We start from the raw sequence: 144,179 nt of genomic DNA on the forward strand, positions 1-144,179 counted from the left end.
TGAACATATGCGTGCAGTACATAAATTAAACACAAGAAATCAAGAATTGGTCATTCATTGGTGGCTCAAGCGAGGCCTGGGACTCTGTTGAAATCAAAGTGTGGTCTGCTGTGAGATATCCACAGCAAGAGCTTTTCTTGAGTATTTGCATCCTGTGGGGCATTACACTGCCCTGCATAAGGCTAGTAAATGTGAACACCACTCAGTCAACGAGCATGAACAATCTGGTCATTAAACCTATAAGAACATCATATTTCCTTTGCACTAAAACTACAGCAACACTGTTTATCATGTATCAGTGTTTAAAGTGTAACAACATTACATAAAGGGCGCGCAGGTGTTATAACAATAAATGTGCATCTATTTCTCGTCGGTACGAGATGTCTGATTAACTTCTACAGATCTGCAATTGCCATTTAAGGCTTAGGGCCTGATTATGAGATTAGTGGTATAGGAGCAGAGCACCGCCCTGATCCCACACCACCAAACTCCACCGTCCAACTGATTACAAGTTGTATTCCGGGCAGCAGTCCTGCGAGAGCTGGCCCATGGTGCTACCTTTCAAAGGCTCACAGGAGAGCCCATAGAAAGCCAGTGCAGTGGGACCACCACAGCGTGTTCCAGCATGGCATGAACTGTAAAGTTCATGCCATACATGAATTGGGGCTGCAGAAAGACAGGAGGTCACACCATGTGCACTCAGAATGCACCCCATGCACCAAGGCACCAGGGTGTCCTGAAGGTGCCCCTTAGTTTCCTCACCACCACCCTTTTCATGGTGGGCTCACTGCCATGAAAAGGAGGGCAGTGAGGAAACTTATAATATTATTGGTAGTGCAGCAGCTGCACCACCAGCATAATGTGGCATCAGACCGCTGCAAGACTGCCAGGGATCGATGATGGTGGCAGCAGGGGTCCTATGGCGGTCCGACTGCCAAAGTCATAATACGGCGGTCGGAACGATGGTGCGGCATTTGCTGCAACGCTACTGTGGGTTTGGTGTTTTAATCGGACTGCCAAACTCAGAATCAGCCCCTATGTCTATGGGCTATAACATAGCACCTTCACTGCCTAGAATTGCTGCTTGGTTAACTGTTTGTGATGTTTTCGACTCCTCCTCTATTAATTTTCTGACTGGTGCCTTCAAACTTCTGTCCTGATGGTGATGTCACCAATTTCTACCTAAGGGTTCGAATTGCCATTGATAACTCTTAAGCTATTAATTATTTGTGTGTATGCAGAAGCCACATCCTTGACACACCTGTAACTGTTTCTCCTTTTTCTGTAATTGTACACAAATGTATTCTTTATACTAGTGAACATTTGATAATTGCTTCATCAGCACTACAATTTGGCGCTTTTATACACCAGTTTTCTCAAAGTAATATTACTTAGTATGACAACTCAATCCATAGGGAACATTGTTTCTTAGTTTAAGCTTTACTTAATCATTCTCACCCTTCTTTAGGTCTCTTTCATTTGGGATGAGTATTTTGTAGTGTTATATAGTTATATTAGGAAAAACATGTGTGCACTAGGATTACATTGATGTCCACAGTGCCGGACTGGGAACAGCAACCAGACATGGCAGGTGGCTGCTCAACTGGCCCTGGAAGCAGGGAGGGGGGGCGATATTGTAGCACTGCTGCAAAACCAGCCCCCAGTGACAAAACCGCCCCCCACAGCCAGAAAACTGGCCCCTATCCCTCCGGCCTACGGTCCAATGCCTGCTATGTCCAGTCCGGCCCTGCATGTCCATCTGTAGACTGAATGAATGCACACGAGTAAGCTTACCATCCGCATAATGCTTGCTTTTGTATACCAAAGATGAATAGGTGTTTTGCAGGAAGGCGATATTAGCCATTCTCTCCCATCTTCATTTCATACATTCGTACTGCTTGTTTGCTGCACACTCCTATGCTGTACGTGTCTTTGAATGGACCCCCATTATGTCCAACCCCTTGCTTTGCCTTTTCAGGGGTCAGAATCGTCCCAGTGCATTCTAACCATGTTCTAAAAAATGTCTAAATATTTATTGTCTCGCTACCCAAATTCATATTTTAACAGAGATTGCAGAGGCAGGGAACTGCAGTAATGTAAGTGCTTCTCTTATGATTTAAATGTATGCTAATAATAACCTAGAGAGGTGTACTTAAGCTAATTAAGAAGTCTTCACTTGCATGACTGTAAGAACCACTCAACATTACTTTACAGCTTTCACACAAAATAAGCATTTAAATCAACTCTCTAAATGGCATGTGCACTGGGTAATAAGCTTACCGTCTGTTTACTCTGCACAGTTCTGGTAATAAACTGTAATATACTTGAACATTCTGCCCTTAGCTGCTAAAATGTCTCTTAGAAGTGTGAGATATAAACACAGTTGCCTTAATATTCCTAGGGTTTAAAATTCTCTGCAGATGAAATTATAGCTCAAACTGATAAAAGGTTTGTGCTACTACACACGGTGAAGGTTAGGCGCATAGGCCCTCACCCTGTGGCATGAGGAATCCCATTGTGGTATTTTCGCACCAGGAATTACTGATACAACATTGATCGGTAATTCTAGGATGCAAAATTTCCAGGCCCTTTCAAGTTCTCCCGATAGGAATGGGGAATTACTGGGGAAATCAATGTTACGTCATTGATTTTCACCAGAAATCTGCCAATCCCAGTTATTTTCCGGGGACAACATCTGCAAGGTTTGACACATGATCAAATTCCTAGTTTTGCCACAATTCTTATTACTGGCGAATCCGGAATTCCCACACTAAAAGTGAAGGCTTTATTAATGATGATAGGTGTGTATCACACAGCTGGTGAGAATATTTTTAGTGCTATGCTTGGTCTCTGATAAATATATTTTGATAATCATATTTTTATTATGGATTCTGACTGAACTACTTTGAATTAGTCACACAGTACTGTACTCATCAGTGGCGGCTCCTCCGCAATGGCGGTGGAGCATCGCCCCACTACATGGCTCAGAGCCAGCAGACATAAAAATAATTTTTGTATTGCTGGCTCTTAGTCAGTGGTGTTGGGCGGGGCAGGGCCAAGACATGGGAAGGAAGAGGAGGAGTGCTCTGTAGTGTGGGGATTGGACAGGGAATCTGTCCCAGGGGCTATTGGGACCAGGCAGGAAGAGGAGGTGGTGCAACGAGAGGCGAAGCTGGAGGCAGGCAGCGCTAAAAAGGTACGTTTAAAAAAATATATATTGTATTTCCCCCACGTAACGCCTCCCGCACGACCCCACCCACCCCATCACCCTTTGTTTATGGTGGCCGCCACTAGTGCCAAGCTGTTTTTGAAACTATGCTTTGCTCCAAGGCTGAAACCTGAAACTACCTCCTGGTTCAGATTTCTCTCTCATTCCGAATGATGGTTTTAAATGTAATCGCTCTTGGATTTATCCTCCTACTTGACCAGAAGTGAGTGCTTAAGAAAGCTGACCTCACAATGTGCTGAATGTCTACTGGTCTCCAATCTTAGTGATTTTGTCTTTCATTAAAGCCAGCAATCTCTGGCACGACTGCTTTTAAATATATGGGGGCCTTATTTACAAGAAAGTGCCACAGCACCGCATGCACTTTAGCTGTGCTACACTGCAGCACTTTCAATGCACAGAGATGCATCATATTTACAACAATATGATGCATCCCTGTGCATTCCCGTGCGTTGGCGTACAATCGGCTGCCATGCACCACGCAGGCACCCTTGCGCCATGGTGCAAGGGTGCCTGCATTGCAGGTAGATTGCTTTTGTGCAGGAAGGAATACCTTCCTGCACATAAACAATCTGAAATGTTTTTCAGCTTCGACTTGTGTTGCTTCATGCAGTACACTTAGTGTTGTATTTCGCAATCATTAAAGGTCGCATGCGCGTTGGTGAATTCAGGCCAATGGTCACAAAAACACAATCTCTAGGAGATTGTACAGCTCAGCGAGGTGAACTATAAGCATTCAAATTGGCACTTGTAAATACAGATCGCGAATTCCCCACACTTATAGTGTGCGATTCTTTTTACTGTGTTCAATCATATAATTAATATTTACAGAATTGGCTTCAAAATGGTTTCAAAGATGCAAAAGGCACAATCAAGTAAAAAACGCTTTGGGAAGTAGTTCAGTTGTGAGACGGACTACAAAACACTCATGTGATACACACGCTGAGTCATCAACGTGATGACGTTCACGTTGCAGGGAATTCATTGGCTGATGAAGCCGCAAAGGGAGCTGTGCAAACGGCTTCCGTAGCTGCGATCCCTCGTTCAAAAATGAGAATAGACAGTGAGATATTGTTGTCTGTCAATGCTTCAAGCAAGGGGAGTGGTGCAGCGTTACCTAAAAAAGTTCCACACAAATACTCGTATATAATTGATGCGAACAACGTTACGTTTGCTCGAATCCCTGGAGTGGGGGATAGGGTAATTACAAACATGGAACGTAGAGCAGCTTTGATTTATGAGGCAGATCTGGGAGAGGGTCTGTCACATCAGGGGATCTCTAAAACCATACTAACACTAAAAAAGAGATGTACTGGTGGCCTGGAATAAATACACTGATTCACATCTTCCTCAATAACTGCATAGACTGCAATAGAGATCGCAGTGCAGAACGCCACCAGACACCAGGCTGCGAAGCAGCCTGCCCAGTACAGACACCATTGTTAGACAGCATTAGACTATCCACGTGCAGGCATCCTCTTGGACAAATGCAATCCCACAAACATTAAGTCAAGGTTCCTATGGATGTGGCCTCAGCGCTTGGCTGACGCTCAAACTGTTATAAATGATTTGCGAGTCTTTATCAGCACATACGCAATAGGCACACTACATTCTGATGTGGGCCCTGCGTTTAGTTCTCGGGCTTACAAAGAAGCCATGGCCAGTTTGGGCGTTGCATTGCGTTACTCCTCTCCATTCCATCCTGAGGGAAATTCAGTTGTGGAAAGGAAAAACCGGGACATAAAGCGGTCTATAACAGCTTGGGTATTAGGTTCGGGTGATGAGTGGGTCAAACATCTTTATGGGGTCCAACGCTCATTAAACAATTTGCCAAGAAGTTCTCTGGGGGGTCACTCCATATGAGGTCCTATTTGGGACAAGAATGTGGGTTCCTGATCTCGAATGTAAAGGCACAGTGGTGCAAAATAAACCATTTGATATCAAAGATCGTTTGGCTGCTTTACAGGACTTAAATTAAATGGGATCGAAACAAAGCAACGTCTTCCTGAAGCCAACCAACACTGGGGAAAATCCAACCGTCCCAGCAAGGCCTGTCTGGATCCCAAAGCTTGGGGATCTAGTCAGAGAGAAGATCGCTGACAAGAAGGAATTTGGACCTTTTCACAGACAACCAGTACCTGTCCTAGCCATTCACAGAACAAGAACAGTACTTCTGCCACCCTTTGCTGGTAAAAAGGAGAAAAGATTTGTGTCCATCGACCTCATCAAACCACACAATGTGGCCAATTCTAAGCAGTAGGCCATGTGGACTCCGACCAAGTAGCAGACACACTCCTCTACCTACTATCCAAGAGGCTCAGACTGAAAGACTCATCACCATCGAGAATTCAGCAGTAAGAGATGAAGGACTAAGCAACAATGCTATGGAACTCATTCCTCTTGAAACCCAAATAACAGTTCATCCTGATACACCTGTCTACACCAACGTAGCAAGTGATCAACTGGTTCCAGCAATTTCAACAAATCCTGATGCAATTTCATCTATTGACAGAACTGCCTCTGGCTATTTCATTAACTTTGATACGTTTTCTGAGGATCCAAGTGAACTAGAAACAACGCCAGCCAAAAGAACTTTCAAAGAGCAAGCACAAGACTTCTTTTGTCACGTGAAAAAGACTTATCTGTCTTCACCATGGATTGAACTATGAATTATTTCTGAAATATTTTTCTTTCTGCTTTGGCTAGCTTTAGTGATGACTCTGAGCATGCTGATAAATGGAAGATATATTCATTTGGACGCAGAAAGTAAAATTGTGAACTTACTTTTGAAACCACACAAATCATCCCATCATGAAGCAAGAGACTTGTCAGCAGTGAACATCGCAGCTGTTCCTATACAAGATGGTATAGTTTGGGACAAAACGGATTATGATATATTCGGTCCGTCTGAACTTTTGAAGATTCCACACTTATTTAAGATTCATCAAGTGATTTTATTACCTCCAGTACCTATTCTGATGATTGGGACTTTGAGACTGTTAATAACATGATGTCTGATCTAGAGAGGTCTGCTGCATTCTTTTACCATGAATACTTAGAGGGTTCAACAGACTATGAACAGCTTTTTTGTTACAACCACTCTGGTCAACATTTCGTACATAAATCTGCAACAACTAGAAATGTATTTATGTATAACCAATGAGAACATTGTCCTACACCACCAAGGGGTTGCTCAAAAACATTTGCAATCAAGTTTCCATATTTTTCAGGGTACAATACATCCAATCCAGAAATGTTCTACTTAAAAAATGTGAAGAAAACAGGAACGAAAAATATGTTGACCAATACAAAACAGATTTATTCTGCTGCCTTTATTGCCCAACTGTTTAGACAGGGTTTTGACTTTTGGAAAGACACAATTGACAGAAAATCTGTCTGAGGTACAAAAGGTTGGCAAGTGCAGGGGATAGAAGCTTTGTTTAGAGCCTGCATCATCCCACAGCAGATAATGTTTTTGAATGACACTGTCCAACAAATGTCTTGCCTTGGGTTAGCCAAGATCAAAGAAATGAACACACCGTCCATACCTACACCTGCAAGTAATAGCACTACACAGGGGGAGGTCGACGTACATACTATTTTACAAAACAACAGATCAGATCCTGAATGAGAAAAATGGTTGCTCTGGCCCACAGACACAAACATCTGTCAAGAAAGATTCCTGAAAAAAATACAGGGTTCTACAGTCAATTGGTCAGACCCACGTTTTGTTCAAAGACAGCATCCAGGGGTAGTAACAACCAACAGTGTAGGAAAATTATGCCTTGATTGGCTATAGAAATCTACAGTAGAGGATGTGAAACAACACTTATCTTTACTTAAGGAAGACGCAAACCTTAGGGGTTTCTTGCTAGGTCCATCTATGCTGTTTATAAGGAAATATGGAAGGTTACCCATGCAGACGCCGCAGAAAGAATACGAGAAATTGATCGTATTAATTTAGAGAAATCTCTCACTGTGGTAGACAATGGGTTAACGACTCCGTCATCCAGGATATATTCATTGGGCAACATTGTATCCTCTACTATAGACATTGTGGAACAAGATTTGGTCCTGCTGCGACAAGGCCAGTCTCAATTACGTTCTATTCTGTTATTAGGCTGGACGCTACAAAACTTGCGTGCAGGCTCTATGCCTTAGCGTTTTATTAACACGTTGTCTCTGTTTTCAGAATTCAATCTCATTGATTAACAGATCAAACTGGCACAAAGGGGAGCAAAGTATACAGTGCTGAGTATTGAAAAACTGGAAAAATTGCCATTTACGGTAGCAGAAAAACCGGCTACAGAATGGATCATTCATGGCAAAATAACTATGCCTGTTACAACTTTCCATTTTCAGTATTGCCTCAAACACATGCCAGCAGGCAAATATGAAAGGTTGGGTAAAGAATACATCAGGACATCCTGGGATTTATCTTACACACACAGATGTTGGAGTGGGGGCGTGAAGTGTTTCTTAGCGGTACACACTGTGAAAATGCACTGAGCGGTTCACTCATATGTCGGGATATTAATTTAAGCGGGGCCTGTAGTGCTTCTACTGCAAATTTATCCTGCCACCTGCAAGGTTCACTGGCCATTGTGATTAATCCAACGTTTGGACATCTTTCAAATGGGAGTTACCTCATGTTGAATGATCAGAGCTGTTGTGGCATGTTGTCAGGTATCCCATATCTAGTAACGGTTAGTTCCAGGGTCACTTGCTGTATGCAAGACTTGTTCCCCCAAATAGACACGGTCAGGGAGTAGCCTTTATGGCCTTCACTGAACATCTCTTCTATACGAATTGATACTTTAAGCAGAATAAAAGCCATTCTTTTACAACAAACTGTGCCTTTGACCTCGGCCAAGAAACCTATGATCTACAAATTGCAAGAACTTCGGCTGAGATACAAGCTCTGTTACGTACAAACTGCCCTACACATTTCACAGAAATGTTGGGACGAATCTTAAACATGTCTGACACGAGCGGTATTGTGCATGTATTTAAGACCGTATGTTCAGGGCTGTTAACACCTCTTCAAGCAGTCCTTGGAATCATTCCAAACTTCATGCACTCTGTGTTTGGTAGTCTGCCTCTAATTCTAGCACTCGTTGCAGGAATCCTGTTTTTATTCCTCCTGCTATGCTATGGCAAGCCTATCCACCAGCGTCACTCCCTGCGACTGGGAGAAAGCTCTCCTGGAGAGGAAGTGTTGTGAGCGCATAGTACAGCTATTGGGTTTACCTTGTCCACGAGAACTAAATACCACATGGTTTCTGTCGTTCAGACCAATCTGGCAAGATTGCATCTTACCTGTTCTACGCTGCCTGCTTTGCAGTGAAGAATGCGTGCTAGACATCTGTCTGACACTCCCATCAGTCACGCCAACGGATATCAATCAATCAATCAATCAGAACATTTGTAAAGCGCACTACTTACCTGTGAGGGTCTCAAGGTGCTGGGGGGGATGCTGCTGCTGCTTGAATAGCCAGGTCTTGAGGAGTTTTCTGAAGGTAAGCAGGTCCTGGGTCTGCCGTAGGAGGATGGGGAGGGTGTTCCAGGTCTTGGAGGGGAGGTGGGAGAACCATCTGTCGCCAGAGGTCGGTCTTCGGATGCTGGACCCGATAACGGCCCATGCTCTGTGTTGTCCCCAGAGGCTACCAATCCTGATGACGGCATTCATTGAGATCTCACAGACGCAACATGCTACTGCTGAGGTACGAGATGGATCAACAGGCACACAGGTAACATTGGTAACAAACACTCCTACTGACGATGCATCACATCTATGTGCAGTTAGTCTTCTAAACGAGGTAATCAACCTATCACCGACTTTGGTAGACGATTTTTTGCCTACAGGAATAGAAGATTTCATGTTTTCACCAGCATCTTACACTGACTTTTGATTTGGCTCACAGTGTACCGGATAATCTATGAATTTGGTCTTAATTTTTCAAAAAACAAAAGACAAAAATTGGAACTTTTTCAGATAATTTACTTTTTTTCTTTTATGGCTCAACAAACTCTGCTTACAGTAGACCTATTGATCGAGAACAGACTTCTTTGAACACTTCCCGGGACACTGTGTCACCTTTTCTTCGCATTTATGTAATCATGACATGATATGGCTCTGAACTATTTTTTTTCCTTTCTGTAAAACTGGACCATTTCATTACATATGTGTATATATTTCTGTTCATTCACTTAGCATTCACTGTAAATATATGCTTAGAATGAAACATTGCTTTAATATGTACAGCACCTTTGCATTTCATGTCTAGCAAAGTTTTTTAACAACGACTTCTTTTAGTATGCTTTTACAAATGTTTTAGTGAACATGTGATACTCAATTTTATGTGTTTAGCATGTTTAGCATTTAGTAATATCGATCATTCGTCAACGGAGTGGGTGTTGTGTTTCGATTTAAATGACCGTACATAGGTTTCCCTGAATCATGTCCTTATATAGGCACAATTCGCAATGCCCTTATTTAGGCATAGAATCCCAGTCCTTATTTAGGCTTTAGCCATGCTATCCAAATACAGGCATGGTCACCTACATCCGTCCATCCCAACGTCACAACGAGTTCTTAGAAACCAGACCCTTAAGCCATCGGGACTTTCCCTAGCGAGGATTATTGATTTTTCCAAGAACTCATCTATTATGCATGAACTACTATTCTTTAGGGGTTCATTCATGACGTCTTCCTCTGCCCGACTTTACGTCAATGCTAGCATTCCTAAGCACCTTCCAGATGTAAATATACCTTCCCTTACCATGGCAAGTATGGCTCGGCACAGCTCAGCTCGATACGGCTCGCCATGGCAAGTTCAGAGGAATTCGAGTTCCCGCCTGACGCACTGACCAGACGCTGTCATCTCTGCTCACAGAGAATCCAGCTTCCAGTGTTCTGACTCCCTTTGCGGGGTGTTGGAGTTTGAGATTCAGAAAGAGATTCCCACCTCTCTCATTCTAAGGTATGCAGCTGACTAGAACCTAGAAGGACTCTTGGCATATACACTTAGTTTATACCATACTATAGAAAACAACACCTACTTCTTACCTTGTCCTACACTTAGGTTAGGTACACTGGGGTAGAAGTATTTAGAAGCATCAGACGAGTATTCACTTTTTAGCCTGTGTTATTTATGTATGTATATATGAATATATGTCATAGCTAAAAGACAATGCTTTTGCAGTATTGTTTCTTCTTACTGCTTACGCTGTGCGTATTATATCTTGCTTACTGTCTAATGATTGTAACAGCTCATATCTCTTACATGAGAAACAAGACTTTTCAATAAATCCTTTTAATTGAAACACCGTCTATCTATTTCTGTGTAACTCTGGAGAAACTGAGCATGCACGAATGACTGAGTGAAACTGTTATCTATTGTTTCCACGATTCTGAGACACGCTCCGATTTTAAGGGAAACAAAGTTGTCATGTTTAAGCAGTTGTCAGAAACTACTCCCTTCCTGTTTATTCAAGAAGTTTCTAGTGACCTCTGAGTTAGCTGGCACACACAAAGTAATTAAGTTTAATGTACTCGATAGAGGCATACTGACCTTAGTCCTATGCAAAAGCTATAGTGTATATTATTCCAATGCGCAGAGCCTATAAGAGAAATAGGAACTACACTACAATAGAAGTTGAAAAACATCATTTTTTAAAATTATTGTTTAAGTGCAGGAAGGGACACCTTCCTGCACATAAACAATCACAAGAGGTGTTTCCTCATCGTATGTGTGCTGCAGGATGCAGCACGAATCGAAAGAGGAAAAAATGAGGAGAAATGTAAACATTTCTGCTCGTTGCACCTCGCTATGCCTCCCCTGGGGTGGTGTTCCATTCTGACGCATTTCTAGGTTTACGAATTCTCATGAATTTAGAAATGCAGCAGAATATATGGGTGCATTCTGCACCCACAGCAACAACCATATCACACCCCTTTCACGCAAAGTGTTGCGTGAGAAGGGGCCATATTTACAAGGACACAAACAGCCACGTAGGGTGGCTTTACTTGTCCTTGTTAATATGGGGCAGCAGGTTGCGGCGCTGTTGCATCACAAAAAGTGATGCACCAGTGGTGCAAGGGGCTTGTAAATAAGCTCCATGGTTCACACTGATCATGGAAAGTGGGAAATCCCTTTTTCCTAGAGACCTGCTAATCGTTTAACCTTCTTCAATGTATATCTTTTATTGTGTAACTTTCTGCTGTTGGCGAGCAACAAATAAGATATGCAAAATTGTTCTTGGATGGTTTTCACAGATTCTGCTTCAATTTTTTCTATCTCCACCCTAAGTTATTTCATATGTAAGGGGAGCACCCTATATACTGTAAAAACATCTCATCTCATCTTCAAAGAAGCTTAATTCTTCATACCACCTAGTCCATGCACTACATGCGTGTCACTGCTCTAAATCTAGTAAGGCACAAAAATGCTGTCCTGCTCTTGGAACCTATTGCAATGTTCTTGGTGCTCGCTCTTAGAGATGCATACTTAGGGGCCAATTCCGATGTGGTTAGGAAGGCCTCTATAAGGGTTCCAAAACGTGTAAATCCGATTCGCAGCCTATGTTTCCGATCGAATCATCCCCCGTTTCGTACGAGCAAGAACAATGCGAAGATCTCGTCCGGGTCAGCCGAATCATTTCCGAACCCGATCCTGTCCGTCCAACTCGTTCGCAGCCGAATCGTGCCACGCAATGGAGCCAGATTCCGAATGAGCGAGTACGATGCACAATTCGGACATATCGACTTGGTCTCAACTAGATGAAACGGTTGTGGGAATCAGACTTAGGGGGGGCCGTACCAGGCCCCCTTCATGGCTATAGGTCCCCCCGATACAAGCATGCACAGTGTGGCGGTCAACATGGAATGCCCGCCACAAGGTGTACGTTTTTCCCCACCCACCCCTTTTTGCTATGGGAGCCTGAGTACGCAGTCAGTATACAGGTTCCCATAGAGTTCAGTGGGAGCCCGACAGTTCGGTCTGACTCTCACAGCGTGATTCACTAGGAAAGCCCTACAGATCTGAATCATATGGAGGACTTTCCTAGCGAGATCGGAATCAGCCCCTTAGCATCAATCCTGACAATATTATCACTATTTACCAAGAAGGCAGCTAAGATATTGTTTGTGTGATGTCTTGCACTGAGCGGAAACAGACTGTTCAGGGGGTCATTTGGGCCCAGGCAGGTGGGTGGCCTGCCAGTTTGCTGAATCAGCGATGGCTTCCAGATCTAGTTAGACCTTAGCATCATTCCACTACAAAGGATCAACTGCCTTATTTCGAGATCCCTGACTGGCTAGCAAGATATATTTCTTCTAGGAGCAGTTGCATGTCTTGCCTGGCCTACTGGTACTTTTCTTGGTAGAAGATGTGCAACGTATTTGTTTCTTATGCTTGAATGATCCTTTCAACAGTGCAGGATAGTAGTATACAATTCTGACACTCACAACAGCTGAATGTTAAGTGTGGTGCACTTCTATCTAATAAATTTAATTTAAAACACCTCATACCCAAGAGAGGTGATGCAACATGGCTGGAATGTATAGTAAGACCCAAGAGAGATGATGCAACATGGCTGGACTGTATAGTAAGACATGGTTCATCCATGGACATGGCTATAAGATTATGTGTAGTGGTAATTATGCATCACAGTCCTAGTTGACTAGCAACGGAGGGCTGAACATAGAGGGTGAGCGCCACCACTCAGACTCATCCTGATAGACTGTCTCTTGACCACAAAATTCCCATAGCATAAATGTTTTCTACTTGAGCTAGAGGGCTCGTAAATGATGAAGCTAGAAAATTAGAGTGTGTTGATTACAATGGCTTGTCTTTTCAGTGATGCTCCTATGCTTTCTTCTGTAACCAGAGAGTACTGAAATTAAAAGTTTCTGATATTATTTCTATAATACTTATTTATCAACTTCAAAGGAAAAATACCTTTGACCTTCAAGTGCACCAAGATCACTGGAGGCAGAACATAGGTTCCAAGCTCTATCCCAAAATTGCATGCTGAATACACCCTATCACAGACGAAAGATTTCTATAGGTGACCTAAATGCATGTTGTCGTGTCAAACGTTAGGTGACAGAATTCCTTTCAAATGCAACCCATTTACAGAATATAGGGCCACATGTATCATTATCAGCCCTGGGCGTAGTGGGCGTAGTGAGGCTACGTGAAGCATTACGGAGTGGGGGCAAATCTACGCCCACCCGCACACTTCGCGTAGCCCCACTACACGCCACCCGCCTCCCTCCCGCCCTCATTTTACAATTACTTTTTAACAATACATAAAGAAAATTACTTACCTGAGCTGCCGCGTCCCAGGGCTCCATCTTGCTGCTTCCTGGATAGCTTCTTCCTCACGAATGCGCATGCGCGGGTGCCCGCGCATGCGCATTTCTCAGGAGAAAGGGAGAGTGAGGGCCCCGTGGCAGTCAGAGCGGCCCCGTCTAGCAGCGGGCAGCTCCAACGTGGAGTATAATTGTTTTAGAGCATACGTGGCTACAACGATGGCCTGATGGTTCTTAGAGCCTAGGTGGCTCCAACGGTTGCCATGATTTATCTACAGAGCCCCGTGTGGCTCCCACGTGGGGCATAGTTTGCTGTAAGGGCCATTGAGGGCCCATGCCTCATGTTTACATTTCCAGCGACCCAGCAAGTAGTGGGCATCTGCACCGTTTAGGTCTTTCTTTTAGGGGACATACTTGAATTCAGAGTGAGATGCACGCCTTCACCCTCTGACCTTCACAGCTGCGCAGCACTTAGTGCCAGCTACAACGTTTAGGTCTGCGCAAAAGTGCGCACCCTTGACTTTCGCTGCATAGGCAGCGCGCTCTGACTTTTGGGACACAGGGCATTTGAGCCCCTCTTTGGGATGGCCAGTTGGCCAGGGGGATCGTTAGGTTTATAGGGCACCAGGCCCTACTGTGATTTTGGGTGCTAGGAAATGTGATTCTTGTAGAATGATTTACGCACCTGTGTTGATACCTCTAAATGTGTTTTATGATTATGAGGATGGTTCGCATATTATGGTTTATGCTAGTGAGATTTATTTCCTAATGTAGTTATACTTAGGAGGTCAGGGTCTAATGCGTTTAGACTTGTGAGATGATGGCCTCATGTGTTTATGATGGTGAGGTTGGCGCAGAATGTAATTTGCGCCTGATATGATGCTGTGCATAATGTAGTTTATGTTACAGGCCGATGCTAAGTACAGTGATTACCAGTAGTTACTGGTTGTGTTCTTTGTTTATGATAAGTTCTACATTTACTAAATTCACTTTGTGATGGTACTGACAGTGGTCCAGTTGGCCCTGTCAGGTGTAAATAATCCCTTGTAAATATAATCTAGTGCCAGGTGGGACCGTGTACAATATGTGTTTACTATTCTAATGTGTTATGATAATACAAAGGCTATTTTTATATATAACCTTGTGTGGAGTTCCTTTTGTAGTGTGCCTGGGATGTTGTTGTTATGTGCGTGCGCAAATGCTTTACACATTGCCTCCGGGATAAGCCTGGCTGCTTGTGCCAAGCTACCAAGGGGGTGAGCAGGGGTTATCTTTGGCGTGTAACTTTCTTGCCCTGACTAGAGTGGTGGTTTCTGCCTGGCTTTTGCGCGAGCCTTAGCCACCAGAAATCCCATTTCTAACACTGGGACTCCCACGAGCAGTGGTTCTGCTCAAACAGCAACAACCCCTGGTGCCAGCCAGGAACCACGAATCCAGCACACTCTGCACCCGCCGAGCCCGGCCTGAGTGAACAAAGACCACGAGGACGACCCCCCGGCGACTGTGACCAAGAATCCAGCAACCAAGGACCCTCCCCGATGCTCCCAACGATGCCTGCAGCCTCAACTCCAGAGACCGCCCCCCAACTGCTACCAGCAGAGGGTAAGCTTTCCCGACACTAAAAGACACCCCTGCACCCGGCGCCCTGAGGCCCCCTGTGCCCAGCTACTGGGTGCCTACCTAACCTACAGCTTCCCAACTTACCTCTCGAAGTGGTGGTCGCACCTGAAGAATCTCCGTCCCCGAGCTTGCAGCCTTTGTTCCTCTTGCAGCTTCTCCATTGAAATACATTGAGCGCCAGACGGCTCAAAAGCACCCTGCACCCAGCCGCCCGAGTGCCCCTGGAAGTGCAGCATCTGTCTTATCCTACTTCCCCATTTGCCCTGTGTAAGTGACCAAGAGCTCAGCTCCCACAGCCGCGTGGCCTGCCTGCTAGCAGCCACCAACCAAAGGCCCCCTTTCCGCCATAGGCTAACATTGGGCCTACTCTCTCTGCACCCGGCTGGATCTGTGCCGCTGAGGGTGTAACAACTGTACCTACCTGACCCTGGGAGACCCCTGAGTCTCTGCCCAGAACCTTAACTCTGCTAGTTGAGTACTTACCTGAAAGCCGATAACCTACATTTTCTCCATAGGGTAACATTGACTGGTTTCACTTGGAAATTCTTTTAAGTGTTGAGTTTTGAAACTTTAAAATATTCACTAAAAATCGCCTGATCAACGAAAACGAAATTACTCACCTGTTATCAGGAGAGATCCCAGTACTGGATCTTTGTGCCCAGCACTGACCCTACAAAGCAATTACAACTGTGATTTTCCGATAACCAAACTTTCCTCCATAGGAATACCATTGCCTGGTTTTTGCCAGAAATTCTTGTGTCGATCTTTGAAACATACAAATATTCCTTAAAAATCGCCTGTGTAACAAAAACGATTTCTTTCAACTGTTTACAGGAGCTGCACCAGGGCTGAATCCAGGATCCAGCCCTGAGTAAGAAAAACCTATGCAAAGTAATTGATATTGTGTTTACTTAAAATTTCCCATTGAGCTCAATGTTATAATTGTGTTTAACTTGTGTTGCCTATTGCAACAACTGTAACTATTGCATTTAAAATGCTATTGCTATATGAAAGTATTTAACTAAAGCATCTCATTCTGAGAAAGTATTTTGATACCTACTTGTGGTTCTAAAATAAAACAACTATATATTTTTATATACAAAACAATTGGCCTAGAGTTCAGTTCTTGAGTGTGCGAGACCAATTGCTGACTGGGTGTGTACAGCAAATGCTTTACACTGTCCTCTGATACTGCCTTACTGCTCGACCAAGCTACCACTTTACAGAGTAAGGTTATATCTAACTTTAGCCTCTGCCAAACCTCTGGGGACTGTGGACTCTGTGCACACTGAACCTTACTTTGGTGCAGTATATACAGAGCCACTTTCTTACATTCGGTAATCGCAAATTAGGGTTTGCTGCATCTAAAAAGCATTGTTTGTGTTTGCAAACGGGCCGATTCTGAGAATCAGCCCATTTGTTAAGGCAATAATGCTTGATGCATGTGCTCCATAGTCCTTATCATGGAAACAAATGTATAAAGTGTGCGTATTGCAGAAGATGTTTTTGCATCCTTCCACATCATGGAAAGTTGTGTTTGGTTCCATGTGGTTTTCAATGTGCACCCACCATTTAGATTGTGTAGGTGCAAAAAATATATTGCTGCTAGAGCAATTGTGGAACTGTTCTAATATATACCACTCCATGACGTCTGCTCTTTGTCAACAATAGTGTCTATGTAATTGTGAAATAATTAACCTGCTTTGGTAAAATCTTTCCATGTTCTGACATATACTAATTCAAAATTAAAAAATAATTTTAGGCACATTCAAAGTGTATTTCATGCCAATGGAAGGGAGCATTCTTTGACTTACTTTTGTCACAGGCATGAAAAACAAAGTGCTTTATTCTACCAAAGAGTGGCCAGCAGTAAATATAAATATATATATATTCACTGAAAAAACCATAGGTTTCACACATGTTATAGTTAGCTGGACATTTCACTTGTAAAAACCAATGAAATTCCCCCGTTATAGTTAGTGCAGGCAACTATAACTCACGCGACCGCAATCCTCTGCTGATGATGTCAAATATTACATCACTGATGACATATGTGTCTTTATGAAAAATAAATATTTGTAATATATGTATAGCTAAAGATACAGTATTAGCATCAACAGAGGATTGCGGTCGCGTGAGTTATAGTTGCCAGCACTAACTATAACGGGGGAATTTCATTGGTTTTTTACAAGTGAAATGTCCAGCTAACTATAACATGTGTGAAACCTATGGTTTTTTCAGTGAATTTGCAAGGTTTTTTAAATGCTAATTCCTAACTATAACATGTGTGAAACCTATGGTTTTTTCAGTGAATTTGTACGGTTTTTTAAATGCAAATTTGTTTTTGAGATTTTTGGTAAATCTATGTATAAAATAATATATGTACTATATCCTGCATTATGGAATGGTTTATTTTTTTTTTTTGCATTTTTTTCCGTGCGCGTACGGTAAGCTGACGCTACGCGCTCCGTACATCATAAGTACGGTGCGCTTACGTGATACGTGACGTACGCGTACACGCATTCGCGTTGCGCGGAAGCAACGTCGCGGTTACGCAGGGGCGTGTAATGCGCATGCGCGAGTGCGTCTTACGTACGCGCTCCGTAAGCGCTCCGTAAGCGTCACCTTTGCGCATGCGTACTTGTTTACGAGCGCGTACCGTAAGCTTACGGAGCGCGCACGGTAGGTCATGTGATCCACAAAGAACACTTTTCATTGGTTGAAACTACTTTCAGTTCCAGAAACTTCCCACACCACACCCATTCCCCTCATTACTGCTTGAGATCCCCTAGGAGAAGGAGCTGAATTGACATTGAGATACAATGGCAGAGCAGCAGACCTCTTCTGAGAGTGAGCCTAGCAGCACCATCATCAGACAGAGAAGGAGGAAACAAAAGGATTCTTTTGTGTGGGAGTATTTTACTTTTCCAGAGGGGAAGAAAAAGGTCAATGCTCCATTGGTCACTTGTACACTTTGTGACCGTGTTTTATCTAGAGGAGATCCAAGGAAGAAGTATTCCTTTGGAAATCACTCTATGATGAGACACCTTAGGGATAAACATCCCAGGACCTTTGCTCGACATACTGGAGAAAACTCTTCAGTAAGTCACCGGAGCCCAACCTCAGAAGCTCAGCCGAGTACATCATCGGCAGCTCAGCTGAGCCCTTCCTCTGAGGTGGGAGCATCACCTTCTTCTGCTCCTCTGGACATTAACCCTTGATTTCGGAGGGTTTCAATGAGGTGTACAACGTGTTGTGGTCTTATTGTTTTTGGGGAGACCAGTGTTTCCCTTATTAACAATAAGATAGACCAGCACGTTTGTAGACGCTCATAATATTCCCATTCTTTCTTTCCTCCATCCCTGTATTAACCCAACGGCTCTTTTAAGAGCCAACCTTACCTCACAATTTTTTTTATTTTTTTTTAAGCTTTCCTTTTTGAAAAAATTTTTTTGCCGTGCGCGTACGGTACGCGTAACAGTTACGCGAAGTTCGCGGAATTTTCCCTCGCGGAATTTCTCCGTTTACGCCGTGCGCGTACGCTACGCGCATTCGGCGATTTTTCGAAAAAAAATTAAAATTAATTTTTGCCCTTGGGGGTCCTTCTGGGACCCCCTGACCAAGGCTAGGGGGTCAGGAACTGTCCACCCTGCCCCCTTTTCACGTTCTCCACATTTGTTTTTCACCCCCTCAGACTGCGAGAGACAAAATGGCGGCTGACACTTCCTGGTTTCGACCGATTCGAATGTTTACTGAGATCTAACAACCAATCAGAATCGCGCTCGTTCACGACGGCGTGCGCGTACGGTAAGCTTACGGTACGCGCTCCGAGCGCGCCCATAGATATATATATTGATTCAAATGCTATTTTCTCAGGAAATACTGAACAGATTTACACGAGACTTTCAAAAGGCACATCCCTGACCTGAGGGCTACCTCTCTGCCAAATTTCAAGTAATTCTGTTCAGCCGTTCGGGCTGTAGCTCGGACTAAAGGACATATGGAAAAATGCATGGGGAAAACGTGTTTTGGGACCCCCCCTTTTTCTCAGCCCCCGCTTGACGAATCCCCCCGAGACTTTCAGGGTAGGAGCGGAGCGGAGCGCCCCACCTATTTTGAGAATTTCGCGAGGATTCGTCAATCGGCGCCAAAGTTATTCCAAATATAATGTTGCGGATTTCCTATGGAAACACGGTCCTAACTATAACTATCTACTGGCGATCGCCAGTAGATAATATATATATATATATATATATATATATACATATATATATATATATATATATATATATATGCACAGCGAAAGACACGGCACGACAGCAAAGGTATTGTTTTAAAATGTGATTTATTTCCACACCATTGTGCAAAACGAGCAATTTGTAAAGTGCTTAGTGCTTAACCCCTTGTTTGTGTTTACTATTTTTGAGCATGGATCAATTTATCCTCCATTTTGACACCATTTGTAAAGTTCATTTTGGTTCCAAAACGAAAGTGCAGGTGCAGGATAAACAAATATCTTTCAAATTATACATTTAAAACACAGAGCTAACATTTCATATGATTTTAAGAAAGGCCCTTTGGTGGCTGGGTAATTCTTATTCCATCATTCTTAAGTCTATGTCCCCATATACATTCAATGCATTTCGGATATCATGATTAAATGTAAATACATGGCCTACATAGGAGGTCCACTATAAATCATATCTCCTCAATTCATATAATGATTAAAAGGTCCACCAATTTGGGATCTATAAAATGTAAAGTACAAGTTAAGATCCACATTCTTTTTAAACTTCATTAATGTTTTCTTCTATTTATAATTAATCAGTGTAATCTATATATATATATACACACACACAAACACACACACACTCACACACATACACAAATGGATCCAGATAGTTTTTATTGCAAATGTGTCAACATTCATAGGGAGCATGGCCAACTTCAAACATGGGGGGCATATGTACAAGCCCCTATTGCCACCCCAACGTCACTTTTACAGATGTTGTGGTGGCGCTAGGGGCTGCGCCTTATGTACAAGGCAGCGTTAAGCCACTTAACGTGGCTTAACGCTGCCTTGTACATAAGGCACCCTTTCACGCTATGGTTAGCGTGAAAGGGGCATGCAGTGGGTGTTGTGGCATGCGTTCCACTATAACACCCATTGTATTTGACGCTGCCCCTTATGTACAAGAGTGGCATACATTGGAGGCAGCGTCAAAATTAAGACCAGGAAAACCCTGGTCTCATGCTGGCGAAACAAGGAGAAATGTATTATTTCTCCTCGTTTTTGCTTTTTCCATGTGTGCTGGCTTGTGCAGCACACATGGAAAAAGCCAAATGCCATGGTTTGTTTATGTACAGGAAGGTGTCCCTTCCTGTACATAAACAAACCATTAAAACAAATGCCATTTTGTCAGTTTCATGTGTGCTGCCTGAAGCAGCACACATGAAAGTGACAGAATTGCATTTTAGGATTGTTTATGTGCAGGAAGAGACACCTTCTTACACATAAACAATCCTTCCCTGCACACAGGCACCCTTGCACTATGGTGCAAGGGTGCCTGCGTTGGCGCTAAGTTGCTAAACTTAGCACCATCGCAGAGGGAAACGCAAGGCGGCACCACATTCTTGTAAATATGGTGCAGCCTTGCGTTTCAGAAGTGGCGGAGAAAGGCGTTAAGCCAAGGAGGCTAACGACATGCTCTGCCTCTTTCTTGTACATATCCCCCATGGTTTCCTAAAAGCTGGAATCCTGATCATAGTTTAGGATGTAGCAATTAAAGGATCTTTTTGATCTTCTAACTTAAATGAGTACTTCTAACATTTAAAACTAAATTCTCTTTTATAAATCCAGATTTAAATGTGTGCCTATTTTACCCATGCAAGGCACGTTTACATGAAACACGGAGGTGCTAAACCAAGGGTGTCTAATGCCTTTCATTGGCACCAAGTGTAGTAGACACAAGTAATTTATCGACGACTTAGAAAATAAAATTAAAATGAACGAAAAGACTCCTAGGGACCCCTTTGGAAGCAAAACTCAATTTGCAAAGACATGTTGGCAGTTTTGGCTTTTCAACAAAGCTCTCAGTCCATTGTTGGCAGTCTGTGCCACGGGTCTCTGTGACGAGGCATTGGAAAGGAGCTTGCAGCCGCCTTGCCCGCGTGCACCGGGCATTGTGACTCCAGGGAGACTGATGATTCTCTGCAATGATGGATTAGGGAATCTGTCACAGTGCGAAAGCAGGCTTCTCACGCACCACAATGCAAGCGCGCTCTGTCACGGCATTGTGTTGGTGGATTGATCCATCCATCCATCCATTCCATCGCTTTCCTGCTTGTGTGCTGTATTCTCTCCACTCATGGAATATTTGGACACTTCCAAAGCACTTCTCTGCCTCTCCCTCAACAACTGATCCCCTGGCCTTCTGCCAACATTTTATAATGCCTTTGTCCCCAGCTTTGTTCGGTAGCTGAGATTCAACTATTAAACCATTAACTCAGACTGAGTGAATCGTGTTCACATTATTCCCTGCTACAGAAGCCTCCATGAACTCGTGTTTGCTGATTCATTGCAGCCTTTCCACACAGACATTCCATCTTGGTCGCATATTTTGCATCTATTGGTGGTCAGTCAGCATTCACTCTCTCAGAGTCCATGCCCAGAAGGCTACCACTGACTTTTATATGTGATGAGTCACATGTAGAAGAACTTTAGCCTTTACTCAAGACAAAGGTGTCCTATCATACAATGGTAAGACAGTCCCTAGGCATGGGCGAAGCATCCAACTGAAACACTGGAGGAGTCGTAAAGAGTGAATTACACCCCATCCACCCACATCTGCTACATTCTCACTGGTAAATTCTCCTGCAGCCAAGGAAGGTTGGCAGCTACGGTGGCTCATTTAGCCAAATCAAACACCAGCACGCCGTGCCGGCTGAAATACTAGAAAGCCAGAAATAGGGCGTTTTGGAGGTTAGATTTGACAGCTCTGTCAAGAGGACTTACCAATATGCAGTTCTGGGAATGTGCACAGCAGGGCAGATTCAACTTCTCTACTAATTTGCTGACCTCTTGAAATTGCCTGTGCCCTTTACTGCACATCTAACTACTTTTCATCATTCCAATTAAGAATGATGGTCCATTTTCAGTTAAGTATCATACTTAGTGTATACATTTGCTTCCAATAGCAACATTCATGCCAAAGACGTGAGAACAAATGTGGCCCCGTAACTCGTTATTTAGAGAAATTGTTCTACTAAACAAACATTCACACATTTCTTACTACAGCGCAAAGACCAAATTCCAGTTTACTACCACAGTAGGATGAAGTTCACAGAAAATCATTGTTTAGTGTTTCGCAAATTGCTTTGAATTACTTTGCCAATAGAAACAGCCCTCCTCACAGTCACAATGCCTCCTCAGTGTGCTATTACTATGTAGCACAAGTCCCTTGCACGTGAAAGAAAGGGCATGGACTAAACCATATATACTATGTCCAGAGTATAATAGGCTATTTATTACCAATATTGAGGAAGGTAGAGGTGTCATGAAGCATTTGAGGCACTGCCTAGTGTAAGGGCAATCTGAGCTCCCTCCCGCCTCACAGCCACAGTTCAAATCCCCAGGCGCAAGGACTTAGTTAAATTCGCCAATGCAAATTAGAAATCCAGTTGGATTGTGACACATACACAACCCACTGGGAAGTACTCAGCAGAAAGTGTTCTCTGGTCATGTTCAGTCCTACTAGCTGAGTTCAGGGACACAGTGGAACTCCAAACCCTCTATTGTACACGAATAACACACTCAAAATGGCGCTAAGAAATAGGCGATGTACTTTAAACTGTTTATTTCTAAAACCCAAGTCTAGTGAGTAAAATATGAATGGTAACCACACAGAATGAGAAAATAAATGTAGTAATGCATGACATGGCCAGCAAAAACAATACGAACATTCCCAACTAGGCTAGCAAGTCCTAGCATCCTACTTCCAAGTGCTTTGCTACATATTAGCACAAGCTTATATAACGAGCTTATAAATCAAGTTTCTCAAGATGGGTCACACAGCATTCTTTCTCTCTGTAAAAATAGCTTCTTAACAATTCTCGCTCACAGATCTTGACCAGGAACGATGAGCAGTGTAAGGCTGAAGGACACTTCTCTGCACCACTCACGGCGCAGCCCCCGACTAGGGATGCAAAGTGGCATGACTTCTACGTGATAATTCTAGCGTAAAGGCCTTCCAAATTCTGGTCAGATACCTAAGTTTTTATAGTATCTGATCGCCATTTTTATCTCATATTTATAGAAATAAACAGCACTGGGAGACACTAAGGGGCATATTTGCAAGGCGGCGATAGAAAATAATCGCCGCTTTTGCGGCCGTTTTCGGCCGAAAAGCGGCGAAAATTGTATCGCCTAATTAGCAAGGTCACGCTAACGCGTGAAACCTTGCATTAGCGCACGTATTCTTAACGCCCAGCTTTGCATCTCTAATGAGATGCAAAGTGGGCGTTCCTGACCTGACATGACAGGAGAAATGCCGCTAGGCGACATTTCTCCTATCATCAAGCCCCACGCTATGAAGCATAGCGGCAGGAAAAGTAGCGATAACCCCTGTTATTGCTTCTTTCCTTACGCCTGCTTCAGTACTGACTTAGCCATGATATCCTATGGAAGGTGGATATCATGGCTAAGGTTATGAGTCCCTAGCAACAAGCTAACGCCAAATTTCGTGAGATTATCGCTGGGTTTCCAGTGATAATCTCACGTTAGGCAGTTAGCGCTAGGATTTTTATCGCTTTTGAGATAAGCGTTGCTAATAGCACGCTATCTCAGCGATAAAAATCCACTCTAGCCGGCGATAATTATCCTAGCGCTAAGTGCGCTTAGCGGTAATTATCGCTCGTTGTGGCTGATATGCCCCGAAAGTCTTAAACAAGATAAAAAAATATAGTTATAAATGTTTCATCTTCATTAATAATAAATTGCTCCATAACTAAACAACAGAAATGTATAATCTTTAACTGTAAGTACTCATAATGCTATGGCCATTATAAAAACAAAAAAAAATATGTCAACTTAGATAGCAGGGAGACATGATACTAACTATTCTGCATGTGCCTCAAACTTCACACTTTCGGCTAAAAGAGATAAAATAATCTGCAAGCAGCATTACGATAAAAATTGAAAAGGACTCAATGGGACTTTTTCCTCCGCAAACATCATAATACACTCTGAAATTCTGCATATATATTATATCTCAATATACGTGTTTTTATATTGCACTGTTTTAACATGCAGAGAATTCCATTTAGGTACTAGTTATTATGTTGATTGAACAGTTTTAGGGTCGGACAGGCTGTAGCGAGCATCGGGTATTTCCCCGGTAGGCTGTAAGGGTGGGGGCCGGTTTTGTTTATGGGGGCTGGTTTTGCATCAGTGATGCAATATCAGCCCCCAGTAACAAAACCAGCAGTGCTGGGGGTCGGTTTAGTTAAGCCGCAGTGCTTCACAACTGCACCCTCGCCTACCCCCTGCCCCCACTGCCCCTCCTGCCCCTGCGCTGGGCCGATAAAATTGCCAGGGCTGATTTGCGTTCTCAATCTAGCCCTGAACAGTTTGTATCTATTTTTATAGCACCAACATGCTGCCTACCGGATACCAAAAGCTTAGACAGTTCCTGTTGATGAGAAATAGTGAGTTCGTAAAATGACAATCACAGCAAGGAGAGTGAGCCCTTTGATAGTTTTATGTTTTGATTTTTGTTTTTATTTCTTCTCACATCCTTTGCCCATGAGCACCTTGGTGGAGGCCCCTTGAGATGCAGAGGATATTACTAAGCTGAGGTTCATGCTCTATCATTTTGGAACACTTCATACAGTTTTAATGTCCAGCCACACAAACTCTAAGAAGTTTCTGTCCAGTGATCCAGACTGACGGATGCACTGTATGTGCTTGCATTTCTCCCATCTCAATCCCTCCACCTCCATTCCACTCTTTATCCCATGCAACTTCCTTTTCAGGTTTCACCAGGACATTATGTTAAAGGGTAATCAAACAATAAACTGATTATCAGAGAGCAAGGTGAGATGTGAGACAGTAACCAGCGAAGGTACCGCCTGGACCTGGCAATGGCTGGAAGAACCAATTGCGTGTGTTTCCTAATACCTGGGGTCCTGTAGATCCAGGATGAGGGTATTTCCACTATAAGTGTCATTTGGATGTATTAAAACCTTTTGAACCTGGCTAAACATGAACATAGAGGTGCCGATTACGATCCGGTAAAAACCGGGTATGAACCATCGGTCGGAGCGTTTTCTCCGTCCGACTTGTACCCGGTTGTAAAACTTTACAAACATGGAATTACGATTCGCACGGAAACACCATTTCCGTACGAATCGTAAAAGAACACCGACCGACGAAAATATACATACAAATGTGATCCGGGAATGCTGCAACGTGACGTCGGGACGCTTTCAGGCAGCGTTTCACGACCCAGGAAATACGATTCGAACCGACAGCAGTCCGGACGGCAATATTTTCACGGCACCCAAAAAGTGCCGGAAAAGCGAAGTACGGCGCGAAACGACCAGAGTAGGTGGCCCGGTACGTGCCGTATCCCCCACCCCAGCCCCCGTATGTACGCGCCGACCCCCCCCAGCCCCCGTATGTATGCGCCGACCCCCCCCAGCCCCTGTACGTTCGAGTCGTACCCCCCGTGTATGTACACCCGTGTACGTTCAAGTCGTACCCCGACCCGTGTATGTACACCCGTGTACGTGTCGAACCCCCCGTGTATGTACACTCGTGTACGTGTCATACCACCCCGTGTATGTACACCCGTGTACGTGTCGAACCCCCCCGTGTATGTACACCCGTGTACGTGTCGAACCCCCGTGTATGTACACCCGTGTACGTTCGAGTCGTACCCCCACCCGTGTATGTATGGTGCGTACCCCCAGCGCTACGCACCGTACATACACGGGTGGGGGTACGACTCGAACGTACATGGGTGTACATACACAGGGGGGTTCGACACGTACACGGGTGTACATACACGGGGGGGTACGACACGTACACGGGTGTACATACACGGGGGGTTCGACACATACACGGGTGTACATACACGGGGGGGTTCGACACGTACACGGGTGTACATACACGGGGGGTACGACTCGAACGTACACGGGTGTACATACACGGGGGGGGTTCGACACATACACGGGTGTACATACACGGGGGGTACGACTCGAATGTACGGGTCCTGGGGGGTCAGCGCGTACATACGGGGGCTGGGGGGGTTGGCGCGTACATAGGAGGGCTGGGGGGAGTGTTGGGCGCGTATGCGGGCACATGTCTCCATGGTTGCTATGGGAGTTCGGTGCGGACGGTGTTTTTTCCATACGGTTGTAACATCGGACACACAGGATGGATCGTAATTCCGCGGTCGGACTTCACTTTTCACATTTGTACGGTAAATCGTCCGTGGACGAGTCAGACACATTTTCCGACCCGAGGACATGTGGGGAATAATTCCCAATGCGATTCGTATGGACTTTTTCCCATGCGAATCGTAATTGGCAGTTTGTACGGCACTTGTACGATTCGTACGGTAAAAAGACCGGATACGAGTCGTACGGGGAATTTTTTTACCGGATCGTAATCGGCACCAGAGTGTTGAGAGGGATAGCGATAGAGAGTATACCTCAGAACCCTCTAGGGATGTAGGTGGAATCCAGGAGAAAATAGCTTTAGTTCACCCTTTATGACTGACCAGTAAAAGAAACCAGCACCATTCCATTGCTATTCTAAGGCCTGGTGGATTTTCCGAGCAGCGTCCAAGATTGGGAAAACTGAACCATTTGATGTGCAGATTGCCTGTGCTCCTGATTTACCCAAGCCCATAGATAGATCTTACTCACTGATGTTTCCTGTATGAGATATCATATTTTGAAGAATAAATTGAAACATTGCCCTATATTTAATGAATAATGATAATAACCTTTTAAATAGCACTTACTGTTATACATCTGCAACTTTATAATGGTCAAATACCAGGTTTCACAAAGATTCAAGTCCAACCCATTCGTACTGAATTCACAACCCTTGGAAAGACAAAGACATGATTTGTATCTGCCAGTAGTCATACCTGTGAAGATAAAGTTTAAAAAATCACCTCACAGTGGCAAGCAAATAAACAAGCAGGCCCCTGAGATGTTTCACTGAGTACAGGTGATAATTATTAAAAAAGATTAAAAGGACAGCAACATCCCAAAAAGCAGCATCACAAAGTCACAATTTGATTACTGCAACAAACTGAAACATCCTTATTGTGCTGATTGTATATTATTATGTTGATAGTGGAATTTCCCCAAATTGTCTAGTGCACTCTGGAGAACAATGCCGAATTAGGTTTGTGGGCCTACTAATGTTCAGCCCTGAGATGCACACAAAACATCTATATAGCATGGTGTCCCGGACTCTTCTTTAGACTCCCTTCTTTAGCCTGAACATTTATATTACTAGTCCCATTTCAGTGGGAAATCTGTAAGCCAAAATGTAATCTTCCTTCATTAAATCTTCCTCCACTTCAATGCAAGTTATTTTTGAAAATTAAATGCAATTCTTTCAAAATTGTGCTCTTCTGTTCTCACATGATGGCAGAAATGCATGAATGTGCTCTAAGCACTTAAGCTATAAAGTAAATAGGAATATAGATAGTGACATGAGTCCTGTATTCCTAGGTAACTGAGTAGTCTCGATTCTGAATGAAGCCCTTGGGCAATGAAGAGTGGGGCATGTGAACATCCCTTTCTATAGCCCTTGGCTGCAGCCCACCTCGACTTCAAAGCAGTACTTCTTCTACTTCTTTTTACTTTGCCTATGTATATTGGAAACTTGGTGATTAAAAATAATTGATGCAGCTCCTTTCAACAAATGTGTGACAACACTCAAGGCTCACAGGGTCATATGTATGAAACTTCCATTTTGCATTTCCTAAATAGCGAATCCTAAGAAATGGCTTTTTAGGAAATGCAAAATGGAATGTACTAAAATAGCGATTTCCTAATAGCTATTCCTACAGAGTTGCAATCGTTATTTGGATATCGCTACTTAGCAAATGCAAATCTGTCCCTTCCTATGGGCCTAAGGGCAATAGGTATAATTCATCATTTATCTTTATTTCGGTCACTCGGACCATAAAAGAGTTAAAAAAATACAATAAAATCGTAACAGTATAAAATAGCGTCAATTGCAGTTTCGAATTTAAACACAACACAGTTGAACTAAATGCAAAACCATTCGTACCTATGGTCCTTAGCCCCCCTTAAATACAACTAAAAAGTAAGTGGTGCTAATGTAAAGTGCTCCAATGCCCTTGGACATGTGCACGCTACAAGGCACTGTAAAAAATGCATTTGTGGGGCATTTTTTGCACCTGGTTACCATCGGATTGAATCCACTGGTAATAGCATTTCCTTAATGCCCATTTCACATTTTGGAAACACTTTGGACATCTGCTTAGAAAATCACAAATAGGAAATCCCTATTTGTGATTTCCTATTTTGGGAACCACAAAATATAATTTCTAGTTGGTAGACATCGCATTTTGTGCCTGCATTTCATATTCTGTACATATTAAAAGCCTATTTAGCATTTCTAAACGGCCCAAAATGTGATTCGGTCCATAAAGAAATGCTAAACGGCTTTGTACATATGTGCCTACGTAGAGTGAAGCAAAACACTGATCTGATGGAGACCCATAATGTTAACTTGACCACCTCCCTGTAGTAAGAGATTTAGGATCTTCCACTAGTCTCATTGATTGATTGAGGACTTCTCTGTGAATTTGAGACTGTGACTTTTAATAATATTTTCTGAGTCTTTAGCAGTAAGGGTAGACCCCCAATGATAGTGAATTAAGTGGATGGGTTACTTGATCACAAATGTTGCAGATGCTCCGCCCCCCTTGTTGCAAGTTCTTTACATCCTATGACACTTTTAATAAGGCAGACTGGATATCTGTCACATGTCTGATGGGATAATCCAGAAGTCAAACTCTGTATGTTCCCATTAAGTGTGATGTAACCCTAGTATATCACACCTCAACTACTTCTCAGCAGTCAGTTACTCTTCAAAATGTGATTTCAGGGGTAGGATAACTAGGGCCAGATGTATCAACATTATATTTTGCGAGTCTATAATAGCGAATTTTACCAATTAGCTATTATAGACTCGCACAATTCAATATATATAGGAATCTGCTAATATTTTGCGAATCCTACGCATTCCTTACTTGCGACTCGCAAATTTTCCAAGGGTTCCAAAAGGTTGCAAAAAAGTGCATTTTTCTAGGAAATCGCAAATTACCACCAACTTGAAGTTGGTGGTAATTTGCGATTTCTTAAAGTAATATCGCAATTTGCGATGGCTACTAGAATAGCATTTAGGGAATCTCAAATTGCAATCCTCTAAATGCGTGCACAAAATAAGGAATCGAAAATTTTGCGATTCCTTATTTTGCAAGTGGGTTTTTTCATCCCTACATTACACACTACGATTTTGCGATCGCAAACCAGTGAAATTCTGCAAATTTCACCGTTTGCGATCACAATTGTGCTTGATACATCTGGCCCCTAGTATAGTAATTTTCAGAAGCTGAAAATGTGATAATTCTGGTGTGTTGCCACAGTATGGGGGATCAGCAAGATATCATAGGTTCTTAAATGTACATGAAAATAAGCAGGCAACTACTGATAATTTAGAGGGTGGGAAAATACTACATTGGAACAAAGTGATACATGTGATCTTTTCTGAGATACAATAGGCTATCTTCTTCAGGTGGGATAGTATCTAACCAAAACGTTTGGAACTCAAACAATGAGTGCTAGGATGCTTGTGAAGGAAAATAACAGACATAGTTCATGGCCTTTGGGAAGTCTTGGCATAGAAAAACTTTCTCTGTCTAAGCTTACTTTGTGGGCGAATTCGCTTTAACAATTTGTAAAGAAGACTATTCATTCTTAGAAATAACCAACATTCTTTCATAATATTTCCTTCTCTTCAAAGGTTTTTGCTATTTCTCTGGACACGTCTATTTCCTAATTTATGCACTACTTTCATGAATCACTCCCTTCTGTATTGTATCATACTTGGAATTCTTTTTTTACATTTTGGTGTGCTATCAACGGCTAGAAGCAGCCCACAAAATATAAGGAATGCATGTTGTATTCATGAGCCTTGGCTTGATAGTTACTGTGCATATTTGTAGCACATGTGTTCCGTCAATGCTTAATTTGTTGTGCCAGTGCCCAAAGCTTTGCTCAGAAGCCCACGGCTGGCACTGGTGCACAGAATACCAAGGCTGGATAGTCTAGAATGAACCTCATGCCTCTTTAACCGATTTTCCAGCCACTGCCTGCCTCTTTATGTCTCTCTTGCAGGTTTCTGCTTTATTTCGTCTTTCATTCTTTCGCCGTTGTCTTTTTTTCCTCTCTTGCTCTAGGGAAATGTTGGATGAAGAAAAATAAGTGCCACGAAAATGTCGGTGGCCCCCACTGGCAACCAAAGGCTGAAATTATGGCCTGGGTTCCACTCATTTAGCTCCCCGGGATTTTTTAACATTCGACTACCTAGTTTTTGAACTTTTACTATGAGTAAGGGTGGGCAGAGTGCCTCTGTGCAGAGTTCCAAGGCATTAAAAAAAAAAACTCAGAGGAACTCTGCTCCGATCTGCCCTAATTAAAAAAATGGGAACCTCACACATCTTTCATAAAGCGACATTACCTTTACATGCTAAAGAGCATATAGCCACCTCACTAAAGTGAGCTTGGAAATATATCAAGCAGTGAGAGAGGTCATGATTTTGAGGTCCTCCTTAACCTAGGGGGAAGACCAGGTAGATGCCTTGAACACAAAGAGCACATCATGCTGAACGATTCAGTGGTGGTCCCATCTTCCTAGGACCACCCAAGCAGAAGAGAGCCTTAGGAGCAACAGCAGATGACAGGTCTGGTGCAGGGAGCCAAAAAATCAAGCTCCCTCGAAAAAGCATACTTTAGTTCCTGGAAAGCCTACGTAAAACACTCCTGATGATCAGGGACCCCAAAGTCAGTCAGATAGGCCCTACAGGGTTGAAGTTACAAGCATTTAAGGCTCGCTCCCTGATGGTATCGGAGGGAGAACAAAGGATGTTGCACTCCACCAGCCTTTTAGAACGGTCGGACAGGGCCTGGGAAACTGCGCAATGACATTGATTTCTGATTAAAGGTATGGGTGTGCATGGGGATTTCTCCCCGAGCAGAGTATTTGCCCCCAGGCATTCCCCATCTTTCCAGAGGAAGATACATTATAAGAGGTTACAGTGGACCACATTTCCCAGAGCCAAGGCACAGCCCAATTCTGGTCACACTTCCCACCCTCTGCCAGTGTCTACCATAATGGGCATTTTTCTCATGAACAAATGAAAGTACACATGTCCTACCAACAAGCGGGATCAGAAGATTAACTTGCCCTTGTTGTGGCGGGAACAGAAAGAAAGATGTCAACTCCCTTTCATTCTAGAAGCCGGATGGGGCAGCTTTCGAGTGGGGGCCCATGCCACACCCATTCCTGAGTAGCACCCTGGGTGCTTGCTTGGCACAAGCACCTGGAATTCAAAAAGGAGCTGCAGTGCAAGGCCACTGTTAAAAGAAATAGCACGGAAATAGTTGCTCAGTCAATATTCATACTGACCATTCACGGAGGCACCATAAGCCCAGAGGAGCCAGTTTGCATCTGTGTTTCCCCAAAAAGGGTAGGGGCATCACTAACATTTGTTAAATGTGTGGTGGGGGGTTGCAGGAGGTGCAACTCCCAAAAAAACTAGGGGTGGGCGGAATTTGCAAATTATCGCGAAAATGTTAAAAATCTACGCAAACACGCGGAAATATCGCGAAGATGCGGAAGTTTTTTTCCCGCCCGTTCGCGGAATTTTCTGCGTGGTCGCGGCTCGCCAACTTACCCATGTGGTTGCTCGCGGGCGCGGCCATCTTGTTTTCACTTGTCTCGCGGTGCATGATCGCGAGAAGAAAGACGTGATCGCGCGACGCATGACGTTACTGCGGGCGTGAACTGTCGCGAGACAGCGCAAATGGCTACCAACAATCCAACATCTCGTGGAGAACTCGACCGGATCGGGAAAACTTGTCGGCGAACGTGGGGATTCAGGTAAGGCGATCGCGCGCACGCGAGAATGTATTATTTTACAGCGCAAGCAAGAAACAAATTATCGCTAAGCTGCGGAATGCGGAAGTTTTGACATGTTCGCGCTTTCCGCGGAACGCGAAAATGCCAAATTATCGCAATTTCCGCGAACGGAACGGAATTTTGGCCCAGGCCTAAAAAAAACTAGCCTTCCAGGGGAATGGATAGATGATCTTGGAAGAGTATCGTTTGGACTTTTAAAACACTTCTTGAGATTGTATTTTTGTCCCTACGCTTGGAAGTGGAGGGATTCTTTTTGGCTGTTTATGTGACTGCTGTACTAATTTAATGAAAGTAAAAAAAATAAAAAAATAGCTTGGTGCACATGGCTTTAGTTATAATGCTTTACTAAAAACGTTGATATTGACAATGCAATGTTTTCTCTTTTAATAAATACTTCTGACTATTGGTACTCCCCCCATTGATGTCAATGGAAGATGTTGATGTGAAATGCATTTTTAGACGGTCCCAATTGATTTCAGTGGTGTTATAATGTTGATTCATAACATGTGGCTGTTTTTCAATATTGGGTTGGAAGCGTGCTTGTGTTTGTTAGCTGTTAGTAGAGTCAGTGGGTTTTTGTGGTCTATGATGGCTCGCTCGATTGTTAGCCATACCGGTGTGTACCCCTTGGAGGGCGTCATCCAGTATGCTCCCTGTTTGGCTAGGAAGGCGGTTTGGTAGGTTCTGTAGTCAGCTAAGTTTCATCCTCCCATGTGTTTGTCTAGCCTTAGTTTTTTAATACTTATACGCGCTTTTTTCCCTCGCCATAGGAATTTCTTGATCTAGTTATCTATTTTATGGTGGAAATCATCAGTAAGGAGCAGTGGTAACATGCTAAGCAAGTAGTTGATCATTGGGGTGATCATTATCTTGATCGTTTCTCTTCTGCCCCACCAGGTTATGAACTTTGGGGACCAGGACTCCAGAAGAGTCTTTGTTTTCTCTAGCAGTAGTTTCTCATTTTGATCTAGTGTGGATCTAAGGTCGTTTCCGAATTGGACCCCCAGGTATTTCATGAACCCTGTATGCCATGCCAGGTCCGAGTTCCCTAGGGTGTCTCTGGTGGTGTGGATGTTGAGGGGTTTACATTCTGATTTGTCCCTATTGAGTTTGTATCCTGAGTGAGTTGCGTATGTGTCTATATTGTCTATGAGGCCCTCTATGGAGGTCCCAGGCTGTTCCGTCACAATGAGGATATCATCCGCATAGGCCGCTACCTTGATTTCCACGTCAGTAATTCTGATCCCCTTCACTCCTTCGTTAGCCTTGATATCTCTGATAAGGGTCTCCTAGGCCAGGAGGAATAGAGAGGGGGATAAGGAGCAGTCCTGTCTAGTTCCGCGTTGTAGTGTGAAGGGTTTGGAAAGTGACCTATTAACAACAATGCGTTCTCTGGGGTCTTCGTACAGAGCCAGTACCATCCTTATGTATGACTCTCCAAGGTTGAATGAGTGCATGCATTGTTCCAGGAAGGCCCATGAGACTCTGTTGAATGCCTTCTCGACATCTAGGGTGATAGCCACCGCCGGTTCTGTTAGTTTGTTGGAATGCTCCAGTATGTGGCATAGGAGTCTAGTGTTATCGATTGACATGCGGGTCTTTATGAAGCCTACCTGCGAGTTACTTAGTAGATTTGGGAAAATGGGTTTTAGCCTTGCTGCCAGAATTTTAGCGTATATTTTACAGTCCACATTAATTAAAGATATGGGTCTGTAGTTTTTGGGCAATAGTGCTTCTTTACCCTCTTTTGGAATTACTATTATATTGGCTTCCAACATGGTTTTTGATACTATTCTATTCTCTGCACGATGGTTGAATACCTTTTTCATGGTGGGTTCTAGGTGAGGGAGAAGGGCTTTATAAAAGGTGGCTGTGTATCCATCAGGGCCTGGTGCTTTGTTGTCCTTCAATGATTTGACTGCCATCTCAATTTCGGCCGTGATGATCTCTTGGCCCAGTTTTCGTGCTTCCTCACTTGTTAGTTTTGGTAGGTCAAGTCTGTTAAGGTATTTTGTGCATCCCCCCAGGTTTAAGGTCTGATCATTAGTATAGAGTTCTTGGTAGAACTCTTTGTATGTGCGTAGGATATCTTGATGTCTTGTGTGTGTTTTGTTGTGTGAGTCTGTGACTGATGCTATGTTGAATTGCCTCTGTTTGCGCTTTAGAAATGAGGCTAGGAGCTTGCCTGCTCTGTTAGCCTCGCAAAGATTGATGGCCTTGTATTTGTTGACCCACAATCCGGCTCTCTCCCTCAGTATTTTATTATACTCGTACTTGCTGGTGATGTCTGTTAGGAAGCTGGAGTTCTGTTTGCACTATCGTGTGCTGATTCTAGTCTTTTGCTGTCCCTTTCAAGTTGGTTCAGTCACTGGTTTGCGCTTTTGTTAATTTTGGCATTGATGTCGATTATTGTGCCCCTGACTGTCGCCTTGAGTGCATCCCATAATGTAGCGGGGTCTGTGTCTTGTGTGTCGTTGAATGTGAGGTATTCCTTAATGGCTTCCTCTATCTTTGTTTTGTTTACTGGGTCAGTCAAGATGTCACTGTTAAAGTGCCATCTTTTGGGGATGTCTTCATTGTGGATCCCGCTCAGCTTGAGGCTTATGCACGAGTGATCTGAGAGTAGCCTCGGGGCTATGTCTGTGTGTTCGATTAAATGTGTGTGTGGTCCCGTAATTAGTATGTAGTCTACCCTGCTGTATGAGTTGTGCAGGTTGGTTTAGAAGGTGTAATCTCTAGTGTCCGGGTGTTGGAGTCGCCATGGTCTTAAATCTGGCACATATGTTCTTTAATGTGGCGTGTGAGCTTGAGGGTTGGGAGTGGCAGTGTGATTGTCTGTCGAGTATATGGTCAAGAGCTATGCTGAAGTCTCCCGCCACCACGGTGAGGTCGTTCTGCGGTATATTATCTAGCGAGTGTGATACCCCCTCCAAAAACCTCCCAAAACCTGGTGTCGTCTGTGTTTGGTCTGTAGATGTTTACAGCGTGTATGAGCTCCTCCCCCCTTCTCAAGTGTGTTATTAGTAATCTGCCTGTCTCGTCATGTTGTTGTGCTTCTATAGATAGATTGGAGCTCTTGTTTATCAGTGTGATTACCCCTCGCTTTTTCCCTTCTGCTGGAGAGCACGCCACCTGTGAAATCCAGTTGGCTTTCACTAGTTTAATATCCTCTAGGAATGGTTTGGTTTCTTGTAGCATTACCACATCTCCTTTACTTTTCGCCAGGTAGTCAAGTATCTTTTTCCTCTTTACTGGATGGTTGAGGCCCTTGACATTCAGGGAGACTATCTTTAGTTCAGATGATAGGTTAAAGTTGTTGGTGGCAGTCATTGATTGTGGTGGGTGAGCACTGTTATGCATATTCTATGTATCCCTCTCTTGTGCGCTGTGTATCCTCCCCTACCGCTGTTTGTCAGTGCATGACCTTTTCCTGCCCCTGACTCAGGACTACCGTTTTCCATTCCTGTTTTGGTCATAGTGTAGTTTCTTGTTTAGAGATATGAATGTAAGAAGGAGAAAACAGACTGTAAACTAAAGGAAAGATAAAAGAAAGCAAGACAAGGCAGCTGAAACCCCCCCTCACCGCCCTCCCTCCCGACCCCTCTACGCAAAAACATCGTATAGTGAACGTGCGACGACAGGATCGCCATTCCGTCTCCCCCGGGAGTTTGCTATTACTGTTCTTTTGATTTGTCATTCCCTTGAGTACACTTTTACAGTCCTTATGATTATATATATATATATATATATATATATATATATATATATATATATATATATATATATATATATATATATATATATATATATACCCACTTTAGAAACTCTTTATGTACAGTATTAAGCGACTGTGTATGTCACCTCCCCACCCCTGCCCCCCCATGCATTTCCAGCAGGGTAAACTAATAGGATATGTAGCTCTTCACCCTCATGTTGAAGGCTAAGTGGGGTGGGGCTGTCCAGTAGGGCTATGTCCAAGCACATCTATTTCTAGTTCCTGAGGTAGTTATGAAGTAGTTGTGAGGTCAATATAGTTATGAGGTCGATCCGGTTGTATTATAGTACGTTACCCACATCGGTCTGCGAGGGTCTGGTGTTCCGCTCATTCCACTCTCAGTTCCGGTGATGCCCTTCTCTTGCTGGTGCCTGACTGGGAGGTCTCAATTCCTTCTTGTGTTGAGCCTTCCAGGTATCTGTTTAGTTCTCTTGTGTCTTCGAAGACTTGTGTCCGTCCGTTGTCATTTATTCCGAATCTTGTTGGGCCGGTGAAAGAGAATAGGATGTTTTTCTTCCTCAACTTGTCACGTTGGGCCAGGAAGCTCTTTCTTACGTCCACTATTGGCTTTGAGTAGTCTTGCGTTTATTATTATCTTTTGTCCATTCCACGCGATGTGCTGGTTTTTCCACGTGTAGGCAAAGATGGCATCTGTGTGTTGTGATCTTAATGGTTTGCATATTATTGGGCGTGCCACTGGTTTTGCAGCTGACCTGAATGTGGGGACTCTATAGGCTCTGTCTAGCTCGAAGGGTTGGTCAAATTTGAGGTTTGTGACTTTGAGTAACATGTCCTCTATGAAGGCCAGGCAGGATCCTGCCTTGTCTTCCGCTCCCTCCGGCACGCCTAGGATTCTTATGTTTCCCCTTCTGTTCTGGTCTTCCAGCTCCGCCGTTTGTCTTTGGAGTGCTGCCATAGCTTTGGTTAGAGCCTTTAGGTCTTTGTTGACCTGCTGGTCCGCATCTTCAATGGCACTTATTCTCTGCTCCGTGGATGTGAGTCTGTTGTTTGTGGCGTGCATATCAGCCCTTACTGCCGCTAGTTCTAGTTGGATAGGGTCGGTAGACTGCTTGGTGGATTTGGTCTGGTTGGTATGGTTGGTGTGGTTGGCATTGTTGCTGCGTATCTGTCCGCCTTGGTAGTAGCTTGGTAATAGCTGGTTGTATATTTTGTCTTCTCTTGTTCGCCTCTCAACCTCTCAGCTCTCTTCTCATCCTTCTTCCTGTCCCTTCTGGTTACTGGTATACTACTATTCCTCGATGTACGCAAGTGCACTTGCTCTAGGTTGCTCTAGTAACGTCTGCTCCATTCTTTGTTGCAAGAGTGCTTGAGCGCTGTGTTGTGCGCGGTTGTTTGAGCAGTTAGATCGGTTCCTTGTGACCCCCTTTTCTCCTGCCCTTCCCCTCGGTGCACATTTCACTCTCCACTCTTAGTTAGGTTGCGCTCCCACTTTGCTGCGTGACTTTGGTTACATTCTGTGGGTAAGTGGAGGTTTTGAGGGGAGGGGGTCCGTTTTTGTGGTGGATCTCCTTTTCTTGTCTACTCACAGCTCGGTCTGTGTGCCCTCTGCACCGATCCTCTCATCTTGTCGAGGGTCTTTTGTTTCTCTGTGCTCCCTCATTTCTGCCCTCGGTCCCACTTGCGTTTCTGTGGTTGGGCGGCCGCTGTAGTTTGAGGTGAGCTCCTGCGGCCTGTGGTGAGCCCGTGTTAAGATTTTATGGGCGGGTTTGCTGCTTTTGCTCTTTATTTTCCCCAGATCTTGCCCTGCTTCTTTCGTGTGTTAAAGCTTAGTGTTCCGCTGCCCTTTGTTCTCTCGCTGCCTTACTGCTTCCATGATTCCGGTTGCGGTACGCTAGACCGTCACTTACTCTCTCCTAACCTCACCTAAGATGATGGCGACTGATCAATGCGCCCCTCCCGGTTGCGGGGCTGGGTCTGTCATGGATTTTCAGTGCTGTGCCGACTCCCTTTGTCACGCTGTTAGGAGTTTTGGTTTCGATCTTGTGGTGCCATTTTCTCTCCTCCGCACCGCCTCCGGCTCCCAGACTCAGATGGCCCGTTCCTTCCTTTCTCCGCCACAGTTGCACACAAGATTGTTACCCTCTTCTAGGGCTGGTGTTCCGACATCCGTGGCTGTTCTTTTATTTTCCGCTCGTCCGGTGAAAACTCATGGGATCAGTGTTTTTTCCTCCCAGTCTGACGAAGCGGCCCTGTGGGACAACAGCAAGATTAAATACAAGGGGAAGTGACTGTCCATGGTCGCATGGGAAAGGGAAGGCATCTCCTACCCAGCTGATCTGGAGGAGAAAGGCAACCCTGTTACTTTCGCAACGCTAAAAGACAGACATGGGCTACCAGACATAGAATTCTACAACTTTTTGAAAACAAGAACAGCAATCACAAAAGCCAAACTGGCGCAGCATACGCCATCAATGATCCAATATATGGCGAAACTCAACAGATTAGGACACCAGGTGTCACATCTATATAAGCTTCTACGCCCGAGCACCACAAAAATTAACCATAAGTCATCCAACTACTGGGCAAACCAACTCAACACCCCACTAAGCGAACAGGACCTGGCCCAACTCTTGGCCTCCCCCTCACGCAACAGTGCTATCCCAGACAAAATGTTGCTTCTTCACAAGATTTACTGGATACCGGTATGGCTAGCCGCATTAGGCCTTAGGGAAAACGACACATGCTGGAACTGCAATAGGGAAAAAGGCGATCTAGCCCACCTCATCTTCTACTGCCCCAAAATTAAAATCTTCTGGGAAAAAATCTTCGTCTTCATAAAAAAAGCGATGGGGTGCACACTGAAGCCAGAGTTCTCTACCCTTTCCAACGCATTCATTACCGCGACACTCGACTCACAACACAACAGGGACCTGCTGGACCAACTACTGACCGCAATAGTATAGTATGCGTTGTAAAGGTAGTATGCGTTGTAATGGAATGCGTTGTAAAGGTAGTTTTTAAAAATGCGTTGTAGTGTCCTGCGTTGTAATGGAATGAGTTGTAGTGGATGTTGCGTTGTAAAAAATGCGTTGTAAGTGTAGTGCGTTGTAAAAGTTGCGTTGTAAAGGTTGTTCCCCCCTAAAAAGTGAGCCCTCCTGTGAAACAGGGACTTGAAGTACCTGTGTTACGCCCGTCAGAAGGCAACCAGTTAGATGTGACAATGTGGTGATGTTAATGGGATACTCTGATTTTATGAAGTTGTTCTTCGCCTTTTTGGGTCTCATTACAAGAAGTGATGCATTGCTGCATCAGCGATGTTTCAAAATGCCTTATGAATTGCTATATAATTTCTAAACACCTTGGATGCGCCATATTTATGGTATGGGGCTCCATGGCCCATTGATCAAGACAGGCATTTTCTGCATATACGCGCGCTGAAAGCTGCTAGATTCACCCATGCTGCTCTGAAATAGTTTTTATACTGTCACCTGATGTCCTTGAATCACTGCTAGCGCACTCTGCACTTTTATTGAATAAGGCCCATTTTTTAATCGTTTTAAATGTTGCACCTAATCTTGTTTTTTTTAAAAGGATTTTAAATAAATACCTCCATACTCGCTTGCACCTGACACTCCCCGGTCCACCGCAGCTCCGGTAGCTGATTGCGTGGAGGGAGAAGTATATGCCGGAAATACTCACTTCTGGGAGGCCAATAGACGGATGCCATTTTTAGAGTTGGCGGTCTAGTTTTCGCGCAAAGGCACTTTCCGGGGCTCGATTTAAGATGGGGATGGTGCCGACACGCAATTGATCAAGACAGGCATTTTCTGCATATACGCGTGCTGAAAGTTGCTAGATTCACCCACGCTGCTCTGAAATTGTTTTTATACTGTCACCTGATGTCCTTGCATCACTGCCAGTGCACTCTGCACTTTTATTGAATAAGGTACGTTTTTAAATCATTTTAAATGTTGCACAAAAACTCTTTTTTCAAAAAGGTTCGAAATATATACCTCCATACTCGCTTGCACCTGTGTCTCCCCGGTCCACCGCAGCTCCGGTAGCTGATTGCGTGGAGGGAGAAGTATACGCCGGAAATACTCACTTCCGGAGGCCAATAGACGAACGCCATTTTTAGAGTTGGCGGTCTAGTTTTCGCGCAAAGTGACTTCCTGAGTCTGGATTTAAGACCGGGATGGTGCCAACGTGCAATTGATCAAGACAGGCATTTTCTGCACATACGCATGCTGAACGCTGCTAGATTCACCCACGCTTCTCTGAAATTGTTTTTATACTGTCACCTGATGTCCTTGCATTATTGATAGCGCACTCTGCAGTTTTATTGAATAAGGCACGTATTTTGAATCGTTTTAAATGTTGCACATAAACTCATTTTTTTAAAAAGGATTTGAAATAAATACCTCCATAGTCCCTTGCACTTGACTCTCCCCGGTCCACGCAGCTCTGGTAGCTGATTGCGTGGAGGGAGAAGTATACGCCGGGTCTGGATTTAAGACCAGGATTGCGCTGAAGCGCAGCGGGCACGCGCTGCTGGCGCACCGCAGGCGCCCCAAAGGTGTGCCTAAGGCAAGCCCGTCTGCGCCCGTCCGAACCTGTCCGGGACCAGGGGCCAGGAACCCTGCCCAAACCACCTGGGTTCCTCCAAAACATCTAACATACACAAATATAGAGATCCGGGCATTGAATACCGGAGCTCATCCCACCTGCCAGCACTCTATGGTCGCCAACGAGCCCCTGACCAGCCCTGTCTGTGGATTTACAGCCAAGACTGAGTTGCAGCAGAGAAAGGGTGCAGGGGAAAAGACAGACTACATCAATTATTGTAAGATGGGACTAATCAACTGCAGATCCCTCCCAAAACATGCAATCGAGATTAGGCTCCTAATAGAGGAGGAAGAGCTGGAGGCTCTATTTCTGATGGAAACCTGGCTCCGAGAAAGCTCTATCGCAGACATTGTAAATGCCCTTCCCCAGGACTTTGAAATCTATCACTTTGATAGAGCGGGTACAATGGGAGGGGGCACTGCTATCATTTGCAGATCACATCTAGCCTGTTACATGACCCCCTCAATATAGCCAAGTGTGAGGCCTTTGCTTTCAGTCTGTCTCCTACCTTTGCTTGCTCCTTTTCAGACTGCCTTATCTACAGGCCACCAGGGACCTCTACACCGTTCTTAGAAGCCGCCCCAGACATTTTGACTTGCTTGATATTAGGGAAAAGCGCCTTTACTGTTCTAGGTGACTTTAACATCCCCTTGGACAACCACACTAATGCTTTGACAATGAGATGTCTAGCCGACTTGGATGCCCTACAGCTTACACAACTGGTACACCTGCCCACTCACGAAAAGGGCAACTTTCTGGACCCCATTTTTTCAAACAACCCTAGACTGGAATCAGTGGCCCCCATACGTGTGCCATGGACAGACCACTTCTTCATTCCAATCCGGTTTCTAGAGCCCAAAAATGTAAGCTCTGTACTGGGACATAAATGGCCAAGGCAGGCCCCAGAAGCCTGGATTACAGACCTTGACTCATCCACCCCGCAAGACTCAAAAGATTTAGAAGAAGCCCCAAAAAATTGGTTATCCTGGATAAACAGATCCATAGACCGGAACTTCAGGAAGCCAGATGCAATAAAGCCAAAAAACACCAACAGATCATCCTGGTACAGCCCTGAGCTGGTCCCTCAAAAGAAAAGCTGTAATAAGCTAGAGTGAAGCTGGAGAAAAATGTAGGACCCTGAGCTCAAAATAGCCTACAAATTGGCTATCCAGCAATATCATAAGAATATAAGGAGAGCGCAAGCTGCCTTTTTCGAAGAGAAAATTGAGAAGTCCTACAACTCTTCATAGGAGCTGTATAAAATTGTAAAGTCCCTCTCTACAATCGACTCAGGTGCAAACGTCTCCCAATGCTCAAAAGAGAGATGCAGTGAGTTAGTCTCGTTTTTCAAGAGCAAGGTGGAACATATCCATGACTCACTCCACTCTAACATAAGCCTGACATCAACAGCCACCGAAGCCCCCAACACCTCCCCTGAACCTCCCAAGAATGCAGAACTGTCAGTACCCTCCCCCCCTGTTCTACTCACTTTCCCCAAACTGAGTGAGGAACAGGTTGGGTCCCTGCTACAGAAAATGAAATCAGGGTCCCCTCTAGACCCAGCGCCACCTCATATTCTTGTCCAAGGGGGGCAAGGTGTCCTAACTGAACTCTTCCACCTCATCTCCCTATCCCTCGAAAGTGGCACAGTGCCCAAAGAGTGGAAGCATGCCGTTGTAAAACCCCTACTGAAAAAAACCCAACTCGACCCCGCCTCTCTGGCGAACTACCGTCCGATCTCACTGTTACCCATCTTGGGCAAGATTGCGGAGAAACACGTAAATAGCACTATCTCACAATTTCTAGAAGACAACGGTGTCATTTCGACCAAAACACAGCACTGAGTCAGCCTTACTTGTTGTCACGGAAAAACTAAAAAGCATCTTATATCAGGGAAGAGCTGCAGTGATCGTGCTACTGGATCTAAGCGAGGCCTTCAATACGGTAGACCACGTTATATTGGTCAATAGGCTCAAGGTTATTGGAATCAGAGGTACAGCCAATAAATGGTTGGCCTCTTTCCTGAACGGTAGATCTTTCCACTGCATGGAGGCTGGAATCTTTTCAGACTCGTTTTCAGCCCCATGGGTAGTTCCTCAGAAATCTTACCTGAGCCGACCCTCTTTAATATTTACCTGAGCCCACTAGCTGACATAGTACAGGAGTTCGGTCTCTCCATTGTGTCATATGCCGATGACACACAACTAGTCGTCTCAATCTTTGACTCCATCAACTCAGACCATAGGCAACTAGCCCCCTGCCTGGAAAAGATTGGTTCATGGATGGCCGTCTGCAGCCTTAAGCTTATAAGCCTGGGCAGCAACTTCAGCCCACGCTCGGAGATCCCCTGGCCAGCAAAATGGGGTGCCCCCCCAAAACCTCCATTAAAAATCTTGGAATGTGGCTGGACCAGAACCTAACGATGGAGATCCAAACCAAAAAACTGGCGAGCACCTGTTTTAGGATGCTCCGAATGATGAGGAAAATATTGAGCCTGATCCCAGAAAACTGAAGGAAGACAGTGGTTCAAGCCTTGGTGGTGTCAAGGCTTGACTACGGCAACTCCTTATACCTGGGCTCCCCCAACTATGTTACATACAGACTACAGGTAGTACAGAATGCAGCAGCCCGACTGCTTCTGAAGATACCCAAGCATCAGTCAGTAAGAGCTTCCCTTAGGGAGCTACACTGGCTTCCGGTCCAGGACAGGATCAAATTCAAGTCCCTCTGTTTGGTCCACAGAGCTATGCACAGGAAAGTCCTCGCATTGGTACTGATCTCCCAGTACTCACCCCGTTGCCATCTCAGATCAGGATCACATTTTCTGATGAACACCACCAGAATCAAGAGATCTAGATGGGGTGGAAGGTTGTTTAAATACTTGGTTCCCAAGCTGTGGAACAGTATGGATCCAGAGCTGAGAATGATCAAGAACGAAATGACCTTTAAAAAGAGACTAAAAACATGGCTGTTCCCCTAAGCCAATGTGCTGGATTTCTCTCTGTCTTGTTTCATACTAGCGCTGGGATGCCTAAGGGTAGCCATGCGCTCTATAAATCCCTAAACCTAAACCTAAACCATGGTCTAAGTTTCAGGCTATGTGAAAGAAAATTAATCTGGCGTTATGACACAGCGAAAACTGATGTATCACCCGGAAAAGTGTTGTAAGGCAGATTTGCATCACGTGATGTGATCCAAACTACCTTAGCGTCACTTTTCAGTGCATGTAACATGAAAAAAAGTATTTAAAAATTACGCAAAAGTTTAAAAAAATGATTGCACGCTTCACAGAATGCAGCCATGGAACGGGGAGAAGAGAGAAGCATCTAGTGCAAAAACCCCAACAACCTCAGCACCAGCCAGGATGTCCAGACAGACTGCCAGGGGAAGAGGAAGTGCAACTTCAGTGAGGAGAAGATCCTGATCACTAAGGTCACTCACCACCATCATCAGCTAATTGTCATCTCAAAATTGCCATTAGGCAAAAAAGAGGTCATTTGGTAGTCAATAGTAGACAAGATCAACAGTGTTGGACATGCAAAGAGGACAATCACCGACCTGAAAAATTCTGGCACGACATAAAGAGCAGAAAGAAGGCAAAACAGGCCAACAACCTGAAGGCAGAAATGCAGATCGGAGGAGAAAGTCTGAGGCAACAGGAGGAGCTGGATGCCTTCGAGAAGCTGGTGGCAGCTCTCATTCCAAAAGAGTTGGTGGCAGGAATTCCAGGATAAGACATTGCAGCCCATGAGTAACAACAAGACCTACAGGGTAAGTCGTAACAAGGGAAAATGTTGGCAAAAAGGTCATGTTGTGCAGTGCATCTAGGTAAGTACCAGTGCTCCACTGCACTTTGTCCAGGGCAAAGGGGAGGTATGTGGACTATGTACCAGTAAGCATCACATACATGTGCACAGCTCACTCCAGCTCTGTTATGCTTCTCCCTTCCATGTGTGAAGTGCAGCATCAGTCCACTGTCACCTCTGTAAAGTGGCACCTGTTCTCAACATGAGTCACCAGATCTACAAGTCCCACAATACCAAGCAAAAAACACGGGCCTCAGTTACAAGAGGCCTGTGCTGCCAGACCCTCACTTTTAATGACACTCCAGTGCCACAGGCATCTCTATCATATCCGTGAGGTGACGCAAAGCCACACTGCATGGCTTTGAATGGCCTCATAGTTATGGATTAAAACACAGTAGTACAAAGCGCTGCCTTGCCTTACTCTACGTCCATATGGCTTTGCATGGCCTCCCAGAGATGGGTTTGCCCTGTAAGCCTCCGTAATGTCAAAAAAAGTGACGTTCTAGGGCACACTGGGCTTGTAAATAAGCACCTGGGCGTGGGGGTGAATACAAGTGATGCACACCAGAGGACCATGTGTGTTGAAAGAAACTAAAGATGGTGTGTGACTCTAGTGGGCCTCTGGTAGTGCAGTGCATTGTAGGTGCTGGCTGAGCACTTACAACTGCCAGTGTGTGAGAATGGGGATACATTGCATTGGAAGGAGTTGAGAAGGCATATGTGTACAGCAAAGTAGCCTTAAACATACACACGCACTGCTGTGTCTGACAGTATCACACTTGTGTCGTAGCTGGGAAGGAATGACAGAGGAGCCTATTGGGGCACTACATTCTACATGTGATGTGGCCCTGGGTGAAGATATAGGACATGGCAAGAGGGAGTCTGGAGGAAAATGTGTCTCACCATGCCACATATATCCAAATCGGAGGATGTGAAACAGGGATCAGTCAAGGTATAGGAATAATTAGTTTCCCACCACAAAGCCCTTGAGTCAGGGATGGTAGGAGGCTGAAGTTGATGGGCCCAGGTGTGTGGCAAATCTGGGCCACCACTTCCAGCACTACCAAAATGTGGGTTTTACTTGACCAAGAGCCCTAAAAAACAGGCTGGCATGTCAGTCTATTGGATATTGTCATGCATATTGTTGGTGTTGTAGGCACATGAGAGTCAATGTAGGATCTGGGTTCCATCAGTGTGGGTAAGTAAGTTGTGTCCATGGTCCACAATAAGAATTGCCAGAGGAGACATGTACACATACAAGTGAGGGGGCCAGAGTCAAATAATGTGCAATAAACTACTCTTGCAATGATTAAATGGGGTGAGCATCAGTGCTAGCAATCTACATAGTTTGACTGGGCCTATCTCCTCACAGTTGATATATTGTTGCCAATGTCTACTAATATGTAGTCAACTCTGTGTGTAATGAACTCACATGAGTATACCACACTCAGAAAAACATAATAAGAGCAGGCACTCAGACATTCCAGCAGTGTATCAAGGTTGGAAGCTGTGCAGTGGTGCGCAGCATATGTTTGAAATACAGACTCCCTGGCCACATTAATGCACAATATGCATGCAAGACAGCACAACAAGGCAGAGTGCTGTGCTGTTCTGTGTGAAAGGCAGACTTCAGGTTCTTAACTAATAAATGCCCCAAGCCTCATCGCTCTCATAGGAGCAAAGGGCTGTGTACTAGTCACACGGAATGCAGACTCCCAGGTGATTAAGTTCAATGTGCATAGTAGTGTTGTCAATAACTCCAAATACATAGGGGCATATTTACAAGCCCAGTGTGTCACCTGGAAAGTAACTTTTATTGATGTTGCGGCTGCACACTGAACTTACTCATATTTACAAGGCCACTTAATGCTACCCAACGTAACTTTTTATGACCTTGTAGATATAGAGTGAGGCTATGCAGTGCAAGCTGCTTTGTTGCCTCACACTATGATGGGGAGCCATGACATGGGCATTACAGTGGGTGTTTCCACATAACACTCATGGCATTTGACAGATTCCCAGATTTACAACTAGCTGGAAACCTGGGAATGTGTCAATATCTGAGGTCATCCCAGAGGAGGTTTAAGGGAGGCATTACGAGGAGAACTAACATTAGTTCTCCCACCTATTTCCTCTTCATATATGTGCTGTATTCCGCAGGACACACAGAAATTGGAAATCACCACAATTTATTTTTTTTGCACAGGAAGGTGCCCCTCTCTGCAGAAAAACATTCACCCCTACAACACAGACACCCTTGCACCATGGTGCAAGGGTGCCTGCATTGGTGCGTGGCAGACATTTATGCCCCAGCGCTATGGAAGAGGACAGGAATTGGCTGTATCTTATAGATATGGTGCATTCCTGCCCTTTTCTTTTGACTTCGAGTCGTGCAAGAGGAAGCATAGCATGAACACACTGCAGCTTGCCCGCTGATTTGCGCATTTTACTGCACAACTTAATTTTTTCAATAATTGCTATGGCTGTTTTCACATGAGAACTCATTGCTGAGTTCACACTCTGCAGGTTCCTGGGATTTTGACTGAACATTGTGAGCAACGTCGAAAAACAATGACTCTTGTTATTTTGTTCTGGCCAGGCCTTCGGCCTTAGACAAGACATACTGATGCAGCTGTTGTTTGGGACAACATACTTTGGTGTTATTGGAATAAATGAATAGGTGGCACACACTTGGAGCGGGACTTTTCCAGGGAGAAGAGTGAGACAGCACTGATGATGTAGATCTACCATCTATAGGCTAAAGTATGGGGTCCGCTGACAAAGCCTAAAGATCTTCTAATATATAATAATACTGCTTCCTATCAAGGGGAGGAAGGTTAGGCTCTATTGTCTTTTCATAATGACATCTCCCTTCATGATTTATGGATTAGTTATTATGCTGACTGTATTTGTACTATGCATTTTCCTGCTTGTTGTGGCATGTCTACTGCATGTTAGGGCACATTAGTTGAAATAAATATTTTAAACTGTTTTGTGTATCTGTCAGATCTTATTGTGGATAAGTTCTAAAGTGCAAGCGAAAGGGCGTGTCTTGTAACCGCGATTCCTGAGAGATCCTGGGAGTGTTGTGTTCTGGGGTGTCCAATCACTTGTTTCTCTGTGAGTGAGTAGGAGAGTAAGTGAAACACTAAAGCTAGTTGGTCCTGGGCTCATGGGCACTAAGGTGGTAGGATGGCTCAGTCCCTATACACCAAGGTCCCATAGTCCTGTGCATAGATTTGTTTTTGGGCAGAATCTCTGCCACAGAAATGAGTAAGCAGTCGTGAAAGTGTAAAGCATTAAACACACTACTAATATTAACATCTAAAAACTACAGCCTACACTAAGTATACCTATCTAAACTAAGCCTAAACTACTCTACACATATCCAACAATAGATAGGTTAAATATCAACCCCCCCACCCCCTTATAACGAATTGGCATATGAAACTAACATAGACTACAGCTATACACAAACTACCTAAACATTAAAACCTAAACACTTATATATTTGCTTGTATTTTTCATGGGTTTTTTAAACATATACTAAACATCAACCCCCCACCCATCTCCCCACCTAAAAATAGATAAATAGTCTAAAACAACCCTAAACTACCACTATGCTAACAACTATCCTAACCTGTGCTAATAGTCTATACTATAAAAACAATTAAGAAGAACACGAGAGGACATGAAAGTTGAAGGGAGGCCCTATATTTTATATTTATTACGGGCCACAGTCTACTGCAAAGTCTTCACCATTTGCATGAGGGTTGCCACCTGCAATTTAAGTCCTGCCAACTTCAAATGATTCTCTTGCTGGCCCTTTAGCAACTGCCTCCCATTTCTGTTGGCTGCTGTGAAGTAGTGGCAAGGGGCTGTGGTGCCACTGCTGGTGGGGCTGTGAAGTGTCCTGGAACTGGCTCGGGAACCCCACCATGGGAATCCTCCACTTGACTCCTGCTGCTAGCTCTGTCAGTAGCTTCCTGTCACTGAGGTGGTCACTTCCAGGTCCCTGCTGCCCTTGCTCAATCAAAATTGTGCCCCATGTACCTGAAGGCTGGTGTATGTGCCTGCATCTCCCCAGGTGGATACAAGAAGCCTTTTCTGGCACTGGGTCCATGTTGTCTGTTGGAGAGGAAGGACACATGAATCTGACCAAGCATATTTGTCACAATTATCAACATAATGCATGAATTACTATTAGCAGCACGTTTGGCATGGCCAAATAACAACAATTACATGTATGTAAGTTATCATGACCAACCATCATGAGAAGCATGTACTCTCTCCAAGATAACAATAGTAAATAACACAGGTTTGGCCTTGTAGGTACAGGAAATGGCAACTTCTGGCTGCCCTCATTACCATGTACCCATGTGCATATGAAGACAGATTTGGATCTATGATGTTGTATGCAGATGGAATGGCAGACATGGTCCATCTAGGTGCTTCCTTGGGAAATTCCTTCAACATGCAATAGGGTAAAATCTATAGCCAATCAGCTATATGAAATGAGTGATGTGTGGCAAGTACACCTATTTTGCCTTAGCAATGCTTCATTGGTATGGCATATGCACAAGGCCACACACATAGCAGCAAAGACTGACCCAGTGCAAGGTAGTTGAAACATAGAGAGAGTCTGGCTAGCTACCTCCCATTCAACAGACCTTTTGGATACTTTTCCAAAAATGACACATGGACATACCTGGGACAGTAGAACATAGAACACCTAATGAAAATCAGACAAGAGCATGGGTTCCTTGACATACCCAATAGTCTGCCCTGTACAGAGTGTTACCTAGAAGTACATCAACTCATACTTACTCAATGTGATGAGTGTGTACCTGCAGCGCAGATGTTTTAGTGTTTTGAGCCGCATCTTTCAGTTAATTGGCCAAAATTTGATCAATGCTAAAAAAGTGCCAAATGGACTGAAATGGATTTCTTTTCAAATTTAGGGATCCCAAATTTTTCAAAAAAGTTAATCTGAAGATACTACAGTCAATGGCAAAAATGTGGTACCAAATTAGATGGCTAATGAAACTGGATTACTATTCCTACTTTGCTCCCATATGGGAGTCACCAGGTCCCCAGAGTGTCTCAAGGACAAAATGGCAAAACCTATTAAAGTCGCTGGCATTAAGGTCTGGGGCGACATGACAAACAAAGGTAAATTATAACCTTGGTTCAATCTAAATGGGTTGATGGCAGGCACTTTATCTAAGTTTAAATATTTACAACTAAAAAGCTGGGAGCAAAGTAAGAAATCGACACTGGGAATGGGCAATTCCCTAGAAGATCAACTGGTAACTAAATCCCCAGGAAACAAGGAAGTAGCACTATGGTACTGGCACCTACACGACATTATGGACGGAGATTTCAAGTTGGCTGAGGAATTGTGGGGGAAATACTTGCCGAGAGAGAAGCTGTAGAATATTTGGCAAGTATCTATGCGTACACTTTACCACACAGTTAAACCTGCTTTTTTAAGAAGGAACCATCTCTTCTCACTCCATAGGGCATATATATCACCTGAGAAGTTATCTAAGATGGGGAAAGGAGGCCGAACCTGTTGTGCTAAATGCGGGCTTGAAGGTGCTACGGGCGTGCACATGTTCTATCAATGTCCCGCAATTAGCGATTTCTGGAATAAAGTGGAAACGACAATCTGGCAGATGCATCAAGAAAAGCTTTTGCGAGTCCTTAATTGCGAATATTAAGGAATCGCAATTAAGGACTCGCAAAAGCCTATGCATGTAGGAATCGCTATTAAAATAGCGATTCCTTAACATTCATTGATTGCGACTCACAAATTGCGAGTGGCAATTAATGAATGGCTTCCCATTCATTCCTATGGGCCTCCAGGCCCATAGGAATGCATTGGAGATTGTGGGAGCAATTTGCGAGTACCAGTAGGTACTCGCAAATTGCTCCCGCAATTTCTAGGGTGCAAGGGTGTCAAAATGACACCCTATTGCACCCATGTATTTGAACTCTGCACACATGTTGCATACACACATGCTCTAAGGGCATGTGTGTGCGCAACATGAAACCAAGAAAAATGCAAATAAGTGCATTTTTCTAAGTGTTTGCAAATTACCATGAAGTCCAGCTTCATGTTAATTTGCTCCCGCTAATAGCGAAATAGCTATTTTTTAAACTTTAATGCATTGCATTTAAGGAATCTCAATTAGGGATTCCTTAAATGCAATCGCTATTTAAGGAATCGCTATTTTGAGATTCCTTAAATTGTGATTTTTGCATTTGGGATGATGCATCCCAAATGCAAAAATACTGGTTGCAAAGGGGCAGATTCTGAGAATCTGCCCGTTTGCGACCGGTTTTGTGGTTGATGCATGTGCCTAAATATCAGGTATTTTGGGTCGGCAAATAAAGGTAAACCTTCCCCATAGTTATTTTTGGTGTGACTGATGAACACACGAGTAATTTTAGAGATATGCTGTTTTATACAATGTTATTAGCTAGGAGAGAGATATGTCGAAAATGGGTGAGCAACATACCACCACAGCATGCAGAATGGTTGGAATCTCTTATATATATGTCTAGAATGGACCTATCAGGAAAAAAATCAAAGAAAAAAGCCTTCTGGAATTTGCTGCAGCTACGGTTGGAGAACACAGAAGGGTTACCATAAAGTCTTTTTATTTTACATCTTCTCAATAGGATCTTAAAAAATGTCCAATAATTACATCAGCAAACTCTTTGACTGCTACAGGATTTGGTTACACTTTGAAATCATAAGCAGTTCCGGTGTTTACACCATGTGAGAGAGAAAGCCGCAGAAAGGCAGTTGCCTATTGTAGTAAGCCCAGTACCACCCCCCCCCCCCCGCCATTGAAAAAAGAAGGGCAGAAACAACGGACACCTTGCTTTGTCTTTTTTTTCTGAGGTGAATGAGGACATTAAAAAAAAAGAAACAAAAATTGATCAATGTAGAGAAATCCTTGAGATAAAGTATGGATTCCGACAGCATTTGGTGGAATTTGGAATGATCTGTATGCTGACAACACAGTGCATACATGCCTGTGGCACTTTACACATTGGCCTCATGTCTCACAAAACACTACAAAGGTATAGAAATGTGTCTATTACAGGCAATTGGATATTTGGGGTAGGAGTCAGTCAAGTAACAGCATTGCCATGTGTGGACTGGTGGCATGTCCCACATCTACTCATACCTATTAAGTCTGCACTGGTGTAGGATTTACCACAGTTTGTGTGGACCTGCCACACCAAACAGTTCCATGAATTACCATGTATATGCATACAGTAGCAATGTGCAGCAGAGAGGCGGAAAGAATTTCATCCCTCAGATTCCATGTCCACTTGGGTTTAATTACAACTTCCTTTGCACTACCATGCCATTTTGCCTATCTGTTCTCTGGCACCCCATCGCACATGTCACCGATATGCAGTACTCTGAGGAGTGTGCTGATACCCTAAATGTGGGATGGCTATTGCCACATATAATGATAAATGTGGGCTAAGGGGTGAACCCAAGTACTTCATTGGCATGGACAATGGATTTATGCACTCACTGCAACAAATGGGGATATGTAACTTGTCTACTGGTTATGCTATCTTGAATAATTCACGTTAACTATATATGCAGCATCTCTAGTGGGATAGAATCACGTTTTGGTATGGACAGCCTGTTCACATGGTCACCCAAGTCCATTGGACTCCAAACTTTGGCTAGACACCGTACTTCAGGTACATGTATGGAACACCAAACAACATGCTGTTTGAGTGCCATGAATGTCTGACATTCCTCCAAATATTTAGACTGTTGGTAGGGTAGAGAATAGTACTCTGAAGGTATGTGCTTGGTATGATGTGAACACAAAATATGAATACACACATATTGGTAAAATGTCTACCGTGCACATGTCAGCATTCAATGTGCTGTTGACTATTGGAAGTTTGGTCTGGGATATGTGTTACACCCCAAACACACTTGTGTGTTGCTCAAATTTGGACTTGAGCAAACACACTGTGTCAGGGAATTCACAGCCTATTTAAAGGGATCAAAACATTTGAAGATGTTTGGGCAAATCATGAAATCTAAAACTAGCACTGGAATATCTGCTGCTATGCTTTATTCCTCCTAGCTGCATACTTGTTGCCAACATGTTTCAGCTGAATCCCTAGAGTGATTCTATATGGCTTTCGTCAGTACCTCTGATCCCCTTTATCCCCCTTCTTTCCTACGTTGTTTCGGTAGGTTTGGGGTATGTCCCCTATAGTCTGGGGCTGTTCAGAAACATACTGCAGTAATACTCAGTTTCAAAGTAGTAGAAGCTAGAATTGGCATGGGGGTGATGGCGGTTCTCTGTAGTCACACATTCATCATGCTGAGGCCACCGTTGCTGCAATTCCGGGAAAGATGGCTGGGACACTGCAGCCACTCCGGCAGCTGTTATCTGGAAGGACTCCAATGCCAGCATGTGTAGTACCACCATGAGCTTCATCAGTGGAGGGTTGTTGGAAGACCTGCCAGATGTTGGTTTGAGCTTTTGCGCAACCAGGTGTAGCAGCTCCACAATAGACCCCCTCCTCAGCCCGTAATAGGTGATTACCTCATCCACCTTGAGCCCTATTAGAGTAGTCTGCTAGCGATAACTGCGCTCACTTCTCCTGCATCGCCTTTGTGATACTGTGGGAGGGTGGGGTGGGGCGTGGTGTTGGTCATCTCCTTGCGACCCCCAGCTGCAAAATAAGCACCTCCATGGTGTAGGTGTGGTTGCAACACTCTCCTGTAGAAAAATAAATTCCTAGGCAATCTCCAATTTCAAAAGTAAACATCCATTGTATTTAAATTATAGGAAAACAAGAGAAAAAGCTAAAACATACATATAGTACAGGTGTTATGAATTTTATTTCTTTATGTTGCTCACATGATCAATAAAAAATATATTTGACATACAATATAAATTTAAAAATAATGAATCAACAATAATAAAATTGCATCTACAATACAATATAAAATAGGTGGCAGCTAGTAATGAATATTGGCAAACGACGCGCGTTTCGGCGTACACAACGCCTTCATCAGGAGTAGCCACTTAGGTATCTATAATAATAAAAAACATATAATTGTAGATAAACAAATAAATTTCACTTTATAACAAACACATAATACCATCCCTGTACAAATACTTTCTCGAGTTCCATTTCTTATAAATTAATATCGTGTTTGTGATAATAGAAAACTCATGTAAATTCATTTATAAACATTCATTTATAAACATTCATTTATAAACATTCCAGACCAATGATATCATAGTTATAGAATATAGTTAAAAAGAAGATGGAAAAGAAACAGAGCAGAAAATTAGAGCAAGAGAAATAATCTTACAAGGATAAACTTACTTAAAAAATAACAGATCAGTCATTTGAAAGAAATCCTTATTTGGGGTGCAGTCTATCCGGTATGAGTATTCGCTGTGGATATAACAGTTACAAAGAACAAAAATATTATATATAATTGCGTGAGATGATAAATTGATGGTGACCATAGTGGAAACAAAAGTTCCACGTTATATTTAAATTGGCGAGATTAATTGACCAAAGATTCAGAATAATCTAATGTGACTTACTTTTACAAATCAAAGGATAAGAAAGATCATCTTTAGTGCGATCCTATTTTGATGCGATCCTATTTTGATGCGAGAATTAATAGAGAATCTAAAAATTATAACATGACATAATATTAATGTTTGTGTTAAATCCAAGTACAAGTGATAGACTAATTTTTTAACACGGAGAACAGAAAAGGACTACCTTCTGTGTCCCATAGGGATCGGAGAGAAAATGATGATCCGAATAAAAGCCTTGGTTTACGTGATAGCCTAATTTAAATAAAAACGGTTGAAGTAGAGTATCTAAAAGAAAAATAAGTGAATTATTTCAAAAATGGGTTGCAAAGCTAACCTTCATTTGCTTATTGATAATAAGGAGAAAGATAAACTAACCATGGCTAAAATAGCCTTTTAGTTAAACGATATTGGTGTGATACCTCTACAGTTCTAAAAGGATTCCACGAATGGTATTTCTGGAACCTGAAAAGACACAAAAACCGAGTGTGGGCTTAATAAAGTGTCAACAAGAAGTAAATCTGATATAGAGTTTAACTAAGGCTAAGCTAAATTTACCTTATAACGTTCTAGTCGGGCAGAAAATGGCCTCCGGCATATCGCGCAGCACAGAAGAAAACGAGATAGCAAGGGATGCAGACTCCCTCTACGAATATATACTCGTTGATAAATCATGTGATAGATCACATGACAAGTATTAGAGGAAAGAACCTTGCTTAATGTTAAAAAGGCAGGTAAAAGCGAAGGCAGACTACACTGTTCGAATTACCAAAATTCAGCAAACTTTATTGATATGCAGATATCAGCTCGACAGAGACAAGGACTCAAAATTGGTATAATGTGAGGAGTCCAAAAAAGAGTTATCATAAAAACGGTAAATGTAATTCAGTATATTTTTAACTTGTATGTATAAGGTACAAGATAGTCAATAAATTCATCAAATAATGGCATTCTCCCAGGGTATTTCATTGTTTAATCCCTTTTTAAAAGTATTGAGAGAAAAAATCCAAAAAACCTCACGTTTTCTGCGTATTTTCTCACCACCTTTGTTATTTGGGGTTCTGATTTTCTCCAGGATTCTCCAACGGAGATCTTCCGGTTTGTGGTTCATCTCAATGAAATGTTTAACTAGTGGTGCGATTAGTTTTGCTGTCCTAATGGCAGAACGATGTTCAGTGATTCTGGTATGAATAGCTCGGGAAGTTTCACCGACATATCCAAGTTGACATGGGCAAAGGATAAAATACACTGTATTCTGTGTTCTGCAGTTCCACATTTCTGTTGCTTGTACAGTGAATCCATTGTGGACAAAAGTTTCTCCACTTAAAATCGAATCACAGGATTTGCAAGAGGAACATTTAACTGTTCCTCTAATTGGCAAACTACCATCGATAGACTTCTGAATAAAAACTGGACTTGTTTTATTAAACCTAGAGTGGACAATAAGATCTTTAATGTTTTTATTACGCCTATGAGCAAATAGAGGTTTTTCCAGTTTTTGATGTTCAGGATTACTATTGAGGATATGCCAATTCGCATTGATGATTTGTTTTACTTTACCATCCAGAGTAGAATGTCTAGTAATGCATACCAGTTGGGACTTCTCAGTAGCATCTTTTGCTTTGAGTAGATGGTCACGGTCATAAAATCTCGCGCGTTTGTAGGAATCCCTTACTAAACGATGAGGATATCCTCTCTCCAGAAATTTTCTTCTCATATCTACTGCTTGTCTATCAAAGTCTTTAAGGTTAGTACAGTTTCTACGAACTCTCAGGAACTGAGAGAACGGAATACTTTGCTTTTGGTTACGAGGATGAAAACTTTTAAAATGCAAAAGAGTATTCCTTGCTGTTGGTTTAATAAAAAGATCTACTTCTAGCTTACCTTGTGCATGTCTTATTATAATGTCCAAAAATTCCACTTTCTCTACACTTTTCTGGGCTGTGAATCTTAAATTTTCGTCTGCAGCATTAAGCCATATTAAGAATTCAGATAAAGAGTCATCTCCATCTGTCCAGATAAAAAAGATATCATCTATATATCTGGACCAGACGGAGATAGACTCAAAAAATGGTGCAATTTCATTGTAAATGAATTTGGTTTCAAAAGCAGCCATATAAATATTGGCTATAGATGGTGCAACAGAAGCACCCATACTTACGCCTTTTATTTGTCTAAATAATGTATCACCAAATTCAAAGATGTTTTCTTTAAGTATTATATCTAGGCAATCAAGTATGAATTTTTTGGAACAAGGTATGTTGAATTCATCAATAAACCAATCTGTAGCTTTTAAAGCACCCTCTATAGGGATGTTGCTATAAAGTGACTCTATATCAAGAGTCACTAAAATATCTCTTTCCTATTACTGAACCTTTATCCAAGCTGGTTGATTTTAAACTGCGTCCCTATATTTCGAAAATTACTTCCTATATTAAAGATACAGGAGCAATGATTAATAAAATAGAAAACATTAGATTTAATCCCCAAAGAGATATTTTAGTGACTCTTGATATAGAGTCACTTTATAGCAACATACTTAAAGAAAACATCTTTGAATTTGGTGATACATTATTTAGACAAATAAAAGGCGTAAGTATGGGTGCTTCTGTTGCACCATCTATAGCCAATATTTATATGGCTGCTTTTGAAACCAAATTCATTTACAATGAAATTGCACCATTTTTTGAGTCTATCTCCGTCTGGTCCAGATATATAGATGATATCTTTTTTATCTGGACAGATGGAGATGACTCTTTATCTGAATTCTTAATATGGCTTAATGCTGCAGACGAAAATTTAAGATTCACAGCCCAGAAAAGTGTAGAGAAAGTGGAATTTTTGGACATTATAATAAGACATGCACAAGGTAAGCTAGAAGTAGATCTTTTTATTAAACCAACAGCAAGGAATACTCTTTTGCATTTTAAAAGTTTTCATCCTCGTAACCAAAAGCAAAGTATTCCGTTCTCTCAGTTCCTGAGAGTTCGTAGAAACTGTACTAACCTTAAAGACTTTGATAGACAAGCAGTAGATATGAGAAGAAAATTTCTGGAGAGAGGATATCCTCATCGTTTAGTAAGGGATTCCTACAAACGCGCGAGATTTTATGACCGTGACCATCTACTCAAAGCAAAAGATGCTACTGAGAAGTCCCAACTGGTATGCATTACTAGACATTCTACTCTGGATGGTAAAGTAAAACAAATCATCAATGCGAATTGGCATATCCTCAATAGTAATCCTGAACATCAAAAACTGGAAAAACCTCTATTTGCTCATAGGCGTAATAAAAACATTAAAGATCTTATTGTCCACTCTAGGTTTAATAAAACAAGTCCAGTTTTTATTCAGAAGTCTATCGATGGTAGTTTGCCAATTAGAGGAACAGTTAAATGTTCCTCTTGCAAATCCTGTGATTCGATTTTAAGTGGAGAAACTTTTGTCCACAATGGATTCACTGTACAAGCAACAGAAATGTGGAACTGCAGAACACAGAATACAGTGTATTTTATCCTTTGCCCATGTCAACTTGGATATGTCGGTGAAACTTCCCGAGCTATTCATACCAGAATCACTGAACATCGTTCTGCCATTAGGACAGCAAAACTAATCGCACCACTAGTTAAACATTTCATTGAGATGAACCACAAACCGGAAGATCTCCGTTGGAGAATCCTGGAGAAAATCAGAACCCCAAATAACAAAGGTGGTGAGAAAATACGCAGAAAACGTGAGGTTTTTTGGATTTTTTCTCTCAATACTTTTAAAAAGGGATTAAACAATGAAATACCCTGGGAGAATGCCATTATTTGATGAATTTATTGACTATCTTGTACCTTATACATACAAGTTAAAAATATACTGAATTACATTTACCGTTTTTATGATAACTCTTTTTTGGACTCCTCACATTATACCAATTTTGAGTCCTTGTCTCTGTCGAGCTGATATCTGCATATCAATAAAGTTTGTTGAATTTTGGTAATTCGAACAGTGTAGTCTGCCTTCGCTTTTACCTGCCTTTTTAACATTAAGCAAGGTTCTTTCCTCTAATACTTGTCATGTGATCTATCACATGATTTATCAACGAGTATATATTCGTAGAGGGAGTCTGCATCCCTTGCTATCTCGTTTTCTTCTGTGCTGCGCGATATGCCGGAGGCCATTTTCTGCCCGACTAGAACGTTATAAGGTAAATTTAGCTTAGCCTTAGTTAAACTCTATATCAGATTTACTTCTTGTTGACACTTTATTAAGCCCACACTCGGTTTTTGTGTCTTTTCAGGTTCCAGAAATACCATTCGTGGAATCCTTTTAGAACTGTAGAGGTATCACACCAATATCGTTTAACTAAAAGGCTATTTTAGCCATGGTTAGTTTATCTTTCTCCTTATTATCAATAAGCAAATGAAGGTTAGCTTTGCAACCCATTTTTGAAATAATTCACTTATTTTTCTTTTAGATACTCTACTTCAACCGTTTTTATTTAAATTAGGCTATCACGTAAACCAAGGCTTTTATTCGGATCATCATTTTCTCTCCGATCCCTATGGGACACAGAAGGTAGTCCTTTTCTGTTCTCCGTGTTAAAAAATTAGTCTATCACTTGTACTTGGATTTAACACAAACATTAATATTATGTCATGTTATAATTTTTAGATTCTCTATTAATTCTCGCATCAAAATAGGATCGCATCAAAATAGGATCGCACTAAAGATGATCTTTCTTATCCTTTGATTTGTAAAAGTAAGTCACATTAGATTATTCTGAATCTTTGGTCAATTAATCTCGCCAATTTAAATATAACGTGGAACTTTTGTTTCCACTATGGTCACCATCAATTTATCATCTCACGCAATTATATATAATATTTTTGTTCTTTGTAACTGTTATATCCACAGCGAATACTCATACCGGATAGACTGCACCCCAAATAAGGATTTCTTTCAAATGACTGATCTGTTATTTTTTAAGTAAGTTTATCCTTGTAAGATTATTTCTCTTGCTCTAATTTTCTGCTCTGTTTCTTTTCCATCTTCTTTTTAACTATATTCTATAACTATGATATCATTGGTCTGGAATGTTTATAAATGAATGTTTATAAATGAATGTTTATAAATGAATTTACATGAGTTTTCTATTATCACAAACACAATATTAATTTATAAGAAATGGAACTCGAGAAAGTATTTGTACAGGGATGGTATTATGTGTTTGTTATAAAGTGAAATTTATTTGTTTATCTACAATTATATGTTTTTTATTATTATAGATACCTAAGTGGCTACTCCTGATGAAGGCGTTGTGTACGCCGAAACGCGCGTCGTTTGCCAATATTCATTACTAGCTGCCACCTATTTTATATTGTATTGTAGATGCAATTTTATTATTGTTGATTCATTATTTTTAAATTTATATTGTATGTCAAATATATTTTTTATTGATCATGTGAGCAACATAAAGAAATAAAATTCATAACACCTGTACTATATGTATGTTTTAGCTTTTTCTCTTGTTTTCCTATAATTTAAATACAATGGATGTTTACTTTTGAAATTGGAGATTGCCTAGGAATTTATTTTTCTACATGAACATTACCCTGTCCTAGGAATACAACTATTTGCTGTTCAGGGGGTCCTTGTTATTTCCCATTGCAACACTCTCCTGTCCAGCTTCTCATTATGTGGCAAAGTCAATGCATCATTTCCTACACGTATGTTTCACAGGCACAGGATTTTTTACATTATCGGATCTCTGTGCCACTCAAGCCACCACTGTTGCACTTAGGCAAAATTGCATAAATAACCACAAGTCCGTTTTATGGCGAAAATACAACGGAACGCCTACCTTTCATATTTTAAAACTTACATGAACCAGACGGTTCTGACACAGGTTCCTTTTTGACTCAGGACTCCAAAAAGGGACGCATTCTCCAAGATGTGTCACCTTGTAAATATGGAGTACTGACAGCGCCTCCAATGCGTCAAACATTTTGACACCTTGGCAGCGCAAGCTCCTTGTAAATGAGGCCCTTTGAGTTTAAGACGCTATAAGAGCCTGTGATATTCCAGTCTAATTAAAGAGCTGCAAGTGAGAGGTTTTATGCAATGCACAGCCCCGGCTTCTGTGATCATGCATGTGAATAATGCAATTCCCATTGCCAGAGGCACGTGTCCAACGAGGGAAGGTAAATGCCCAACAGATGAAGTGGTTTCATAAAATAACTCCTTGGCAGTCAGGAGTGTGACAGACTACTATACTTTATTAAACCACGGAGTATAACGCTGTAATTTACTTGCTTAATGCACGTCAAGTTTCCTCTTACTGTTTCCCCTGGTGGAGTGAAATATGTATAAAGCAGGATTGCCGCAGAGGCTGCACGCGCACCGCGCCTCAACAATGCGAGAGCAACAAACTATGTTTATCAGCGGGTGAATTCTGATCACCACGATAAATCAGCAAAGCTGCTGCATAGGGAGGAGGCTCCTGCTTCCAAAAAGTCAAGCCATGAATAAAGAGTTCGTGTCTCTGCCTAGAGAGATTACTGCACTCCACTTAGAGGGGTTATTAATACGCCCGAGCCTGCCCCGTTCACTGCACGCTGCAGTCAACTCTGTGGATTCCTAACGGCTCCTGTCTTTGCACATTCCCCCGGCAGCCCACGTCGCGTGAAGCCAGACCCCCAGATGATATTAATAGCGGGTTGGAGCAAACCTGACAAAAAATAGAGGAGTGCATTGGTAATTTGTCTTTTTTAAACAGCATTTCATGTCTGCCCTCCAGCTGAGCACTGCACTAGTCACAGGTGATTTAATGCTAAGAACGGCTTGTTTGTGTTGCAAACATGAATAACTTGATGAAATTTTTAATGTCATACTGGTGTCGTTCATCTCGCAAATACAGCTAACAATCATGCAATAGCAATTTCACGCACATTGCAGGTATCTGCTTGCTTGCTTGCTCAGTCTGAGGGGAAATGGCAGGGTAGCTGACAATAAAAAACAATATATATAGCCTCATTCAGACTACATTAAGATGAAGGATTAGATAGGTTGATGCGAATTTTATGATTTCAGGACATTATGCGATGATAATTTTGTGTGGGATACTGTACCCTCTCTTGTTTGTTGTTAACACAGTATAAATCATTGAGAATTATTTCTGTGACCAACTAGAGCATGTTGCCTTCAATTAGTGTTTTTTACCGAGGCCCCTCTTGAGTCAAAAATAAAAAAAAATGCTGGAACTCTTCAAGTAATGTAACCTGCTAAAATGTTTAGCGTTGAATACTATCAGCACCATCCATTAAAATGTAATGTAACTTTGCTTAGAGATAAAATAAAAAATAGCAGTGCAGTGCTTAATTTGTAAACAATTAAGTGCCGAGGCTCAGAGAATTTCTCAGGCATCCACTGTAGCTGGCACCCCCTCCCTTATGCTACCACTGCCAGCCACAGAAGTACTTATGTATATTAAATCGCCACTGAGGATTTGGGCTACACATATATACACCATGTTCTGGATAAATATGTGCCGGTGTGCAGAAAACGGTGCTTGTGCCAAGCACCGGCAAACATTGGCACAAATTAAGCACTGTAGCAGTGTCTACATAGTAGTGCATTTTCCCCAACCAAGCCCTTCAAACACTAAGGCCAAGATTAACAAATAGATCACACAACGCAGTAAGTGAAGTTGCTGCACTCTATTGCAAGAATGGGAAAGAGTAAAACAGTGCCATATCTACAAAGAATTGGCACTGTTCTACTCTCTCCATGCACTGATGCATTGTGTGCTGCATTGCATAATGCAGACACCCTTGCAATATGTGCAAGGGTGTCTGCGTTGTGGTCAGCATAGTCTTTTTGCAGGAGTGGGTCCCTTCCTGCACAAAAGCTGTGTTAAGAGGCAATTAGCTCTTCGTATGTGTACTGCAGAATACAGCAAACATGAAAAGATGAAAAAACTTAGAGAAACAAAAATATTTCTCCTTGTTATGCCAGCCTTAGGGAGGCGGAGGATGTAGGTGCAGCCCTATGACTACAACTCTTTGATATGGATTTACGTTAAAATCCATGGGTAGATGCAGTAGAACGCCCACACACCAAACATGGAATGCCTGCTCAATGTAAAATGAGGCAAGGCAGAGCATTGTGCTGCATTGCATTACTTTGAGTTACAATCCAATGCAAATTGTAATTTGCATCGGTTTAGGTCTGCACTAAAAAGTAATACAAAAATAATGCAACATATTTGTAAATCTGGGCCTAAATATAAAGTGTCTAAATATATATCATATAAAACACCTAGAAGCAGTAAAAGTTCCCCAAACACCTACACACCCCTACTCACACACTGAACAGACACAGCACAGCCAGAACCTGTGCAATTTACCTAAGAAACAAAGAACAGGCACAGCCAGGGCAATAGTTGTATGACCTTTCTCTCACATGTATAAAAGGTACAAAAGACGTTGTAGTAGTTTGGGCAGAGCCTGCAGAGCTTGAAAAATGCTGCTGGCTAAAGTGGCTCCCCCAGCCATGAAGCAAATCTGACATAATTCTGGGATTGTGGTGCCATATAAAGCTTCCTGCAGGTTCCTGAGTGCATCAGGCTCCATGGAGTTGTAGGGCCAAGAACAAAGCATTCCCACAGCTGTAAATGTCGCTCGATGCCTTGGCCTGAAGCGAACCTGTGCCTATCCATTATGGCACAGGTTGATGACTGGGCACTCACACCTTGCTGCAGTGGTGCTATAGCACCCATGCTGAAAATGTTGTGGCGTGTTGGTTCATTGGGCGGCCTCGGCAGCATATGGTGGTCCATCTGCCCTTTTTGCGTCCACTTGTGGCAGAGTTTCCAGGCCAGGAGGGGCACCCTAGATTCCTGCTGCTACTATCAAGCGCCACAGCGGACTCTCTAGGTCAGGGCAGTACCTTCTCTCTGGAGTTTTTGGAGTCAGTGGGGGGATACTACTGGTATGCCCTGGAGTGTTAGGAGCTGAGGGTGGCTAATGTGAGCAAGAATCCTCTGCTTTCCTACCAGCTTTACCAACTGGAACATTAAGGACTTAAACTGCACAAAAAGGTTGTGAATACTGAAGTGGCACTGGATGCTCATTGGAATGCTTGAAGGAGAACTGAGAAATACATATAGGGGGTACCCATATTGATATCTCTGGCCTCTCCAATATATCCTGAAATACTGTGGATCTTGAATCTAATGGACTTTTTTTTCCAATTTTTTTTTTTTATTCACTTGAGTTTTATATAGCACTGGCTAGACCCGGAGGTATCAGAGCACTTTACATGAGGAAAGTTACATCGGTTACAAATGACATTGTTACAAAAAAAAAATACATAAGAATTACAGGTTACATCTGTTGATTAGTGGTGCGTAGAAGGGTGAGAGGGGTAAAGTAAAGGGTAACAGGGAGGGGATACGGTGGAGAGACGAAGGAAAGTCTGCCCAATGTCTGGCTGGATAGGTGACGGCCGAGGGGAAGTCCGCAGCCCATCTCCTCTATAGCTAACATGGAAGCTCCACCGGGCAAAGGTCAAAAAGCTAGGTCTCCACAGCCGGTAGACTGTTTTGTTCCCTGCAAATAGGCGTCAAAGCTGAGATACTTGTCCAGGGCCAAAGGATCAAAGGGTCAATAGGAAGAAAACAACAGCGGAGGAAGCAACGAGAACATATGTCCAAAGTCCGGCTGGGTAGGTGACGGCCATAGCGGTGTGCCAGAGCCAATCTCCCCAATAGCTGTCGGTGCAGCTCCACCGGGAATCGGCCATGTGGTTCGGGCTCCGCTGGATGAGTGAAGATAAGGAAGTGGCAAAAGGTTTTGAGTCTAGAGACGGGTGGGAGGAGATGGGGAGGATGGTAGGATAGATAAGGGTTTGAAGCTTGGCTGCAATCTTAAAGTCAGCTGGGCAGGGCTCAAGTTCTATGGCTTCGTTAAACTCCGTTATTACATTTATCCAGGGAGAGCATCTGGGCCCCTTCAGCTAGTTGGACATCTTCCCACGACGGTGAGAGTACCAATGCGTGCGCCATTTCAGGGTCAGGCTCAAGGAATTTAGACTATCAAGTAGACTGTCGAGCACTTATTGGGAACCAGATTAGGTGCCAGAAGGTCCCCAAAGCCCACAAAGGGATCGTATGTGGCTGCCGTTTCATTCCCCACTCACCACCTCAGAAGAGTCCGCTGTGGTTCTCGGAGAACATTGCCGGTAGCGCATCAACAGCTGATGTAGGGCTCCCGCCAGTCAGCTCCGCCCCACGTCTCAAAGCACTGCAGTGCCCAGCCACTGGTCTAATGACGCAGTGCCCCGGGCCTACTGCAAACCAAATACCGGTCCCGTTGCTGGGTGACTGAGCACAAAGTGGCCCCAAACGAGACCAGGAACGGCGGGCGCCAGCATGACCGACCACATACGGTCGCTCCGTCTGTCTCCACAATCATGCTGCTGGCCCAGTGAAAAATGCACACACCTGCGAGAACCGCTGCCCAAGACCACAAGGGTCAGCGCAGTCTCCAGACTTGGAAGCGTGGAACTTGCTAGATGGCGATAAGAGGTCCATTCTACGGCGCAGCGCCGGGACCAGGGCAATCCACAACAGGTCAGCTTGGGGCAAGCGCCATCTTGCTCACCGGTGCTCGGAACCAAGAACTCTCAATTTGGGGCCAGCTACACAAGTTAGGGCAGCGATGCTCTGCCCAAGCGCCTCAAACCATATTCCGGCACTGGAACCCGCCCTCTGTTCCGGAGTGGAGTGCTGGAAAGATCACCTCTGTAGCCTGGAGAGCGGGGTCGACATGGATCTTCAGCTCCAAGCGGCCTGAGACCACACCCCCTTGGGAGGGAATACTCTGCTCCTTATAGGTCTGCCGTTAAGCAATGCATGTAGTAGTACCAACCTGCTGAGAATGATGCGTGAAGAGCCTTCCTTGATTACAATGCATGTCAGGAACCCTGGATTTCATTGAGAGGGCAATTCTTTCATGAACAGAAATGGAAGTGGTGTAAGGTTGAGCACAAATCACATGGAGCTGCATATTTAAATTATTAAATTGCTCTTGAAATAGTACACTTCTATTCCACTAAGCAGAATGCTTTTCTCACCACTATCTTCTGTCATTGGTGAACAAGAGGGATAGCTGACAAATATCAGCCGACGCTCAACTTCGATCATAGGAACTCGCCGAGGGGGCAGAGGGCCCCATCACATGAAAGACGTACAGACTCTTCAACAGAAGATATGGGTGAGGATGATATTTAGCTTTTGCTGCTGCATATGAGATGTAGTTTATGGGAAAATTGATATGCTTACAGCCTGCATGTACTGTATGTAAGTAAGCAGTGGTAAGCATGATAGTAGAATTGATGCGTTGGAGGGTCAAGTGTCAGAGACTGACAATCGAGCAGTTCTTCATATGGATACTCAAACCAAGCTGAGAAACAAATTGGTGGCAATTCATGTGAAAAATGAGAACCTTGTAGACAATTCAATGCGCAGCAACATGAGAATCATTGGTGCGTATGAATCCACCAACACAGGAAACATGGAACTGCTTGTGGAAACATTATTTGTGGATATAATGGGAAGAGACACCAGCTCCACATTTTTTGTGATAGAACAGGCATACACAGATCACTGACCCCAAATCCAGTTTTTGTCCCTCTTCCCAAGCCAAACATTGTGAGGCTTCTTAATTATAGAGAATGTGATGCAGCACTTGAAGGGCAGGAAAAGGGGTAACTTCCAACTCTTGCGATCTTTTGTATTGCTGTTCTCTGATTTCATCAATGCCATACAAGGAGCACAAAGATCCTTCCTTGATTTAAAAAAATATATATAATCCATGAGTGTTGAATACAGCATGCTATATCCAGCTCGTTTTCAATTTCACTAGAATGCAAGTCACTGATCTTCTCATATGCATCGGAGGCCGTGAGGGTCTTGAGAAAACTCTCTCATCAGGGTGGAGCTAGTCAATGTCTGCTTGGGGCATGAGAGCAAGTTCATCACAAACAGATATTTGATGATGTGCATTTTTCACAGTTTAGGTGCTACAGTTTTGTCGACCAAGGTAATTATCACTATTATGAGGTAGGAATGATTGTTGGGCATACGGAGACACAGGAACACTGATAATTTATTATTATTATTATTATTGTTAATAAGCATTTGATAGAGCGCATGGCTACCCTAAGGCATCTTAGCGCTTAAGACAGCAGTCAGATACAGTTCACGCTCATGTCTGGAGCAGACATGTTTTTAGTTGTTTCTGAAACGTTAAATGGTCGTTGACCTGATTTGGATTTCAAATTCAATTTGATTGTACATAATCAATATATCTGGGCCAAATTTTATACACACCTCACACGCATTTACTTGTAGCCTTCTCTAGAGTACGTAGAACTTGATATGCCAAATTGTCACCCACCAAGCCATACATGGATATTTTCTTCACAGGCAGTCTTATGTTTGGTGTTCAAAACTAACATCTGATATGTTATAATAGAACACTTTGAGAAAAAAATATGGACTGTGAAAGAATTTGAGATGGTCTTGGAGACCTTTAGGCATAAATCTGGGTTGTATTTCTAAACCAGCTGCGGTACTAAAATCTGTTGTGCATAGCCTACTATAGGGCTAGATAGCCCAACTTGAAAAGTCACATATTCCGATGTTTGATGAGCATCTTTTGACTGCCATAATGTGAATTCTCTCTAAACTAGCAGAGTTCTATAACATGAGAAGGTCGTCTTTCATCTAGAATGAGAGAGACCTTAGTGATTCTGCTCTTATGCTTTTATGCCAGACAAGCCAACAGACTTCTGCTCCTCATATAGGCCACTTCACTGTTCATTACAGAACATTTACCAAGATCCTAGATAAATCCTTGTGAACTGTATAACTCCATTTATGATGGGTCCAGTTCTTCTGCAACAATCCGGCTTTTTACCTGGCAATTAATCTGCTCCGAACCTTTGTACCTTTTTCTGTATTGTATCACAACTTAATCCCAATGTCAATGCAGTTGCAATCTTCTTTGATGCGAGAAGGCCTTTGACTCAGTTGCATTGAATAAGATTTCAGCCCTCACTTAGACTGGGGTAGAAGAAGCTTTTCTTTGGCTGTAAGTCAGGATATGGGTGAATAGGCATACCACTTACCCAATTGGAATAAGTAGGGTAACATTGTAGAGCTGACTGGTCCCACTGTTACTAATTGCACTGGTTTTGGAGATGCTGGCCTTTGTTGTTAGGGAGCGACATGTGCGGAAGGTGCTGAAGATCATTGGTGAGAGAGAAATAATGTCTGCATATGCAGATGACCTCCTGCTTTAAACAAGAGATCCTGCCAGAAACCTCCCTCCAGTGATCAAAGAGATTCTCTGCTTTTAGGGAGGCACTGAGTTAAAGATTAATTGGAGGAAATCAATTGTTGTCTCTTATGGAGGACACAAAGTGGTGTCAATTAAACTTCTTACTCAGGTAAGAAGTAATGCTTGGGGATCAAGGTCTGTTGAAGCCCTGAGGAACTGTTTGCTGCAATTATGGGGTTGCTAAAGTCATGTTAGCCAACAATATGGAGAAGCGGATTAAACTTCCACTATCTCTAGCCGGGAAAGTGGCCATCCTGAAGATGCCTTTACCAAAAATGCTGCACTGGTTCTAGAATATCCTCACATTTTTTAGCAAACTGCAAGTTTGCTGATCAGACTTGACTGGGCTGGCAAGTAGCCCAGAATCAAATGGACTACTTTAACTCTTCTACATGTGCAGGGTGGTCCTGCGGCTCCCGATCTGTAAATTTATACTGCTTAATTTGAGCACTATTAGATACCTGGTCATCAATGCTTGCTGCATTTTATGCTTGAGTGCGTCATTGGTTATGCTTACAGAGTCACATGCCATTGCTCGGCTCAAGGGTATTACTCTCAAGCAGCCTAAAGAGACTTATCCTGGCTTGTCGGCACTTGTTGTGTTTCTATACTACAGAATTCGGTGGAAGACGAGAGGCACTGGGGTGAGATTTCCATGCAAACCCAAGCTCTTTCCCCAGTCACATATCTAGTAAAAACTTTGGAGGGGAAGCACAGTAACTCCAGACTGTATAGGTTTGCCATCACCACTTGGCCCACAGGAGATAACTGGATTGTATTGAAATGGGAGCACCATTTGGAATGTATAATTTCAGATGAACAGTGGCTGTATTGTTTGCTCATTAATTATGAGTGTTTCGCTCAAAAAGCAGACACAGACTTATGCAGTTTAATTTCATATACCATTATTAGTTATTATTATTTCTTGGCTTGACTGGAAAAATATGGAATGATTGCTGGTGTCAAAGATATATCTGGGAAGGGGCGGACCTTATGCATCTAGCATGGTGCTGTCTGGGTATTCAAATGGACTAGTTTAAAAAAAAACAGAATGATATGTAGCATATCATATATTATTGACTAGCAAGATCTTCTAAGTATGCACTTATGGGCTATGTTAAGGATGTTCTTGTTAAGCATCGACTAGTAATGAGGTGGAGCGAGGGCTGACTCCTTCCACACACGAGGGGTTTCAAAATCGTATTTATTGCAACAATGCACCAGTCACATTCAAAACATTACCAGAAAAAACTAGGCCCAAAGATATTGGGTCGCCCTGCTACATATCTATTGCTGATATTGAGACAAGATGACATGAATCCTGAGTTTATCAATAAATAATGTACTGAATGCAGAACCCATTGCCCTCTTACTTTTTCCTTTATTATTTTTTATTTTTCTGTCCGATAAATAGTTAGGCTCAGTTCAGAAGAGTACATAATGGTACTTTGTTACTGCAAATGTGATGGTATTTTATATTATTTGAGTTGTCCAGCTACAACATACACATTAGAAATGTTGAAAATGCCAATGTGCATTGTGTGATGTAATTTGTGAATGCTACTGCTTCATCTGTTAATTAGTTATAAAGCTTGTTAAATTAATAAAAATAAGTTGTAGTAATGAGAACATCCCTGAAAACACAAAAGTGAAACATATTTGCCAAAAGTAAGGCAATCACTCCTTACAGATTGAACAGCTGTATCAAGGGTAGCAGAAAATCAAGTTTAGGAGTGAGGAACTGCCATAGGGCTTTATGACTGCTACAACGTATGCAGTCAGGAGGGGTGGGTAAGAAATGCTACACAGCCCAATTGTTCCTCATAGTGTGTGCTAGAAATAGGGAAGTATCAGAACCCACTCCAATTTTGTTCTGACTCCCAAATATTAATCAAGTGAGAAGGTTATGTTAGTCGTCTGCATGGTTAAATCTCGAAGATTACTCTTACATACATGTCATCTGCCCTATAGGCCACACTGCTAAACAGATATCAACTGGCAAAGGTGATTACCTCAGATTGAGCTCAGTCCCCCTCCCCCACAAATGTTAAGCATGCCCTATGTTTGCCTCACTATTTCCTGCTGGTTTTCAGATACCATAAGCCAGCCATCATAGGCACTTATCTGGACCTAGTTTACCTATTACTATCACTCAACTGCTTTAGTGCATAGAGCGACCTGTTGTCATCCTCTGTACTACTACTAGTGTGGAGGACATCAACAAGTCATCCTCAGTACTAGAAAAGAAAATGTTTCTAGAGAATCATTTTCTTTGTAAAAGTCAATGCCGGGATAAGATAGATCCCCTAATTTTATTATATTTTTATTTGTTAATGCTAGCTCACGCAGCACTGACATCACAAAAGAAACAAAAGGGAAAGCAGCCTGATTTCACTTTTGATCTGTGTTGGGGGGGCATAATTATGTCCAGAGCACCGATCAACACAGGGGAGGCAGCACCATAAAGGGAAAAATGTACTGTTCAGCTCAGTCTCTCCCTAGTGGATAGTTGCTTGGTGATCACACCGGACATGTGGTCCTAAAGCAGAGATTCACCCACTGGATGCCAGGAAATGTTTCTTGTTAGGGGTAGTGCCCCCGAGGCAGGGGCCTGTGCTCCCCCTGTGTCAAATCATTCTTTCTGCCACCTCTGGGGCCCATTGGTGTTGAATTATCCAAATCTGCCCTGGAGGGGCTTAGTGAAGTGTTTTTGGGAGCAGCCCCTCTAGGCATGGGCCTGAGCGCCCCCTTCCCTGAGGGTTGTTAGGGGGTGTTTACCCAAGTCTGTCTCCATGGAGACGAAAAGTCCACTAGGCACCAATGAATTGATTAGTGGACGGTTTTGGGGAGAGCAGCCCCACTAGCCACTAAACTCTGCTATTCCTTTCCACTGGGGCAAACCAGCCTTAATTCCACTTTAGGGGGCAGATAGAGATTGTTTACCCCCAGTTTGCTACACTCAAGGCACAACATTTCCAATGGACACCAGGGAATTGATAAGTGTGGAAGGAATTGGCCTGATGGGCATGCGCCTGTGGTTCCCCGTTCCCTGGGCAAAGCAGTCTTTTTGCCCCCACTAAGGTATGGATAGGGTGTGTTAACCTCCAACCTGCCCCCAGTGGCAGAAAGCCAATTAGGCACCAGGGAAAACTTGGTGTAGTGTTATTTTTGGAGGAGTGCCCATGCATGTGCTCCCTAATTCCATTGGCCACAGAGGTCTTGCGACCTCCCCTTAGGGGTGGATAGAGGGTTTTTGCACGACTATCTGCCATCCCACAGGGGCAGAAAGCCCATTAGGCCCAAGAGAAATGATTTGTGTGCTATTTTGGAAAGTGCCGCCCTTGGCATGGGCCTTCGCTCCTCCTACTCTAGCTACAGCAGTTTTTCTGCCTCCCCGGTGTATGGAGATGGAGTGTATGCCTCCCGGTGTTTCCCAGGGATAGCAGAAAGTCCATTAGGTAATAAGGTTTTTATTAGCGCAGTGTTTTAGGTGAATGGCTTCCCTGGGCATGTGCTTACCCTATCATGGGCACAAACGTCTTTCTGCCATCCTGGGGGAAGATCGTTTTTATTTTTTTTACCCCATATCTCAAGAAATCCACTATACTATCAGGGAATATTTTTGATTTATTGTTTGGAGGAGTGCTCCCCCTGAATGTGCCTCTGAACTGCCCATCCCTGGCACAAGAGTTCTTATTTTCCCTTGGGGAAAATTAGGGGATTTTACCCACAATCTGCAGCTGAAGGGTGGGGAACAGAAAGCCTACTAAGAACTAAGGAAAAATGGTCCAGAAAAGAAAGAAGGGGTGAGGAAGGCCCTCAGCAGAATGGTTTCTGCAGTCTTTTGCCCACTCAGAGGCTGATTAGGGTTTTACAATATTTTTGCCTGAGGGGTCAAAAAGCCCACGAACCACCAGATACACATTTTTCGTTTTTGGAAAAACAATATAGAGAACAGGCGGGTCACTCTGGTAATGAGACTTTCCCTCACCCATAAAATCTCAACAGTCTTTCTACACTTCTAGAGCGCAGACCATCCCTATGCCCACAGAAAGCGAGGAGAAAATTGGACTCTTTGGGAGAAGTATGGGAATACTGATGGTAGGAAATGTGTGAATCTCCACAGATTCCAGAGGTTTCTGTCACAGAAATGTGAGTAAAATGAATGCCTTTAGGCAATGTGTGAGGTTTGCAGGACATTGAAGGTAAAAAAATATCATGAAATCCATGCAAAGCACTCCAACTTGGACTCCTCTGTGTGTCTAATTTAAAAAATGATATCCTGAACACAAATTAATTAGTATCATGTTTTGAATTATCAGTAGGCCAACATGTGTTGTGTGACTATCGTCATTCATAATTACATTTTCCTTTCCATTCTAATTTTTTTGTTGTTGTTACAAGGCACAATAAACTCAGTATAGTCTAATTTTTAACACCTATATCACATACCAAATGTTGTTACTTTCTATATTTAATTCTAATGCCTTCAACAAGCCTACCTGAAAAGACATTACCCTACTCACAGTCAAAACTCTTTTAACCACACCAGTAAGCATATTAATTTCCCAAATTGGTAACAACAATATACTAGTGGACAAACCCCATACGTATCTTCTCAGTCGTAAATTACTTTTATTTAAGGATTACAGAACATGCCAATGTGCAATGTGCATTCAATTAATTAGGCTCCCAAGGTCCAATTTTTCCAATTCATGATAGTTTTCTACAAAATACATATATTATAACTAAGTCATTCTCATTCCCAAATTACCTGCAGATAAAAATAACTTCATTCTATTACAATTTCACAGCTCAGAACTACCCCTCACCTCAATCACAAGTAATCATAGTACTTTTCTGAAAGCAAGTGTCATGTCCAAAATTCATCCTAAAATGGCAGCTTTATTTATCTAGGTCTAAATCAACAAGGCCGCCGTCACGTGCCTCACGGCATCCGAGTGCTTTATGGACAATGCACCTCTTGGTACCATCCTTTTTAATCTATGATCAAGAGCTTTCTCTAACTTAAAGCCCACATCAAAATAAGTGATACAGCCAGAAGTAAATTTGATTTCAACAATTAGGGGCATATTATAAAGACAGGAGATAAAATTATCCAATTGAAGCCCATGTTAGATGTGAAGGACGTCTAACATGGGCTTCGATTGGAATTCCATAGAGCATATTATCAAGCCCATTATCACCATTTTAGCGGCAGTTTTCTGACGCTAAAGCGGCGATAATTTTATCGCCTGTCTTGATAATATGCCCCTTAGTTTTTTATTTCTTTTTTGGAAACTGTGAGCAACCTACACAAATGACCCCTTGCTGAATTCAGAATGTTGCCTAGTTGGCAGAAATATAGTTTTTTTCCTGAAAGTCGGGAAGGAGTGATCTCAGAACAGTAAACCATTTGTTGATAATACATTTTGGAAAACAATCCTTTGCTTTCTTGCACAACACTTTTTCTCCATTTCTCTTAGAAAAAACAAGATTTTGCTAACTTTGAGCTATCTAATCAGTTCCCTCTCAGGGCATCCACAAACCTCAGGTTCTTTTTGAATACTCAAGATGTGGGAAAAAAGACCTGCATTTGGCCTGCATACATTTTGCGGGGAAAGACCTTATGAAGGCATAAGTGCAAAGTGCCACAAACATTAAAAACTGCTGAGTTCTGGGAATGGAAAAACGAGCAACCCCTCACTAGTCCTCGCCAACAAAATATTCTCTCTACTGATCCTTAGACACCCTGTTACATCTCTTAGAAAGTCCACACATATAACAAAAAACATAGGTTACACCATTTTCTACCTCATTTCTATCACAACCTCATGACCCATTTATTGTAGATTCAAATTAGAAGGTGGGTCATTTGGCCTATGACACCATGTTGATCACTTTCTCCTGGGTCTACCCACAACATGCAGTGTCACAGGCCACATGCACAAGTTGGCTACTATGACATGTGCAGACCAACCCACAAACCTCTTTTACAAATAAACATGTATGGGTTTCAGCTCAAGATCACAATGGCCTTCCCGCTTTCAAAGGTCATGCTTTGGGACAATCTATATCACCCACATTTTTGCCGGTTTACCCACATTGGGTAGAGTGAAGTCATTTTGAGGCACATGCATCAAGGTAAGCATTTGCGATTCCTTAATGCAAAGTCACAATCTGAGATTGCTTCTTGCATTGCATTTAGGGAATCGCAAATTGCGATTCCCTATCCCCTAACTGAATTCGCAAAATAGGTAATCGCAAATTTTGGGATTATCTATTTTGCAAATGGCTTTGGGCTTGATGCATCCCAAATGGCTAATTACCGGTCGCAAATGGGCCGATTCTGTGACTCGGCCCATTTGCGACCGGTAACTAGCTTGATGCATGTGCCCCTTCATGCCTTTAGAATGCACTCCAATGGTCAATTGGTTATACCATTATTGTCACCAAAACTGCCAAGATGCCAATTGTTGAATGCTGTGTTGTGACTCAAATTATACTGATCAAATATTGTTTTTTCAACAAACTACATGCTGCATATTGAATTCCACCTTTTGTAAATGCCGGCAATAAAAAGAAAATACATCATATTTTTTTATTTTTCAGCACTTTGTAATATTACTCATGAAAAAAAACAATAGAGTGAAAGGTTGACTGAGCCCTTAAGGGATTCAATCAGGCCATGCAGATGTTTTCAAAAACAACAGAAAATGGACAGAATGCATGCCATTCCAGTTTTAACCCAGCCATATGCAAATCAGTCTTGACCCTGTGCCTCATGGGAACAGTCCAGCCTGAACTGCCAAGCCCGGTCCTCCCTGGACTTGAAACAAGCATCCTAGGACCGGTTTCGGGGTTTCACCCCTCTTCAGCCAGGATAGCTTGATTCCAGTGGCATGGAGAGCAGAGGACCCATGTCTGGGTATACCCGTCCCACTCGGGGGTGACAAATGCAAAAACAACAGTTGATGGACAGAATGCAGAACAATGTCATACATTCACCCCAGTTCAGAGATCTGGGCCTAAATCCATCGGTTTTTTGCTCACCATGCCTTTCCAGTTTGAATCCAGCCTTATGCAAATCAGTCTTGACCCTGTGCCTCATGAGAACAGTTCAGCCGGAACTGCCAAGCCAGGTCATCCCTGGACTGGAAACAAGCATCCTAGGACCGGTTTTGGGGTTTCACCCCTCTTCAGCCAGGATAGCTTGATTACAGTGGCATGGAGCGCACGGGACCCACGTCTGGGCATACCCGTACCACTCGGTCCATCATCCCCATTGGTTTTGCTTTGTTCGCCGTAAATTGGCAGGGTATGCCAGACGTGGGTCCCTTGCTCATTTTGCTACTGGATTCAAGATAGCCTTGCTGAGGAGGGTTATGAACCCGAAACCGATCCCAGGAGGCTGGACTGTTCCCATGAGGCACAGGGTCAGACCGATTTGCATATATTCATGTCTACTGGGGTGGCGGAGTGAGCTAAAGAATGATGATGGATTAAACCCAGATCGCTTGACTGGGGGTGAGTGCTTGCAATGTTCAACACTCCGTCCATCATCCGCTTTGGTTATGCAGATTTTTCCAGCATACAGTAAAGCTAGCGAATTGTTACAGGAAGGGAATGTGTGCGGTGCGGGAATTTCTGGAATGTTCTAGGGCTTTGGGAATGCTCAAAGTAATGTGTGAGTCATATGTCTTCTTTGTCTCACTATCAGTGTATTTCGTGCTCAGATGCAGTTGTGTCCACAGAACGTGGTCTGAGAAGGGGACAGACCCCGACTGCTATCTCTATACGCTGCTGAGGGAAATGTTCTAGCACTCTAGGGCAGGTCAGCCACTTGGCTAACATGGCCCTAGTTCTCTCCCGATATCCCCTCCGGTATGGCCCTAGCTGCTTTGGTGAAATCCAGAGATGAAATAAAGAAACATAAATTAAATTAATTATTATTGTTATTGTTACTATTATTATTATTGATTATTGTCCCTCATCTGTAATTATAGTCTATTATAATCCAATCAATTTAGTAATGTCTTATAATGAATTGAATATTAAGAAATTCGATTAATTTAATTTAACTCTTCATATCCTCTATTTTCATGTATAAAGTAGTAATTTCTTCGGTTACAACGCACAGGAACATATTTGATTTTTTAGACCCTTCTGTTGTTTTAAAATAAAGCTGTTCTTTGCTTTTCTTGCTTTTTTAAGACTAGAATCCTGTGCTTTACTGGTATCTAATCACCCTGACTCTTCAGTGATATCTGCCTTGTTACATCTGAGTTTGAGATAGGGTTTTTGGGTCATTAGTATACTAATTGTCCTTGACTTTCCATTAATCCTCAGGTAAAAATAGATTTTGATTCGCTCAGTCTAAAAGGCCATTTTCATGCTTTGGATTTTGTTTGTGATTAAATTGTCCTCTGCTCCTTAACATAGGCGGTCTCAAGGTTGATGAAGTGCTCATTTTGAGTTTAGATTTCTCATGTAAACCAATCGCATTTGTGGTGTCCTCATGCTTGTTCCCACCAGGGGTGGCTGGTAGCCTTTAAATGTAGTGGGGTGAGTGTAGTGTCCCACCGCTTCCCAAACAACAAAACAAAACACCCCTTCTCTCCAAAAGACCAAAATAATACAACTCCTCCCTCCAGAAGCCCAGAAGATAACAACAAGTATCATGCAACACAAACACAAACTAAATCATTACCATGACATGCATTACGCTAACATTTAAAATAAATTAAATAAAAAATAAATGGCACTTACCCACAGCTGCGCGTCGTCCTCTGTGTTCTTCTGAATCTACAGTCTGCTGTGGCACGAATGGAAGAGCTCCCCTATCCAATCCAGATGCTGCTCTCATGCTATTAAACAGCATGAGAGAAGTGTCAGGATTGGATAGAGTGGGGTGGCTTGACTCACCTTCAGGACCTGGAGGAGTATGCTTGCTCCACACCCAACTGTCTAAGACAGCGCTGAATGGAGAGCTTAAAAGTGTGAATGTAAGGCTGGCCATCGCAAGACAGCTGGCCAAACTGACATGCACTTTTTGAAGTGCCAGGCCAACCACTGCTCCAATCCTCCATGCTGCAATCAGCAGGAGAGGACATGCCCTCCATTTCTCGTGGCTCTGGGGCACCTGAGGCAGGCTGGCAGCTGCTGAGTGTACAGCAGTAAAAAATCAAATGGCAATGAAATCATTTCATTGCCATTTTATTTCTCACATTTAAGTGTGGCTCGAAGCAGGCGGGGGCGACTCTGCCCCGCGCTCAATGGTGTCCACTACTCTGTGGAATTAGCATGGGCAGGGACAACAGGTGATTTCATTACCATAAGTCAGACACTCCTCATCACCAAATGTAGTCATGTTATCTTTTGGGGGTGGTAAAGGAGATTGCTCTTCAAGCTCTTGCCCACTCTCAGTAGGCCACCCCCAAGTAGCCCACAATTAAATGTCCAACAAGGATTACCCTTTATCCAAGACGGAAGATGGGTATAGTGGAATCGCAAAACAATGTTTCCTCTAGAACAAATGCTAAGCATCAAAGACAAGTGTGCACAATCAGATCCAGTGTCAACTGATGGCCCAAACAATATTATTTCAAAATATTGTTTTTTTTATTAAAGTGTGAATCCCTTCATATCCTTTCACTTAGAATAACTTCCCGATATTGAGACCTTTATGCTAGTGCCTTATGGTAATAGAGTTTTTAAATATAGAAGGCAATTTGAAATCTAGAGGGAATTTAGAAGGGACCAGCAAGTTCTCTCTTTGGATATTTACCAGGAGGGTTCCCCAGGCATTTCCTTGTTGGTGAAATTGGAGATGGTGCCACGACGTTTACGGACTTGGACATTCCACTTACCCCACAAACACAAGCTTGTATTAAAAGAGTGAAAGCTGTCCCGAAATTTCTCAGTATCATTGATGACTTCTCCCGGCCACTATCATCTAATGACTGATCTTTATTACAGTAATCATGGCCTTGACTGAATTCACTACCAAGGCGTACAGGATTCTCCAGGTCTTCAAAGCGATCAATTCAATAACCTCTTTAGGGAGGTTATCTTCTCCCCTACTTTGACCTTAATGAATCTTGAGAAGTAAAGTATTCAAAATTCACTGCTATCGACTTGGAGCATGGTTTTAGTCTACACTGTATTTTTTAGGGAGCTTAACAAATGTAACAATATTTACATCTGCAGCATGTGTCTGTGAGGGAGGATGGTAGCTACACACAGTGACAGAAATCATTGCCGGAAAAAACACCCTTCCCTCTATCAACACTCACACCTCACTGGGTAACCTGAACTGTGTCTGCTCCGTCTTGGCTAGCTCCAGCTTTTTGTGTGCCTGCTGCTTTATCGTCTTATCTTTTAACGGTTTAAACTTCCCTTGACCTGTGTCTGTGTTATTATATTTCAAAACATCAGTCTGACTCTGGGGTGTGAAAGGGCAGAGCAAATGTTACATCATATATAGACAATGATCAGTGTGCGGGAGCATTGCCTTGCAGGATCGTAATTGTCTCCTGCGCGGTCTTCCTTGAGCTACAATACTTTTTTTTAACTAAAGCTTTAGCATTTCCACAACTGGTTTTTATCATGTTATTGTAACTTGTCTGCCAAGGCTACTTTTAATGGCTCTATGCTACAAGCATCGTCTCATTATGTGGAAGATTCTCTTCCTGGCATTATTGGTATTAACAGCTGCTTGATGCATGAACAATGCACATAGCTTCTCCAAGAGGTACTACATGAATTCACTCTGTGCTGCCTAAGGTGGCTCATAGAAAGGAAAAGAGACTGGCCATTGTCCCAAGCACAAGACCCTCTGTGGCGAGGCTGAGGAAACTGGAAATGTCAAACCTCCTCTGAAAGCCAAGGCGACTTATCAGCTGGATAGTGACCATTGGTGGTATCTTCCTTTCCATGCCATGCATTCTCCCCTTCGTGCCATGTCCCCTGCTGCTCAGCCAGAGTGACTGTGATGTAATTAGAATGCTCGTGCGTGCCTTGTTGAGTGAATGGCATTGAGCAGCAAGGATGCTGCTTCCAATGGGGCTTCTTTACTACCATCTTTACCTGTAACCTGAGATTCCTACCTTGTGAGTAAACATTCTCCTGTTTCACCTATACTGCTGGCTACCCGGCACCTTCACTTACCACACCCTTGCTGTCATATATGCGGGAGGTATGGTTATGCAGCATGCACTGCAAGGCCCAGTGTCGCTCCTCTGCCTTCCTCTTCTGCAGCCACTGTGCCTTCTGCTCTTGCATCCTATGGGACGAGTAAGAAGGGAGCATCCCAATGGAGAAAGGTAGGGGGGTCCCACTCTAGAAAAGAAAAGAGCAGCATTGTGTCGAGGGTATCTGTTTACATTTATGATAAAATGCAACAATATTTCTGTTTGTCAATATAGTAATCCAAGATGTGTCATCACTGTAGGATTATTCACCTACTCTGTTTGGCAAATTACTTGTTTCTAATTCTACTTTTGATTCAATAATAAATGATGATGATGCCGGCTGGATGGTTCGGTCTGTTGAACGATACAGTGATCTGAAGGCAGACGCGGCTTTCCATCCTTGTGACGTTGGTCAAATGTGTACTATAAATTGTGCCATAAATTAGGCTATAGAAACTGTTGGAGTGTATGAAGCGCCATATAAAAACAATTTCTTAATTGTTATTGTTATTATAGATCTAGAAACCTTGGACTAAGTAAACCTTTAAAGCACTGACATAAAATGGTCAGCCATTTTCCTCCATCTGTTGATCAACTCAGCCTGGATAAATGTACTCATGCACGGAGGATCATTGCACATTCAGTCAAGGGGATAAAATGCCCAGTTAAATGTGTCTCTCGTCTTGCAAGCCTGTCATTTCCCAAGCAAAACAGAATTGCTCCTTTGCAAGTACTTAAAAGTGAAAAATACGAAAAAAATCCCCAAACCTCAGACAGTGCCTAATGTGCAGTATTTATAAGGCTCTTGGGGTTGTTTCTAATTTAATTACAAGGTTCTCATTTACTCCGAGCCTTCCTATTCCCCAAACTCGGAGGGCTCTTAAGGCACCCTGTAATTCAATTACAGCGAACCTCAGGAGCTATATAAATGCATATTAACAGCATCATTCATTCCACATTAACCACTGCTCAAGCTGAATGCAGATTACGCATGTGCTAACCAGGCGGGGACCGACTTCTGAAAGAGCCCTCCGCACGCCTTGTGGGTGGGAAGACATATTTAGGAAACCAGGCCCATGTGTGCGCCTCCTAATCCAAAGCATTCCCATGTACCGTGACAGTGACAGAACCCCCTCAAATGGGTCCCGTGCTCTCTTTCCTCCGTTATAATGTTTGATACTTTGAGCTTGTATGACGCACTTTAATGAGATGTGAACATTTCCATCCTGCCAGCTCTAATGCCACCCAGCATTACACATACTAGAGTTGTTTAAACAAAGACCATACTAGAGTGTGGTTCCAATCATTATGGAGTGATGGGGCACATACTGAATCTGAAACTCATAAATGTCACATGTGACCAGCCTTTTACTGGCATATGTTTACTGTCTGAGGTTTGCAAACTTCGGGATATCCATTATGCCCCAGCAGATCAGAAGGCTATATAAAAAAAAAGGCTCATTTGCTCACAGTGAAAACACATTTTGACTCATGATTTGCCAGAAAATTCTGAGATGGCTTTTGTCGGGAGAGAGAAAATGTTTTGTAGAGGCCTCATAAAATATGAAGTCAGCCTTAACCCAAAACGCACAGCGAAAACATAAATGAACACATTCGACAAAGAAAGAAATTGACTGAGAACATTTCGTTAAAATGTCTCTTAGAAAAACGGTACATTCGCGACTAGACAGCTCTCCCATAACTCTGCAAGAAACCAGGGGGGCTCAAATGAAGTTTGCAGTTCTGGGAAATAACTTCTGCTGGTTGACTGTGTCACTGTAACTAAATTGGAAATTGAGTCGAGTTGGAAGGGTGAATTGGAATCTGGCTCCTATTCGAGGTCATTTTCTTTTAACGATTTGGATGTACCTGGGGTTTCCATGTTTGCTGTCATCCGGTCGAGTTTCTAAGCAGAAAAACATTAAGATTTAGTTACATACTAAGAGTCAAAAAGTGTTTGCATCTCCTGAATTGAACCCAGTCAACCCTGTCCAGAGTCTGTACGAGTATTCGGATTTAACCCTTTAGTGGGTGATTGGCTTTTGAGCTGTCTTGAAATGCATAGTTTGCAGCTAGCAGCTAACGAATTGTGGCACTCTGAAGCTCGCAAGTTCGAGACTCGAACAGGCAGACATAGCCCTCCATCCTACCGAGGTCTGTAAATGAAGTACCATAAATTGGGTAATTATAACATCTGTTATTCACAGAGCTGAAAACGGTAGTTTGCGGCGTGAAGCACTATATACAAAACCATGTTATTATTATAAGAATATCCTTGCTTTTCTGTAAAATGTGGGTTCAAGTAATTTGAACACTGCTCAGCTTTACACTTGTAAAATGCGTTCATTGGCTTTCTTAGTCTGCAGTGCCTGTAAAATATGTATCACTGTGGAAAATGGTGCCTTTATTTATACCTACAAAAATTAATAGATTAGACTTTTAGAAAATATACTATTTTCATAAAATCTTCATTCGTTGTATATGATTTCCAAAAGAGCAATTTTTCATGTATCTACAAGTTGCTTTAGGTCCATTCAGAACCCCTATCACTGGTTCAGCTATGACAGAAAATGAGGCATTGTGTACAGAGCCTGATGTCCACAAAGCACAGACACCAGTGCATAACGAGGAGATTAATTGGTCTTATCAATGCAAACATGGGAGGATTGAGAAACTGACCAACTCCACTGCACAATAATGGTGCGCGACCCCAGTGCACTTACAAATAAACCACGTTAGTTTTTCACACCTGTGTATTCGTTTCTTCATGTATACATTGCTTCAAGTGAAACATTTGGATAAACCTCAAAGCAGGGGCAGCTGGTAATCTTTGAAAGTGGTGAGGCGAGCAAAGTGCCTCACAACTTCCTAAAAAACAAATTAAAACATCCCGCCCTCCAAAAACCCCAAATAAGACAACCCTTCCCTCAAAAAGCCCAAAATAAAACAACAAGCATCATGCAACATAAACACAAACTAAATCACTACACTGACATGCATTACACTAACATTTGAAATAAATGAAATAAAAATAAATGGTACTTACTTATGGCTGCACATCCTCCTCTGTGTTCTTCTGAATTTGCAGTCTGCTGTGGCACAAGTGGAAGAGCTCTCTAACCAATGAGGTTGCTTCTCTCATGCTAATACCCAGTATGAGAGAAGCACCAGAATTGGATGGGGTGGGTTGGCTGGATGCTCCTTCAGGCCCTGGAGGCCTTTGCTTGCTCTCCAGCCATCTTTCTAGGACAGCTCAGGATGGAGAGCTTCAAAGTGTACATGTCAAGCTGGCCTTCGCAAGACAGACAGCCAAACTGACGTGTACTTTGAAGTGTCTGGCCAACCACTGCTCCAGTCCTCCATGCTGTCAATCAGCAGCAGAGGACACACTCTAAATTTCTCTCATCTCAGGGGTACCCAGGGCAGGCTGTCAACTTCCGTGCGCACATTGGTAAAGATAAATAAAATGGCAATGAAATCATTTCATTGGCAATTTATTTTTCCCATTTCTGCGCAAATCACAGCAGGCAGGCAGTATGAGTGTTAGGCAGCTGCACATCTGTCACCTGTAAATGTGATGTCGAGTGAAAAGAGGAAGGGTGACTATGTAGGATAGACGAGGCTAAAGTCTGGTGAGTGCCATCACCATGGAAAGTACCTGCAAAACTCTGACTGCTGAAGGTTGCAAGACTATTTGTGGACAAGCAGTGGGAAATTTCACTAAATATTAGACTTTTAAAAATCTTGGAGAAGGGTTTTAAGATTCCTCCATTATCATGATTGAACTTAACAATAGATGTTAGAGTGGTGAATAGTGATCGAACGCTAAGTCAAGCTATGTGAAATAGCAACAGTGGGAAGAGTGTCAGTGCATGGACACAGGCGGCACAGGAAGAATTTGCTGAGAGAAGCATGAGGTGAATTTGGATGCAAAAGTGGGTGCAAAAGTGGGGAAGGTTGGTGTGGGTTGCTAGGCGTTGGCAAGTGTATCTAGAGTAGAAGATGCAACAGCTGTCCGTAGAAGCAAAATTGACCCACTCTAAATATCTATGGATCAGTCCTACTAGTATCCCCTCCAAAAAAGAAGCATAATACTTGTAGAATAGTACACTGTAAACATTAACTCTAGACTGATTACAAAATGGGAAAAGAGGCACAATCGTCTTTTTGTTTTTAAAAGTAACACATTTAATTACACTGCACAAAACCGATGTGTTACTAAGCTACGTTTAAGTTCTCTTCATCTGTAAGTCTATCACTTTTCAAGAGAAAGACCAAAATCAACTGGTGAGAGAACCTATTGGCTTGCTTGAAGCAGGTGAAATGCATTGTCAACACACAAATGAAAACCTTTGATTGAGATCTTAACCGTGAAGGCCTTTAATACGATGTTGTTCGGAGTTGCCTCCGACCGATATTGCTGTGGATGGGGAACCGACCGACCTGAGGTTGGTGGTACCGAAACCACAATTAGGATGCAACCGCACATGGTGGAAAAACTTCAATTTTTCAATGGGATATTGTGGGGTGGGGTGAAACGGTGACTGCCCCAAGGTGCAGGGATGTGAAGGGGGGCAGGGACCGGGGGGGGTGCCCTGCTAGGGGCCCCAAAGACTCTGTCCGACAGCAGTTCCATGTCAGAAAGGCTGACATGACACTGCTGTGGGAAAGGGCCATCATAATCCCGACTGTGGAAAAGCAGTCCTTAAGGGATTATGAGGCCTTTCCGACTGGCCGACGGCCTCCTGGGGCCTACCAGAACTGAGTCAGATTCCCCGGCCGATTTAACTCCGACCGCCGTCATTGTAATACGGTGGTCGGAGTTTATACCAACAATGTCGGTCGGAAAGCCTTTCCGACCAGCGGTCGGAAGCTCTCTGATCGATATTGTGATTTGGCCCAAAGTGTGTTGATGAGGTAATCATCGTGCCTTAACTCAGTGTTTCAGACATTTAAGACACACATGACACCCTAACTTCTTCTCACAGCACCAAGTCAGATATTACTGAGGAATAAATAGTCATTACTTTCAAGTGGGATCAACGAATCTTAAAAATGACCTGCATGAGATGGTGCCAAAAAATATTACCCAAATTACATTAAAATAGCTACAATTATGAAATATAAAGTACAAATTATTGACAACACAGATGTACACATCAATGCTGAAATCAGCTTTGTAAAAACAGTGTGAACCTGACTGTTATAACTTCAAAACAGAAAAATATGGGGCATTCTACCACTCCAAAATCAAAGGAATCATCAGAGAGAAAAAAATCAACTGGTGACAGCTGGCATATATTGTTCTGCAATGATGAGGAATCAAAAAATAGGAAGGGCAGGATAGTAGGATCTGTAGTGAATGACGAGGGATGAAGTGCAATAAATATTCGTGTGACCGGAATGGTGTCCCTCTCATAACCTTACACATAATCCTCAAATAACTATAGGTGCATATGTCGGACCGGGACCATAGATTGCTGAACAGCACGTGGAGTCGTGTAGCTAGGTAGTTAAGTGAACAATTTCAGGGTTGCCTAGCAAACAGTCAGAGGTCATTGAGGAATATGCTTTCCTTACTGGTAACCCAACATATGACACAGAAGAAAGTCATGTGGCATTTAATTTGATCTCACTGATCTGCTTCTTTGACTACTTTATTGGATCTCTTAATAGAGCATCAACATCACTTAGACATTATGGTCTTTGTAGCATTCTGTTGATTTCTTATGAATTGCTTCCATAAGTCTGGTCATTAGGTGCAAAGTAGTGGTTTTCTGAAACCCAGACAGCTCTCAATTGTCAACATATGATCAAAATGCCACCTACCACACATACTCTAGCCCAGTGGGCTTGTCATTTAATTACTCCATTGAACAAGCCTTCGCAGATCCTTATTCTAAGAATCCAAATCCTCTCAGAATATATGAATTATAAATATTATTTAAAATCGTGTAGAAATTCATAGGTAAACTTGTAAAATTCATTATATTCGCAAGTGTCCTTATAATTTAAGAACTTCATAGAATCTATAATTATTTTTGGATATAGAACACACTCAAAGCATGTTTACGTTGAAACACTTTTTAGGAGCTGTGTGAAATGCAATCATGCACTATACCTTGAACGTTCCACTTTATCCACTCCACTGTCAACACATGAAATCTACTGATCCATAACTTTAAATCGGGCTGTTGCTTCACATGGTTCCTCTGTGATACAGTTCATAATGCTAGTATGACACACAGTTATGTCCCATATGTTTATAGCGAGGCATGATAAGGGCACTCCTACGTTTGGCACCAGGACCCAGGCTCACGACCCTTTGTTCCGCACAAGAGAATGGAAATATGCTGGAGATAACCTTGTATGCATACTAGAGTTTTGAAATGTGTCAGCTGAAACTTATGAGGGAATTGCCTTAAATCTCTGAACAATGTAATATAATTACTAACCACAAACTAATATATTCCCCGTAACACGCCTGTAAAGCAACTCTGACAATGTCATGCTCAAGAATAGAACATTTGGATGCTGACTTTAATGTTGCCTTGTACAAAATACCTAATGAATTAAGAAAATAATAGTCAGTCTGCCAAATGGAAAAAACTTCCATCATACCTTCTCATTAAACATAACTTACCTATTGCCAAGGAATCAAAAAAACGTTGAGGCCCCGTATTACGCAAAGTGCACCAGTATCACAATGGGCACGTGCATCTGCTTCCTGGTGCACTTTGGTATTACAGAAAGCGCCGTACAGAAAGAGCTGTAGAAGAAAGTACGGCCCCTTCTGTGATACAGATAGCATTGCTGTCACATGTGCACTGGTGCATTTTCAAAGGAATATTCTCTCATTTGAACAGGGTATGACCTCATTTGCATGGGGCGTGGCCCTATGCAAATGAGGGTAAACGTATCATCCGTGCCATATTACAGATGCGGAGCAGAGGTAAGGGGCTATCCAGAAGTGCAATGACTGTGTATCACAGAGAGATGGCGCACAGTGCTCCTTCGAATGGGGAAAAAGAGGTTTCAGGGAACCTCAACCTGCACTAGAATTAGCATATTTTATTGTGATATGGCACAGTTAAGACAAGTATAAACTGGGGCGCAGAGTGGGACAGTGCACATATCATTAATATGACCCCGAGTCTGTTAGTCTCTTTAAGCTTTAATATTCCTGTCAGTGCCTCTTCACATTACTGAATTATAGCCCAGAGCTTAGATGATATGGGCAAAAGGTAAGCACACAGATGAGAGAGAGCAGTACGCTGAGTAGGATGGGGAGAGTAGTATGCGGGAGAGAGAGCAACACACACAGAGAAGGAGGCAGAGAGGCACACAGACAAGAGAGAGAAACACAAATGCAAGTAATTTCCTGTGCCGGGGGAAGAAGCGCGGCGGTGAGGGAGCACAATATGGACATGCGGGAAAGAGAGACGCATAGGTGGGAGACAGCTGGAAAACACATGTACTCACATGGAGTGCCTAAGCTAAAATAAAAAATACAGTTTGATAGAAGTAAACTGTGTAAGGACTGTGTAAGGTATTAAAGCCAGCCAATCAGAGAGATAGTAAAGATGTTTTGCACAAGGGGAGGGACAAATACAAGTTTGACAAGCTAGAAGAGGCAAGCCTTTGAATAACAAGCAAGTAAATAAGAGTGACAGTAAACCACCCAATGGTTAGCAATAGGGGGTTGTATGCAGAGGTATTCTCTTGGTAAGCTAACAATAGGGCTTTTGCAACCTGAGGATGCACTGTCTGGTAGGCCTGATGAAAAAAAAAGAGTACACCATATTCTTGAAGAAATTGCCAGTTTGGTGGCTCCAAGTCTATGAAATGAGTCCCTCCCTGATGCAGGGTATGTTGTTTGGCCAAACAGCTCTTAGGGGTCCTGATGTACTACATCTTGCACTACCCCTAAAAAATACTTTGAGCTTATGATCCTTAGCTATTCAGCATGAGAGGCCAAAACCTAATCAGAAACAACAGGATGTAGGACTTGTTTTGATGATGTGCACTGTTGTCTTTATGGTCTGTGCTTTGGAAATGTGGTGGTTTTGAAAACTTGATTGCAAAAGGCCAATTAAGGAAAACTCATTTTAAAAAAAATAAATTACACTACCAACTGCACCTTTTAAGAGTAAGATGTCATAGGTATTTAAGAAACGTCAGCCAATTTCGTGATGAAGAGCTGTGATCCACCATTAAAGAGTCCATTATCAGATCAAGACAGACCTTTGCAGTACTGTCTGGCGAGACATCCCAGGCAAAAAAAATCACCCATCTTCAAGAAATACAGACTGCAGTCACAGGAACTTTAGCGAGGGAAAGCGTAAATCACTACCGACATGCTGTTTCTACAAAAACAGACACTAAGTCCTAATGCCGATAAAGTGAACTCTCCATTGCACCTAAACAGAGAATTACTCACTACAAGATAAGGCCATCTCTCAAATGGGCCTCCAAAACAACTCTGACAGTTTAATGTTTCAAAAATAAAAGCTTGCGATGCTGATCACTCTCATTAATCTAGCCCCTATATAAAACGTCCAATAAATTAATGAAATAACAGTCTGAACGCCAAACAAAACAAACTTCTACAAAACGAAAAGAATTTACCCACTGCCAATAAATAAATAAACGTCCCTAGTCTGTTAATCACTTTAAGGTTTCACCCTCCTGTAATGCCTCTGCCTTCTACTGAATAATGGCCCAGCGCTTTGATGCAATGGGTTTGATGTGAGTGTTTTGCAAAAGCCAGCAAATAATTAAATAAATGTAAATACAGCCTGCAGAGCCCACCTACACAAATAGACCTGATGGGTAACCATGGATTCTGAAATATATTAACTGTTTCCATTCTCCGCATGATGTACGCAGTGCAGTTGTAGTGCTAATAGTATAGGAAGACAGAAGGCAGAATGGGTGTAGCTATGTTTGCACTAACCTTTCTTGCATTCCTATACCTGATGATTGACTTTTCTTTCAAAGACAACCCCGAGGTGGATATCAGTGCACGCACAATGTGTTGCAGGTGTGCCGCTGTTAGCATAAAAAGTATTGTAGCATTTACAGATGTTTGTACTAAACCCCATGACCCTAAAGAAGGACTCCGAATATAGGGCAGGAAATCGTACTGATGAACATTGGACTTTTTTGTGAGTGAGGTATCCCAGGCAATATCCACTGGATACTCGGATTACTGTCAGTTATTGTAAACCACTTTAAAGCCGAAAGGTCAACCCAAACTGATGAAAACGCATGGTCGGCAGACAGAGCGGCACATGGGGCCCATATTTAATATCACGTATTAAGGTGTGCACGTGTTGTAGATGTTCTGTCTCTATATGACGTGCTCAGGCAGGGGCGTTGACTTAATGCTCCGTTATCACTGGTGTATGCATGGATTTTGGGTCGTGTTTGGGTGTTGGTTTCCTTGATGACTTTTGAATTATTCAGTTTGCATTAATGATCTCCTGTAGAGGGAGACGTCAATGTGAGGTGGTTTCATGTGAAGACATATCAAGAGACATATTGCATTGATCTGAATGCTGTATGCATGACAAAATGAATTGTTTTCATTTTCTTTAGGAACAGCTCATGGGTCTAATTTAATACTATAAATTATCGGGTTAAAGGTCCCCCTGTATTGGTCTGGATCCAATGCAAAGATGGCAGCTTTTAATCTCAGCAGGTAGAGTCGTTATTTGGGAGTAATACAAATATACAGTATAATTGGGTCCAGGCTATTTGTAAAGCTAAGACTACCCTGCAGATGGGCGTTTTCTGGAATTAATTCACTGTGTCATTATGGACAATTGTATTCTGCAGCCAATAAATCTGCCATAACATCAGAATTCTGAGCACACAATTATGTAGATAGTGGAAGAGATCAATGTCTCGCCTCTATGAAAATTAAAATTGATAGAAATCGCTCTACAACGTACTCATTCTTCCCCAGTTACCAACGATATCATAGTTTCCTAACACGCACCTCATTTTGTAGCTATTGGAAAATTAAAGCGAAATCAGTGGTATTTAGACAAAATATCAGAGAAAAAATATTGTGTGGACGAAATATTGTGGCAAGAATATCGAGGACAAAAATATCATGGAGGTAAGTTTCTATAGGTAAGCACAGTTTCACTATATGTAAATCCACATATATGTTCCTTGACTGTATTTCTATCTTCAAGGTACGTAGATGTGGAGTTAAGACTAGGAGATCTATACTTACCTCTTTGCACTTACCTTGATGATATTTTGGTCCTCCATTTTTTTTTAATGACCTATTATAAGTTCAACAAAAAAGCAATGAAAGTGCCAATAATATATATCTTTAATAGGTATACAGTAACAGAATTTCAAATTTAAGGGAACAGCATATGTTTTGAGGTGGATTTTGATGTTTTATATGAAAAAAGAGAAGAGAAAGAAAAAGAAGATAGAAATGTTTAAAAACGTAAGTGGGACCGCTGTGGGATTTTCCTTTTCACCAAGCTATGCAAACCTCAGAATGGGCTGGTGGGAGTAAAAAGTGGCATGGACCCCGGAAAATAATTATTTTTGGGAAAAAAATCATATTGTGGATTGTTTCATAGATGACCTGTTTCTTATCTTGGATGGCACTGCAGAGGAATTTGAAAAAAATTGACATTATCCTTAACAACAATGAGCCAAAGTTAAAATTCACCTATGAAATAGGTGATTCGAGAGCAACATTCCTGCATACAGAAATGCACATATGTAATAATATGATTCACACAACACTACATTGGAAACTGACAGCTACCAATTCAGTCCTAGATGAAGACAGTTTCCATCAACTTTGTTTAAAGTGGAGTATTACATATGGCGAATTTTTGCAAATTAAAAGAAACTTTTCGCAATAAGAGGAATTCGATAAACACAGCCTAGAACCCCGCAAGAATTTCAAAACAAGTGAGTACCCAAAGTGAGCAATTGAATCTGGTTTACAAAAAGCAGAAACAAAGAACAGATCACCAATTTCACAAGGTAAAGCAAACAATCAGAATCTAGACAAATCAGATTGATAACCACCTTTTCAGCAGAAGCAAAAAAACTGCAATAAACACTCAGGAAATGGTGGGGACTATTGAAATTAGATCTAGGCATTGCTATTTAATAGGAAGCCATCCATGTATAACATTCATGAGAATTAGATGACACACCACGGTTTTTGGAAATGTAAACATTGTAAAACTTGCAAAATTGCTATAAACATGCAGCGATTTATGACTGGTAGTGGACAGAAATGGAGGTTCACACAATATATCACTTGAAAGAGCAAATTTGTAATATATGTGATAGAATGTCCATGCAAACTAATATATGTTAGAAGCACAAACTGTGAAATCAAAAAGGAATCTTGGAACACATTAGATAAATTAACAGAGACGGAAACAATGCTGTAGCCAAACCCATGGCGAAAGAGCATCAAAGTAATTGGGAACAATTCACGGGTATATTCACAAGAACGTGTACTAAACAGCACCAAAAAATGTTAACGCATCTTTACACATCACAGCCTATCGCGGGAAAATAACCCTGAGTCAAAGTGGAATTCACAAGACGGTGGTACCATGCGATAGTCCGCCCAAAACACGGATAATGTCCGTGATACAAGCACCTCGATGGAGATAAAAACACAAACCCCAACGCTAAAAAACCTGCGATGGGCCAAAGCATGATGAGGAAATCAGCAATAAGCAGCACCAGGCCTGTAACACACACCTGGCAGGCCGGAAAAATCCCCATAAAAAGAGAAAAAACACCCAAACACAAACTGACCAACACCCAAGCACCATGGAGGCAGCCGGAGCAGGCGCAGAGTACGAGCGCAACCCCACAAGCACCCTGGATGACCAGCCCGGGACCTCGGGGACAGGGAAGGGCAAGGACAAGAAGAAGAGGAATACGAAGTTCAGTCCACAGGCGAACAGGATCATAGTCATGGAGGTGATGGAACACCATCAACAACTGTTCGTCACCTCCAACGTGTCATTGGGCACCAAAACTGGAATATGGCAGGACATCGTGGACAAGGTGAATGACGTCGGAGAACACAAGAGGACAACGGACGAGGTCAAGAGGCGATGGAATGACATCAAGCGAAAGACCAAGGAGAAACTCGCAGCCAGCCAGAAGGCAGCAATGCAGACTGGAGGTGGAGGCCCAGAGCCACAGCTCGTGCTGGATGACATGGAGGAGCTGGTGTCGACAGTCATCAGTGTGGATACTGTGGCCAGAGTCAGGGGACCGGACACTGCTCAACAGGACACAACACAACTGCAACAGGGTGAGTGACCACCAGGTACTGGGGGACGGGTGGAGATGGCCACAATGGCACACATACACAATTAAGCAGAGCACAGTGCACACCCACAATGACTCTGGGTCATGGCCCTGATCCATAGACTGTCACAATGTACAATGCCATGCTGTCTGAATGTCAACATGTACCATGCGGCTACATACATGTGGACACACTGCAATACACCATCTCCCCTTCACATTGCAGGGCCACCGTCAACACCCCCTGCAGAGCAGTCCCAGCCACTCTTCACTGATGACGAGGAGGACAACCCCAGCATCGACGCACAAGCCTTCCTAGACATCATTGACATCATCCGCGACTCACCTCCAGGATCAGGGCTACCCAGCTGCATCGAGGATACCCCACCCACCACCCAAACCGCCCAGCAGGAGGCACCCACGGCCCAGCAGTCTCCCAAGACCCCCAGGAACAACACACGGCCTTCCAATGCCGTGTGCTGGAGGGCCAGTGGGAGACGGCTGAGCAGGTGTGGGTGGGGTTCGACCTCATGGCTACCAAACTGGACACCATCCATGGGTGTCTAAGCCCGCTCGATGGTCTCCAACGAGCCCTGTCTGACATCACTGGAGTCATGATGTGGAGAGAAGAACACCTGTTTGCTCAGAGGGGCTCCAGCGATACCAGCCATGAGCTGACACACATGCGGAGGCTCATGGAGGACATGATGCAGTTGAAGGGGAAAAGGATGGCAGCCACCGCTGCACACCAGCGAAATGTAGCTGGGATCTACCATGCCCTGCAGATCCTCATCATGGTATTGCTGCCAGAAGGCATGGTGATGATGAATGCTGCTGCCCCCACACCATCCACATCTCCGCCCCCTGGTGTGCCACTGCCTCACAGTGCGGCAGACGTATCCACTCTGGCACCTGATGTGTCAGTAGCACACAGTGCCTCAACCGGTACTGCAACACCCACAGGTGGGGCAGAGCACACATCTGGGGACAAGGACGTGGATGGGTTTGTGATCAGGAGGCACTAGCATTCATTTCCGCCACCTGGCCTGTTTCTGCTTGGTGCCGCACATGGCCCTATGACCTCCTACGGACCCCGGTACACTCCAATGCACTCACCTTGGACAAACGACATGGACTGCCATATCTTGTTTGATGACCAATGACATGGCGACCGGACTGCAGACTGTACCCTTCCTCTTCTGCAGTACTTGTCATCCCCAGATGGACTTTGGCTGGCCCTCCACAGGCCCATATTGTGGAGTGTGCTTGGCATTGCCCTGTACTGCCCCAGCTGCAAAACTGCACTGGGTGTGCAATAAACATCCAGTAACGCACTTCTGTGTTATGTCTTTCATCATTCATGTATGAATGTGTGTATGAATGTAGGGACAGTGATTTCCCTTGCGTCAATGATGCTCATCCTGTGGAATGCCAGTCAGAGGATGCTACATTGCATATTGTATTCTGGGTGCCGCGGACACTACAACAGGGACACACGCATCAGTCACTTCCATGTCTGGACATGGACTGAACCACGCCCAGAGCTCATGAGTCAATGTTGCAAGCCCTGCGCTGGTCCGGCTTTCGGCAGGCCAGACCACTCCGCTTACACTCCGAGGAGGGGGCCCTTATTGCTACCCGTCGCAGGCGTACTCGCTGGTGGTGTGCAGATCACTGGTCTAGTTGTCAGCATGTCACAGCCACTCCCTGAGGGCAGGTTTGCACACACACAACACCCATCTGGCACGGGCGTCACAGGCTATGTGACTCTGCCAACATTAGGGGCCGACGACATCACATTCCCCTGTGCCGGTGGTGACTGGATGAAAGACGCTCCACGGTTCCCAATTATAAAGGGCCCATGAGTTGTGGTGCACAGGGTTAGTGGCACCCGAGGCCTTGTGGCCGTCACAGGCCTACCAACACGTTGCGCTGACTGGGGTTGCACAGGGTTAGTGGCACCCGATGCTTTGTAGCTGGCACAGGCACCCCGCCACGGGACGGTGACTTTGGGTACACTGAGGTGGGGGCAACTTAAGTGCTGAGCGGGTGTGCAACCTGCGATGATGCCCTGTCCCGGCAGTCCGGACAGCTCAGGTTTTGTGTGCCCTGCTGGACTGCAGTATAGGCCAGAGTCAGCAGGCAGCGCGGGCCTACCGCCACGTTGCGTCACTTCCAGGATCACAGAGTTAGTGGCACCTATTGGGCTGAGCGGGTTTGCAGCCTGCAATGAGGCCGGGTGCACTGGTATGTCCTCTGCCATGGAGTAATCAAGACCCAGCACCAAACGTGAGACCTGGTGGTTACAGGGCGGGGCTGCATGATATGGAGGGTGCCATGTCCGCAGACCCCGGACTTGTGGCTTGCAGCGGCACGTGGTGGGACCTACTGTCTGCACGGCGGTGGCGGAAGGTGAGAAGTGAGGCCTGGGTGCACAGGGGTGGGCAAACACCACTGGGCGGTGGGAGGGGCTGGGGTGCATCTGCCTGGGTGCGCAGGGGTGGTCAGGCGATGATGTCTTGTGCAATTGTTTGTACTTTGTATCTGGACTCTGTTTCCGATGACAGATCTGTTTCAGATGTGTGACCTGGTGAACTGCACTACATACCGGCACGTGGTTGGAGACACACCGGTGGCAGCAGGTGAGCAGTGTGGCCTGGGTGCGCTGGGGTGGCACTCTCTCTCTCCCCCTCTCTTCTTATCTCTCTCTCCCCCTCTCTCCTTCTCTCTCCCCTTCGCTCTCTCTCTGTCATTTGATGTGTACAAGACACACCTTCTCATCAAGATTTTTGTCTTGCAGGCTGTGACCCACGGATTGTCCCGAGGGGATCCGCCATGTGTCTTCATTTCAGTTCAGTGTTCATGTTAATAAAGTTTCATTTGTTGCTTCAAAAGTGAATGTGTGATGCTCACTTTTGTGATGACACATGCATGTCACCAGTTGTGATTGTGCAACATCATGCCGATTATTTTGTACATGTTTAGGTGTAGCTGATGTGGCATGTCTTTGGTCAGGGGGTGCCGGGGAGGGGGGGTCGTGGGTAGGCCTGGGCTAAATTCCCGTTCCGCTCGCGTAAATTGCGATAATTTGACATTTTCACGTTCCGCGGAGAGCACGAAAATGTCAAAATTTCCGCATTCCGCAGCTTAGCGATAATTTGGTTCTTGCTCGCGCTGTAAAATAATACATTCTCGCGCGCGCGCGATCGCCTTACCTGAATCCCTGCGTTCGCCGACAAGTTTTCCGGATCCGGTCGCATTCTCCACAAGATGTTGGATTGTTGGTAGCGACAGTTCGCGCCCGCAGTAATGTCATTGGTCGCGCGATCACGTCTTTCTTCTCGCGATCATGCACCGCGAGAAGAGTGAAAACAAGATGGCCGTGCCCGCAAGCAACCGCATGGGTAAGTTGGCGAACCGCGACTATGCAGAAAATACGGCGAATGGGCGGGAAAAAAACTTCCGCATCTTCGCGATATTTCCATGTGTTTGGGGAGATTTGTAACATTTTTGCGATAATTTGCGAAAGTCACTTTCGCAAATTCCACCCACCCCTAGTCCTGGGTTGGTGGTGCCGGGTGTTGTTGCCCTTTCGGCCCTCCGGGCTGCATGTTCAATTGCCTGGGTGCATCTGTTGTTCTTCAGGAGTGGCTGTGGGCTGGGCTCACTTTTGTGGTGCAGGCTGCCGTCTGACTTTGCACCAGGTCAGAGCAGGTGCTATTTACATGCCGCTATCGCCCTTATCACCTATTTTGTGTTCTTATCGCAGATCTGGCTGGTCATTGAGAATGTTGTGGAGTGGTTTTGTCACGGATTTTGGCACATGAACGCCTACTCTGCATCTCATTAGCGATAGATGCGGGGGTCATCTGTGGCGATGTTTTTTGCGGCTGCTATCGTGGGTAAACTGGTGCAGTGTGATGTTAACACCAGCTTGTAATTGGGGCGATAAGTTTATCACTACTTTGGCTGCGATAAAGTGCCGTTGACTCGGCGATAGGTCCTTGTGAATATGCCCCTAAAATTCTATGCAATTGGCCAGGTGAAAAAATCTGAAAGAGATGGAAATAGGGAAAAATGTATGCGACAAAAAGAATCAGGATGCATCATGCTACTTCGTACAATGACACCAAAAGAATTAAATCAGAACAAAGAATTAGAAGAGGATATACAAGAAGGTGAAACATGCAAAGAGGAAATAAATACTGTCTCAAAAAGAATCATAATACATCAGGCTATCCCTTCTCTTAAATACACAAAGGGGTCTATTCACAAGAACGTGGGATAACTACCGCAAGAGAAGCTTAATGCAACTCTCAACATCGCAGCCTATCGCGGTAAAATGTTGCCGTGCCAACCACGTATTCGCAATGCGGCAGTAGCATGCTATAGTCACCAGATAACACGTCAAATGGCCGCACAAAAATCAATGCCATGCCACAAAAATGCAAAACACAAACGCAAAAAATCATGCGATGAGGCCAATCGCGGTACAAAAAGTAGCGAAAACCAGCCACAGGCTTGCAAATCCAAAGCGTCTGGCGGGAAAATGCCCCATAAAAACCACAGAAACAACACACCAGAAACCAGCCAAAGCACGTAGCAACATGGATGCACCGTGACCGAGAGCAGAGGCCAACGCGAACCCCTCAACCCCCACAGACCACCAGCAAGGAACAACGGGGACTGCCGAGGAGAAGAGGGAGAGGAAGACGGGGTGCAGTCCGCAGCAAAACCAGATCAGCGTCACAAAGGTAACGGAACACTACCAGTAACTGACCCACAAGTAGATCTCCTGGAATGCAGTTGGCGTGCCGAGAAGGCCAATCGAGGAGGCCAAGAGGCGCTGGCATGATGTGACAACCTGAACCAGGCTCAAACCTGCTGCCATCAGGAAGGCTGCAACGGCAACAGGAGGTGGCAGTCCTGCGCTACAGGAGGAGCTAGAGGAAACCGAGGCCACAGTCATCAGTGTGGAGATGGTGCAAGGCGTAGGGAGTACGGACACAGCTCGAGAGGACCTGACACAACATCACAGGGTAAGTAGCGACCAGGGACTGGGGGTCGGGAGGAGATGGGCACAATGGCACACATACACAATGAGGTGCAGCTCACTGCACACCCACAATTACCCTGGATCATGTCCCTCATCCCCTTGGCACACAGCAGCACACACACATAGCAAAAACAGCAAACCCACATTGCGACAACGTGGTACAATGCGCAAAGCCGACACTGCAGAACCGAGGACACAACTGGCTCCTCACATGCACAGAAACATGCCTACTACATCTGACAGAGCAGGAAACTGTGAAATGGAAATGTACACGCATGACCTCACTCACATTCATCAAGTAGTTCAAATGTACACTGTCCCGCAGCAGTATTCAGCACCTCCCAAACAGTCACAATGTACATTGTCATAGTCTGTATGTCAACCAGAACAATGCGCCAACATACATGTCAACACAATGTCAACATGCATCTCCCCTTTACATTGTAGAGGGGCACCCAACACCTCCAGCAGGGCACAGAAGACAAAAGATCTGTGATGCCGCAGAGGACCACCACACCTTCGACACTGATGCCCCAACAACAGCCCATGGACATCCCATGCAACCCACCACCAGGACCCGGGCAGCCAAGCTACTTAGAGGAGAACACAGAGCCTGCAACAGACCACACAGCAGGAAGCACCCGCAAGCACATCTGGCTCACAACACTTCACCCACCCACACATGGCACCCTAATGCCATGTGTCAGCACGCCAAAAGGAGGTGGCCGACCAGGTGTGTGGGGGGTCCGAACACATGGAAGGTGAACTATATCACATGCGTTGGTGTCTATTACCCTTCAGGGACCACCTACACACCACAAAGGAGACCCACACTGCCATAGAGAGACATGCAGATTCACATTCACAGTACAGAATCACGCCCAGGGGCACTAAATAGCAGTCACACACTCACGTTGGCTCTGAGTACGACGGCCCTGGCCACTCCCCTTACAAATTGAGTGGGTGATGACAAAGCTACATCTCCAAGCTCTAACCCGCTGCCTGCAGTGACATGTCTGCATCCACTGTACACAGCACAATGTAATGTTGTCGGTCCCTGGGCCCTCATGCATACAACAAGACCACAGGGACACATGCAGATATTATGTTGAACTGGCTATGGGCACATGTGCCCGGCCCCTTTATTGGCAGGGCCACATGTACAATGATGCCTGTGCTGGATGTGTGTGGGGTGAGTGTAAGCCAGCATGCACGGAGTACTTGGTGCTGGCAACCACTTGAACAGTGGACACCAGTGCAATGGAAACTGAAAACACCTGCATAAAAGAGTCAACTGCTGAGCAACATGGAGGGAGCCGGAGAAAGTCCAGAGGACACCCAACATGCAAACAGAAATGTCCGTGAGTTGCATTGCTGTGAGGTTGGGGCACTACAGCTGAGCACACCCATGTGAAGAAAAAGTCTCGGATTGTGTCCCTTCGAGATATTCCTGATACAGATGCAGTGGGGTATGTTAGACCTGCATCATCTTCCTCATCAACGTCTCAGGTCTCCCAAACAGCTTGAGGTGACATTGCTGCGCAAACCTCTCCACAGCACAAAACTGAATCAGTAACGGACGATGGCTTGCGATGTACTGAGTCAGTGGCACCTGGAGTGTCGATCAGGGAATCAGCCTGATGATGGCATCCACGACAGGTGTGAGCAACTCCGTAAGTCTGTCAGGACCACTGTTTCGACTGTGGCAGATGGCGGTTGGAGGTGGTCCTGGAGGTGGTGGCATGTGCCTCCTGCAGTGATGCGACATCCGGACCGGTCAGGATTCGATTTGATGTGTGAGCCCTGGTGGACCACTGTTGAGGCCGGAGGCAGCGGACAGCACAGGGCCACAGACACATGGTGTTGATGACCCCAAGCCCATCACTTCAGAGGCCATCCAATATCTCAGAAGAAGGGGTCCCGGACATGACCAGCACAGAGTCAGTGGCCCCGGATGCACTGTGGCCGGCACAGGCACCCAGCCACGGGACGATGACTTGCAGTGCAGTCAGATGGGCCATGCGACCTGAGCAGGTCCTCATCAATGTCCGAGGTGTAAGTTGCGGAGGGTTGCGGGGGACAGTGGAAGGTGTCCTCCAGGGCATGAAGCAAGGGGGGAAGCTGTCCGGAAGCAGCAAATGGAGGGGTGGAATGCCACAGCCTCGTTTTCACCACAAAGTCAGTATCACCGCTATGATGGTGGCGACAACACCAAGTCCATGGGCTCAGTCACCACCAAAGTCCAACCAGAAAGTGTCCATGTGTCTCGGAGAGTAGACATAGTGGCTCCGGGGCTGAAAGGGGATGCAGTCTGTAAAATGACATCAAGTAAGCCTTAAATCAATGAAAGCTGAATTCGAAAGTGTGTGTGACCTATTCAACCGCAGTTTAGGCCGGGGGCAGCGGTCAGCAAGGGCCCAGAGCCACGTGTCATTGGGATGCTATGCACATGGTTGGTGCCACCTGACCGAAGGGAGTACAGTGAAGTAGAATCTCCATTCTTGTACGTACACGACCAATGTATGATCAAGACTCAGTTCCAAATGTGTGACCTACTTGTCCGCCGTGTCGGCTGAAGGCAGTTGTCAACAGGGGACAGCAGACATGTGTCGTAAGAATGCCATGCACAGAGTTGGTGGCACCACTTCGAAGGGAGTACACTGATATTAAATCTGCAAAAAACATATGTACTCTGCCATCGTGTAATCAAGACTCAGTTCCAAATGTGTGACCTTCTTGACCGTGGTGTAGGCCCGAAGCGGCAGTGGAGTACGTCAACGAGAAAGGACTAAAGCGGCCCTGTGTCGTGGAGGCCGTCTTGGTCTGAGGGGGCTGCCAAGGTCGCGGGCCTCTGGCTTGGAGCTAGCGCAGGCATGTGGTGGGCCCTCCTTGACACACGCCGGTGTCGGAAGGTGATCAGTGTGGCCTGGCAGCACAGGGGCAGCCTGACTGGTTTGGGGTCCAGCGGGCCGGGGTACGGCAGGCACACAGGATCGCAGCCAACTCCTCTCACTAGGACAGCGTCGGCCTCGTGGCATGGTGAGAGGCACCGCCCTGGCAGAGACGTTGGGCTTTCCGGAAGAGGACCACGCCCAGGGCTACATACTTTTTATTCACACCCCTACACTGGCCTGGCGTACGGCAGCCATCCCACTCTGCTCACACTTACGGGGGGGCGTAACAGGCAACATTTACACAAACTCCCCCACATGGTTGCATCCACTGTCCACTACTCTCCATACACCAGAGGCGTATGTCGCCGTGGATATGGGTGTGTTCGGCATGTCTATGGTCTGCATACTGCGGTCTGTCCAGCACATCTCCGCCACTCTTGGCATTGTGTACTTTCCCAATCATGGTTCTCCTGCATCCTTCACACATGCCTGGTTGACACCTCTCCCCACATTCGGCTAGTGTGTCGCTGAGGTGCCATGCCGTTGATGGCTCATGTTCATGGCTTGCCCAGGTTACCATTGTGAGTTGTTCTGTCGTGTCTGGTGGGTGGGCATGTTGGTTTGCATGTTGGTTGTTATTTTGTGATGTGTGCATTGCCAGAGTTGTGAGTTGCATGGTTGTGGAGTTGAGGTGAGTGGGGTGTTCATTTGGAACTTGCCAAGGGGCTGTGCATTTCCCTTGGTGCCATCCTGGGAATGCTGGTTGCTGATGGACTGTCGGGATATGAAGAAATCATGCACACTGACTGGGTATTTGGAGGTGACATTGGTCGAGGTTCCACGGTGTTCGGATGTTGCCTGCACATTGATGTGAGACGTGTGCTTTCTGTTGTGGTGACTGTGTGCTGTGTCACCAGGGGGCACAGGTAAGACATGTGTGCTGTGGATTGCCCCCAACACATGCATGCATCCAGCTATGGCATATGGTCCTTGCTTGGTCTCCAGCGAATCCTGCGCATTATGTTGGATGTATGGGGACTGGGGTACCAGGTTGATGGTGATGTCCAGGACAGGTGTGAGGGACTTGGATGTGGCTGGCTGTGAGACTCCTCCAACTCTGGTGGGTGTTGGTTTGGGGAGTGCCAGGGGCCAACAGGAACAACACAGCCAGCAGCTTTGTGTGGGGTGGGATGTTGGTTGTCCGCTGTGTTGTTGCCGTCAGCCTGTTTGGCGATGTTGGTCAGGATGCGTAGGATGGTTGTCCTTTTGAGCCTGTGGTGGGCAATGACATTTTCAGGTGTTGGGTCTGTGAGGCTGGTGCATTTCCTGGGGGTCCGCTGTCTTTGTCTGCACTGCCTCTGTGGTGGTCCGGGGGGGTTCCAGGTGGGGGTTTGGGTCCTGGGGTGGTGGTGGTGTGTGTTGTGGTCCTCTTGGGTGTCCGGGCCACATGACCAGTGGCTTCATGGCATCTGTTGCCCTTCCGATGTGGCTGTGGGCTAGGCTACCTTTTGTAGTGCAGGTGGTAGTTTCCGGGTGCGAGCGCACCTTATCGCCTGTTTTGTGTTCTTATTGCCGATCTGGCTGGTCGTTGAGAATATTGAAGTGTGGTGTTGACACAGCTTTTGGCACGGGAACGCCTACTCTGCATCTCATTAGCGATAGTTGCGGGGGTCATCTGTGGTGATGTTTTTTGCGGCTGCTATCTCGGGTATACTGGTGCTGTGAGCTATTAACACCAGCTTGTGATTGGGGCAATAAGTTTATCGCAACTTTGGATGCGATAATGTGCCGTTAACGCGGTGATAGATCCTTGTGAATATGCCCCAAAAAGAGTCAAATAAAAATGTGGAAACAGAACAAAAATCACATGTGCAACATTAGTGGAGCTATTTGTTGTAAATGGATAATACACAGGCCGGGTGCATAAATCAGGATATCTTTATTGTAGCTTAGTTCCAGGATAGATGAGTAGAAGGTAAAGAGTAGATGAAGCGTAGCCCCACCAGGAGCAGCCTCCCTGCTGCTCAGCCTCTGTTCACCAACTGATGCTCCACACACACACACAGGCACCCAAGCATTCTATGAGGTCATCACACATTCCAGCTGAGCAGTAGGGAAGAGACAAGAACTAGTTTATGACACTATTCAACAAAATCCAAGAATATGCTGAAGTAGATAATGAAATACAAAGAGAAACATAAGTCATCTCACCACATACGTACTAAAGGGTAAGGATATTAAATCTCAAATCATGTATAGCTGAAAAGATGAGGAAACCCATTGGAAAATGGTTAAAAGCCCACTATAGAGCCACAACAGGATATGAGTGCAATATCATTAATTTAATTTCAAAAACTTTATTTGAATACCGAATGTATCCAAAAAAACTACAAATACAATACAATAAAAGTACACACGAATATAATGAGCTTTAAAAACACAGTGCATAGAAAGACGCATAAAAACATAGAAATGTTACAAATTATAGTCCCCCAGAAAAAATGCTAAAAGTGTAGAGTACAACTCATTACAGCGGATCTATCTGGTGTTGATAGTACTGCGAGCTCTCACTGCTGCTTTCAAGAAGGCACCCATATGCATAATCTCCTCCTCATCCCACATTTTATAGAGCACACTCAGGGTGGATCTAAAGTTGTTAATACTTTGGGTTTTTTAGAAGAGGGATCAGAAAATGCTTTGAATACATCACATAAAATCCGCGGAGGATCATAAAAAGTAACATTGTTTGTCCCGAATTCCCATCACAGGGACAGAGCATAAAATCAAGATCATCATTAAAACCCAATGGGAAATGCAAAAGTTATTTTATTGAGCCAGCCCTGTGTCGGAACAAAAAACCTGTTTCCTTCGGCCCCTTGATTTTTCCAAATACCTATCAGTTTTAGCTAATAGGGCTAGCATTATATAAGTTGCCACAGTTGCCTTACGACTCTCCACAAGCGTTTTCTCTGAGGTGGCCAAGCCATATAAAGCTTGCCTTAACTGTTTTTTATTGATATATAAATTATTAGATGGTCAGTAAAAACGTGCTGTAGGTTAACTGAACGCAGGCTGTATTCTATGCTAGCCAGCCAGAGAATCTTAGTGCCATTATACAATTAGGGCAAGCTAAAATAATGTCCCTGGTAAAGTTTGCCTTCTCATTTTTCCAGATCGCCAACCATAAAAGGGCCGGTCGGTCTTTAATGTTATCCTCAATATATGGGATTCCGCGTTATCTATAACAAACAAAAATTGGGGAGGAGATGGGTACTATAAGGGCCTTTCTTCAAAACCTATTCTCTTCAGTCTGGATAATGTTACAGTGCTGGATACCCCAGACTTCTGCAGCATATGTAGCTGTAGAGCACACATTGAGCTTCATAAATGGGTAATAATGGCAAGAGGTTTCCACCACCCCGAAGTTGTGGTAGGCTAAAGAAAGTCCCAATCGCTTTTGATAATTTCTGCCTAGTATGTGCAATATGGGGAGCCCAAGAGCCAGTAGCAGTAAAAGTTAGACCCAAATATGAAGAAGTACTAATGTGTAACAAAGTGTCATTACCTACAGAAAGACAAGGCAAAGTTTCTTGGGGACAGAGTTCATTATAAAGGTTTTTTTTAATAAGTATGCAGGTATAAAGTAGCCATGAAGTCAGCAAATCCATGGACTAAATAGTGAAGGGCTCTCGTTGTATGTGCCATTAAAGTTACAATAGCATTAAAAGTACATTCCACAATTGAAAACTCTTGAAGCCAGGAAAGAAAGAAAGAAAGAAAGAAAGAAAGAAAGAAAGAAAGAAAGAAAGAAAGAAAGAAAGAAAGAAAGAAAGAAAGAAAGAAAGAAAGAACTGGTGGTTTGTGCTGTAGGAAATTCGCCCACTGGAGGCTGTTACAATTATCAGATTAATAAAGCATGTTGTAAATACAACGCTGGGCTCCACCCAAATAGACAGACATATCAAGAAATAAAAATGAGAGGTGTGGTAACTGTATGCCACAAATAGAAATACACAATATCAGAAAGCATTGCATTGAGCATGGAGGTCAAGAACAGGAATAGCGTCTTGACTGTTTGAGTCAAGATCACACATAAATAAATATTGCAAGTTGCATGCACGAATCACGAATCTTTCATGTGTAACGGACACTTACGGACACATGTGTGACTAGAACAGTAATAATCATCAACGAGAACAATCACATGCAATGAAACAATAGAGAAAAAAGAACAAAAACTTGACGAGGACTAGCACGTGATCCGCGCACTACACATCCTCTCATTTCACTGCATTTTCTAGCACTGTCGCACTTTATTTACTTTTTTGACAAATATTGCAGAGCTTTGCACTAATCAGCACTTTTTTCGAAATGGAAGAACTATAACTCCAAAGGTAAGAAAGGTTCAGACAGAAAGGAAGTGAATCATCACAAGTGAAATAATCAACAATATAGGGCCGAACCAATCACCCATGAACAAAGTTCCAGGGGGCCAAAATGGGTAGGGTTTTGCCTGCCAACTCCTTATTTCAATATATTGGAATGTAATCCCTGATTGCGACTGCGACTCGTGTTATTGCAAGGAGTAACACTTCTGGAGAAGATATATCAATATAAACACACACACATATATATATATATATATACACATAAGGGGTCCCATCAGCGTTATCTGTTGGCAAATGTGCCCCCTCCCCCCAAACATCCCTTCTACAGGCACCATTGCATTACAGATGTATTGTAGAGCGCACATTCACCAGCGAGGCAGTCTGCACTCACTTCTGATGCATAACAGATATTTATCGCTACCCAGCTCAGTTGTGCACTTTTAATGGATCACAGACCATGGTGACCATGGGGGCCAATCACAGATGTCTGGTGTGGATATATTAATCGACCGACTCATCAGATCCAGATAATAATACATGGCAGGTGCACAAAATGTTTTAAATTCTGTAATTAAGGATCTGTGTGCATCCATGTTTCTATGTCACGATAGATACAATGAACCTTTAAATAAAGATCATAAAATCAATCTTCATGAACTCACTGCTAAAAACCGCATAATTCCACTGCTAGACCTCACAGCAAAGCATAGATGTGGCTCAACGATGAAAGGGCTTTATGATGCCATTTTGACTGGAAGTGGAAAGTTCATTTGTTGTCTTCTACTCCTGTTTTGTATTTTGTGTCAGGCTTTGTTCTCAAGCTAACGAAGAAAACGTGTCAGGCTTTCCCATTTGTAATAAAAAAAAAGGTTAAACAGAAAAAAATGATTGCACAAAACGTTCATCTTTGCTTTCTGATCTCATTAGCTCAGCAGCAGGTGCCCCCTTGGCTAGTCAGCAAGGGAGAGGTTAATTTAACGTGATCTTTAAAGGGCAGGTAATAGGGCAGGAGCTTTTTCATCATCCTTTTAATGTGACTTACCGCACAAGCATGTGACCCTGGTTAAGATCTCATGCTCCATCATGTTTAATATGCTGTTTGAAAAGAACCTGAAGAAAGTATACAGCCAGATACAGTGCTGGGTAATTACCATCGCTGTCAAGTCACCCATCACAGCGCAATGTGCACACACAGTGGCAAAAATGTGTTACATTTGGATATGTTCAAACCCCACTGCTTCGTTTATTAGTGCATTGGCAATTTATGAAACACTTTGAAACATGCGAACTGAACTTTACTTACAGACCGGCTCATTTAGAGTGCAGCAGAAACCGCAAATGAGTGCAAAAAAATAAAAGACCGAAACTAGACTCAAGTGGTAAATTGACATTGGTGAAACGGAGCTGAAAGAACTTAATGCATGTGTGGGCAGTGACACATTCAAAATAGCCACCCTCTTGTCTCTTTTCACGGAACTCTCCTGGTGCCTGCCACCTCTAATCATAAACGTTTGGCAGGTGAAAATATGTCATACATATGGATTTTTTCCCCAAGGAGTAGGTTGAATTTGCTTTAAGGTAAGCCTGGATGCGTAAATTGTACCTGCAAATCCAGTTTTTGAGCAACCAGTGAATCTAGACTCAAGTTGCAGTACTGTCAAATCACAGCTGGTGAAAAGGTGAAACATGAACTACACGTATAGAATACTTCCTAAAGAATGTTAATGGATTTTCATTTGCATTACTGATGTAACCTATGCAGTATTTACTGCGCATGGAAGGAAAACCTTCAAACAGACCACACCGCCTCTGAGAATTGTTCTCTTTATTTGTACCAAAATATCACAAGAGGTATACAAACACATGCTCATAAATGAGAGGCTCCATGATTTCCAGGGCACAAAGAGTGAAAGGACAACAGAACTTTAGTAGAATGGATGCACTAGGAAACAGACTTGTTTGTACTCAAAGCATGCTCCTGTGGCTGGGCAAGGCCAGTAGAATGAAAATGAGGGGGAGGGAGCAAATGCAATTGAGTGTGAGGAGAAGGACAGTAGGGGTGTACCTCTGCATATTAAGCCACCTGAGAATGACAGGCTGCCAAATACCATTTCGGTCTAAACAGTATTTTAATCAATTTCATACCTGTGAGTAAGGCATTTGACTTCTAATACAAATAAGAACTGTTGTCGGACAACTGTTGGAATTGTTGTGCCAAAATTGCCGTACACAAGGCCCTGTCACAAGGAGGTCATCATCGTTTTCTACCTACACGAAGTTATGAGTGCCATTCTGAGGCATGTGGAAACATAAATTAAATTACACACAGAAAGACAAACTTACAGTGCAGTAAACGTACAATTCGGGCAAGACCAAACTTCGTCATTGTTATTGGTGCAATGGAGCTCATTGTGCATGTGTGCATAGGGTGTCCCCTAGAAACAGAAAGGACATCTTCCACAACTGGTCACAGTCTAGAGGTGATTGTGATCTCTGTGATCTCTATCACAGTCTAGAGGTGATTGTGATCTTTGTGATCTCCATCACAGTCTAGAGGTTATTGTGATCTTTGTTTTCTCTATTATGGTCTAGAAATGATTGTGAGCTCTGTGATCTCCATCACAGTCTAGAGGTGGTTGTGATCTTTGTGATGACTATCTCAGTCTAGAGGTGGTTGTGATCTCTGTGATCTCTATCACAGTCTAGAGGTGATTGTGATCTTTGTGATCTCCATCACAGTCTAGAGGTTATTGTGATCTCTGTGATCTCTATCATGATCTAGAGATGATTGTGATCTCTGTTTTCTCTATTACAGTCTAGAAATGATTGTGAGCTCTGTTATCTCTAACACAGTCTAGTGATGATTGTGATCTTTATGATTTCTATCACAGTCTAGAGGTGATTGTGATCTTTGTGATCTCTATCACAGTCAAGAGGTGATTGTGATCTTTGTGAGTGCTAACACAGTCTAGAGGTGATTGTGATCTCTACCACGATCTAGAGATGATTGTGATCTTTGTGATCTCTATCACAGTCTAGAGATGATTGTGATCTTTGTGGTCTCTATCACAGTCTAGAGGTGATTGTGATCTTTGTGATCTCCATCACAGTCTAGAGGTTATTGTGATCTCTGTGATCTCTATCACGATCTAGAGATGATTGCGATCTCTGTTTTCTTTATTACGGTCTAGAAATGATTGTGAGCTCTGTGATCTATATCACAGTCTAGAGGTGGTTGTGATCTTTGTGATCACTATCTCAGTTTAGAGGTGATTGTGATCTCTGTGATCTCTACCACGATCTAGAGATGATTGTGATCTCTGTTTTCTCTATTACAGTCTACAAATGATTGTGAGCTCTGTGATCTCCATCACAGTCTAGAGATGATTGTAATCACTGTGATCTCTATCACAGTCTAGAGGTGATTGTGATCCCTAACACACATTTCTGAAAATGTGATCCTGGTTAAACACATACCCACACAATATTACACAAAGGAGGTCTGCCTGGCATCTTGCCATGCAACCCGCACCTCAAATGAAAACATTTTAGTAAAAACACACTACATCGGTAGCCTACACAAACACAATAGTAATCTCCAGACAAACTAACGTGGTGCAACACCATACATGCAAAAACAACAGTTGATGGACAGAATGCAGAACAATGTCATACATTCACCCCAGTACAGAGATCTGGGCCTAAATCCATCATTTTTTTGCTCCCCATGCCGTTCCAGTTTGAACCCAGCCATATGCAAATCAGTCTTGACCGTGTGCCTCATGGGAACAGTCCAGCCCGAACTGCCAAGCCAGATCCTCCCTGGACTGGAAACAAGCATCCTAGGACCGGTTTCGGGGTTTCACCCCTCTTCTGCCAGGATAGCTTGATTCCAGTGGCATGGAGAGCACAGGACCCACGTCTGGGCATACCCTTCCCACTCGGGGTGACAAATGCGAAAGCAACAGTTGATGGACAGAATGCAGAACAACGTCATACATTCACCCCAGTACAGAGATCTGGGCCTAAATCCATTGTTTTTTTGCTCACCATGCCGTTCCAGTTTGAACCCAGCCATATGCAAATCAGTCTTGACCCTGTGCCTCATGGGAACAGTCCAGCCCGAACTGCCAAGCCAGGTCCTCCCTGGACTGGAAAAAAGCATCCTAGGACCAGTTTCGGGGTTTCACCCCTCTTCAGCCAGGATAGCTTGATTCCAGTGGCATGGAATCAAGCTATCCTGGCTGAAGAAGGGTGAAACCCCGAAACTGGTCCTAGGAACCCTAGAAGGGAGGACCTGGCTTGGCAGTTCAGGTTGGACTATTCCCATGAGGCACTGGGTCATGACTGATTTGCATATGGCCAGGTCTAACCTGGGGTGGCATGGTGAGCAAAAGAATGATGGATTTAACCCAGATCTCTTGACTAGGGGTGCATGTTTTGATTTGTTCTGCATTCCGTCCATTAATAGTTCTTTTTGCATTTGTCACCCCGAGTGGGACGGCTATGCTCAGACGTGAGTCCCGTGCTCTCCATGCCACTGGAATTAAGCTATCCTGGCTGAAGAGGGGTGAAACCCTGAAACCGGTCCTAGGATGCATGTTTCCGGTCCAGGGAGGAGTTGGCTTGGCAGTTCAGGCTGGACTGTTCCCATGAGGCACATACTGAAAATGTTGATGAGTGCTCATGAGATGAAACTTCATGCCAATTGTTTTTACTTGAACACCACAACACGTGCATTTGCACCAACTTACTAGCAAACCAACAGCCCCATAAAATACAGTCCAGTTTCTCACCACCATAATGAAAGAACAGCTAGAGCCACGTGAATAACAATCCTGCTTCTCACATCCTCAGCGTAATCCCAAAAACAGTCACACAATTAAGTTTGCCTATCTTCTACCCCTGCCCTAACACCAATAAATTGTAGAATTGTCATTCTTGTATTTTGTGCATTGCTTTCTCTGCACTACGGGAGGAGACACCATCTGGTTTCCATATAGGCTGATTTATAAAATGCTCTGAAAAAATGTAATTTGGTGATTTGCCCTTATGAAGAGAATGTAAGGTGATAAAGGAGGTGGATGTTATCCTTCGTAGTGTCATGTAATTTGTAGTGTCATTTGTGCTTGCTTCTTGAGACAGATGGATTAACTATTTTTCTTTTTTTTTCTTTTTAGTCCTCATAAGCCTCTTTAGTGGAAAGACAAAACAGTGACGTTCTTTCACTTGCACATCTTGATGGGCACCTGAAAGCCTGTGCTCTTGTGCTTTCCAGCAGTATGGGTAGGTACGAGTAGAGAGGGAGATCGAGATTTCTGATGGCCCTTGGACTCAAAATCCATCTACCCTCTTATCCATTTGTCTGCTTTCTCCCTCTCACTTTCCAACCGGCAGACAAAACCGCAAGGCCCTAAACCCGAAAACCTGCTGAGGCTGATAAGGCGTAATCATAGGACAACTGACATCTCTAGAACTCATCCTATCTATGGTGGCTATATATTAATTGAGACCAACAAATTGTCCAAGCTAGGGGGGAGTAGGAACACCCATAACTTGCAAATCTCCATGCGCGCCGACAGTACAATGTAAAAGATAAGCCTTGCCTGACCTTTAGTAGGTTTTACTTCAGGCTCCAACTGACCGAAGATAACAAGTAAAACGCTTACCTTAACATGCAGCTGAAGCATTTGAGTCAGTGCTTCACTCCAAAAAGTTTGCAATTCTATACATTCTACAAACATGTGGACGTTGTCTGCCTTCAAGTTGCCGCACTTCAGGCAGGGGATTTCACCTCCTCTCCCAAACTTTGACAGCTTCAAGGGTGACCAATACGCTCTATGGATGGAAAAGAGATGATTTCTCCTCAGATGTGCAGGCTTAACCGATTTAAAAAGCATGGCTATAGATTCTTGCCAGTATTTTTCTAGCGATGATTCAGGCAAGTATTTTCCCCACAGTTCCACAGGAAGCGTAAAATCTCCATCCTCGATTTCCACCAGTAGCCAGTAGATGGTCGGTAACTCCTTCTTTTGACTAGGTTGCTGCTTCAGCTTAAACTTTAGATCGTTTGGCACACCTATCTTAGTGGGTCGTAAAACCAACCTTGCATTTGAGCATATTTAAACCTGGATAGGCGAAAATGTGTAAGCTGGCTACAAAGAGATAAGCTCACCATCGCTTATTATCTGGTCCCGTTGTGTAAGTCCCCCCTCTAACAGAGGTTTGGCAAGAATGTCTTTTGTCCACTCAGGGGACTATCCCAGATGGGAGCTAAGAAACTATGGTAGGGAATTTTCAAGGTTTTCCTCACTTTATACCATGTCTCTACAAGCCCCCTCAGGATCTTCAGCCTGACCTTTTTAAAATAAATTGGGTCAGCATATTTGAAGAGAAACCCCTCCTTACCTCCTGACTCCAGATTCACAATTGTGGACCACAACCCTCCTGCCATATAGGGATTTGGAGAGTTAAAGAGACATTTCCCATTTTTTAAAAGAAACGCCCATGAATAAAAAAGTAGATCTGGCAAGGCTAAGCCTCCTTTCTCAACCCTTCTCCGCAGCTTCTTCGAAGCTATTCTTGGTCCTTTACTCGCCCATATAAAAGAACCTAGGTCTCCTTGTAGCTTTTTGATCTAATCCGTATTGAACGGTAAGGGGATAACATCAAAGAGGAAGGTCAGCTTTGGGAGAATTACCATTTTAATCAAATTACTTCTTCCGAAAAGAGATAGCTGGAGTTGAGACCAGGTGTTCAAAAGTTTCATGATTTCCTTTTGGACTTTATCGAAATTGAGTTTCGCTATTTTACTGACGTTTTGAGATATCATAACACCCAGATACCTGATCTCGTCCTTTCGGTTTCCCCCTCGATGTTCCAGGACATAATTTCAGACTTGTGTCACCGTTGACCTCATAACCTGAGATCCTCCCAAAGACTGTCTTTAGAGCCATCAAACGAGGCCATGTTGTCAAAGTATTTGTAGCTAAAATCACAATATCATCTGCATAGAGCCCTTGTTTCTTTTCCCAGTGCGAGAAACTAAAAGGTAGAATTTCCGGGTCCTCTCTGATCTTTCTTGCTAGTGGCTCTATGTAGAGGTTAAAAAGCAAAGGCGACAGGGGACAACCCTGCCTAGTACCTCTGGATATTATAACAGGATGAGACAAGGAGCCATTAACTAGATTCCTGGCTTCTGGAGCTTGGTAAAGACCAGTAAGAGCATTACAAGAATTTGTACCTAGGTTCAAGGAGGTAGCGACTTCTTTCAGGTAGACCCAATTCACGCAGTCAAAGGCCTTGGTAGCATCCAGAGCCACCAAGGCAAAAGGAAGATTATAAGTGGACGCTAAATCTATGGTGCCGACCAATGTAAAGTTCAGATCTTTCAAAAATCTTCCCCGGATAAAACCTTTTTGGTCGTCATTTATTAGTTCAACCATCATCTCATTTAACCAATCCGCCAAGATCTTAGTGTAAATCTTGTAGCCGCTATTTTGCAAGGAGATAGGGCGATATGAGTCACATTTTTGGGGGCATTTTCCAGGCTTCAAAATTAGCGATATTGTGGCTTCCTTCCAGGAGCCTGGCAGGTACAAATGTTTAACGAATAGCTCATTAAAAAGATTGACTAAAATAGGAGCTAAAGTAAGAGCCAAAACTTTATAGACCTCTTGAGGAATCCCGTTGTCAATGGGTTTCCCATGCCCTGTCCTACCCATCTATTAAGAATGTCTTTGGATGGCGTAAGATCTTCTCGATAGACTTTACTGAAATGGCTTTGAAATACTTGCTCAATTCCTCTACTGTCACCTACTAGGCTGCCCGTTTGATCGTATATAATTTCCTCAACTCTATTTCTTAGTTGTTCTTTCTTTGCCTTCCATGCCAGAAGTTTACCACATCCTTCGCTATATTCAAAGTGAGCCATTTGACTAACCTCCCATCTCTTTCTCACCCGCTCTTGCAATATGGTAGATAAACTTGCCTTCACCTGTGACAATTCTGGGAACCATCTCATCCTAGCCTCCTCATCTATATTTGGATCGATTAATTTTTCTTCCAAGGAGTGAATCTTCTCCTCCTGTACTTCCACTTCTTTGCAATAGCTCCTCTTCTTCTCTGCCGCTAGTGCCCCAATTCTGCCCCTTAGAAACGCTTTATAGGCATCCCATGTGACCCCAGGGTCTGCGGTTCCCCAATTGAGTTCAAAGAATTATTTTGTTTCTATTTTAAGGGCTTGTACCACTTCCTCTTCCAACAAAATTGTACGGTCGAGGGTCTATCTGGACTGAGTACCAACCTTACTAACCTCCAATGTAAGCATCACCGCTGAGTGGTCTGACAGGTGGACTCCCACATGTTCAACTGCTGTATTTCATCCTTCAACTTACAATCCACCAAAAAGTAATTGATCCTGGACTGGTGCCAATATTTCTTATTAAAGAAAGTAAAGCCTTTTTGTTCCCCTGCTTTTTGTCTCCATATATCCAACAGACCCAGTTGTTCCATCATTTGCTTAATTAAACTAAGCATATTAGGGTTAATCTGAGCTCTACTATGTATGGATCTGTCCAATACGTGATTCAACACAACATTAAAATCTCCAGCCAAAATGATTGGATCTGATGAGTTTAAAAGATCGGCCAACAGATCCTGTAAAGGACGAACTTCATCGTGATTTGGCCCGTAGTAGCCCGCTAAACTGAAGGTCTGAGCTAAGATCTTTACTTTGACTACTACCCATCTACCCACTTTATCGTATGTATAGGAGTCCAGACTCACTTGCAGCCCTCGCTTGATTAAAATTACCACTCCTTTTGACACTGCTGCTTGGGCTGTACATGCAAAGTGCGCTACCCATTTCGTAGTCTTAAAGAGCTCTACTGCCTCCTTCTCAGTTAAATGAGTTTCCTGGGCTATAATAATATGGGCTGAAGAATCTTTCAAATACTGGAGTATTTTCACCCTCCTACCTCTGACCCGTAAGCCATTTAGATTCCAGGACAGGATATTTATGATCCCTCCCTTCTTACTACCCATCATCGCTTACTGCTAAACATTTGTTTCTGAAAACATTAAAAGAGAATTGTGAGGATTTTATTTTTTATTTTATTCCCACTGCTCCCCACCCTGTGCACCCTCTCCCCCATAGAGAACCCCCCTCCAGCTTTTCCAAGGCCAAAAAGCCATATGGATTTCCCCCCAGAGCGTGTTACCATCTAGTGTAAATTTACTGGATGTATGTCGTTACAACGCACACTTTTACAACGCATGCACTTACAACGCATTTTTTACAACGCACAATCCATTACAACGCATGACATTACAACGCAGGACACTACAACGCATTTTTAAAAACTACCTTTACAACGCAGTTCCATTACAATGCATAATATTAAATTGCATTTAAGGTAAGTATTAGATAGTATAGGGGTAAAAATTACTATTCTAACTCCAGGGGGTGCAACAGTAGGGTAAGTGTTGGATAGTATAGGGTTAAAAATTACTATTCTAACTCCAGGGGGTGCAACAGTAGGGTAAGTGTTGGATAGTATAGGGGTAAAAATTACTATTCTAACTCCAGGGGGTGCAACAGTAGGGTAAGTGTTGGATAGTATAGGGGTAAAAATTACTATTCTAACTCCAGGGGGTGCAACAGTAGGGTAAGTGTTGGATAGTATAGGGGTAAAAATAACTATTCTAAGTCCAGGGGGTGCAACAGTAGAGTAAGTGTTGGATAGTATAGGAGTAAAAATTACTATTCTAACTCCAGGGGGTGCAACAGTAGGGTAAGTGTTGGATAGTATAGGGGTAAAAATTACTATTCTAACTCCAGGGGGTGCAACAGTAGGGTAAGTGTTGGATAGTATAGGGGTAAAAATTACTATTCTAACTCCAGGGGGTGCAACAGTAGGGTAAGTGTTGGATAGTATAGGGGTAAAAATTACTATTCTAACTCCAGGGGGTGCAACAGTAGGGTAAGTGTTGGATAGTATAGGGGTCAAAATTGCTATTCTTACTCCAGGGGGTGCAACAGTAGGGAAAGTGTTGGATAGTATAGGGGTAAAAATTACTATTCTAACTCCAGGGGGTGCAACAGTAGGGAAAGTGTTGGATAGTATAGGGGTAAAAATTACTATTCTAACTCCAGGGGGTGCAACAGTAGGGTAAGTGTTGGATAGTATAGGGGTAAAAATTACTATTCTAACTCCAGGGGGTGCAACAGTAGGGTAAGTGTTGGATAGTATAGGGGTAAAAATTACTATATTATGCGTTGTAATGGTATGCGTTGTAATGGTAGTATGCGTTGTAATGGAATGCGTTGTAAAGGTAGTTTCTAAAAATGCGTTGTAGTGTCATGCGTTGTAATGTCATGCGTTGTAATGGATTGTGCGTTGTAAAAAATGTGTTGTAAGTGTAGTGCGTTGTAAAAGTTGCGTTGTAAAGGTTGTTCCCCAAATTTACTATCCCAGTGAACTTTTTTTCTTATTTTTTTTTAACCTAAAAAAAAAAGAGAAAAAGGAAAGTTTTTTTTAAAACAGGAGAAAACTTTATATGTTTCACCTTTTGACTTATACGGGTTTCCTCACAAATGTTATTTCTTTTTTGTTTTTATTATTTTTTCTTTTATTATTATTTTATTTCGTCTTCATATTTTTTCCTTTTCTCTTTTTCTTTCCCCTCTCTACTCTTCCTCTGTCCCCCTCATTCTCTTTTGCCATAAACTAATCATCTTATCATACTTCACTTTTACTGCTCTCTACCTTTACCTAACTAAGCAGAGTAGCAGGGTTGGAAAGGCATTGGAAAATAAAATTACTTTCTATTCGCTTGAAAGTCTTTTAAGAACTCATCTACCTTCTCACTGGAGTGAAAGATATGCATTTTATTATTAATCATCATCTTCAAGTACACAGGGAATCTCAACTGGACTACTGCTCCCAAACTTTTCAGTTGGTCCATCCTTTTTCCAAGCTCCCATTGCCTGTTTGAAGTGGCAGCTGAAACGTCTGATCTAAAATCGTATCTTACCCCCTCCACTTCTACGGATTTCAGGCTCAAAGCTTTTGAGAGTATCTTCTCTTTAATGAGATGGTTAAAAAATTAAGCAGGATTTTTCCTATTTGTGTTTATCCTAAATGGGTCTCTGTGTACACGCTGAATGTCCTTACTTACTTCCTCTTCGGATTCCTCTAATTGCAGCTCTTTTTTTATCAAGCGTACTACGAAGGCTTTGATATCTTCTCCCTCCCTTCCTTCAGGGACTTTCAAGATTTTTATGTTGTTTCTTCTCTGGAAATTTTCCAACCTTTCAACTCTATCTAAGTACTCAGACTCTGATGACTTTAACTTTGTAATCTCGGCTGAGTTTATGCGGACCTTCTCCCTGAGCTCCTTTACTCCCACCTCCAATAGGACTGTTCTACTTCTAAGGTTTCTCTCCAAGGTGTCGCAAGCTTGTCTTATTTCCCTCTGATTCCCTTCCGAAGTCTCAAATCTTGATCTAATCTCTACTGTCAGGGCTTTTAACAGACCACTCAGCGGTAGATCCTCACTCCCCTGTGGTAAATATTTCATTACCGGTACTATTTTTTATGCGGTAAAGTCTAGTAAGAATAACTCAGTAAATATAAGAGGCAGAATCCGTGGTATTAGAGGTTCTAAAAGGCTTTATTCCTCTACAAAGGAATTACAGTTCGAACTGTAGGCTTCAAATTCCATCACCACGAAGGTTCAGGAAGGGAAGGCAATACATTATTGACAAGTAATGATATTTATATGAAAAGTATTACATTAAGACAGATGCAAGAGGCGTAACAACTGATAGTGCAGATAATGATACACATACGTAATGAAAAGAGGCGTAAACATAGGCGTAACTAAATACGTCATTAAACATGATGTCACAAGTGGGTGGATCCATAAGAGAATCCTGCAATGTCAGCAGAAATATTTGGCAGAGATGCGCGCGCAGCCGCATGACGTGTGATTGACGTGCAACTAGAGGGTGAAGGGGACTTGACATTTAGCTCTACATGTGGAGACAGAAGTCTGAGGGGTCATGTCAACCTAATCCCAAATCATATCTAATATCTTATGTTTAAAGAACTGTATTATCCAAAAGGAAAGGTCTCTCGGACAGAATCTATTCTATACTGACTGTTAGTGCGTGTACAAGCGTCTAAGTGTCTACATGAGATGCGAGGGGGCAGGAATCTTCCATGGTAACAGGGGCTATGAATTACTTGCATGAGGACAGTGAGGCCTGGCCCTTTGCACGGTAGCTGGAAGAATGTTTACCTAAACTACTAGACAGGAATGCATCGGATGAGGAGCGGAGCAGATAATCTTGAAGGTGAAATACAGTTTTTGGCAGGCAACAGGCTGGATCAGGCACCGTTAGCCGCGCAGGGAGTAGGACAAAGTTCATGGATACAGATGCAGGCTCGGACTGGAGCTTTCAGAGGCAGAAGGCAGGAAAAGGCTTGATGGCAGAATTCAGGGCCTACTCGCCTGAATCTGTAAAATGTGGAAAGTGAACCACATAAAGTCGGTGGCCTTTCATACTTAGGAATGGAATATCTGACCCATTCATGGCGGATCTGAAAGAGGACATGTTGACGGTGGACGCACATGTATTTGCGTCTTCATAACTGGAACTGGAGGGAACATACATGTACTTATAGCATGCACATGGAGCCGTTGGGGTCTACGATAGGGGACATAACTGATCACAAAATTCATATTTCCTCACCCCGAGGCCCCTGTGAAGACCAGACCCTGACCCTGAGCTACTAAAACTGCTCCCTTCTGTAACCCTCCTTGCATAGCCGGGGTACTCATACTCTCTTCGGCAGAAGGCCCTGCCTGTATTTGGTACCTGTTAGAAGAAGTGTTGTTACTCCAGTCTATAGCATCAATTGATTTTTCAGGGAATATCTCTCTCTCTCTGATCTTTTCTTTATCTACCTCTTTTCCCCCCTCCATCCTGCTCTCTGCTAAGAAAACAGTTTGGGGCACAACCTTAAAATATGTCTTGAGGGAGGGGGTAACCTTGATCTCCTGGGCAGCCTTCAGCTTCTGAGCTACAAGCTTTCTTCCCTTTGTCTTGCTTGTCGTCGCTTTACCCTCCACCTCCACTTCCCCCCCCCCGGGGCTTACTACCACCTTTCGTACCCCTCCCTTGCCTCCTTTAACACCTTTGCCTCTTTTTAATTTTCTGAGAGCATATCGAGGGTGGGGGGCGGGGACGATTGCTCCTTACCACTGGACTGGGGCGAAGACCCGGTAGGGCTGAAGATCAAAGCTGTTTTCCCAGGAGGAAACCCAGGAAGCCCAGGAATCCGGTCCTCGTCTAAATCTCCCTTGTTGAGATCCGATGGCTCCTCCAAACACTCGCCCAGAGCGCAGGTTCTCTCGAGCAGACCTTCCAGCCTGCTGGCTCCGCGACCTCCTGTCCCCCAGAAGGGGAATCTGGCTGCCACACCTCTCCCTCTACAGAGCTCCAGGGCCACCCTCCCCACGGCCGTCCCGTCGCAACCTCCACGCTGACGCCGAGCACTCGAGACCCCTCTGACTGTGATCCGCCCGCAGTTCCTCCAATGCCGTATGGCCCCAACCCGCCCCACGCAGGTATTTCAATAATGGGAATAAGGGCAAGGAATCGGCTCTGATTCAGTCCGCACCGATTTAGCTCACATTGTCATGGCAATTGCAAAATTTCCCCAAGCGCTCCGAGGGTGCTTCCACAACCTGCTAAGTGCTGGCCGCCTTGTTCTCCCTCCTCTCCCAGATGGATTAAGTATTGTTGAACAATTACTACTGCTGCAATGCTGTTTCTTATTTTCTGATCTTGTTGAGGTTAAAACCAGAGAGGAGGTTCAGGGACTTCATGACACCTGGCACATCTTTCTTTTGATATCCTGATCTTGCTTCATTTCTACATTCACCATCAAGCATTCATTTACCAGCAAACCTTCCCCGGGTTTACGGAACTTTCTGAAATGGGATATGTTCCTGGTGATAGTCTCTTCAACTCGTTGAGCAGATTCCATTGTCCCCTTTACCTCTGTGACAGTCCATGGCTGTGGCTCGAATGGCAGCCAAGCCCAAAATGTTACTCTTGGGTGACGATCCTTTACCAGACCCAGATCTCGGGGTTGAAAATGTCATTGTCAAGCACCCATCCTCCGCGTGAACGAGTCCTGCTGGGAGTCCTGGTTCCCCACCCATGGGGAGAGTGGGGAATGGTGTCCATGACTGATCGCTGCATGAAAAGGCGACTAGGTGAAACCCCAGTCACGGGATGTGGCTTGGTATTCCCGCATGAAAGTGTAGATGATACTTGGCACAGAGCAGTTATGCTAAACTAAACAGGCAATGTGTAAAGTATTTGTGTAACACACACACACACTGTAACACAATTAACACACCACAAAAAGACTCCATACAGGTTAGAAAAAATATATTATTATATTCTGAACAAAGCAAGACAAAAACGACAAAAATCCAACTTATAGAAGTTGAGATATTTAATTTTAAAGGAATAAATGCAGTAAAGCGCTTAGAAGCAAGTAGCGCAAAAAGGGTTACTTTAGGTTATGCTAGATTGGGACAGAGTCAAAGTGTGAGTTGACCTTGTGGAAGCGCAGGCACCGGTGAAAAAAGTACCTTTCCTGGTCACAAACAATGAGATGTGTCAATGTCGAGTCCCACAGGCACAGGATGCTTCGATCTTCTTCCTAATCCACTAAACCCTCCGATATCCTGGATGGTTGTAAAGTCCCAGATTCGCGTTCCAAAATGTTAGGCTAACTGAGAATAGAACGAGTAAAAACGAGTGTTAGCAACACAAAAGGGAAACGATTTCATTAGGCATTTCTATCTGAAGGACTTCACAACCATCCAGGATATCGGAGGGCTTAAGGGTTTAGGTATACCAAAGCCTTCCCCACAATCTGAGTACCACAAACAGAGGTTAATAATTTTTGACTTTTTCTGTAACACCTGATATATTAGGACAGTAGGGGCATACCTTAGGTCCCATTTAGGGACCGTTTCCCTTTTTCTAAATGTTTTCGTTTAAAGGGGTTTTCCTTTTTTTCCCTTTGAAATGAACATACAATTTCTGAATTAGACTTTCTTTTCCTTTTCTATCCACATGGGTAGTCAAGGTCTGTTGAGTCTAGACTCCATTTTTGTTTGGATTTAATTTCCAACATATGGTTGAGGTCTCTGCTTGGAACTTCCCTTGATGAAAATAGTGTTCACCGGTTGTGTTTTGGTCATTTTCTGCTCTATAGCTTTGCCTATCTAGAATGTTTTATCTTTTACTTTTGCTTTCTTTTTCACCTTTTTACTTTTTACTATTTACTCTTTTCTGGTTTTTGGCTAACTTTAACCATAGAAATTTCTTCGGTGTTTTCTCTTCACTGATCGATTTTAAAGGAGATGGTTTTTGCTTTTATAAATGGATAACGAGAGATATTCTTGTTTAGCCTGAGAGGAGTAGGCCTCACAGTAATGAAGAACCAAATAGGTTGTTTATCACTACCAGGACATGTAAAACATAAAAGTACATGTCCTACCATTTACTTACATCGCACCCTGCCTTTAGGGTTCATTAGGGCTATATTAGGTGTGACATATGTAATAAAAGGGAAGTTTGAGACTTGGCAAGTAGATTTAAATGCCAAGTCGAAGGGGCAGTAAGCTGCACGCAAAGGCACTGCAATTGCAGACCTGAAATAGGTTTGAAATGTTACTTATATGAGTGGCACAGTTAGTGCTGCAGTCCCACTAGTAGCATTTGAAGTACAGACCCTGGGTATATGATATACCCCTTTACAAGGGACTTACAGTACATTAAATATGCCAATTAGGTATAGACCAATGTCATCATGTTTAGGGGAGTAGCACTGGTTAGCAGTGATAAAGTGCTCACCGTCCTAAGGTCAACAAAAAGAATCAGCAAAAACTGGAGGTAAAAGGCTAGGAGAAGACGACCCTAAGGATGCTAGGTCTAAAAATGTAATAGGTGGACGTGGATGCTACAAGTTCCACTTTGGGATACTTAGAATAGTCATCAATTACTATGAGCATGTGGCCACCGTCAGGGACGCTGCCGAAGTCAGCACTGGCATGCTGCCACAGGGATGAAGGCCCCTCTTCCTTCATCATGGGCACATGCGGGTCAGGGAGACTGGTGGCCCGGCATGCTGGCACTCTCGCACTGCTTCCTCCACCCGTTGGTCTAGCTGAGGGATCTCAAATGGTTCTTCCTCTTCAATACTCCTTGGTGTGACCCATGTGCTAGGTGTATTTCCTATTGGCAGAGGTTCTGAGGCATCACAAGGCATGTGCTGTGTAGCAGGCAGCCGTCAGGAGTAACCAACAGCTCCTGCCGCACATTGTGAATAGACTGGAAGGTTTGTTTTGCTTCTTCTGTACAAAGACTTGCATACTCTAGGAGGAGCTTCCAGTTGTCAGTTCGGGCTGCAGTGATGGGTTGTAGGCAATCATCATGGGCTGTGGCTTCTAAATGCTCCTTGACTGCCAGGGGGAGCGTTCATACTGTCTCCAGCACCAACCCCACATATTCTTCTGTGTCACAAGATGCCTCCTCATCTGCCAGGGTGTCTGTCTAAGCATGCCTCAACAGGAAATCGTCCGGGTTGCAGATCCCTGGCCTGTACTCTAGGCAGAAGTGAAACTCTTAGAGTTGTAAGATTCACTTTTCTATTCTTGGTGGTACCTTGGATGCCGATGCCTTAAAAAGTGGAAGAAGCGGCTTGTGATTAGTATAAACCATGAATGGGTGTCCATAGAGATACAGATAGAAGTGGTGGCACCCCAATGTATTGCAATTGCCTCCTTCTGAATCTGCAAAGTATCTCTGTTCAGTTGGCATCAAAGCTTTACTGGCATAGGCCACCAGGTCCCGCCTGAGTCAGGTGGGATTCACATCCACTGCTAGTTCTGTCATTTCCAAGGTGTTGAAGTATACCAGCATGGTCTCAGTTGACAGTGCTTCTTTAGTTTGGTGGAATGCTTGTGCATGCAATTCACTCCATGCCCACGGAGTAGTAGTTCGTGTGAGCTCCTGCAGTGGTGCTGTAAGATCTGGCAGATTTAGCATAAACCGACCACAGTATGTAACCATACCTAAAAAACTCTTGACCTCAGATACACATGTGGGCACAGGTGCGACTTAAATATCTTTTACTTTGTCCAACTCAGGAGCCACATCATCGCTTGAGAATTGGTGTCCAAAGAATCATTCTGTGCCTCAGCAACCGGGCTAGGTGACTTTCCATAGTGGGGGCATGGACTAAAATGTTGTCACTGATATTCATCACACACGGGAGACCAGCCATCAACTCTCTAAGGATGTTCTGAAAGATTTCAGATGCACTAGATATGCCAAAAGTCAACCTTTTGTAGCGCCACAGTCTGACTTGCGTTAAAGACATGTTAACTTACCAGGAGGCTGGGCGGAGTGGTAACTGATGATACCTAGACCTCAAGTCCATTTGGGAGAACCATTTCATCAATGCCAGTTCACCAAAAATGTCATCAACTGTGGGGGTAGGTGCCTCTCTCTTTTGAACGCTAAGTTGGGCACCCTCATGTCTATGCAGATGCTTACTACATCCAATTACTTGGGCTTCCATGCAATGACAATGGGGAGGACCCAGGATGTGGCCCTGTTACTTTTTCTATGATCCCTGCTTCTTCAAGGAGATTTAGTTCTCATTCAGCATTTGGTTGTAGAAGGAATATGACCCTCCTGGATCGAAGGGCTACCAGTTCAGTGGTTTGGTAAATGTAGACAATATAAAGAGGGACCAGGGGCAAAAAAGCTCCAGCATACATGCCCCCACAAAGGCTATGTATGAAAAAGGTGTGCAGTTCCTATCGGGAAGGGAAGGTCGAAGGCCGCGAAAGAGGCAGATCAGTGGATCTGCTCCCTTAGGAGCAAGCTCCCTTACACGCTGCAAGGGGTGTCATTCTTCATCATCAGGTAGCTCCTCATTGGGCCTGTGCTGCAATGCCCAACGGGCCCTGCAGGGGGACTCTTTCCTGGAGTTAATTTGTTTTAGCCGATGTGAAGAGTGAGGTGTGATGTGTGTGGGAAAAGTGAGTGGACTGGTCAAAAAGTGAAGTAAAAATAATTAAGAGAACCAAAAGCACTATTTAATAAATGGGTTCTTTTGATATGGTTAAACACATAGAGACTGGCTAGAAGTGGATGTAATGGTCCAATGAAGCAAATGGTGATGTCCGCTGTAAAGATCATGGCATTTCATAAGGACCAGTGTCCTAATCTACTTGTGTGGGGGTCGGAAACAAGTACATGTGAGTAGTACAGTACCCTTTATAATTCACAATAGTATATAGTATAACTTTATAGCTTCAGGACAAAATGCCCAAGTAGGCAGAGAGAAAGTGCCCCAACCATAGTGGCCAGAACAGGCTGCTCACTGGTGTTCCAACAGCTGGTGAATGGCGAGTGCATCTAGCAGTCGACCTACCCCTTGCTCCGCCGGTTCAGTTTCACATACACACCACACCTCACTCTATACTTTGGATAAAACAAAAGAACTCCGGCAAAGAGCCCCCCTTGTGGGGCCCGTTTGGCATTGTAGCACCGGCCCAAAGAGGGGCTGCCCCACGATGAAGCATGACACCCCTTGGGATGGGTGAGGGCCTTTGCCCTTAAGGGAATAGATCCCCTGATCTGCCTTTTTAGCCCTCGACCTTCCCTTGCTGATTGAAACTGCATACCTTCTTTATACTTGGTCAATGAGGAGTCAGACATCCCGGTCCTTCAAACACCCTATTCTTTACACAGGAGTTGGAGAACTACTGTACCAGCACGTCCACTCCTGAAGCTTGTACGGGAAATGTGAAGTGGACTAAATCCAGCTACTGTGCCATATGGCAGCCCAAAAGGAACCCCATTCCTTCCTGAGACTTGTATACTTTGCTCTCTTGTTCATGTTCTTGTGGTGGAGATCTGCTTGGAATAACTCAGATATCTGAAGGGACCTAGGGTTCCCATAGGTGCAGATTAGAATTTTTGTGGGTTGAAATACAGGCATTGTGGCTAATAACTGGTAGATCATGCACCTGTGTCAATAAGGGCTGTGAAAGAGGTGTCTTGGATGCGGAGCTGGCACTTCATTGTGGCATGGTGCACTTTGGTGGTCAGCCTCACCATTTGAAAGATGTGGATGGTCTTGCAGTTATCTTCATCCATGTCACTCTCGTCAGGCTAGTCGGGCATAGAGTCTACCACCCTCACTTGCTTTTGCTCATGGTGCTGAACGGCATACCTTCACAAAGTGATTGAGCTTGCCACATGCCAAACAGGTCTTCCCGCCTCTGGGCATTCTCCTGTATGTGATTACTGGCCACCACACCATCAACATGGGTGAGACAGCACCAGGGGCTTAGGTACTACTGAGTTGACTTTCCATGTGCCTTCACAGCTTGTTGTAGGACAGTCTCCATATGTGAAGCTCGGGCATTGGACAGATCCTTTGATCCACTCTGGGCCAGAATGTCTTTCATCAGCATTTTGGGGACCTGCAAAATATGCTTGGAGCTTTAAGGAAGCACAGCCCCAGATGAACTATGCACAAACCTGATTGTCCTTCTCTGGGAGAGTGCATGTGCTTGCCAGTTCATTGATGCATCCACTGACCCCTGAGGGCATTGACAAACTTGTCTGAGGAGAAATTGTTCATAGTCCAGTCCAGGTTTGCAAATGGTTCACAATACGCTGTTGTGTCATTTCTCAGGGTAGCAAATGTATGCAGGGGTTCCCCTTCCACAACATTCTTAGTGATTTTATGTATGTCAGTGCCTGCCAGGTGGAGCTGAAGTAGCCTCTTCCACTTCTCAGCAGTGTCCAAGGCCACAAAGTAATTCTATGGCAATTCAATCCAGTCCTTCCAGCAGGCTGCTTGTGTGGGTGGAGGTCCGGATACATTGAACGGCTCTAGGGCAGGGATGAATGCCATCTGGACACCATGCATGCTGATTCCTTTTGTGCCTGAGGAAATAAAGATGGAGGGAGCTGTCTGCTTTCAGGAACTCAGATTTGGAGCGTGCCATGCTCTACCTGCTGCCACATAGACTGGTGCCCCCTTTGCGCCCTTCATAGGCAAGCAGGGATAAAGTGAGATGGCTGGTGTGTGCAGAGTCTGTGAAAGCCCTAGTGAAAATAAGCTCTTTACACGCTGAATAGAGTTGATCTGATGTTTAATCAAGAATATGAATAGAAAGGCATCAACAGTCTCCGTTCATCACGACCCCCAGCTCCAGTCTGAACCTTCCCCCACTAACATTCTATATGACATCTCTATATTCTAGAAATAACATTCTAACTAGATTACAACACATCCCCCCTACTTAGAGAAAATAGTAAACAATGTATACAAAGAACATACCCCAAAACGAAATACAGAAAATAAGTAATAAAAATAAAAATACAATCAAATAACATTCGCATCTGCCAAATTAGCATAACCAGGGCCTACCCTCCAAGGAGATACAACTCAGAGTCACAATTACTGTAACTCATAATCACTGAATCTCCTTGGCATGTGTTTCTCTCTTGAAGGACGCACACCAAATGCCACAGCACCCCCACTCTCAGGAATCCCACTACGAGATTCCGCATCATTCTCACAACCACCCCCTTCTACATCATCACTGTGAGAATTGCCACGATACTTCACTAACCTGGACATGCTCCACATAGCACCAGAATCTACTCTCACTACATTTTTCCTGATAGTCACAATAGTAAAGGGACCAAGGAAAGAGGACTCTCCTTTCAAACAATGTCTAGGATTCTTCACTAACACCTTGTCCCCTACATTCCACTTCCTGCACTTAACCCTCATTCTCAGATCATAATCAGCCTTGTATTTATGCTGATACTCTAAGACTTTACTACGACAATCCTCTCTGCTCACCACAGGCCCAGAGGACACAGGCAACCAAAAAGGATTAAGTTTCGATGTAGCCTTTCTGCCCCTCAAGACTTCAAACGGCGAGACCTGAGTAACCGCATTGGGTGTAGTACGGTGCGCCCACCACGTGTCTCTCAAAACCCCACTGAACGAAACCCTCAAAGACAATGCCCGTTGAGCACAATCTTTTACCATCCTGTTCATCCTCTCAGATAACCCATTAGCCTGTGGAGCATACAACGCTGTCTTTTGATGTACAATACCATGATCCTTGAGAAATTCAACCATCTCATGGGACACAAATTGCACACCATTGTCCGTGACAAGAAACTTTGGAAACCCCTCCAATGAGAAGACATCCTTCAAAAAGTCAATAACCACCTTCGTGGTCACAGAACTCACACACTTGGTAACCACCCACTTAGAAGTATAATCTACCAGCAAGATAACAAAACGTTCATAAGATGGCAGCAACTCAAAAGGGCCCACAATATCCAAACCTAACTTTGACCAGACCGCATCAGGAACCATAACAGGAGACAATGGAGCCTTACTAATGACATGTGACTTATCGCTAATGGCACAGGATACACACTCTCTTACCACCTCCTCAACCATGCGATCCATCCCTGGCCACCAGTACCGTTCTCTCACTCTAGCTTTCGTAAGACTCCGCCCCAAATGGCCTTCATGGCCCGTGTTAACAATTCTCTCCCTGAACTCAACTGGAGGAATCACCCTCTCACCTCTCATGAGATTACCCCCAGTGAAAGACAAGTCATCCCTTACCAGCCAGTAAGCTCTCATTTCCGAATCCAAAGTTTTGCAGTCAGGCCAACCCTGAGTCACCCAGACCTTTAGTGACTCCAAGGTTTTATCCTTGTTGACCCCCTCAATCCAAGATTCCAAAGACAAGGATGGCTCAACCACCCAACATACAACATCACTTTCACAACCTCCACTTACTGTGTTAACAGGCAATCTAGAAAGACAATCTGCAGTCTTATTGCTGGAACCTGGTATATGTTGTACAACAAAATTGTACTCCTGCAACCCCTCACTCCATCGTTTTATCCTAGGAGTAATATGTTCGCTATGTCTGCAAGAAAAGATCTGCACCAGTGGGCGATGGTCCGTCCTCACCAAAAATGGTATCCCCCACAAATAAAACTTGAAATTCTGAACAGCCCAGAACACACTTAAAGCTTCCCTCTCTATGCACGAATAATTGACCTCCGCATCCCTAAGTGCTCTCGAGGCAAAAGCCACCGTCCTCTGCTCACCATTAACCACTTGGGATAGAACAGCTCCCAATCCCTTAAGACTGGCATCCGTAGTCAAGATCGTTTTGTTATTAACATCGAAATGACCAAGAGTGGGCATCCTTCCAATCTCCCCTTTGACAACCTCGAAAGCTTCCTGACACTTCTCCGACCACGCAAAGACCGACCCCTTTTTCAGCAAAACTCTGATAGGTTCAGTTACACTCGCAAACCCTCTGACAAATTTGTAGTAGAACTCAGCAAGCCCCAGAAACGATCTCACCTGCTCCTTATCTTTTGGCACAGGAGCTTCAACCACACTCCGCGCAAGTTCAAGCTTGGGCTGGATTCCTTCCCCCGATATCAAATGACCTAGATACGTGACAGTGTGAACACCAATACGACACTTTTCCTTCTTCACAGTCAACCCCTTTTCCTTAAGTCTCTCCAAAACCTCCGTCAAAGTCCTATTATGGCCTTCTACATCCTTACCATAAATCAATATATCGTCTTGAAAGAACAATATATCCTTCACCTCACCCAGCACTTTCTTCATTATTCTTTGAAAGCACGCCGCGGCTGAGGCCAACCCAAATGGCATTCTTAAAAACCGATAGGCTCCAAGTGGTGTCACAAACGAGGTGAGATGCCTCGAGTCTTTATGCAAAGGGATCTGGTGGTATGCAGAGGACAGGTCTAACACACTAAAAATGCACGCCCCCTTAAGCATACTCAACGACTCAGAAATATTTGGCAAGGGTTGCCTGTCCACCCAGATCCACTCATTCAGGCTTCTCAGGTCAACACACATCCTGACCCCAGCACCACCATCCTTCGAGGCCAAAACAACGGGCGCCAACCACTCTGAGGCTTCAATCTCCTCAATAACACCCAGACTCCACAATCTATCGAGTTCAGTCTTGAGGGGTCCCATCATCATGTTGGGTACCCTCCTCACTTTATGAACACAAGGTGTGGCTCTGTCCTTAAGAATGATCTGGTGTTCAAACCCTTTGAGGCAGCCCAACTTATCGGTATAGACCTCAGGAAACCTCCTAATACATTCATTACCCTGCTCACTCCCAAACCCACACCTATCCTTATCATCAACCAACATGACCTGGTCTTTGGGATCTTGAGCATTGGGATTGAGCATAATCCCCAAATCCCTTTGATGTCTCCATCCCAACAAGTTATCGCCCCGTTCAGCCACATACACCTTCCCCACCGTATCACGTTCCTTGAATCTGATACAAGCCTCAATATATCCTAAAACATTGATTTTAGTACCTCCATAGCTGACTGGATTAATATCTGGGGGGAAAAGCGTGACATTGTCCAAGCCTACCACTTCATCCCATTGTTTGTTTCCAATCATTGTGAAAGGTGATCCCGAATCAGCAAGTACTAAGAACTCATAACTATCCACCAGGATCTTGCATTCCGGCATAGATAGTTTTCCAGCATCCACTCCACCACTCTCCTCATCAACATTTAGGATTATAGTACGCACCACCTCAGGTTTCTTCTCCCCTACTCTGGTAGACTTGCATACACGAGCATAGTGACCCTTGACCCCACATTTCATGCAAATGGAGTCCTTTGCATAACAATGAGGATAGTTGGAAAAGTGACTCGTGCTTCCACACCTATAACACTTTATTTTGGGTATCTCTCTACTACCCTTTTCCCCATCACTCTTAGTGATGTGAGAACTTGAACGATCTTCACTGTCTTGTTTTGCAGGAAAATTCTTCAGGACACCACCAGCAGCCTTTGTATCCCTGTGAGAGGTCTTATACTTCTCAGACAATTTAATCTTAGCCACATTTTCCGAATCTATCGAACTTTCTTCCTCCGTTAAGGCATGAACATCACTCGTATTCACTTTCTTCCCCTCTCCCCTCACATTCATCTCTTTCACCCAGGAAGTAGTATTCTCCATCCCCTCAACTATTGAAACTGCCTCCACCAAGGTTGGATTCTTTGACAATAACTTCTCTTGTACACGTGTGCTATTCGTACACCTCACAAGCTGGTCCCTAACCAAAGAATCAGAAAGGTCACCGAACTCGCAAGTTCTGGCCAAGGTTTTGAGAGAGGCTACATAGCTCTTGACACGTTCATTACTACCTTGAGTCCTGGTAAAGAATTTGTGTCTCTCAAGTACCACATTTATACGTGGACCAAAGTACCCTTCCAGCATTCCCATGGACATTTCATATACATCACTAGCTTCGCCCTCCGCTGATCCTACTGGAATGAGATCAATACTATCATAAATGTTACGCCCCTCAACTCCTAAATTATGCAGTAAAATGGCTTGTTTTCTTACTGCTGAAAACTTTTCTCCTCCTATTGCAACAATATATGAATCAAAAAAATTCCTCCATCTCTTCCAGGGTAAAATAGGATCTCCTTTCTCTGATAGAAATGCCGGTGGTTGGGACATGCTGGTTGGAGTAGCCATTATCAACTGAATCTAGATTAAGCAATTAAATAATATAAACAACGTGAAAACAAGTCTTGAATGACATGTATATATAAAATAATAAACTAACACAACAAAAGTAGTCACCGTTGTCCAAAAGTCTTGAATGGTACATAAAAATAACAAACTAACAGAACAAAGGTAGTCACCGTGGTCCAGAAGATTTCATTAATCCATCTTAATAAGGAGTTGTTGAAAATATTTGTAAACAAACTCACAGTCAAATTGTTAGTTTTATGCCACTTGAGGAAGAGATGCCGCAAATCGTCGACTTTCCGATTACGCTCTAGTTTATAACGCTTCTATTTCTAGTTCAGCCTCCGTGTTTCATTCCACTTCCGTAATGAATAAAAACAAAAAAACAAAAAAAATGGCCGACACGTAAACGTAGAAACGTAATGCGTGTCCTTTGCGTGATGACAGATGAAGAGACCGTAGATGAATTGCGTGTTGACATCACCTACATCTCCATGTTCGGGAATACGGCGAGCCTCGGCGCTCGCGAGTGAATCGTCGCGAGCGAAGAATGCCACACAGTTAAAAAATGGCAAAACTTGCAACGGCAAATGTAAGTGCTACGGAGTCACGCTTTCTCTTCTTTTTTTTTTTAAAAAAAAAACACACACGGAGATCCGAGTGAGAACAGCACTCACCAAAGTCTGAAGGTCTAAGCCACCTCGGAATAGTCCAAATACATCTCCCTCGAAGTCAGATTGTCTTTAAGTCAGGCTGATGTTAATCGTGGGTTGATAAGTCCTCAGGGGAATTGATGCCTAGATTCACTTGTCCCCAATCAAGTAAGATAGTCGCTCGTCGCCAGTGTTGAAAATAAGCTCTTTACACGCTGAATAGAGTTGATCTGATGTTTAATCAAGAATATGAATAGAAAGGCATCAACAGTCTCCGTTCATCACGACCCCCAGCTCCAGTCTGAACCTTCCCCCACTAACATTCTATATGACATCTCTATATTCTAGAAATAACATTCTAACTAGATTACAACAGCAAGCAGGGATAAAGTGAGATGGCTGGTGTGTGCAGAGTCTGTGAAAGCCCTAGTGATCGTATGGCTAGCCTTTGCCCCCATGGAGCAGCGTGGCACAGTTATATGGGCATATCCAGCCCGTGAAAGCCACAATACCAGGCCTCCTTGATGTGTCATGGTTGGGTTTGCAGTGCTCCGATCCTTGAACACGGACCACTAGGAACAGGCTGGTGGATCACCATCAGAGGGTGTTCACGCACCACAGCCTGCACATGGTCGATGCAGAACAGCACCAGGGGCTCAAATAAACAATGGAGGCCATACGGGGCCAGTTGGCATTGGTAGCCTCCGAGGTGCAGGGCAGATTGGCAGCATGTAAGAAAGCTGCTTCAGAGGAGGAAAGTTAGATGTGGGCCCCCTCTTAACAAGTGATGTGTAGGCAGCGGAGGTAGGACAGTAAGCCAGGCATGCACACGTAGCTGATGGGTTGAAAAATGTCACGCCTAGAGCGGAGGATGTATTTATTACAGACCTGCGTCATGGCGTCCGGCTGAACCAATACACAGAAGCCACTGGTAGAAACACTCAAAACCCTCTCCCTTAGTGCAGAGATCAGAGAGATCACACACGTGCGTCCACAATGCTACAACTATCACCGTTTACATTGCTTGAGGATAGTGTGGCTCACTCATGTGTTGTTAAATCAAGCTCCATCAATGGCCCTTGAGCCGGCTAAATGTTTGGTTGAGCAATGGAAGTCTAAACACTGATACTTCAGCATCTATGCAATACAACTGTAGTTCAAGCTTCAATGCCTCCTCTATGTAAAGAAAAAAACATTGCATTGTCCATTCTTAAGAAGCCTGGACCTTATCCTGAGGTGCTGAGTAACAATCACCATGTGTTTTCTTCCTTTTCCTTTAAAGATCTTAGAAAGAGAAAATAATCATCTGCTCTCTACATTTATTGAAAAAAAGAAAATATAAAATTCATCCATCTCAGATCTCTTCAGTGGCTTTCCAAAGAGTAGTGCTCGATGTTTAGGCTGTGTCCAGCAGTCAAAGAGCCATGCAAGATTGAATCCCTCTTTTTCATTATCTCTGCAATCTTACATTACAATCATAGATGCAAGCTGCATTCCTCCACTTTTCACCTGACTGTTGTTCCTCATGTTTTTCAATCTTATTTGGGACGAAGGGCATTTTCATACTTGCACCCCAAATACTGGAATGCGTTGTCTATCTACCTGTGGAAAGGAATTCGTTGTCTTCAGTTTCATAAGGCAATGAAGACATGATTAATTTGCTTATATCTGCTGAGCCAAACAATTTCTTAAGCTCACAGCGCCAGGACACCCATTTTGGGTAGATGTTATGTGGTACAAAAATTGTTCGTCAGAAAACATTTAAACAGGACAGGTCCACTTATGCATTACATTGTCACACATAGAATTACATACTTTCTATAGTAAGTGCAAATTCACACATGTACATGTACCTGAGAAACTGCAGCAGTTGTAGCTTTCCACGAGTATTCTCGAAATCCTAGAATTCCTTGATAATTGCAGGAAATTCATAATTTATAAAATCTTTGCTATAAGCATAAAAGTGTAATTTTACTCCATTCTTGTGTGAATCCTTGAAATTCGCCCAAAGAAAGGACAATGTTATTGTTCTCTCTTTTGAGGATTTTTGTGTATTTATTGTTTAGTCTGTACATATGTTTTATTTATTTTCAAAAACAGGGAATCAAAAGTCCAAGTGTTTGGTTATGGCAGGAGGGAAGGGTCTAGTTTGAGGATTGCTTCGAGCCTTTGTGTTCAGCAGTAGCACCCTATTTTTGACTACTGATGTGTGAAGTTGTGAAAACGAGTGCATCACAAATGTGACTAATTTCGTTTTTAAATTCACCTAGCTTTGCACAGAGCAAATCTAATGAAGTTAAATAAGAAGAGGTGGGGTAAGACTGCTGGCAGCAGGACCTTTGCGATGCATGGATGGTGAGCGCTGATTGTTGCAGTGTTTGCCACTGCTGTACAGAGCTAATGGGAGAAATAAGAGATTGCAGGGAAAAGGAGTCCAGCTTGGCAGCCAAAAGTGACTGATTACCTGTAGTTGTATTTCTCACCATTCCTTGGAGAGACAGCTGACTGCAAGAGAATGGCAGAAGGAAAAATAAATGTTTTTGCTTTAAAGTTGTACAAAAGAAGGAATCTTCGCCTGGGGTAAGCTTCCACCTACTCATGCTGAGTATGGGATTGTTCATTCACATTTTGTTGGCTTATGTCAGCTTTCCAACAGAGGTGGATTTCGTGCAGATCCTTCCTGGGGTAGAATTTCAGCCCAAGGACAGTATTAAATGTTCAGCTGCTATGAGTTTATGTCTGATAAATTGGATTACTTATAGGGTAATTGCAGTGTTGCCTTGTGTACTTATCCAGTGTTGATTCTACCCTGTGTGTGGCTATTTAACTCCCTGTATCAAGGGATTGCCATTACTCATTTTAGGGCATGATGTTTCCTGTTCTCAATCACAGCATGGAAGTCAGTAGTTGTTCATAGCTCACATTATAGTTTGCCATCCAGTCTAGCTGTAGAGCTATTTCTTTGGTGTTGAAAGGTAGCATTCTCAGTATGTGTTAATGTGAGTAAACTTAGCATATGAGATGTTTCTAACTGCTACATACTGCGCTCCAGTGTGTCTGATCATCATATTGTTTCTTTTGCCTTGATGGCAGCAGATTGTAGATTCTGAGGGCCAGATTTATCAAGGGATTCAGTTGCCCTTGTGTCACGCAGAGTGTCGCAAAAGTAACACAATCCCTAAGGTTTGCCAAGCAACGCAAGGGCATCTTGTGCGGCCCCGGTTGCTTGGTAAATCTAGAGTAGTGCAAGGCAGCACAAGATCCTGCCTTGCATTACTCTGCCCTAGGAAGGGATTTCATGGGTGGAGCAGGAGCATGGGTGTTCCAGTGCACCCACCCATGGATTTTAGAGCATTTCCAGATTTACCAATACTGATAAACCTGGGAATGCGTCTGAATGCTATGTCTTCCCAGGGGAGGCAAAATGGGGAGAAATATTTTTATTTATCCTTGCTGTTTCCTCTTTCTAAGAGTGCTGCATTCTGCAGCACACTTAAAAAAGAGGTCAAAGCCTCAGAGGATTGTTTTTGGGCAGGAAAGTGTCCTTTCCTTCACAAAACTTTCCTGGCTGCAAAAACAGGCACTGTTGCACCATGGTGCAAGGGTGCCTGCGTTGCTGCTAAGCTGCACATTGTGAGCCAGCTCAGGCAAACTGCTGAAATGTGCAAAGTATTGGTAAATATGGCGCATTCTTGCCCTCTCCCTTTCAGGCTGCGCAGCAAGTTGTCATCAGGCCCTGAATTCTTTGTTATGTTATTCGTTTTTTTCAAGCTATTGTTAAAACATGTTAATACCATTGCTCAGGGCAAATCTGGTACGTGCAAGATAACCAAGGAGAGGTATAAGACAATCAGTATTAGGGTGCCACGAGTGAAAGTGTTACTCGACCAGAAATATTAGTCCAAAATGCTACAACATATTATATTCCGAAGAACCAAAGATTTCTTGGCCACTTAAAACTATATTTTTTTCAAACACTTATTAAAGACTGCATTTGATCTCCTAGCAAGTAAAATAAAATTAAACGGATGTAAAAAGGCGTACTATGAAATGATGAGAAAGCATTGTGTTCCTAACCATAACACATCATAAAAAATTAACTTAGGTTGGTAGAGTCAAGTTAAGAGGAAAATAATATTAAACACGTGGAAGAAATAGAGTCACACAGCAGACTAGCACAAGCACAGTTAGGAAACATATGTTTAAGCATATTGGTTTGCATTCATTGAACATGCATGTCCTGTAATCATGCCAGAAGTGGTTGTCTGGAGTTTATAAGGTTGGTAGACATTTGGGACTTGTTAGAGTTTTCAAAGAGTGGAGATTCGGATTTTTTAAAAAAGCCTTGAGTTCATGTCACAGTGAGATCATTTTGGAAAACAAAGGAAATTGAACACCTCCTTGTTTTGTAAATATGGGGAATATTTCTCATTTAAACAGTCCTTGACAATTTTTATAAACTGTGGGGAGCATGGACTTGTTTTAGTATTTACTGAAACCATGTCATCTTATACCACCTAATATAGCTCTTCTAACTAACCATAAATGACGAACTCCGACAGTCCTGTTACCTTTGTTGTATTTTCCAGTGGGTTTCTGGCATAGTGAACAGCGCCCAACGACAACCAGTCTGATATTATTCCTATTTTAGCACATCAAATTGTTGAATGAAATTATTATTTCTGTTTCGGTTTGCATGATCTTTTTGCTCCACTTTGAAGTTTTTTTTTATAACTTTATATTTTACTTAAGATTTTTCTCTAGCATGGTTAGTACTGGGATATTTTTCAGCTCTTTTGCAAGATAAGCACGTTTTATTCATTGACAAAATATATTCATCAACTTTAACAGCAAAATCCTCCTCGTGTTCGTGGTTTTTAATGCAATTTTTTATGACTGATGAATGCCATACACAATTTTTTTTCTTTTTACAGAGATCGATTTATCTCTAAAGGAAAATCAATATATGGTATGGGGCTTCTGTATGAATTATGGTTGTTCGTAATTTCCTAGCTAATTCTGCAAATCCGGTTGGTCTAATAACCCTGAAAGATCCTCATCGTGAGTTGACCAGATTTAGGTGTGAGGTTGGCTGCACTGGATGACTAATTCCGGCCAGTATCCCTAAAACTAAAATCCAGGGAGGGGTAGAACAAGAAATATCACAGGGACCCCTGAATACCTAGTCCAGTCTGCATGTTTCCCCCTTTCTGAGTGGAATAATGGGCCAAAATCCACACAGATTTACCACCTGCTTAGAGCAAGTGATAAATGTGTGAGGGCTGTTTTCAGGCCCATAGCAGGGATGGGGTGAAGGGCAGAGCAGATAAGGGGAGAACATTTTCTGCTCCCCTCATGTTAACTTTATTGTTCCAGAGTAGTCATATGCATCCGGGTCCAGGGCCTCCAGGACTGGAATTATTGGACCCAGAGTTTGCAATCCCAGGAACAATAGAATGGCTCCTTGCGGGATTTCCCTCTGGGCTACTCGTAATGAAGGCTGGGATGAGGTTTAGTGAAGACAAGCATGTTTAGATAAAACTATCAGTCTGAGATATTTATTTTCTGTGTTTCATTTCTTTATAATTGTCTGTGCATTTAGTGAACAGTTACTCTTGATCCAAGTATGTGGGAGAATAAAAACTAAAGTAAGTTTTCGTATGATTTTTTTATTCACCAAAAATCTTAAAGTTTGAGATTTTGCAGAACAGATGCTCCTTCTGGTATTTGTTTTTGGGGCTGGCACTTTGATTTGTGTTTCCTATATTGTATACAATCTATCAATTGCAGTCTGCACCTAAAATCCTCATCGGGACTGTATGGGTAATTAACTAAGGTTTTAGGTGAGTACATGCATGACACAAAGTCACACTCAGCATTGCGTCAATGTATATACCACTATGAAATCCTGCAGACGAAGCACAAAACTGAACAGCTCTATGTCAGCACCCACGCAGCTATTAGTCCCAGTAAATAACCTTCTGTAGGTTTGAATATTGCTGTTTTGATTTCATCTCACAACAAATTAATGCAGCTTTTATGAGCACTCATGTTTTCAAATGTTAGACAATGATTTTCGGTGAAGCTAGCACTCACCATGAGTAGGAGTCTATCGCTTGTATTTAACTAATTTCACAAATCCTTTGGTTACTGAATGCCACAACAAGAGAATACAACTTCTGAGGAGGCATACCAAGCAAATTGTATTACAAATCTTGGCTTTTCACACTGGAACTTTTTTGAAGCCAACTTTTTTTAATGTCACCTAAGTGTTAGCTACATTTAATTTGGGGGTTAAGCCCATTTACATTTCAGGAAGAAATGTGAAACCTGGACAAAACAGTGCTTATTTTGAGGCTGTGGTTTCCGCTGCTCTGCACTGGCACTTCATTGCCAATACTGGCACTTATGGCAGCTGCTACAACAGTTCTTTATTAATTCAATATACACAGTTGTTTATTAATTTAATATACATTGAACACAACTAATACCTTCCACACAAGCCATTCTCATAGCTTTGGAGGCTTTGAACATCTGAATTGTCTCACTTGTAAGCAGTGTGATGGTAAGTAGCTGTGTAGGTACAGTCATTGGGAGCACTGGGAGTGGCAATGAAAGTTGCGGTGGTAGGCTGATGAGTGGCCTGGCACTTATTTTTTACAAATTAAGCAATTAGACAAATACATGTGGTTGAATAGCTGTTGAGCTATTTGATGCCAGTTATTGATTTTTCAGAAGAATTTCTGGAGTACAATGATTGGATTTGTGGAAGGAGAAATTATAATAACACATGTTTCATGAAGTTGAATGGGAAGAACCATTCTGGCAAGTACATTACACTAGGTGAAGAACTGTAAGATTGTTTTAAACATGTACTCATAATCATCCTCTTATTCATTCCATGTCTATAAGACATTTTTCTTCTCTTACGGCCTGATTTATACATTGGTGGACGGAGGTAAATCCGTCAATATGGTGTTGTACTGTACTCTCACCATGCTGAGGGGCAGTGGACATTTGCTGACATTGGCAGGAACCATCACCAAAATGACAGTACTCTGGACAAACATTTAGCATGTTTTTGTATTTTTAAAAACAAAATCCCAAAGTAGGATTTTGTTTTTCTAAAATACGAAATCTAATAACCCAAATACCAAGGGAGTTGTCTCCTATGGTGTGTGGGTTATTTTGCAGTTTTTACTGTTCCTTACCATCAGTTTTTACCTGGCGGTGAGGGGCTGTCTGAAATGGGTGGGTGGTCAAATCTCCAAAACTCTATCTGCCCGATGTCAGATGAGTATGTCCTTGACGAAATCAGAGTGCTCTCCATCACTGACATGCTCATGTTCCGCCCGTCTGTAAATTAGGCAAGAGAACCTTCAGTCTGGAAGAGAGGTTACTCCTTTGCCTTTGCGATGGAGTACCCTAAGTCTTCTGATATAATAGAAGATTTCAGTTTTGGAGAAGTCTTCAATTTTGATTAATAATGACCTGCCAAAATATTGCAAACGTATACACAATACTAGTTACTTTAATAGTGAATTCAAATTAATATATGGGTTTTTTGTTGTAGTATGCTGTGTCGTGTTGTTCCTATATTACCTATACAGGATCTGCGCGTTCCGGATAACATAAACTGCGGGATTGGTGGCAGACTAACTCTGAGCACCCCCACCGAGAATGTTAGGCTTTCTGTTTAGCTAGCTCACAGTGCCACTAGAATCTCCTCTTATCGGGGAGAGAATAGATTCTGGCAACCTTAGAACATGACAGCCCTGATCCCTCAGGATCATGGAAACAATATACTACTTTTTGCTCACTCACTTGTGCTCACCTATTCGGTCTCAGAGAGTTACACGGAAGGAACAGTAGGGCGTGTTACAATAAGAATTTATTGCTCAGTTGTTCTTCTAGTGTAAAATAGATGTGCTGCAACAACCGTTAGACAGTAGCAGAGGTATATGATTAGCAGTACTGTGAATATAAAAGGATAGTACAGTTCTACCATCTTGCAGTAATCATGAATACATACATGAATATAAAATGCATGATGAAAGTGCGCGTACTTCTACGATGCCTATCTAGATGTACCTAAGTGTACCTAGCATGTGAGTTGGTGTGCAGCCAAGAATCCCTCTAGGATTTAGTCGAACCCCATTACCTGAAGTAAGAGAGTGTGGGACCCCATCCTGGTCTCGAGTTGGACACCCCCATGGGATGTGTTCGACCACTGTCAGCTGGAGCGTCTGCATGCAGGAGCCTCTGCGTCTCTGGTCAGTGTGTCGGTCTGGAAGTCTCTGTTCCCTCTAACTAACACTAACAAGATGTGCTTTATTTATACAGAAAGTATCTAGGGTTCCTTTGTCCCTTGTTTCTTGTGTTAACCATTGTTGGATTTGAGGATGATGAATGAGATGAACCTTGTACGTATATATTATGCAGGTGGTGTAGCACCAGCCTGGTTTCCAAGAACCCTTATGAATATTCATTCATACTGTGTGAGTCTATTGATGAAGTTATAGGACACTATTGTTTAGGGAGAAAACCTCCTTCTGCGCTCAGGACTAGAACTAGGTAAAGGTTCAATCCTAAAAGGTTTATTACTGTGTAGTGTAAGGGAGGTAATGTAGGTGAAGGTGTATGATATTACCCGGGCCTATATTAGGGTACCTATATGAAACATAACAGCGGAAGAGAAGTGAGAACTATCTCAAGACTTATGACATTCTCAACTCCAGAGTATTGAAAAGTGGAACAGAATATGGAATGCGTATGAAGCTACAGGGAATTTAATGACAATGCATCTGCTTTTAAGATCATAGATAAATGTTTTAACATATATAGTATGTACAAATCGCAGGACTTTTCTAGTCCCTGCCAATTTCCGATCTTGGGGTAATGTCAAAGCATGTGGTATTAGATTGTTGCCTCTATGCTATAAACTAGTGTTAAGTGCCTCTTTTCTTGAGTAGAGGACTTCCTCATGCCGTAGCTAAAAAAGGTAATATGCAGAGATCATTAAACTATATATATCAATCTTTCACAAAGAACTATTTATAAATACACATTTAAAACCCACATACATTGAAACATCTCAGTAAAGAAGTTTAAAGATGAAAGATTTTACCACTTTGTCTATTTTGGAGTAAAGGGTATTTTATAGTATTATATTAGGTTTGTTTTACTCTTGTCATTTTATTTTATAGCTCTCATGAATCCTACGATACTAGCACATTCAAGGCATACTACCCTTATACCCTTTTTAGAGAAATTACTTGAGAAGGTGGTGACTTCTTATTTCCAAGATTTAGTAAAAAGAATGTTCAGGTGGGTTTTGCCCAGGTAAGAAGCACTGAAATTACTGTGCTAACGGCCGTTAATTACCTGCATTGTGGGTTAAATGTGTTGGGATTTGGGGGCATCAATTCTACTTGACGTATTTGCCAACTTCAAAATCATTGATCAACACCTCATTATTCGGGGATTACACAGCAGTGGTTGCCGGACATAGTATTGGACTTGTCTATTCTTGGCTAACCAACAGGTCTCAAAGGTTCATTTTGTCACATTCTACATAGTTGGCATATGAGTTGAAATGGGAAGTTCGTCAATGAGCTATACTGTTGGCATTACTTTTTAACATATATACCACCAGCTTCTTCAGTTGATGCAAAACACATTTCTGCAGTGGAATATAAATGTGATTTATATATGTTTCATATTTTTGGTATATAATATTACATGTCTGCAGATGATAAACAACTCTTATTCAGTCTGATTTAGCAGACCCTTCCACAAACTGTTAACTTTGCAGCATACCTGACAAATGGTTTAGCAGCTGTTTGTTAGTGGATGTCTGCAAATCTACTTATGTTGGCTCATGTTGGTTGTTTTCCCCCAAACGTTCTTTCTTTATTTTTTTGCAGAGCACAAAGTATACATTGTGGTGTTATCTTCACATAAGACCATACATGCAAACATATGTGCTAAAGACAAACTCAGGGTCGTAAAAAGTAGGTCTACATTGCATATTGAAAGAGCAGGGGAAAGGACCCCTCCTACAATGGTCAGACATGCTTGGGAATATTTTCTGGAGTTTTTCTGGGTGTAAATACCCATCATAGAGCAGATAGATATTGCCTTAAGTCATTGTGAACGATTAAACCATGGGATATCCAAACAGAGTTTGCACCATTGCTCTATAGTGATCGGTGTGCCCAGTGTCTTTTCCCAGAGTATCATGTGGCGATGAGTAAAGGTGCGGGTAGTGGATTCTAGGAGTGTATAGAGAGATGAAATACAGCCTTGAGCTCCCTCCTGTCAGCGCACAAAATTCTCTATAGGAGAAAGCTCTCTGGTGGCTGATAGTCACATTGCTGGCTGGAGTACCCAGTGATTCAATTGAATACAATAGATTATTTCTGAGGCAGGTAGTAGAAAATTGTGCTGGCATTTCTTGAATGTAAAAATGTCCCAACCGTGGAAGAAGTCCAATATGGTAAGGCTCCCCCTCCCCACCCACCACAAATGAAAGGGTCCCAGCAGTAAGGTGGGTTTGAAAGCCGCGTTATAGAGAGAATAGGGGTGTAGGTGGAGGGAAAAGATGCCAACCCATGCCAATTGGCCACCCCATCCCACACCTTCAGAGTGGTCTTAGTCGGGTGCTTAAATAGGCATTGAGTGTTCAATCGTGCTTAGGTTTCAGGAGAACATACCAAATCATTCTACTGAACACTGCTCTGTCTATGTGGAGCCAGTGTTTGTTGAATTTCCTCAGGGGCTACTAAGAGATTACCCTTAACTGAACTGGTTTAAAGTAAAGTGTAAACTTCAGTAAGGCCAGTCCCCCTGCATTACAAGGGAGTGCTAACACTTTATGCAGTAGTTGAGCCATGTGATCTTGCCTGATGAAGTGTGTAGGAAAGTGTTCCTTTTTTCATGATTACTCTCTAACTTTTTGCCAGATACATGATGCCAACTTACCTGAGTGTGCCCTGAGTTCTTACCAATCAGGCTCCCAAGGCCTGTGTTCCTTCCCAAAACTGTACCTTTGTCACCATGTTTGGCACACCTCTGGGCCATATGTAAATCCCTTGTAAAAGGTATATCTGATACCTAGCACCTTGTGACCAGAGACGGCTTCTGAGGGCTGCAGTATGTACTTTTCCACCCTCAGAGACCCCTCACCTTAACACCCACCTTCCACTGCAGGCTGCATGTTTTGGTGCAGACTAAACTTAAGAGTCAACATGGCACACATCCCTGTGTGCTATGCCCACCAACAGTGCCTGTGGCATGGGTAAGTCACCCCACTAGCAGGCTTACAGCCCTAAAGGCAGTGTGCACCATACCAATGATGAGAGCATAGCTGCCGGAGCAATATGCCCCTACAGTGTCTGTGCCATTCACAGACATTGTAATTGCAGTGAAGCCATTTTGAGTACATGGGCTGGGAGTTTGTCAGCATGAACTCCACAGCTTTATGATGGCTGTACTGAATAAACCCCCACGGATGCCAGTGTTGCATTTAATGTAAAATGCACTCAGATGACATCTTAGAGATGCCCCCTGAATAATGACCAGCCCTGGTGTGGTTCCTGAATAGCTACCCACCATATGCCACGAACAGACAGCTTTCCATACCCCTGGGTAGAGAGCACTCCACTCTCTGGGTCCTGAAACAAAGCACATCCTGGGCAGAGGAGTCATTCCTCTTTCCCAAATATGGGCAGGATCCATGAAGGGGAAGCTTCAAAGGCTTGCCACTTCTGTTTGCTACCCCAAGGCTCTGCTGCCATCAGAAGCTGGTACCCACTGGTTCGGACCCCCACTTTGGTGGGAGAATCGGTGGGAAAACCTAGAAAGAAAGGGAGGTGTGCCCACCTTTGCCAACCCCACCCCTCATGTGGGGGAGGCAAAGTGAAGCACACAGCTCAGTCCCCTCCTGCGTGGCATAAGAGGGCATGTAGATACCCCATGGAAGAGACCCATTGCCCCCAATCTGCACACCCCTGTAATGTCCCTAAATCTCATATTTAGGGGTGCCCCTGAACCTTCCTCTACAGATTACGAAGGCCTATGAAGAAGGACCAAACAGCCTTGCAGCAGTGGAGAAGCAGACAACAACAGTCTTGGCCCCAGCCCTACTGGCCTGTCTCCTCTTTCAGTGACCCTGCTCGAAGAAACCAGCATGTCCTGTGGCCAGCAACTCTCCAGGGACCTGGGCTGGGCTGAATTCAATAAAGACACTTTTTCCTAAGGACATGGACTGCTCAACAAAGAAACTTAAAAACTTCAAGAACTCTGAATCAAGGCAGATCTGTGACCTCTGCACCCGATGCCCATAGCCCGAGTTTGACTGACTTACCTATCCAGAAGTCTCCTCAGTGATCCTGACCTCATCTGCAGTGGTGACTGACCACTCCAGACCCCCCCTCCATGCCTGCAGCCTCTGTTCAAAGGGTCCCCCCGTACTGGACCTAGCTGAGAAAACCTGACACCAAAAGGCACCCCTGCATCCTCCGCCCTCTGACTTTGGGGAGCCCAGATGATGGTGCCTAGATGTCCCCCAGCTTTCCATCTTACCTGCCCAGACATTGGTTGCCTTTGTCCAGTCTCCTGGTCCAAGCCTGCAGACTCTTTCCAAAACTGATGACCTGCATTGGAAAGCATTGGGTGCCTGATGCTGATTTGCACCCTGCACCCAGCTGTCCCGGTGACACTGGGGTTGTACCTTTGGTGCTGTTTTGTGGCCCCCTGGTGCTCACGTCAACCCCCAGGGCATTTGCCCAAGGACCACGGTACCTACCTACAAACTATGCCCCTTCGACGAACCCCCACCTCCATTGGATAACATTGGGCCTAGTAACCTCTGCACCCGGCTGCCCCTGTGCTGCTTGTGGTGCAGTACCTACCTGGTCTTGAACCTTGCCCTGTGTTGTCCTAAACTCCTGAAGCCTGGGGAAGTAAGTCAAGTGCTTACCTACAAACAGTCTAACATTGTTTTCCTCCCTAGGATTGCATTGCAGTTCTACCTATTGCATTGAATTGTCTAATCTTATCACTGCAAAAGCATCCCACTGTACTTGATTGACATTTACAGAAATCATTTTTAATACTGTAAAGTATATAACTGCATTTAGAAACTATTACTGCATTCTTGAAAAGTATTACTACTTTTACAAACTGTAAAATGAACCTGCACTAAGTGATTCTTGGTTCTAGAATGAAATAACAAAGTAACACATTTTATACACACTAATAGGTCTGTATTTAGTCTTTGAGTATGTGACATCATTTTTTGCCTGAGTATGTACAACAAATGATAAGCCTAGCTGCTCAGCCCAGCAACCACTAAATTGAGAGTGAGGTATTATCTACTTTACCCTCTGCCATATCTTTGGGGACTCATTGGACTCTCTGCACACTCTACCACTTTTTGGTATCGTATGTACAGAGCCATCTTCCCCTTAAAGTGTGCGATCATCATGAGGATAAAGGCAAATAATTCCCTGTCCATGCCAATAGAAGTCCCTGAAAGAGAACTAGAAGTCATAGCAGCACTGTCGTGTTTACCGCATTGATAGGGCCAAGCCATGTCAAATATAGTCTGGCCAATCATTTGAGGTCGATCTTTGGCCTTACGCAGTAAAGGGGATAGTTTGCGTTATATAGGTCAGTCACTGTAGGAGTCATTTCTATCCCCAGGTAAGTGATGTCTTTTTAGGCCCACTGAAAGGGGAAAAGGGTGATAACTCTTTCATTTCTCTTGTAGAAACAGTCAGGTTTAGTAAAAAAGGACTTAGGAAGGGTGATATGGAACACAGAAACTGATTCATATGTTTGGAGTTCAGTTTGCATGTTTGAAGTGACTCTCAGAGAAAGGTAAGAGACAATAAGACGTAATCTGCAAACATGGAGATTATGTTCAACTGAACTGAAGGATAGCGCATTGATTGAAGTTTCTGCATGTATTCTGGCTGCTAGGGGCTCAATATTGAGAGCAAATAAAAGTGGGGACAAGGGGCACCCCTGTTGTGTGCCCTGCTCCAAATTGAAGTAATCACAGCCTGTCCCGTTGACCAACACCCTAGAATGCGGATGGGCATAGTTTGCCCTGACCATGGCTATGAAGCAGACCCTGAATCCAAAGAGTCACACTGTGAGGGAGAGGCAGGGCCAGTCCATGCTGTTGAATGCATTCTCGGCATCTAATGCCAAGAGTACAGTCGGGGTGTTTTTTTGTAGCTCTTTTGACGAGGTTTACCACCCTTCTCAAGTTGTCATGATTGTGTCTCGCTTTGATGAACCCGGACTGATCTAGGTGGATCAGTTCCTGCATAAGTTCTTCCAACCTGTTGGCTAATATTTTGGTGTACAATTTCACATAGAGGCTGAGCAGAGTGATTGGTCGCTAAGACTCGCAAAAGCAGGAGTCCTTTCCCAGTTTTGGAATGACAGATATCAGAGCTTCTCCTATCAATGGATTTTCTGTCTGCGCTTCGGCCAAGTAATTAAAAGACAGTGCTAGCTGGGATGCTAGGTCAGAGCTGAAGGTTTTGTAAAAGTGAGTGATAAACCTGTTGGGGCTAGGTAACTTATGCAGTTTAAGGGGGTCAATGGGACTTCGGATCTCTTAGGTCATTATGAGGTCTTCCAAGAGTTAATTTTGGGATGCAAAAACATGAGACAAGTCAACCCCCTTCAAGTATTCAATTTGCTCCATAGTATATGTGGGTTCTGAGGTATATAAGCATTTATAGAATTTGTGGAATGCTGGGGCCTTCCCCTCTTCTGTGCGAGCTATTTCCCCTGAGAATCTCTTTGTTTTTGACCTATATATTTTTTTTTTTGTTTGGCCGAAAGTTGTCGCGCCCGCTGCAGACCAACTTTATTACCTTGCTCATATCTGTTTTTTTAAGATACAGAAGCGTGATTTCTGCTCCTTAAGTGTACATTGCATTGATTTTCCCTCATAGGGCGTGAATTTTTTCTGAATAGTCAAGATAGGGGAGACTTTATGGGCCTTTTCAGTCAGTTGGAGTTCACCCTCAAGTTCCACTCATTCCAGAGCTTTCTGTTGAGTAAGAGTGCTCATCAGCTAAATGCATTTTTCCCTTATCACAACTTTAGAGGCATCCCAAATGGTTGACGGGTTAGTGTCTTGTGGTGGTTCCTTTGAAAGTAGTCTCTAATTGTCTTGTGGAGATCATCTTGGAAAAGCTGGTCTCACGTAAGAGGGCTTGGAAAGAACGAGCAATGGAAGCTGGACTTCGACGCATGCCATTCCAAGAAAATCTCTACTGGGGCATGATCCGAGAGGATAATGGGGTACATAGTGGCAGCCAAGA

Source organism: Triturus cristatus, chromosome 4_2 (genome assembly GCF_964204655.1).
Source record: "Triturus cristatus chromosome 4_2, aTriCri1.1, whole genome shotgun sequence".
In the NCBI taxonomy this organism is placed as follows: Eukaryota; Metazoa; Chordata; class Amphibia; order Caudata; family Salamandridae; genus Triturus; species Triturus cristatus.